Source organism: Triturus cristatus, chromosome 2_2 (genome assembly GCF_964204655.1).
Source record: "Triturus cristatus chromosome 2_2, aTriCri1.1, whole genome shotgun sequence".
Classification (NCBI taxonomy): domain Eukaryota; kingdom Metazoa; phylum Chordata; class Amphibia; order Caudata; family Salamandridae; genus Triturus; species Triturus cristatus.
Window position 1 is genome coordinate 831,358,550 of NC_140582.1, and position 144,179 is coordinate 831,502,728.

A 144,179-nucleotide genomic window follows, 5' to 3' on the forward strand; every position below is an offset into this window, starting at 1 on the left:
TCAGGGCGTCTCGTTCCAGCGAGCAGGCGCTAAACAATTACACTGAATAGTACAGTGTTCTGTGGACACAAAAGCACCCGTCCATGGGGTGTATTTAAGCAATGTCATGTATGTACAATCAAGGTTTCTACATCGTCATTAGGGGAAGGCACTGTTACATGGTGTAAATTCAAAAAAGGGGGATAGTCGTATGTATCTCGAAGGGAGATCATGGTATACCACAGATAACTTGAGGTTATACAGAGCTATCTTGGCTCCCTTCGAATATCATAGTGATTATGTATACAAACTACCCTCAGTTAAGGATCAAGTAAAACAGGACCGAGTCTCTGGAGCTCCTCCAACGATCGTGTGTTAAAGCAGCCCTCGTATAAAGGACAAAACAGGGGTCTCCAGAGCTCATCCTGGGGAAATAGTCAATACTCACAGCCGTCCTTGATATGGAGAGACTCGGAACCTATCTTCCGTCCGCGCCAGCTCGGTGGACACCCCTGGAAAATGGCGGGGAGAAGACATAGCTAGCGCGAGCCAATCAATGAGGAGAGCTCATCGTTACACGTCAACCGGTTGCGTGTGTAGACGGTAGAGCTACTCTGATAGGCTCCCCTGTGTTTGATCGATTTCGAGTCGACGTATTCTTGACGTTCCGTGTTAGAGACGTCAACCAATAGGTGGTAGTGTATTTGGTTTTGTCTCCTAGTAACGGTAACTACACAATATGAATGTATTTACGGAACTCACGGATCTGGCTGTATACTAGTGTCAAAGTGATCCGGAAAAGAACTTCTTAGCAGTGTAAGCCAAGGAGTCGCAAGGAATAGAGAAAATCTACAAACTGAAGGAAAAGGACCCCAGCGTTATCTGTGTGAACCCAGTTCACAGGTAACGTGAACGAATATATTTACACGGCCATCGCGGAAAACAAGAGTGATTAACATGTAATACACGTCATAATAGGTAATGTGAATATACAACTAGATCCAGATATTCACGTGATAGCCGTCGGCTATATCGAGAAAACTGACAAAAAAAGTCCCTATGTTAGGGAAAGATAGTCAGTGATGTTAGACCAATTCAGGTGTATACAGCCCGTTTGAGATTAATCGTGTGTGAGCTGAATGCAGCCCAGGTCTATTCAGCCCTTCCCTGACCCATCTAGACTCTCTGGAGCCGCTGCTCCTCTCCAGCCCTGGTCATCCAAAAACCAGACAGTCAATCCAGAAACCAAGCAGAGGCCTACTGGATGGCCAAGCAAGAAAATACCTACTTTCTAAAAGTGGTATTTTCAAACACCAAATGTAAAAATCACCTTGACTAAAAGATGCATCTTTAGATTCTGAGTTCAGGCATACTAAACGTTAATTCTCTACCTTGTTCCCAGGGCCAGTTATGTTTATAAGATGTTCTAAACAAACTCCCCAATCTGTTCTATGGAACAGGAAGCCCTGCAATTGTGAACAACGAAACACACGGTAATTCACCACCAGGCCATGTCATACTCATACATACATGTCCTACCTTTAACATACACATCACCCTGCCCACAGGAGTACCTTGGGTCTACCTTAGGGGTGCCTTACATGTAGAGAAAGGGATTGTTAGGGCCTGGCAAGTGGGTGCACTTGCCAAGTCGACATGGCACTCCCAGATTGCACACAGGCTCTGCAATGGCAGGCCAGAGTTACATTTACAGGCTGCTTGTGTGGGTGGCACACTCCAGTGCTGCAGCCCACTAGCAGCATTTGGGTTACAGACCATGGCACACTCAGTGCACTTTACTAGGAACTGACAAGTAAATCAAATATGTCAATCATGGAAACACCAATCCATAACACAATTTACAACAGGAGCACTTGCACTGTAACACTGATCAGCAGTGAGAAAGTGCACAGAGACACTAAGCCAGCAAAAACAGAGTCAAAACCGGGAGGTCCGCATGCAAAAATTCAGGGGAAACACGCCAAAAGATGCCAAGTCTAACAGTCACCTCTGTAGGGCCGTTATGTCGTGTGGATGGGACAAAATGTATGTAATCGGTATGTACATGATGGGACTATGTCACTCTTGTAAATCCTGCATACTAATTGGTGATGTACAGGAATTATGCATTTGGGATAGAGGAGAAACTGCACTCTATATGTATCATTGAAAGACATGAACCTATTGTACATCATATATATTAAATGACCACGTCCAGGAATTATGCATTTGTTAGAGAGATAGAAAACTTGATCAACACATATTAGACATTAACCAAGGCTGTTCAAGAGCATCGGTTCATTTTTGTCAACTGCAACATAAAATAATTACAGAAAATATGGGGAGAGACCATCCGGTTGACACATATTATTTGACATTAACCATGGTCGGTCAGGGACATCGTTACATGTAGATATTAGTATAAGTTCATATTTGTAGGATCAAGTAAGGTTCAGATGGTAACTTAGTGTATGGGGCTGCAGATTGTGAGCAAACCAGAGTGCAGCAGTTTCTCATTTGCAATATAAGACCAGGGGTCTAGAAGCAATTATTCATGGTGTACAGTAATAGAGTGTTCCGTTCTTTGGGCTTCCTATAGAGTGCTGTGAAAAGTTCCCCTTCCATGTGTTTAATCATCAGGTGTAGGAAAGAGATTTCTGTCCTACTGTGTGTTAGCGTGAATCGTAAGCCGTTGCTGTTTATATTTAGCCATTCTAGGAATTGTAGAAGTGTTTTCTCGTCTCCTTGCCAGATTAGAAAAATGTCATCAATATAGCGCTTCCAGATAAGTATGTTATTCTGGTGCAGGTTATTTGGGGTTAATATTTTGGTAGCCCATATTGATTATTGCAAAATTTGGGGCAAAAACTGCACCCATCGATGTTCCCTTGATCTGCTAATAAAATTGATCATTGAAGAGTAGAAAGATTCTGGTAAGGCATATGGTTAGTAGCTGTAGGATAAAGTCAATCAGAATTGCATGTGGGCGTATTCTATTATTGAGCGTGTTTTCAATGAGTGTCAAACCCTCAGCTAGGGAATGTTGGTGTTGAGGGAGTCTACGTCCAAAGTTCAGAGAATATCTGTTTCTGGGTTGAATGGGTGATGTTCTATCTGGTTAATGAGATCTATGCTGTCCCTTATATAATAGGGAGTTTTCGGTACGTAGTCTTTTGTGATGAAATCAACATATTGTCCAAGGGTTTCTAAAGAAGAATCACAACTGGAGATGATGGGGCATCCTGGAGGAGTCTCTATGTTTTTATGAAGTTTGGGCAGGGTGATCTACACTGGTGTTCTTGGAACTTTTTTTCTGAATAACAGGAATTCATTCTGAGTGAGGTAATCTGTTCTACCTACTTCTATAATGTTAAAGATGATATCTCGAATTTTGTTTGTGGGATCAGTGTTGAGTTTTTTGTAATGACTCGTGTTGGTCAGTTGTCTGAGAATCTCAGCTTTATAGGGGCCAATATCTTGGATTATAATTCCACCGCCTTTATCGGCTGGTTTAATGGCAACAGTGTGGTTAGCTTTGAGATTCACCAGGGCCTGTTTTTCGGTTAGTGGTAAATTGTAGGGAATGTAGGTCGGTGTGATCTTAAGTCTGGTTATTTCTTTGAGAACTAGTTTCTCAAAAGTGTGGATCTCTGTGGGGAGGCATCTGTGTGGAGGTGAGAAAGTTGAGGGCGGACATAGTGGAGTATTAGCACTGCTCGGAGTACTGGGGTTATCCTAGAAAAAGAATAGTAACCTAATTTTTCGGAGAATCGCAGTAATTCTGTTTGTAGTTTCAAAAAGTTTCGGGGTAGTGGAGGAACGAATAAAAAAGGCCTTTACTTAGTAAAAAGATTTCATTTTCAGAAAGGAGGTGTGTGGATAGGTTGAAAATGGGTACCGTCTGTACGCTTGTCATGGTGCGGTTATCATTACAATATGTTACCATTGGTAGTACTTCTGTCTTGTTTGTCGCCCCCCTGGTGTACTGTACCATCATTGTGGCCGTTCTCTGTCTTGGGGAGGTGGTTGTGCTTGGCCTCTTCCTAAAAAATTCTGGTAATGAGAGTGAGTAGATGTACTAGGCCGTCACTCTTATCCGAATTGTCTGATAAATCTCCTGATGTAGCTGAAAAACCAACTAGGGTTTTTTTTCTATCATATCTGCCCCAGGGCCGTCCTAAATTAGGGTTAGTGTAAGCCCTGTTGTTGTAAAAGTTATTCAAGTATGGGTAAGTTCTATCTATTGTGTAGGATAAAATGTCTCTCTTTACCTTTACTGATTTCTTATTTTGTTCGATTCTGTGGATCTTGTCTATGGTTTTTTGAACCTGATCACAAAGTTTCTTACAGTCAGCAATGGTGCTGGTTTCTTTGATTCGTTTCTCAATGTAGTTGATTTCTTCTGTTACTTTCTTAAGTTGCTCAACAGCCCTATCTATCCCGAGCACCATCCAGTGCCTGCAACAAGTGGTGCCTATGTAACTTAAGTTTTCTAGGTATTTTTTGATATCGGTAAAGAAACCGGGAAGGTTTCTGATGTGCAACCCAACTGGAATTATCTCTGCTCTGAGGTATTCCGGGAGCATGCGTATCATTAATTGTAGTCTGACCAGTTTCTTTTTACTTTTTTCAAGTTGTTCAGCTAGTGATGTGGTGACAGGCTGCACTGGTTCAGCAGTGTCAGAGAAGAGAGAGGGACCTTCTAGAATTTTTTTAATATAATCATCCGAGTATAGAGGAGCATGATGGTCATTTCAGTGTATGGCAGAAAAGGGAAGAGGGAAAAAGGGTGTAAGCAGAAAAAAGGAGAAGGAAGAGGACCCAATTCATGAAGTAGGTAAGGGTCATTTAACACCCTTTGTTAGGGACCCTTGTTTCTTAAAACATGCAGAAGAATTGTGCCATCGTTGTGTGACATGCTATCAAATGAATGTATGGAAAAGAATTCCAGTTACACCGAGTCACATAGGAAGATCAGGTGGGTCTTTCAACGGAATGCAGATGGACTTTGTCAAGATGCTTGTTTGCAAAGGGTTGAAATATGTCATGGTCCTAGTAAGCACCTGGGTGGAAATCTACTCAACCAGAAGAAAAGACAATTGATTTTATCTTCTTGTCGGATACCTTAGCAAATCACCTCATTAGATTGAGATTCCTAACAGGACAGAGTGACCACAAATCTTTGTCCCTCACCCTACACTCTCTACTAGGGAAATGTATTACAGTTGGCTCTTCTGTTAGGGCTGAAAGAGCAAAACTAGTAAATAGAGTAAAATGGAGGGAGACCGACACCTCAAGGGTGCATCTGTGGCTAGAAAAGCTAGCCTCAGAGGCCAACAGTCAACCCCAATGAGGCATATCCCATGATTGGGAGAGATCCTTAAGTGAGCTAAGGGATACCCTGGTAGTTGCCGTAGACCGCCATGCAAGGACTGATGGGATGGTGGACCTTCCACCTAAACACAATAAGCCTATCGTGTTAACACGAAGAGTGCAAAGGAGGGCCCTCCATGCCCATAAGCTTAACCCGACCATAAAATCTGTTTAGGCCATCACCAATCTGCGTAATCTCCATTAAATAACCACATTGGAAGTAAAAAAAGGCCATTAAACAAAAAGAATGGCTAAACATATACCAAATGCTGAAGGAAACTGGGGTGGCATGGTGAGCAAAAGAATAATGGATTTAACCCAATTTCTCGCCCTAAGTGCGCCGGGTATGCCCAGACGTGGGTCCCGGGCTCACTATGCCACTGGATCCAAGTTATCCTAGCTGATAAGAGGTGAAACCCTCAAACCGGTCCTAGGATGCTTGTTTCCAGTCCAGGGAGGACCTGGCCTGGCAGTTCGGGCTGGACTGTTCCTGTGAGCCACAGAGTCAAGACTGATTTGCATAGAGCCAGGTCTAAACTGGGGTGGCATGGTGAGCAAAAGAATGATGGATTAACCTAGATCCCTTGACTGGAGGAGAATGTTTTGATTTGTTCTTCATTCCGTCCATCAATTGTGTGTCTTTTGCAAAGGAAACAAATCAGGCATGCATCTGGAAGTACACCCATATACGAAAATCCAATATCAGAAGGGAAAACCGAGTCTCAGAAGAATCTTGGATGAGGCATGTGGAAGAGCTCTATGCAGATCAGTCCCTTGCACCTTTTAATGCTGCAAAGTTGGAGGTCGCTGAACTGACTACAGACAATATCCAGGACCTGAGCTCCCCGGCCCAGGTCGGCAAACTCATCAAAGCAATACAAAAATGACAGTGCTCCAGGGGCCAATTGTTTGCCGGAAAGCATATTTAAATGTGCCCTAAAGGAACAGCCAAAGGTGTTAACCTCCCTCTATAATCAAACCTTTCTGAATGCTCAAGAACCAGATGCTTATAGGGGGTCCATTCTTTGGCCAATTCTCAAAAAAGGGGACCCAACAATCCCATCAAATTGCCACCAGATAGCACTGTCACACCTAGGGGCTAAAGCTTTTGCTAGAACACTACTTAAACAGCTGAAGGCCTGGGTAGTGAAAAACAATGTTTCGCCTTTTTTCCAGACTGGGTTCCGAGCTTCTGCTTCAACAATGGTTAACGTCATGGTTCTTGCAGCTGTATTCCGGCACATGGGTTCGAGTGAGAACAGGACCTCATACTGTCATCCCCAAAATCACCTCCAGTGTTGGGCTGAAGCAGTGGTGTGTTCTTACGCCCCCTTCATTTTAACCTGTATATCGCAGATCTGAGGAAAGCTCTCGAGGATAGCTGCCTGATTCCTCAAAAATTAGGCCTGTCCAAGTGACATATCCTGTAGTACACAGGTGATATAGTGGTTATGGACCACTCTAAAGTCGGCCTACAGAGAGCCTTGAGTAGCCTTCACATATATAACGGAAAATACCACCTAAAAAAAAACCTGGATAAGACAAAGGTCCTGAATTTTGAGCGCCACATAAATAGAAAAACATCTTGCATGGCATATTGGGAGTAAGATCATCAATTCAGCCAAGAAGTATAATTATCTGGCGGTCTGGTTTGAGGAAACATCTAACTCCACTTCCCATATAGCCTCCCTGAAAAAGAAGAGTGCAGCCATTATACACAGTATTAGCTGTCTGAGCAGGAAGCTAAAACGTCCTGCATCATCCATTCTGAGGGTCATGAATGTGACTCTCCTCCCTGTGCTGCAATATGGCCACCAGTTCAAACACATACAGACACGGTGGCAGGGTATATCTTGCTGCACCAACTACCGGTGTTTGTTCAAATACAATCACAATAAATTCAAGAATACTTTGTATAGTTGCTAACAAAAAATGCCCACCTCTCGTAACCAGCCACCCTCTATGGTCACAAATACAACATAAGAACACAAAAGATGAGAGAGGCATTATTGTAAAAACAACATTCATAGGGTTTAATCCCACAGAGGAAAAAGGAAGGCAATGACAGAAATAATCATTCTTTCTCTAGATGGTGTCGTAGCTCCTTTTATTCATTATTTCATACACAACAGCCAACGCGTTTCACCCCTGCAGGCTTCTTCAGGGCAAGTAAATGGTCCACAAAACCGAAAAAAAGTATTCCACAGGGTATTAACCCAAATCGTTCGGTGATTTCTTAAATGTATTTCTAATCACGGGATCTGAGAAAGGATATTTTTTTAAATCCGTAGGCACTGTCCCAGTCGAGAACCAGGATGTATGGTGAGTTGCGTGCTCAGTTGCAGGCCTGTTTAAGCAACCATCGAGGAAACTCCTGTCACCTCAAATTTTCAAGTGAAATTGCTGATTTTTATCCGAGCATTCAGCCATGTAATATAATAGCCTTATTTTAATTGTATGCCTTCTACTGCTTCCTCCCCTTCAATCATATTGGCTGGGGATGGTCCATTGTTCTATCCGGCTGTAAATCTTTCTCATTCCCGTAAAACCCCCCCTGTGCTCATTAATGTATCTAACGGTGGAGGGTTTTGGCTCATGCTCCCTCACAACCCACAAGTAAGAGTTATAATGTTTGAGCGAAATCTTGGTTTTTATGACATCAAGCACTTTCGTTTCCATCACCTTTGCTGCTTATGCACTCCTGACTAAGGGGTCCTTCCATGTAGGGGCAACTGTTCCGCGACTACTTTCTGTGGACGCACAAGGGTTCTAGCTTCATGCAAAACTCCCCTCTGCACTATAAATAGCACTTTATCTCCTCTGCTTTTGCTGCTTATGCACTTAAGCAAAACTGACTCCTGGCACATATAGGGTGCGGTGCGGTGGAGGGTTTAACTTTAGATAATTAGACCGATATTCCAATTATTTGTTTTATTTTTTTAATCTAATAGTCTTTTGGAAACATGTTCACACTAATGCTCATAGAAGCTGTCTGTATGTCTGTAATATATCAGACATTATATCTTTGTCCTTTTTCAGCCTAAGCACTTGAGCCAAAGTGGTCCAAAAATATTACTTTAATTTTCCCATTTCTCTTTATAAGGGATCCACAGTTGCTAAACACCAATTTTAATGCAGTATGTAACCACAGTTTTTAATTTGAGCTAATTAGCACATTGGTAGTCATTTTATTATCGCATTGACATAACTTCTTATGGTTTTTATTAACTGAAATAATAAAATTACCAATGATAGTCTCACTAAAGCCAAACTGTTATTGCGTGAATTGATCCCCAGGTACGGTATGCCGATTCAGATTGAGGGACACACTTTAACAGTGAGGTACTGAGGATGTTGTGTTCGGTACTACAGATTGAACAACGATTGCATTGAAGCTACCAACCTGAAGCTCTGGGATTGTAGAACAGGTCAATAGCGCCATAAAATTTCATTTGGCCAAAATTTGTGCTTCAACATCACTGAAATGGCCTGAGGCTTTGCCACTAGTGCTGGTGAGTATCCGAAGTATTCCAGATCAGGAGAACTGGTTAATCACCCCATGTGATCCTTATGGCACGAGCAATGAGATTGCATGCTCTACCTGCAAATGCACCTGTGAGCATCACAGATGATATGATACTTACTGCAAGGAATTAGCTGAAGGGTGTATTCTGTTTCTCACCAGGTTGAAGCTGCACACTAGATCTGCATCGCAAACAGTACCACAACCTCAATCCGGGAGATTGGGTTGTGATCAAGAAGTACTTTCGGAGGTCTTGTTTGAAACCCAGATGAAAGACCCCTTCTAACTAATTTTGGTAATGAACACTTTTGTCAAATACGCTGGAGTTCCAAGCTGGGAACATGCAGCACACACAAGAAGAGTAGAAAAACCCTAAGAAGAAATGGCTGTTACTTGAGCCTGAACGAAATGCACTGGTGACTGCATCCCCACAAGCTGAGCTATGACATAAATGTCACAACAAACGTCAAAGAAAAGAGAAGGTTGAAGATCAGCACACGCTTGCACGGAATCAAGTGCCTGTTATTTCACAAAGTGGCATTGAGCTTTCCAAAGAAGAAGAAGAAGAGACAAGACCACCAGTTGAGAAGAATACTGAGACAGCATCAGCACAAATAGAGGACCCGGGTGAAGGAACAAGTACAGAAACAAGAGTCACCTGCAACGCTAAATGGCCATAGCATTATTGTCAAAGGAGATTGAGGACAAGCGTGTCAGTTGATCGACTACCACTGGCCGTTATTGAGGAGACAGAATCAAGTGGTGGAAGTGACACAAAGAAAGATCAACAAGGACTGAGAAGATTAAAAAGAGAGAGTGTGCCTTGTCAAAGGTATTCTGTACCTGAATAGACTTAATACATGAATAAGGTACTGAATGTATCATTGACTGAACTGTGTGATGTGAAATCTGAACTGTTTGAACCTCCATGATATCACATCAATAAAAAATGTGATAAAGTTGTTGAAAAAGATTTCTAGTAAATCGCGAGAGACGCACAAAAGACCAAAACTGTTTGAAAAAAGTGCTAAAAGACTAAAACAATATAGTCATTTCTTTTTTGTTTTAAAAAGATTTACATAGGCCCAAGATCATGGAAGACAACACGGAGTAGGGCTGAGGTTGTCTATACAAATATCAGAATTAAAATAAAAAGACCTTGTGAAAAAGGAGGTTATTGAAAAAGAAAAGAAAATGTGCTGAAAAATTCTTTGAATTAACTGTTGAGCTATTGCTGTAAACTTTGCTCAAACAATCTGACTGCAGACAAGCGTGTTGCCTTCAGGAAAGAATGCAAGATTATTATGGGAGCCATTTTGCGATAATGGTACTAATAATTGTGACAGCTCTAGTAGAACTTTACCTCACACCTGATCAAGAGGTTTGATTTAACACTGTAACTTTCACATCTACACACACAACAAACAAGGAGAAGTTGAAAACATATTTTGCAAGTTACAAAATAGATGATTACACCCCATGCATTTATTCTAGATTAGTGCAGGAATACACACGAGCTATGGAAGCAAAAGACTTACGTCTGCGCACACATACCGTTATCAGCAGCTGAAGTTACATACCATCACATTCCATTGTCCTTCAAAGGTACATGTGGTATATTGCTTACATTTGTATACAGGCAAGCACATTTTGAGTATTGTATTCTAACCATGATTTAATACTTTCCAGAGTACTGTTAGTGCAAAGCATGAATTTACACCCACAAGCAAAAGAAATGGACGCAGCCTGGTATTATATTAGGCTGTCTACATCTATAGATAGTGTTAGGGCTTACAGAAACAATCTAACCTGTTCAATGAGACCTTTAGAAAAAGTCTTTATTATGACATTAAAAAGAAGAAACACTAACATTCTGTTTAGCAAGGATAAGGGGAATGATGTGTTGAAAAATGATTGGAAGGAAGAAGAAGACGAGTTTAAAAGGAAAGTGGTTTACCATAAGGTGAAATTAGACAGAAGGCAAAAAGGAAATATTAATGTTAAGAAAACTAGAACACACAGTAGAACTGTTGTGTGTTTTCTGCATGGCCCATTGTCGTTTTCCCTATGTTAGCTTAGTTATATATGTTTTAGGCCGCATTTCCTTCGCCCACGTTACTACATAAGCACACTCGCTTTTGTGCCCCATTGTATTTTTACACAGAACCTGCATATGTTTTTTGTGTTCTGTTTTTTCCTGGGATTTAGTCTGAATACCATAGGCAAGGTCAAGCAACAATGACCCTTGTTATTCTCTGTGATCGGATCCTAGCACCTAGACTAACATAAGAGTGCAGCTGCTGTTTGTGAGGAAACATGTCTTGTCATAAAACTAAGGCAAGATTTCCACGTCCGCTAAGATGTAGAACATCCCATCTATGTATGCTAAGGTACGGGCCTGCCATGAATCCCAGAGATCTTTGATATATAATCATTTAGTTTCAGTAGCAAGGGGGGGGGGGGGGTATAGGCTAATCTGTTTTATAACATAACAGGGCATTTTATGGTATATGGTTTGTTAACCCGTCTAGAGGTATTCTTGAAAGCCATTTGGTTTCTTAATTTGGCACAAATACTTCATCTTAGGGCATGATAGTTTAAATAAATATTCTAAACTTCCTTTGTACCTCTTGTTTATCTTATTGTGGACTAGTACGAGTGAGAGAGTGATAGGGTGTGCCCTGTTACTGCGATCTCGAAGAGGATCAAGAGTGTTGTGCTCTGGAGCAACAATTCACTTTTTTCTCTGGAAAGGCTAGGAATGCAAATGAGGCACTATAGCTAGTCAGACTCCGGCTCATATATACTAGGTTGACTCAGTCCCTTCATGCCAATGTTCTATGGTCTCAAGCATAGTTCTATTTCTGAGCAAAATCCCTGCAACAAAACCAGACATGTGGGAGTCAGTAGTTGTGAACACACATTCAAATTAATGGAGGGCATGTGGCAAACTTTGCAAGGGGGAAAACACAATTCCAGGAGTTTTTGTTTGTCTACAAGATGTTTACTACCAGTTACCTGCTGATTGAGAAGGTATTTGCTATTTAGCTATATTGTATCCAAAGATGTATCCTGTATACAGCTTAGATGCATTAGCGACGACACCATCACACAGACCCACATGAAGTGCATAAGATAGAATCCAGTTAGTGGGAGACATTTTTGGTGCAATAATACCACCAGTAGGAGTCATACAGAATGACGAAATGATTAGAAACCTGTCAATGGTTGTCGACAAGCTGGCAACTAGTTCTTCTTGGGCTTTACTAGTTGTAAATACTGAATTAGTAGCAAATAGTTCTATGGTTACACAAAACAGATAAGCATTAGACATCTTACTCGCAGAAAACAGTGGAGACTGTAAAATGCCCAAAATTCAACATTGTTGTTCATACATACCAGAAGAAAGTGAGAACATTCAAGAATTTGCAAAGAACATTTCTTTTAATTTCAAACCTGAGTTAGAGCAACTAGAAACACCTAGCATTTTAGAAACCTTTAGAAAGGTAATATACACAATTGAAAACTGGTTCGTACCTTCATGAGGAGGAATAAAAAATTAGCTAGCATTCGCGCCAAAATTTTTCAATTCTATTAAGGACACAGAGGCGAGGATTATGCTTCTCTTGCTATTTATTGCTACTCACAGCAGCCAATGAAAACTTTTCTTATGTAAAACAAACTACATTTCCCATGATGCATATACCACATCACTTCCTGCAGGGCCCCATAAGAGCCAGTAACACCGGAACTAGTCCTCTTTCTTTGCTCCGAACAAAAGTCCAATAAGTATTAAAGTTCAACAACAGCTTCCAACGTGGAAGAACACCAGACCAGTTGGGAAGAACGTCAATCTGCACACCGGATTAATCCATCTTCTTGTCAGATCCTGAAAAAACAGAGATAAAACAACCCGTAACTTCTGTATAATCAGAATATATACAACGGGTGGGCAAAAAATTACATTACAGTAATTTAACCGGGTGGGATAATCCTCACCTCCGTGTCCTTAATAGAATTGAAAATTCTTGGCGCGAATGCTAGCTAATTTTTTATTCTACTACAGGACCGGAGGCTTCGTATTATGCTAGTTTAATGCTGATTAAAAACAACAGAGGATATATCACCCACCGGTTTGTAATAAAACTGCTTAAACGTTGATTCAGACGACCAGTTTGCAGAATGCATAATATCTTGTACAGTAGAACCCAGCATGAAAGTCTTAGAGGCCATGGCGCCTCAAACAGAATGTGCACCAAACACTTGGGTATCCACCCCTGCTTCTTGCATAACATCTTTGAGCCATCTGGCTATGGTAGACGCAGTCACAGGTTTGTACGGTTTTTGCAGAGCTATTAACAATTGTGCCACACCATCAGGCCTAATAGACCTGGTACATTCTTCATAAGCCTTGAGGCATTGAACCACACAAAGTTTAGCATTATCGGGAAAATCATGATAATCCACACTACGTGACATTGTTTTAGTCCTAGACGTAATAGAAAACGAAACTCCCTCCGGAGTAAATACTCTACCTGTAATATCCAGTGCTTTAACATCCGAAGAACGTCTGCAAGCCGCTAAGCAAAGCAACATGGCCAGTTTTGCCGACAATTGTTTCCTGGACAACCTGTTGTTGTCCGGCCAGTTATTAAACAGAGACAGATCCAGTGAGACATCCCACAATGAAGAATACTTCGGTTTGGGTGGATTAGCTACTCTGATACCCTTTAGGAGTATACAAATTAAAGGATGCATTCCGACAGGTTTGCCCTCAATCTGAGAGTGGCCTGCCGTAATGGCGGAACGGAAGTTATTAACCGAGCGATACGCCAAACTCTTCGCCGCCTTTTCTGACAGAAAATTTACAATACAGGGTAATACTGCCCCCACGGGATCCACATGTTGTCCCATGCACCAACGAACCCAGCCTCCCCAGGCTGAAGCATACCGCTTCCTGGTAGAGGGGGCCCATGCTTGATTGATAAAGCTTGCAGCCTGGTCTGAAAATCCTGGCATTTGCCAACGCTGCCTGAAAGTCTCCAGGACATCAGGGACAGGTGCCCCGATAGGACCATCGGGTGTCTCTTCCCCTGAGGGCCCTGGAGCATCGTCGAGGACCATGGGATCCTCCTGGGGAAGTCGCAACTCGCCTCTAGCAACAATGGGAACCAAGGCTGCGACTTCCACAAGGGAGTCACTAATATCACTTCCGCTTTCTGGCGCATCACTTGAGTGAATACGCGCGGAATGAGGATGAATGGTGGGAACGCGTAGTTCAATTTCTGAGTCCACTCTTGCGCAAAGGCATCCGTCACCAGAGCCAGAGGGTCCTGCCTCCAGCTGAAGAATCTCGGCATCTGACGGTTCAGTCTGGAGGCAAACAGGTCTATCTCGCAAATCCCCCAAATCTCCTGCAGCCACAGGACCACTCGTGGGAGAAGCTGCCCGTCGCTGTAGTCCTTGAGGTGGCGTGAATTCCAGTCCGCCACCACATTGGACTGACCCGGAATGTATTCCGCTATCACCGAGATCTGGTGGTTCAGGCAATAATGCCAAAGGCTTTCGCTATCTCCACCAACATTGAGGACCTCGTGCCCCCCAATTTGTTGATGTACCGTACCGCCGATATGTTGTCCATCCGAAGAAGGATGCAACATGAGATCCGTTTGGGAGCCAGCGTCCGGATCGCAAACGAACCTGCTAGGAGCTCTAGACAATTTATATGAAGATCTAACTCCCCTAGGGACCAACGTCCCCCTGTGGAAATATTTCCGCTGCGCGCTCCCCAACCCCAACGGCTGGCGTCGGATTCTATGACTACCTCTGGGAGAGAGCCAAAAATTGCTCTGCCGTTCCATGCCTCGACGTGGGCTAACCACCATTGCATCTCCTCCCTCACTTCTTGGGAAAGAGGGACTACGTCCGTGTAGGAAAGGCCCATTTGCAAGTGCTGAATTTTGAGTCGCTGAAGGGCCCTATAGCGCAGGGGACCCGGAAATATCGCTTGAATGGACGATGCAAGAAGTCCCACTATCCGGGCAATCCCCCTGAGCGAGACCATCTGTTTGGTCAGGAACGAGCAAAGCTCTTTCTTTATGTCCCGAAGTTTGGAATTTGGGAGACTGAGTTGGGCCGTCTGCGAGTTTATGACGAACCCCAGAAAATCTATCCGCTGTGTGGGAGACAAGACTGATTTCGGTTCGTTAATCACAAACCCCAGGTTCTGCAAAATATGAGTGGTCATGCGCAAGTGGAGCGCTACTAACTCCTGAGATTGTGCCATGATGAGCATGTCGTCCAAATAGACAATCATGCGAACCCCTTGCTCTCTGATGTAAGCAACAACCGGTTTCAGAACCTTGGTGAAGCACCACGGTGCTGAGGAAAGTCCAAAAGGAAGGACCAAATATTCGTACCATCGGTTCCGCCATTGAAATTGAAGGAATCGGCGATGGGGGCGATATATGGGGATGGACAGATAGGCGTCCTTCAGGTCCAGCCGGACCAACCAGTCCCCTTGCTTTAGTAAGTCTGCCAGCAGATGGATGCCCTCCATCTTGAAGTGCTTGTAGGTCAGAAAGTGGTTGAAATCTTTCAAATTGAGTACCAACCTGTAACCACCGCCTTTCTTCTGCACCAAAAAAATATTGCTGCAGAAACCGCGAGGGCCCTCGTTGCAAGGAGCTATCGCGCGTTTCCGCAGCAACCCTTCTATTTCTGAATCTATAAAATCGCACTCTAGTTGGGAAAAAGAAAGCTGTCTGGGACGATGTACCTGACAGGGAGTCTGAAAAAACTCTAGGTGGAACCCCTGAACTGTCTGTAACACCCAGGCGTCTTGTGAGATCTGAACCCAATTGTGATAGAAATGCCGAATACGCCCCCCCAAGGGAAGAGGAAATAAATCTGGAGCGCTCACCTGAAGACTCGGTGGCTTGGAATCCTCCCCGATAGGATCCCTTGTTAAAGCGCCGCTTGTTGAAGCGCTGCCTGGTGGGGTAGAAGGTGCCACCGCGGGTGGAGTCTCAGTCTCCTCTGCCGCGTCCGAAATCTCCTCGCTGAGGACCTTGGGAATGTTGACGGCCAAACGAGCGTCCCCGACCTCGTCTGGCCCGGTTGAAAACACCGGCGTGGAAAACGCGTTTGATCCACGCCTGACCCTTGTCCAGGGTCGTGAACGTGCCCACGTATTTTGCAACGTCCTTGACGAATCGGTCACCAAAAAGGTTGCAGTCCGCCAACGGCCCAGGTTCCGCCGCAGCCCACTCTGTAAGATTAGAGTCCATGCGCATCAATATTGACTTCCTGCGCTCCATTGAAATCGCGCAGTTGGCATTCCCGAGCAGGCAGATAGCCCGTTGGGTCCAGCCTGCCAGCACATGGGAATCAATCGTGCTCCCGGATTCCTGTGCCTCCAGAGCCATCTCCAATATTTTCGCTAGGGGCCCGACCACGTCCAGGAGCTTATCTTGGCACCCTCGCCAAACGCAATCTATGCCTTTCGTGGGGTCTTTGGCGAACTTTTTAAGGAATGTAAGCATACTTGGATCAATGTCCGGCGTTTCCGCCACCTTGTCCGAGAGATCCGGTCTGGAACATTCGGACCGCAGCCTGTTGCGCACCTCCTTATTAAAGCCCTTGCGCAAGTTCTCGTGTAAATACGCAGCCACCTCCGGGGCAGGCAACCAGTCCGAGGATCTGGGGTGAACAATATCCGAGGGGTTGAATGTAAAGGGCGTGGGAGCCGGCGGAGAAGTCTCCACATTTTTAACCCTCCGGGACTTCTTTTTGGGAGGGGAGTCATCAGGGGTGTCAGAAGAGGTGGCAGTAGACTCCGAGTCAGTATCCTGTACCCTCTCACGCTCCCTAGCCGGGCACGGAAGTGACTCATAAGAATCGGAATGCGGCCAAGACTTAGCCCGGGGTTCTCCTGACGTCCCCTCCGATTGGGTATTGAAGCCATGCTTCTTCGCAAATTTCTCCGGCTGCTTAGTAATAGGCTTTAAAGCAGTCGCCAAAGCTTGCTGCACAGTTCCCGGAACTGTCTTTTCCAGGGCCTTGTTGACCGACTCCTGCACAGAAGCGTCCAGGGCCTCAACAATATTATCCTCAATGGCAGGTCTCCCTACCTCCTCTTCATACAAGGTATCATCCTCCTCGTAATGCACCCAATTATCCATAGTGGAACCAAACTTGTAAATGTATTTGCTCATAAGGCAACAGCAAGGAGGGATAATCCAAAGGGGGAGCCAACCCACAGCACAACAGCACCGGTACCTAGCTCCTCAGCAGCAGCTGTAGACCAATTATTACAGCCCCCAGGGCGTAGTGGAGCCAAAGAGCAAGAATAAGATCCAAGGAGGTGTGCTCCCTCCAGGCCCAGGACGTTTTTGCGGCCAGCCAGGCGTAAGCAGTGCTCTCTGAAGGAAACAGCCTAAATGCCTAAAAGTGAAACTAACAACATCAAACCGGGTTGTTTCGACGTGCGTAGCCCAAATCCTACCAAAACAGCCCAATTGGGCTACGCACGTGGGAACGTGATCGAAAGCAAAACTAACAGGCTCCCGGCGTCATCGGCATATCAGGGGAGCCTCAGCGCCACATAAAGCATAAAATTGAGCATACCGAAGGTGGGGCAGTACCGTGTGCTGATCCTGAACGAAGGAAGCGCTTACGCGCTGATCAGGGTAATCGGAGCGACCGAGCGCCGCGTTGAAACTGACCAATTATTCAAGTATGCGCGCATTCGCGCCACGGACCACAATCGTCCGCAATGCCCCCAAGATCACTCCTCACACAGCGGAAATCACCAAGCGCCACCGCGCGTTAATCGGACCGCTCAACCCGAAGGTTACATAAGCCCAGGGCGCTCTCGCCAATGCTACCGCTGCACCAGGAAACTGTTATCAAAATAACATTGCATCACCAGTACACAAAAGCCATAGTACAATCAATGTAAAATCGGAGCTCTCAACTTAACTGTCTGCGTGAGCAGCAAAGAAAGAGGACTAGTTCCGGTGTTACTGGCTCTTATGGGGCCCTGCAGGAAGTGATGTGGTATATGCATCATGGGAAATGTAGTTTGTTTTACATAAGAAAAGTTTTCATTGGCTGCTGTGAGTAGCAATAAATAGAAAGAGAAGCATAATACGAAGCCTCCGGTCCTGTAATAGATTTCTCAAATGTATTCTTATGTCAATACTAATTATAGGGCTTTGTTTACTCTTCCTATTTGCATTATTTAAAGCCTGTAGATACTGCATACACCAAAGAAAAGGCAGAGAGATGAACAAGAGAATAGAAAAAGAATTAACATTAAATGATCGTCTTAACAACGAATATTGAAAATAATTACAATTCAAAAGTTTGAAAAGAAAAAGGCAAGACCCAACTGATGATGAGTGTCCCCTGAACAGAGTTTCAAGCAAAAAGTGTGAAGGTTACGAACCATCAGATGGGGGATTGAAAGAGAGTTTTATAGAAATACAAAAAAATAGTTAGTCAAATGTGCAATATTAATGTGCAAATTTATATTGAAATATAAAATGTGCAAAAATGCAGTATTTAACTGTACTTATTAATACTAGGCCTCAAAATGGCTAAAGCAGCTTTGCATTACAAGTAGCTTATCCGAATGTGAAAAGACATGCATAAATTGTTATAAAGTTGACATTACCCTGACATGCCTTTAATGAAAGCTTCATATAACGCCGCAGAATGTTTTGGAATAATGAAATTTGGAAAATGTTTGCTAGAAAAACATATCTTTGAATGAAATAATGAAAGTGGTTCACACAAGAATACAATGCATTAATAAGGAATGTTTGCAATTTTAACATATGGTCTAATTTTTTAATATAAAAATGTGATGCTGAATAATATTTTGTTGCAGCTGCTGTTTGTGTTCCACATGATCCACTGTTTAGTTAATATACAATTTGCTTTATTAGAAGTTTAGAAATGTATTCATGCTCTTGGAAAAGGAAGGTCTGAAACCAAAAGTTCTCATGTAGTCACATTTGCACACTTTGTTTCACATCTCACAATGACTTTTTTATCTATTATTCGAGACGTGGGAATGGAAGAAAAGGGCTTGTTCTCAAGAGAATCCTGAAAACCACGCTTGGTGACTAGCGTTTTCCTGACTTACATTTAATTTTTACACCTGCCCTTAACAGCAGGTTTGTTGACAGCCTTGTCGAGCTGCTACACTGTGCTTGCATGTCAGAAGTGACGTGTAGCATATTTCGAGCAGACACGGTCGAGCGTGCACGTAGCACTCACGCCTCGAATGCTGAATTTAACCTGCCTCCCACTTGGGCCACATTCCTTAAACAAAGCAGCTGCCGGATGGACGTGCTTGTGCCATATTACGGTGAGAGAATGTCAGGAATCACAAAAAGAGGCGTGCTTTCGCGCTTGAATGTGTTCTTCAGTTTAGTGATTTGCGTTTGTTTTATTTATTAATTTTCCAGTAAATCCCTTGAATGGCCTTAAAGAAAGACTCCAGCCGACGGGTGGAAGTCGAACAGAGATAACATTTGAGGTATGTCACATTATAGGCAGACACCTTAGATAATAAATCATAGCGATACTACTAGTCACTGAATCAGTCCCTATTATTTTTTCTAGGCTCCGACCGGCTGGTGGAGAACCGAGAGGCTTTACTCATTAACCCCTTAATAATTGCAGACTGTCAGGAATCCCCTCCCGCACATGGATTCCCTCCCACGATGCCACTGCCGTGAACCTGGTGCGCTTGGAGGAGAGCGGACTACAACTCCCAGAATGCCCTCCGGCAACAGTGCCTTATGCAACTCAAGAGTTCTGGTTACATAACACCAAGGGTAACGCCTAGTTTTCATGTTATGCAACTCAAGAGTCATGGTTATACAACGCCGAGAGTACTACTTAAGGAGAAGAGCACTGGGACTCGGCGTCGGATATTCTGATCTTTACCGGAGTACCTGGTTGAGGTACACGGACCCGTTGGAGAGTTGAGCGGCGGAAGGAACATTCTAAGGAGCGGAGGAGAGGTGCTGCGTGTGCTTCCTGCCCGTGTCCTGTCCCGTTCTGAGAGCCGTCTTCAACGTCATTGGGCACAGGTACCGTTGGTAGAGCCGAAGCTCCCAACGGCCTGACAATTGGAGAAAATGAGGTGGGTGCAAGCCGAAGCTCCCCACCCTCGTTACTTGGGTAAACACACACCTAGAGCTAAGACGCTATCCAGGAGGTGTTTCCGCGTCTTAGCCATCGACACTCGTAGGAGAACTGGGATAGGTAGAGCGGCTGCTCCCATCCATTCTCTGCACCACCTTGGGTATCATCACTTAAACCCGGATACAAGAGACGCACACTAGGAAGTGTCCCCAGCGTCTTTGTGTTGTGGCAGTACTCTGGACGATACTGGTAGAGCGGCTGTTCCCAGGTGGTAGAGAGCCCGGCCGGGTGACTCCCACGTGCCCCCCCCACCCCCCGTAGATTCCACAACCTTGGAACTACCCTTCACAGCGGTCGAGTGGCATTGTCGGCCACTGCTTAGCACTGTGCCCTCCGTTGGAGCATACCGGGTCCGGTGTGCATGCGGAGGACGGTTAGAAGGGCTGTGAATGGGTATCGTACTTTAACTGGTGATTCCAGTACCGGTATTCTTTGTTGTCTGTAGTTGTTTATCTGTTTATTAAATCATCCTTAACCTCCATGTCTCTGGTCCGTCGTCTGTTGGTCCCAACCCCGAGAAAGCCAGGACGTTACATAATATCCGACCTCTTCGATAACAATCTCCTGGTTGGGCGAACGACATGGCCACGATTGAGGATGTGTTGGCCGTCTTAGCCGCGATGCAAATCGAGCTCACCGCTTCCAGACAGGAAATAGCAGACGTTAAGGCTAGAATGGACACTCTGCAGAACGATCCGCTACAGGCGGGTGCCTCTCACACGGCCACGGCCCCTGCGGTTGTGGTAGAGATGCCCGTAGCCATTCCTTTGGCGACACCAGAGAGGTACAGCGGAGACCCCAACACAGTGCAGGTATTCCTCACTCAAGTAGCACTGCATCTGTCCTGCAAACCAAAGGCCTTTCCTACCAGCCAAGCCAGAGTGGCCTTTCTGATCTCGTATCTTGCTGGGAACGCGGCGCAATGGGCAGTCCCACTGGTGAGCAGGGACGACCCTATCCTATGTGATTGGGGAGCCTTCCGCGAGGAATTCTTGAAGGTGTTTGATCGAAGGGTGGACTCGTATACTGCCGATCGAGAGATGTTGGAGCTGAGGCAAGGCAACAATGATCTGGTGCAGTACCTTAATGCTTTTCGAAGGTTAGTGGCCGAAACCAAGTGGCCCATAGCCAAACAAACCGCGCTGTTTCACCAGGGCTTGAGCGAAGAGCTCAAAGATGTGGTAGCACAAATCGACCCCCAACCCAAGACATGTGAGGGCTTGATCAACCTGGTGCTACGGCTGGACCATAGATTGAACGAAAGAAAGGGCGATCACAAGAGGAAAGGGAAAGCGCTGCCATCGTATGTTTCGATGGGTGGCCCTGAGACCAACTCCTCCACCAGGACGGAACCCATGGACATAGGAGCTATAAGGGCGAGCCTTACAGCCACTGAAAAAGAATCACGCCGCAAGCAAGGCCTTTGCCTTTACTGCTGAAAAAGGGGGCACTATGTACACGAGTGTCCAGCCAAGCCAAAAACCTCACGATACCGAGCGAACAAAACGGTGACAGCAGTGGTGGACGCACCGGCGGAAAACTGAGGGACTCCGGGTCTAGGGAAGGGGCATCTTGGAGTCACACCCACATCCCTTCCATGTTGAGCCCGAATCAAGGAGGGCGAAGACATTTGTTTATTACCTTACACGTAGGAGTGCAGGACCAGTGGATACCTGTGGTAGCCATGATTGATTCAGGAGCCACGGGCATGTTCATAGACTACAATGAAGCACGGAGACTGGGTCTCACTCTCCTTCCCAAACAGATACCAGAGGAGGTGTATGCCGTGGATGGGAGAAGTCTGGTGACCGGACCTATTGGACAGCACACAGGAGAAGTACCGGTGAGGTTCGGAAAACAGCATAACGAACGTATCGATTTTAGCATAATCAGAGCCCTGCAGTACGGGGTCATATTGGGCCTACCCTGGCTCCAAAAACATAACCCAACGGTGGATTGGCCTACGCATCACATTGAGATGACTTCCCCGTTTTGTGAACAATGATGTGGCAGGACCCCCACGAAGGTGAGGTAGGCGAAGGTCACACGGTCGCCACTGCAGCAGAAAAGGCCGTAAAGCTGCCCAGAGTGTATCACGGTTTCGGGGACGTCTTCGATGAAATCCGAGCGGAGGTGCTCCCTCCACATAGACCGTTCGACTGCCAAATCGACCTGGTTCCGGGGGCTAGCGTTCCCAGCGGCAGACTGTATGCGCTCACAGAACCCGAAAACGTACATCTACGGGGATATTTGGATAAGTTACTAGGGCTGGGGTTCATCAGGCCGTCGAAATCCCCTGCCGCATCGCCTCTCTTTTTCATCCCGAAAGCGAATGGCGAATTGAGGGCCTGCGTGGACTTTAGGGCCTTGAACGCGATAACCATAAAAAACCGGTACCCCCTGCCCATCATAAGCGTCCTCCTGGAACAGGTAACAAAGGCCCAAATATACACAAAGCTTGATCTCAAGGGGGCATACCATCTTGTGCGCATGAGGGACGGTGACAAATGGAAAACCGCCTTTAAGACCAGGTTCGGGCTCTTTGAGTACCTCGTCATGCCGTTCGGACTATGCAATGCCCCTGCCGCCTTCCAATACTTCCTCAATGAGGTGTTCCGGGAGGTATTAGATATTTACGTGGTCGTTTACATAGACGACCTACTCATCTACTCCAACTCAGAGGAAGAACACGTACAGCACGTATCCGCGGTTCTCAACAAACTGAGGGAAAACATGCTATACTGCAAACTCAGCAAATGTGACTTCCACGTCACATCAGTGGAATTCCTTGGGGTGATGCTGAGCCCCAACGGACAGGAGATGGCGGAACGCAAGATCAGAGCGGTGGAGGAGTGGCCGGTGCCCCGAGGAGTAAAGGAAGTCCAGAGCTTCATAGGCTTCGCCAACTTTTATAGGCGTTTTATTGAGGGGTTTTCTGGCTTGGTTGCCCCGATCACGCAACTACTAAGAAAGTCTCAGGAGTTTGTGTGGGTACCGGAAGCACAAAAAGCATTTGTGGCCCTCAAGAAGGCCTTCAGCACCGCCCCGGTGCTAGCTCACTCGAATCCGGAATTACCCTATGTGGTAGAAGCGGACGCCTCTGATGTGGCGCTGGGTGCCATTCTATCTCAGAGGAATGAGGTGTCGGGGTTGCTCCATCCTGTGGCGTACATGTCTCGTAAATTGAACGACGCGGAACGCAATTACCATATTGCGGAGAAGGAACTACTCGCGATAAAGAACGCATTTGCTGAGTGGAGGCATTTGTTAATGGGGGCCAGACATGTGGTTACAGTATATACGGACCACAGAAACCTCCAGTTTCTGACGGCGGCGCTGCACTTGTCTCCACGTCAAATGAGGTGGATGCTCTTTTTCCCCGGTTTCAATTTCCACATCACATACCGACCCGGTACGGAGAACAGGAAAGCGGACGCGCATTCGAGGCAATCGAATGCCAGGGATCCGCAGCCGGTTGCCGAACATTCCATCATCCCTCCAGGAGTTGTGATAGGGGCTATTCAACCACAGACGTTCCTCAGGGGGGTTCAGAAGGGGACCCATACCTTCATGTGGCGGAAGTGGCTACACAGTCACTAGGAGTGGCAGATGAAGGACGGGATTCCGGTGAAAGGACGATGTATGTTGTTACCCACGCCTAGGCTTCGAAAACAGGCCTTTACCTGGTGCCACGTGTCTCCCTGTGCCGGCTATCTGGGTGTCGAAAAGACGGTAGCGAGCCTAGGACGGCAGTTCTGGTGGCCTGCCATGAGAACAGACGTCCGGAATTGGTGTTCATCATGTACCGTTTGCGCATCCATGAAGTCGGACCACAGAAGATCGCAAGGACTCCTCCAACCCCTTCCGACTCCGACCAAACCCTGGGAAAACATATCCTTGGACTTCATTGTCGGGCTACCAAAGGATCAAGGAAAGACGGCCATACTGGTGGTGGTGGACTATCTCACGAAGATGGGGCACTTCCTCGCTTGCAATCAGGTACCTTCGGCAGGAGAGCTGGCGTCGTTGTTATTGAGGAATGTAGTGAGACTACATGGCCTACCCAACGTGATCGTGTCGGACAGGGGGTCTCAGTTCACGTCGCACTTCTGGAAAACTTGGTGTTCGGCGTTACACGTCAAGTCTGCCATGTCCACGAGTTATCACCCGCAGACGGATGGCCAGACGGAGCGCCTGAACCAGTCGCTCAAACAATATCTACGTTGTTTTGTAGAGCAAGGGAAGGATGAGTGGGTGGACCTACTTTGGATCGCGGAAATCGCGTACAACAACGCCACACATTGTTCCACCAAGGCCTCCCCTTTCTATTGTAACTACGGCCATCATCCCCGGTTCTTGCCGTTTCTGCACCCGGTCAGGGAAGACAGATTGCCGACAACAGCCAAGCGGGTGGCCCGCATCAAGGAGGCCTTGCTGAGTTCTCGAGTTGCCCTGGAGGGGGCTAAAGCCTCGTATAAAGCCTTTTCTGATAGGAGGAGAAGGCCTGGACCGGTCTACAAACCTGGGGATTACGTCTGGGTCTCTACACGGCACATGAGATTCAAGAAAAGTAGCGTGTTCCATCCCCGCTTCATGGGCCCATATAGGATCCTTCGATGCATCAGTCCGGTGAACGTGAAATTGTGCCTGCCCCAGTCCCTGCGGATTCATCCCGTGTTCCACGTTTCCCTCTTGAAACCCGCGACCGCGGTGAGGCCTCGTGCGCTGGTGTCGGTGAATGTGGGTTCGGAGGTGGAGTACGAGGTGGCTGGTATCTTGGATTCCACGTGGCGCAGGGGCAAACTATGGTATCTGGTGGCATGGAAGGGGTACGGACCCGAGGAGCAGTCATGGGAACCTGTGGCGGGGGTTCACGCTCCTCGTCTGGTGTCGTCGTTCCATCGTCGATTTCCTTCCTGTGCTGGTCCTGATGGGGGGCGCTGATGGGAGGGGGATGTACTGTCAGGAATCCCCTCCCACACATGGATTCCCTCCCATGATGCCACTGCCGTGAACCTGGTGCGCTTGGAGGAGAGCGGACTACAACTCCCAGAATGCCCTCCGGCAACAGTGCCTTATGCAACTCAAGAGTTCTGGTTACATAACACCAAGGGTAACGCCTAGTTTTCATGTTATGCAACTCAAGAGTCATGGTTATACAACGCCGAGAGTACTACTTAAGGAGAAGAGCACTGGGACTCGGCGTCGGATATTCTGATCTTTACCGGAGTACCTGGTTGAGGTACACGGACCCGTTGGAGAGTTGAGCGGCGGAAGGAACATTCTAAGGAGCGGAGGAGAGGTGCTGCGTGTGCTTCCTGTCCGTGTCCTGTCCCGTTCTGAGAGCCGTCTTCAACGTCATTGGGCACAGGTACCGTTGGTAGAGCCGAAGCTCCCAACGGCCTGACAATTGGAGAAAACGAGTTGGGTGCGAGCCGAAGCTCCCCACCCTCGTTACTTGGGTAAACACACACCTAGAGCTAAGACGCTATCCAGGAGGTGTTTCCGCGTCTTAGCCATCGACACTCATAGGAGAACTGGGATAGGTAGAGCGGCTGCTCCCATCCATTCTCTGCACCACCTTGGGTATCATCACTTAAACCCGGATACAAGAGACGCACACTAGGAAGTGTCCCCAGCGTCTTTGTGTTGTGGCAGTACTCTGGGGGATACTGGTAGAGCGGCTGGTAGAGAGCCCGGCCGGGTGACTCCCACGTGCCCCCCCCGTAGATTCCACAACCTTGGAACTACCCTTCACAGCGGTCGAGTGGCATTGTCGGCCTCTGCTTAGCACTGTGCCCTCCGTTGGAGCATACCGGGTCCGGTGTGCATGTGGAGGACGGTTAGAAGGGCTGTGAATGGGTATCGTACTTTAACTGGTGATTCCAGTACCGGTATTCTTTGTTGTCTGTAATTGTTTATCTGTTTATTAAATCATCCTTAACCTCCATTTCTCTGGTCCGTCGTCTGTTGGTCCCAACCCCGAGAAAGCCAGGACGTTACACAGACATACTAAAGAATCTGCACTTTGGTAAGCTCAAATCAGGTAGCATTACAGATATAATTCTAATTCTGTTGTATAACACACACCTGATCAAGTTTTTTAATTAAATCCTTAGGCTGCTATCCCCCCCCCCCATCTGTCCTGAAGAAGACCCACCTTGACTCACTTTACATTTGCGCTACTAACTGGGTCGAAACGTCGACGTACCACATATGTCTGCACAGTGCTAACGATCACAGTTTAATTAATCAATGGATCTTATGGCATTTGTGCTAAAATAATGACAAACAAACTCACTTTATGTCACTTTTTCACCACAGTCACGTATTCCCTGTTGCAATTGAATTCGTAAAATTGCGACAGCCACCGCAAAAACTACAACAAATATTTCCTAACACTTCTGATAGATACTGGAGGGGCTGCGGTTTGTTGGGAGATTTTAGACACATCTGGTGGGACTTCCCTTCCATGAAACCATTTTGGAAGGAAATTTTATCTCAAATAAAGCTGATTTTAGGGTATCCCATTTCAGAGACCATTAGCAGACCCTTCTGGGCTTAAGAGATCCTCTCCTGAAAAGACAAACAAATAGTGACCGGGCCATTATGTGGTTATGCTTAGGTGCAGCTAAAATGGCGATCGTAGCAGCATGGAAAAAGTCTGAGGCCCCATCCATCACAAAGTGACATGCGAGGTTGTGGCGAGCACTGGCGCTCCAACTACTAATGGACATTATGGAGGACAACCGGAAAGGCTTTGACTACATTTGGTCCCCGATAGTGGCATACCTCTCGGAGGGCCTACCCTTGCTTGCATGTAGCCCTAGACTAAGGGCCCTCCACCTCTTTCATATCTGACTACGTAAGGAGGCCCCCAGGAAAGATATCCTCCCACCTTGAGTTGCTCCAGGACTCGGCCCACCGCTCACTCCTCACGGCGTTTCACTCCATACCACTTACACCATGATACCTTGTTTACATTGTTTTTTTCTCTTCGTTTTTCTCTGCTTCTATATTTCCTAGTTCCTGTTTTTTCACTAAAGAGCACAATGTGGACGGTAAGCATTCGCACTCTTGCTGCGTGCCCCCGCAAATGGGCTGATACCCAAAAGTTACACTACTGCAAGTTGTAGGAACGAGCAGGGGCGTAGAAGCATAGATGAACACTGGGTCGAACCCTCGTTCACAAGCTGTGTCTACCTGTAAGATTCCTAAAGAGTTAGACCTGATTATGGTGTGATTATACTTGCCATGTTTGTATCAATGTGATGCTCAGAAAAACTTCATTAAAGGGTTTTTGAAGAAAAAAAAAGATTTCGACCGCCTTGAATATCTAATACTTGTGTTTGAATACATTATTGAATTCTAATTTTGGTGTGTGTTATATTATTTGACTCTTTGTTTTCAAACCATTGGTATGTATCACAAGGAAGCGTTTGCTCCGTGATTACTCTAAGCAGTTGAAACCCCGACAGAACCAATTGTTTTCATTTAATATGTATACCCAGGTTCTGAGGGACCCTGGGTCGCCCCATTGTCTTTTTCTATTGTACAACTGGTAAATGAAGTCCTGAATAGAACGAGTACTGCTGGTAGTTACGGCCCGGGCATCTCCTCCCAACCTCTGGGCTATTTCTATTATCCGCTACACCCGAGAAATAATGTGTGCCCACAGCCCTGTTTTGAAGAGAGACCAAGATTCTCAAATTTTAAAATACCAACCTTCAACAGGTTTCAATGCTTATCATCGTTGGATGGATTGACTTAAAGCAGGGCCACACTTAACTGGAGATAAGAATGCTCAGAAAAGCATTGACACTGAAAACTCTGTTGGCGCCAGCACTAGCAATACCTCCTTGATATTACATGAGGCGACAATACAGGAACAACAATTAGTACCCCACCTGGTTAATAGTATTGGGCTAGCTCCCACGACAGATACTCATTCAGAAAAACTAGCTCAAGTTAAAATCGAATCCTTTGGATGCCTGTTTTAGAATGTGGCGGGCATTCGTTGTAAAATACAGATCACAGAATGGCTAGATTTTATAGGTAGCTATCAAATTATTTGTCTCCAAGAGACATGGCTCACAGAGAATATCCTTATAAGCGGGTATAGGACATACTTCACATTGGACATTCCATCACGCTTTGCTAGGGTAAAGGTTTTTTTTTGTACTTACGTAGCTAATACTTTACGATTTACTAAAATCATCTTAGTCACCGATAACCCAAACTACCAATTATTGGTATGTAACTCGAAAGGCCATGCCAGACTTGTAATAATCAATTTTTATATGATTGGGATAACAGGTCATACAGGAAATAAATAACGATTTAGAGCGCATTGCCGCTGGTAATAAAAAATATATGACGATCTTGTGGGGAAGAGATTTTAACAAACGTCGATGTAATGCTCAGTCGGGTAACATGTGCGGAATGAGCTGTACAGAGGATGCAGAACAGCCCCATTTTACACACAGTATACATGGCAATCAGCTAAATGAAGTGATACGCAAATATGATCAATCAAGCAGCGGTTTTAAAAGCGTGCGACTCATCTGTGAGGGTCTCAAGGCACTGGGGGGGGGCTGAGCAGCTCCGGATCAGTCAAAGAGCCAGGTCTTGAGGCTCTTCCTGAAGGTGGGCAGAGTGGGGGAGCATCTGATGTTGACTGGGAGTTTGTTCCAGGCCTTTCCTGTGACGTATGAGAAGGCTCTTCCACCTGCTCTGGTTCTGCGGATACGTGGGGTCTCAGTCAGGGCGAGGTCGGCGGAGCGGAGGTTTCTTTTGGGTACGTGGAAGGAGATTCTTTCGTTGAGGTATTTAGGTCCGATATTGTTGAAGGATTTATAGCCGTGTGTGAGTAGCTTGAAGGTTACCCTCTTCTCCATGGGGAGCCAGTGGAGGTTTTGTAGGTGCTCTGTCATGTGTTCATGTCATGGGGTTCCGAGAACGAGTCTGGCTGCGGTGTTCTGGATGGTTTGTGTAGCAGGGATTTGTTGATTCCGGCGTAGAGGGTGTTACCATAGTCCAGTCTGCTGGTTATGAGTGCGTGGGTGACGGTCTTTCTGCACTCAGGGTGGATTCACTTGTAGGTCTTGCAGAGGATGCGGAGGGAGTTGAAACTGGTGGAGGTGACTGCGTTGATCTGGCGGGTCATGGTGAGGGAGGAGTCTAGAATGATGCCGAGGTTGCGGGCATGGTCTGTCAGAGTGGGTGGGTTTCCGAGGGTGGAGGGCCACCAGGTGTTGTCCCACACTGTGGGGGAGGGTCCAAGGACATGGACCACTGTCTTCTCCGAGTTGAGCTTTAGGCAGCTGCGACATCTTTCATTCCTTCCTGGAAGCAGAGTCTGGTGTCTTCAGGGTTCTTCGTGAGGGAGGGGATGAGCTGGGTGTTGTCGGCATAGGATATTATGCTGAGCCCATTCTGTTTGACGATGGTGGCGAGGGGGGCCATGTAGATGTTGAAGATTGTGGGGCTGAGTGAGGATCCTTGGGGTACTCTGCAGTTGATCTCTGTGGGTTCGGAGAGGAAGGGTGGGAGTCTGATCCTTCGGGTTCTGCCGGCAAGAAAAGAGCAGATCCAGCCGCGGGCGGTTTCCCGTATGCCGGCGTTGTGGAGTCTGACGGTGAGAGTGCTGTGGGAGAGGGTGTCAAAGACTGCAGAGAGGTCTAGAAGGATGAGGGCCGCGCTGATGCAGTCGCATGCGGATGTCATCGGTGGCGGCGAGGATGGCAGTCTTGGTGCTGTGGTTGCTGCGGTATCCGGACTGGGAAAAGTCGAGGATGGCGTTCTCTTCAATGAAGGTGGTCAGCTGGGCTTTGACGAATCTCTCAGTGACTTTGGCTGCGAAGGGAAGGAGAGAGATGGGTCGGTAGTGTTTCAGGTCAGTCGGGTCAGCCGAGGGTTTTTTGAGGAGAGGCTTGACTACTGCCTGCTTCCAGTCGTCAGGGAAGATGCAGGATTCGAAGGAGGGGTTAATGGTCCGGCATAGTTAGGGTGCTGCGGCGGCTGAGGTAGATGTGCGGCGGGCAGGGATCCGTGGGGGCTCCTGAGTGGGTGTTCTTCATGGTTGTGGCGGTATCTTTGGTGGTAGCTGGTTTCCAGGTGGTGAGGGTGGGCTGGTTGTCGATGGTGGAGAGGAGGGTGGTGTCTGGAGTCTGTCCGCTGAAGTTGTCATATAGGGCCTTGATTTTCAGGTGGAAATAGGAGCTGAACTTGTTACAGAGGTCCTGGGATGGTGTGACGTCCGTGGGTTCGCTGGGGGGGTTTGGTGAACCGCTGTATGACGAAGAGTTCCTTTGTGTTACTGGCGTTGGTGTGGATTTTGTTCCTTATGGAGGTCCTCTTGGTGGCTCTTATGCGCTGGTGGTATTCAGTCAGGGCGTTCCTGTAGGTGTCCAGGCGTTCAGTGGTTTTCCTGTTTCTCGAGACATCTGCAGGAGCGCCTGCCTTCTTGGAGGTCGGTGGTGAACTGGCAGCGTTCAGGGGGGCATTGTCTGTCGGAGTGGCGGAGGGGTGAGAGCTTGTCTGCGCAGCTGGTAATCAAGCGGTGTAGTTCTTTGGCAGCAGTGTTGGTGTTGGTCGTGGCGGAGGGGGGTGTGGGAGAGGGTGGTGTCGAGGTGCTCCTCTGTGACCTTGCTCTAGTTCCTTCATGGTGGGTGTGGGGCGGGCTTGGTTGCAGTGGTGGTGTTGAAGGTGAGGTGTACACAGTGGTGGTTTGTCTAGAGGGGCTGGAAAGTGTGGCTGAAGTGGGTCTTTGTCCCTCCTGCGAAAATGGGGTTGAGGATGTGTTCGGCTTTGTGGGTGGGGGTGGTGACAAACTGCTGTAGTCCGAGGTTGTCCAGGAGAGTGGTGGAGTCTGGGTCGCTGCTGTTGTCAAGGTGGAAGTTCAGGACTCTGATGAGAATGTTGTGCGTGGAGGCAATGGGGTGGGGTGCAACGAGGTCAGCAATGGTGGTGGTGAAGGAGGCGCGAGGCCCAGGGGGTCTGTATGCGAGGGTCCCGCGCAGCGTGGTTCTGGGGCTAGTCTGGATCTGGAAGTGGAGGTGCTCTGTGATGAAGAGGGGGTCGCTTGTGCTGGAGGTGGAGAGTCGGAGGGAGCGCTTGTGCGTGATGGAGAGTCCTCCTCCTGGGCGGTGGGGGCAGTCCTTTCTCTGGATATTGTATCCGTGGAGGATGGCGGCGGAGATGTCAGGGGTGTAGGTGGCGTTGGTCCATGTTCCTGTGAAAAAGGCTATGTCTGGCTAGAGGTTGTTGAGCAGGTCCCAGATCTCTACGGCGTATCTGTATAGGGAGTGCACGTGGAGGAGGATGCACCTCAGGGCTTCGATGATACGTGCATCCGGTGTGGGTTTGGAGGTTGTAAATCCAGGGTTCCAGGTGCAGGCCGCAGTTGGGTCACGGACGGGCGCAGACGGGCTTGCCTTTGGCGCCCCAGCGGTGCGGCTGCGCAGAGAATGCCGTTTAGTAGGGTAGGGGGAGGGAAGCGCAGCTGGGAGGCAGGAAGCGGGACCGGCAAGGGGGGTGGGGCCACGGGGGCAGCAGCAGCAGGAAGGGCACAGAGGGTAAACAGGCACAGAAAATGGCCAAAAACAACAAAGGACACAGGTACAACCATTGGCACAATAAGACAGGCACACCAAAGACACAGGCACAATAAGGAATACAGGCATAACAACAAAGATACAGTGAAGAGGCTAGAAGGAAGACAGAAAACGGGCACAGAGAGGCAGAAAAACAGCACAAAGACAGACACAGCCAGCAGAAGAGCAAGGCTCTCCCACTGGACCACCAGGGATCAGGCGCAGGCAGGAGCCTGCGGGTGGAGGAGGCCCTCGAACACCTACCCGACCAGGCAGAGCACAGTGCCGGAGCGGTGGCACTTACCAGCGGAGCTGCAGGGGGGATAGAGCAGGTCCCTGATCAGAATGTCAGAGTTCTTGCTCGTCATTTGCAAATGAAATCTCTATACCTTACGCGTACTATAAGAAGACTTTTAATGGAGCAACTAATAACAGTATTATTGACCATGTTTTACTGTCAAAACATTGCATGGGCTCTATTTTTAACTTCTGTACGCATTAAATATCACTAAGCGATCACTTCCCCCTCAGCTTGCATTTGTCGACGGTGCCCTTTTTTTAGACAAGGGAACGATAAAGTTATTCCACAGGCCGAGAGGATTGAACTTGAACGGCGCAATGGATATACTTTGAATTGGGCACAGATTAACCCGAAGGATCTTCTTAACCAGTTATTATGCAATAAGAGAGATTTTAAACTATGTTTAAACAAAAATACACCAAATGAAAATATTGCGGCTTTTTTGGCCATCACGCAGAGCGTAAAGGAAAGCCTCTTGGTAACTAGAGGGAAGACAAAAAAAGAGGGAAAAAGGGGGGTTTGATGTGGCTACTTTAATCAGTAAAGCCCCACAAGCGACTGAAGGAGGCACTACATAAAATACCTAGGAGCAATAGTGAGGTTCACCAATGTAGAGTCATTACAAACAGACAGTAAAGAGGAGGCAGCTACATTTAAGATAAATCACTTGGGAGTCTCTATAGGAGGCTAGTGCTAGTAATGACGACAGAATCATTTGGAGGGTAATTAACTCCTCACCATGGAGCACTGATGCGCCCCCCTCAAGATCGAGACTGCAATTTTGTAGGAAGAATGGATTGAGCATTTTCTTAGCATTTATTCCTCCCCTCTTATAACAAATTTACAAGATCGGGGACATACTGACCATGAGAATGCAACCATCTTTCAAACCTCCACCATCTCCCTTTTCTCCTTGGAAGAAGTCACTAAAGATCAAAGCTAGTAAAAGTAGCAAAGCCGCAGGTCCAGATGCAATTCCAGTTGACCTGTACAAAGACCACATTAACTTGTGGAGACTCCTCTTGACTCAAGTTCTGAGGGCCAGTTGTACAGTAGGTCGCCTACCTTTGTGGGGAAAATCAATCATAGTGCCCATATATAAAAAAAGGAGACCACTTAAACCCAGCATGCTACAGGCCAATCTCTTTAATTGACTCTCTAGCAAAGATAGCAGGACAGATAATCTTAGACAGATTACAGCAGTGGTCAGATCTGTAATTTGGCTTCCGCCCCGGGATTGGGACAATAGAGCAGAGTCTCCATCTCAACATGTTAATTGGTAAATATGCTAAGGTCAAAAAGGGGAAGGTTTACCTAGCCTTTGTCGATCTTTCATCAGCATTTGACTGCGTAATACACAAGCTCTGGTCCAAACTGAAGGACATGGGGTTGGAGCTGTCAATCATTAGCTTTCTGGGAGAATTATACAAAGGGTGTAGAGCCAAGGTAAGATTTGGCGCAAGAGGAGAATGTACTGAAGACTTCAGCATGGAGAGAGGGGTGCGGCCTGGCCCCCTTCCTGTTTTCACTATATATAAACAGTGTGGGGGAGGAGATAGTGGCAAAGTCTAAAGAACTCCTGCAAATTGGCACACGCCCCGTCCCGGCCCTCCTCTATGCTGATGACGCAGTTTTTATGGCCCGTTCCCCACTAGCCCTACAGTCACTGCTGACTAACTTTGTCAAATACATGAAGAATTTGGGTCTCCGTGTTAATCAATCTAAAACCTTTATCATGAAGTGCGACAAGAATAGTAATAAATGCTGGAAACATAGTAATAAATAGAACAAAGATTAGCTCTACCCAAGGAAGGGGCTGCGGAATAAGGCCATTGAAAATAGAAAAACCCTTTTCAGTAAGGCATGTTGGGCCCTCAGAAGTTTTGCAAGACGCTTGGGAACTAATCCGCCAGTTGTGATGATAAAGATATATAAAGCAAAATGCACTAGTATAGAACTTTATGGGGTGGGCATATGGGGACACAAGAAATGCGCAGAGGTGCAATTAATAGAAAATGAATTTGTTGTAGACACCTTTTGGCAATCCCCAAAAATACGTCCGTATATATAGCCCAATCTGAACTTGGTGCCCCTCTTATTACAAATTTAATCAAGCTAGAGCCTATTGTGCTGTGGCATAAAATCTGTACTTCAGAACACACAGACCTCAATCGAGCAATAATAACAAACTGCCTCAAATCAAACTCATATCCGTCTATTCCATGGCTGGCATAAATCCGGCTGTTTTTTTTCTCGATATGGCTCATCTCGAACACTTTGAGAAACCGAATCTGTTAGTTACAATTAGTTGAAAAATGCTGAAAGGGAAGCCATGTCACACTTGGAAAATCTTGATCTGATAACTGAACTTCCAAAACCTTCTGTAATAATTAATCGATATTAACTACTTTTAATATGCAACCCTACATTAAAACAGTTTTAAATTCAAGGCATAGGTTAATTCTTATACGACTAAGACTGGATATATTCCATCTACTATGCAGCTTACCTAACATCAATGACTGGTCCACAAAACTGGTAAACTGTCCCTGTGATGAAAGGATGCCCCAGAACACTATGCACGTGGTTCTCTTGTGTAAAGTTTACTCCTAATACAGGAAGCAGTACATTTGACCAATTATAATGCAGTTAGGTTAATGTTGCCCTAACTATTTGCATCTGCAATCTCTCCCAACACTTGAAATTTGTTGTGGAATGTCATCATTGTTATGGGCCACTTTTTACTCAAGAAAGAGTATGAGTTTAGCTATCACCTATAACACGGCAAAACGATTATACAACAGAGGGGCACAGACAGTAAGGGTCAGCGGAAGAGGGGATATCGGAAACGCATATGAAAAAATATTGCTTTATTGCAACCAAAAATTTTTTTTTTATAATAAATTGAAAACGTGGTAGAGATGTTTTTAACAATCTGATTTTATGTTTGTACTGCTTTTTGAAATGCATGGGATTGTATTTTATCAGCGGTAATTGTAATGAAATCGATGTATGTTTTATATTTGTACAATTGCTAGCGAAGAGACCTAGAATTATTGCAACATTACTGAGCCCATGTTGGAAAGTTTTTAAGAATAGCAAGAAGAAAGTCATTGGAAGTAAACAACATGACTTCACTTGACTGTGTGCTGCAGAAATAATAGAGTGAACGTGCAGTATGAGACATCTGTTTTCTGAACAAGATGGAATTGACACCTAATTGTGGCCTAATTACCGTAAGCCAGGAAATGGCACTTTTAACATGTTATAGTGAATTTGACGATAGCATCAAATAGGTGTATACATTGTCCATAATTTTAATAATATACAATTTCATGAATGCACAAAGTCTCAGTGGTAAAGGTGGGAACAACCAAAACCTGTAACAGCTGTTGCTATTCAATGTGGCAGTGCTCTTCTATGTCAGCGATGAATCTAAATGGATGCAAAAGTAGATTTTCCCTCCTTTTTATAGAGACAAGTTTGTCCAGACAAGTTGTGAGCCCACCCACCTCTCAGCTGCCAGTTTCAGATAGTAGCAAATTGCATGCAGCCTCAACGCAGTGCGATCATCACCCCACCCACTCGCCTTAGCCACAGGCGTGTGCTTTTTGTGCAGAAATAGTTTTTTGAAGTCCTTTGTGCTGTTTGATGAGTAAGGGAATGGAAGTTCTCCAATTTGTATGACAAGAGTATTAAGATTTCACCAAAGACACAGTGGCTAGCTTTATTAATTCTACTTTCTTTCAGTGCCACTCCAAAGCACTTTAACGTAAATCATAACATTTTAAACAAATCTAATTCTAGAATTTGATCTCACAGTCACTACATCAACCCATGACAAAGAATCCTCTTTCTCTTCCAAATGCGCGGGTCCACGAATTTCTAAACTCCTGAGATAATTTCTATTCCAGTAAAAAAGGGCATCTTCTCACCCTCCTCAGGACTTAGAGTCTGAGAAGTAAGAAAAATAGCATAGCAAATTTATGTAAACATCCACATCCATCTTCAACATAATTCAAAAAAACAAAAGATTGAATAGTAATATTAGAAGAACATTCCAGTAACATCCTGATCAGGTCCCTGAGCCAGCTACCCCTCACTGCCTATGGGTTGTGGCTTTATTGCTGCCCGCAGATCCTCTGTTTGATTGTGCCCGTCTTGCTGTTCATTTTGTGTTCTTTGACTGGAGTCACACTTTGCCTTATTGCGGTTTGTGCTTGATGCTGTCTGCTTGTCTGCCTTTTGCTAGTTGTAATTCATCATTGCTTGTCATTCGTAATTTGCTGTAATCCATCATTGCCGGTTGAAACTTCTGCCTGTTGTAGCATGTCTCTCGGATGACCTAATGATACGGATCGCAGTGGCTGAGAACAATCTAAAAACAGGTATCAACATTTCCACTTACAAAAATAGACTTGCTGAAATCAACTCCGAAATGGAGGAAAACAAAGACCATCTAATGCGACAAGATTATTAAATACATAAAGACATCAAAAAGTTTGATAAAGAAAAAGTCTACCCATACACCAGAGAGGACTTTTAAGCTCCAGGGGCGACAACTCTTCTGATGAAGGTTCTACTAGCAGCCGCCCGCGGCACGGCTCATTTAGCAGCTCTTCGAGCAACAAAAGCTGGAATAGCCACAGAAACAACAGAGGGCATTACCACAACTGCTGAAAAGCCCTAGAAATGGAAGGGCACCAACCTAGTGCGCTTGTAACCTGATCCTACTGTAAAACAAATGTGTACCCATGATATTAAACTTTAAACAAGTGTTTCAGAGGCAGTACTTTATTATGCACCGTGCAGACACACACAGTTAAATACAAAAGAACATATTTATTGGATTCAACAGGTTGTCTGTTGCATTATAAAATAAGCCATGCATCAATGAAGTCCATATGTACATACAGTATAGACAGAGTACTATACCTGCCCTACTGGACAAAACAGCAAATAAGAAAACACACTAAGACCAGAGCAACAGCCCAGTCAGGGATTCACAGTGTTGAGGTAAGAGTTCCAGAGACTGGCGGTGCCATGTTCCTTACACTAACCTGTATACGAATTATGGGCACTTCTAATCTGTGACCAAATTAACACAGAGGCTAACTTTTTATTTTGTGCTTCCATGTAATTTGATGTAGTCCCATGTCATAGTTCTTGCCTTCTTTTTGACGTTTTCAAATGGAAAGTATCTATAATAAGCTTCATATCACGGCCTAATAATTTCAAACATTATTATGGAAGACATTGTTCTAGCCAGTGATAAACTGGGGAAGAATTTGGATTTATTGTTTGTTATTCTTGAGAACACCCTTTCTTCATCAGCATTGCTGTTGGGCAATGGAAAGATAACTTTGGGTACTTTTGCAAGAAGTGAGTACTTGCTTCTATGAGTGCCAATAACAGTAAATTCTGTGTCAAGGGAATACGAAATGACATCCATCCTGTAAGATACAACCTCACCAGTACCACAGTTTATTTTAATAGCAGCTCATTTCTGGATATGTCCTTCAAATCGTCTTGGTACTTTGCAAATTTATGTTCTAAGCTAACTAGGTAAGCTCTGTAAACGTGAGGTAAGAGGCAAACCATTCCACCAAGAACAGCTCACTATTAAAACCATGTTTTTGTTTCTCAAAAAAGTTGAAGGTCCATGCATGCTTGAACAAGTCATGAACTGAAGGGATTTTCAAAACATATTTGACTCCATTCTTGTGAAAGCTGCATTCAGATTCATAGAAAGCTTTTTGGGTTCCTATTTCTATTTCCACACTTTCAAGCATGTTTCATAACTTTTGACGCACAGTGATCCCAACGTATAGAATTGAATCTGGGATCTGGCATTTTTCTGATGTAAAAGCAGGTAAAATGTCAACTGGGCTCCTCTTGAATGACTCTATGACATCAACATGAAACACTCTGAACAGTTAGTTCAATCATGGCATTGTGCAGGAGGTTAATGTCTGGGTCTTCCCTTTGCAGCAAAAGGTTAAAATTAACAAATTCAGGTAACACAGCCTGTAAAAATAGACAGCAGATGTTAGTCAAAAGGCTCTCAAAACTCTGAACAGGTCTCCTTAACCTGGCCTCGCTAGTTTTGTCACTGTCTGGTGTTGACAGGAAGCACACATGCAGAGCATCAAACTGAAGAATCAATCTATCCAAACATGTGGACATTCCTAACCACCTCATAGAAATGAATGTCCGCAAACAGCGGTAATCAGAATCAACCTATCGACAGAATTCAGCATACATGTACTTATGTATTGAAGAATGGTCAAACCAGAAGTAGCCATCTTCCAACAATTCTTCTTTATCAAAATCTTTACAGCTGGAACAGAAAGCAGAAGCAGCTCAGGCTGCTACATTGTGAGCCATGTGGCATGGACAACATGAAATAGACATTAGGATTCAGAGACAGTACTCTAGTGTTGATGGAGTTATGCCTTTCCACATTCACTGAGACACTATCTGCACCAAAGCCAATACCAATTCTCACAAATATTGCAATGCTTTCCCATACGATTAGATACTATAGTGAATATACCTTCAGCTCTACTTTCCTTGCTTAAAGACATCAATATATTTACAGCATACCAAACCCATCTTCAAATTCAAAATACGTACAGTTATAGGGTTAATTTTTTCAATGCCTTAATCATTGCTACCATCAATACACATACTTAAGGCTGCAACTGTCATATCAGCCACTAAATCAGTCAACAGCTCTAGTACAATGCCATTATTTAATGCACAGCATAAACCTGCACAATTTTAGAGTCTGGGAAATGATCCTATGAGGCTGCCCAAATGATCCGCCACAGCAGAGGGCACATTATGCTCTGCCAAAAATCCTATGCATTTTATTTTTGCCTTGCTGGCAAGAGAATCTTCACTGGAATTTTGTTTTGTCATGTAGCCTGAGGAGTTTCATTTTAATCTGTGTGCACTTTAAGGATGTTTGAACTTTACCAGTCATATAGCCTTTCAGATTACAAGTGCTGAAATCTCTGGTAAATTTCCACAAATTATACCAATTCCAATTTACTTAGAGAACCTGGAAATTCTGGCATCTTTCTAGGCCAATAAATCTATGCCACTGTTTTCTGAATGGAGCATAATACTGCATGACATCAACCATTACTTTTGATGTTCAGTCAGTAAAGAGAGAGTTGATGAAGTTTTAAAAGTTTATTCTCTCAATTCAAGATTACTTTATTTGGTTTCTTGACCTTCAAAGTTATAAAACATCCATAAGACAACAAGAATGCATATGTCATCAATCCAAATCTTTCACACATACATATATTAAAAATATTATAACTCATGATTACGTACTACAAACATCAAAGTTAAACCAAATTCACAAATCTCTCAATTATTAATGGTCACTTCAATATACAAGTAATCCAACAAATTATGGCAATTGGATACAGTGCTCCACAATTAATTTATCAGTGCAATGAGATCAAATGCAATTTAAAGATAAAACACAAAAAAGACTTCTGTACACTTCCCCTTAACTTGATAATTAAAACAATCCCAAAATGCAAAATGTATAATACCTGAGAAGTTCCTACATGACCAACATGCTGTGTAGTAATCTACAGAGTCTCATTTAGTAGATAAGTCGGTATTTTTGCTCTTTTATTCAAATTAGTGGCAAATGTTTTACAGAAATAAGAGATAAAATTGGTTAGAACAAGCATAGAAATATAAAACAGTGTGTTCCATTCAGAATATTTTACATATTCTAGATAAAGGACCTATTCTCCCCTAAAGACATCCCATAAAGAGTTCTTCCTAGAAAAGAGCAAGTAGAATTCAGAGTAAATTTTAGATAGCTAAGAGGAAGAATGAACTCCCAAAGTTTTCATCCAAACTTGGTGTTTCCAAATCACGCAACGCAGGTTCTAGATCCGCAAGGTTCTTTGCATAACTTTCTATCTCCCTACTCTCTTCAGGTATGTAGTGAGTTAACTCCAGCATCTCAGTAAAATGTCTAACGCTTGATGGTCCTGTACGACCATTGATCTATTAGCTACTAGTTCTGTATTTATTACAAGCAAAGCTCCAGATGTACTTGTTGCCATTTTTTCGACAAGAGTCGACAGTCTTCTAATATTAGACCTTCGCTGTTTAAAATTACTCTACAGGTGGAATAACGGCTCCAAATATTTCGCCTACTAACCTTGCTCCTGTTTTATACAACGTTTCTGCCTATGTGCGGGTGTTAGTGTAAGTACAGCTATACATTTGACATGGTACATTTAGGAAATCTGTATGCCTATTAGCAGATCCTGGCAATAGAAAGGAAGCATTTTGTTTGCATATATAATTAATAAACCCCTGGAATAGCATTTTTGTTTCCCTGCAAGATTTGCCATGTTCCACCTGTCAGTTCAATAGTGTGTTCACAGATACTAATCCCCACATGCCTAGTTCTTTCAGATGTTTGTCTTCTGTACAAGCAAATCTTACCTTTGTGTTGCCTGTCAAGTGTCAATTTTGGGTTGACCATCTTCTTTCTAAATTTGTTTTCTTCCTTCTTTCATGCATTTTCTAGAACATCTCCCTTTTCTTCTAAGACCATTGTATACGTTTTTCCTATAGGTCGCATTAAACAGGTTAAGTTGTCTCTATAAGCTTTTACACTATTTATAGGTCTATGGGAAAAGAAATAATACCAAGCTTTATCCATCGCCTCGGGAAAGTTTTAGATCATGACTCGAGTAGAAGTATTCAATGTGTCCTCTTTTATAAACTAATGACAATAAGATACTGCAGGAATTAACATCGAATGAAGAGATGCTTTAGTAGGTAACCTCTTCTGACACTGATTTAAGTAACTGTTCACAGACGTAGCAATCTTTTGTGTTCATTGCGTTAGTGTATTATTGTACTAACCTCAAATAAACATTAGTAGAATAGTCATCTTTCTTGTAGCTCACAAAAGAATACCCATTGTGATCTTCTCTGGTGTTGTAAATATCTGAATTAGTAACATTGTTATCTCTAAGCTATGGCTCTGGTTTTTAAATAAATCGTATTAGTACTATTGTGATCATTATTGTTGTTATTGATATAAGTAAACCCATAATATATTTATGTTTAATTTTATTGCAATACATCTCTCTAAACTAAAAGAACAAATATCTAATAGACACAGTTCAGTATCTTTAATTTAATTTCGGATTTGCCTCAATGATTTTACCCTTCTTCTTTGTTTGGTTTTTCTCTCGGGGGGGGGTTAAAAAGTTCAGGGTTCACATTACACAAATCTTCCAATGTGACATTCAAGGCAGTGTTCATAAAGTACGACCATTCAGGTGCTGAATATCTGCGACAAGGTACTCATGCTCTTTTTGAACTTCTTCTATGTTGCTGATTTGACTCTAGGCTGCTCTCATCGCCAAACTCAGTCTCTTCAGATATTGTTTCTGTTATTTGAGCTATTAAAGCACTTTCGTATTTCTGTTTTATAGCCTTGTGGCAATTCAGCTTGTCATTTGCTTCTCCTTGTTCCAGTGCTGGTTCCTTCACCTAGATCTTCGTCTCTCTAAGCCACATTCGGAGCACTCCTTCTTGGTGACTTGATCTCTGCTTCTTTTTCGCTAGATATATCCAGACCACTTTGGGTTATTTCTGGTACTTGCACTTGACAATGTTTGGAGCCTTTATTAAAATGTTTGCCTCCTGAATCCCCAATGTACATAGTAGAAAATAAAATAAAAAAAAGACTTATCTTTGTATGCGTGGGAAATATACATCTGTAAAACAGGTGGCATTGTGCATTCTCTTTTAAAACATATCAGTCAACTCAAATACTGATTTAAAACTACTAGGTGGCTGCATAGGAATAGCAAAAAGAACATGTCAGGAAATTGATACTGTATTTTAACACACTTTAATGTATATAACCTGATTTAACTAATTTTATATTGCTCTGCTTGAAGCCAGGACAGATCAAATTTACGTCAATAGTAATGTGCCCCAGATTTCTTTTCTCGAAATGTTCTTTGGCTAGCACCAGCCTTTCCCATTTTGGAGCTCATAGCTGAAGTGCAGGGCTCACTGTCCCCAGTATCGGGTATTATTCTGCCAAGACAGTGAAGGGAAAGAAACTAAAATATTTTCATCATTCTGCATGTATGACTAACAGGGATAAAGCTTTTAGGCAGTCCATGGTGGTTATAGTGAAGTTGCCGTCTAGCAGGTGTTGCCTCCTAACTGAAAAGGCTTAGTACTTTTTATCAATCTCTTATGCTCCTGAGCAGCCTCTATTTTTATTTAAGCCAGAACACTGTTTTAACTGTTCACAATTATCTGGCACTGAAATATCCCTCATTTCTCAGAAGTCAGATCAGACTTGTTATCAATTCAAACCACTGATCTGTTTTACCCTCTGGAAATAATAAATAATAGTGCCCTTTTGCCAATACCAATCTGTCTGTACCCATGGTACACAGCCAAAGCCCATTTCTTTTCTTTTTTAGTACTCATACCCCATCTGGTAAGTCTTTGACTGTTCTGCTATGTAGTATGCAGTGACTGGTTCTGTTCAGTGTTGTCCTACAGACATTTATTGGTTCTCACTTACACTGTGAAGATGGTAGAAGATGAATATCTAAAGAAACACACACATTTGAATGTATCTGTCCAGAAATGATTAATGTTTTTAGCATACTTATAGGATTCATGATCATACTCAGTGCAGCATTATAATTGAGAATGCACTATATCAATGCAAATTAACATTTCAATGTGATGTCAGCAAATGAAATTCAAGCACAAGATCTTGGGAGACATGTAAGACAGTGTTTAAGTCTGAGCTATATTAATTCTGTGCATTGTTCCCAGCCACCGCTCCTGTACTTCTCAGGTTCCACTGTGCCACGGTTGGGCAGTATTGCTCAAAGGCAAAAATGGAAAGAGACTAGTTAGTATGGCACACCTTGAGCAATAGCACTACAATCTAGTGATTCAGCTAGTGTTATGTTGGTCTAACCACTCACCTGAAGTCCAGGCAGTCAACGGGCGATGACTATACCTCAACCCTTCCAGATTATATCTTCGCCTCACTGATTACATTAACAGTGATCCTGACAAATACTCTGAAAGGGAAGGGGTTTGGGAAGAGGAACAAATATAGAGAAAAGACGAGACACCGCAACTCTGCTACCAGGACCTGCCGGGGTCTTAAATACAGAGCCATCAACTTCTATCTGTCATAAAAGAAGAACAACCATCAATATAACTCGGAAGTGTATCCAAAATAATAAACCAACTAAGGCTATTGCGCTAAAAATGTCGGTCACCTGTTTCTCAGGCACGAGAATCACACGTGCGTGATGCTAAGTTTCTTTGAATCCTTATATTCCAAATAAGAAAATCAGCACCTTTAGAACAAGCTAAGATAAAGAGAAATCAAATGTGACATATTAAGTCTATCTGCTTATTTTATATATGGATATATGCTATGTGTCTCACCTTGCTATCACTTGAGTCTTGTCTTCTCTTTATTTCCTCTGAGTACTTCTTTTCATAGTGCTCTTATTTCAAATTAAATAATGTCCATAGGTATTTCAGTACAAGTCTGCTTCTTTTAAAACATTCCTTTGTTTCAGTACAAGCCTGCTTAATTCTAAACTATACTTATAAAACATTCCTTTAAACTATACTTGTAAAACAATTACAATGTACTTAAGCACTTTTAAATGTCTTCCAGAAAGTGCAACCTTAATCTACAATAACCGAAGAAGCGTCAAAACAAACAATGATAAGCTCTACAAGCCTTTCTCAGCGAGTTCAAGAATGTCAGGAATGTCAATTAAAGAAAAGAATGCCACGAGCATTCACCGGACTTATCTTCAATCTTGTCCTTTATGCTGTGTTGGAGCCGGCTCTTGCAGTTCGGGAAGGCTTCTGCTGCAAGTTGCTAGGATACAACACGATCCGACTCCCAGCTGAAGAGGAAACAAAGTCAAGCATGGAAAGCTTATCCCGAGGCTATTTATAGCCGCGTCAGGGCGTTGTCAGGCGCATGTCAACAACTGTTTTAAGGACACGTGTTTCTTAACAATGTGCCCGGTTACCTAGCAACCATGTTAAACATTTGGTTGCTCATTTAACCAGAGCGTAGAGAGAGCGAGGCCATAGAAAATAACTGTCCATTAGTAAAAGACACAATAATATAATACACACACCTCAGAATGCGGATTATCAGCAATGTCAAAGCACTTAATAGAGGGCAACTGGACAACAGAAAATATTAAATATGAGCACAAAATAAACAGACAGAAATACAGATTAAATGTTTGTGCTCACACCCTGGGGAATGCGAACATGATGTATATAAGTATTTCATGCAGATAAACAAATGACACAGTTGGTACAGTCTGCAGCAGCAGCGTGTTGATTCCTGACAGCAAGCCAGTATACCTGGTACTGTTATACAGTTCCTGTGAATTACGTAGGACTGTGTACCTGGACAGCATGAACTTTAGAATATGGGGACTTAGTTCACACATAGCATCAGAAAATGTTGGGCTAATTCCTAGCTAGCTCACAGTGCCCCATCTGAACCCCTAAGTTTACCAGGATACCAGATGGTATCAGCAAACTTGAGCATGACTACTCTTATTCTCCAAGGATATCATGGAAACAGATATACCCTTTCGCTGTTACTTCTGCTTGGCCAAGGTAAACACTAGAAAGATACGTATATGGCCTTTTTCAAACATTTATTGAAACAATCATTCTTGTATATAAAGAGTAAGCTACAATTATTAGGCAGATTGTTAGATTAGAAATGTTCCTGCTTATGCATTATCCAATATAAGTTAGCATATGCGGCACCATTTCTATTGAGACTTAATTTTAAATCATGATCCAAACTAATCCTTTGCTATTTATTAGAAAACGCATCTGCTAAGTTTCATTTCTCCAGGGTTGGGTTTTGCTTCACTAATGAATCGACTGTTCTTATTAGCGCATACCTTTTTACTAGATAGAGGCCTTCTCGTACTTGTCTGGTGATTGGCCCGACTGGAGCAACCTTGGACTTTGCTATTTTGTATGAGAGATGAGCCCTGAGATTGTTTTTTTTTTCCATTGTTTTGCAGCACCTTCCTGGAAAATTCCATTATGGGCGTGTTCTTGCCCAGTTACGAATTGTACTAAATGTATCTTTGTGCTAGTTGATTCCAGTCCCTCTGCAGCAATCCTAGTGACTGGGCTCCACTCCGAGTGTACTTCGAGTAAACAATTATTGGTTTGTATACTCTACTGCCTGACCGACTCCTCATTAGGTATGGAAGGCTGAGAGGTGGTCATTAGTGACATGAGTGACCCAAAACGGGCCACTTCCTTCAGTCGGCGCCCGAACAGGTACTCCTTCGGGTGAGTGACCCATCCCCTTTCCGCGAACGGAGGGGAGGGCGAGGCCATCGTCTGGTCGGACTGACGGTTCGGGGATCCCTGCACAAGGAGTATCGATTGCTTGCAGCTGCTCCAACCGTCCTGCTGGACGGTGCCTCACCCAGTAGTCATCCCGACTGGAGTCCTAAATGGCAAAACCCTTGGATCTGACCGTTTAATCTGAAGAGCCGGCAGTGGCGAATCGGTTTGTTTGTGCTACTCATTTCAGGTGAGTTTGTTTTGGTTCTTTGTGGATATGGTACCGTTGTGGTTTGAGTTTGGTACGGTCTGAGGAGCGTCTTTGATAAAAGCATTTGCAATTGCTTTGCTAGGCAAACAAATGCTGGAATTAGTAAGTTTTTCTCTTTGTGTTGTTGTTCTGCAGATGCTCGATTAGAAGAATCCCAGCCAGCCCTTCCAGAAGGCACCCTTAATTGTGATATGTATATGAAGCATGATTTTGTCCCTATTATGTTTAGTACATTATGGCACAAATATAGAGGGACAATGCCGAGTTACAGTGCCCTTTGACGGGCACTTTTGATGATCAAAAGATTGGGTTTTTACAATATTTGAAAGATTAAGTAGGCAGTCTATGTTCGAGTCCCTCAGAACATGACAAAAAGTAGTTAGGCAGAGACGACTGAAGATGGAAAAAGATGCACGAAAGGGGAAGATGCAAACATTGACTCAAAAAGCTGTAGCATATGATAGAGAAAAGCAAGACACAGGAGTTGAATGCGAAGATAGGAGGTTTTGGTTGCATATTGATAAATCTTATTTGGCCCAAGAGAAGAATGATACTTTTGTGGAGGAGTTGTTAGACACTCGACCCCCGCCTCCATATGTCTGCAGAGGATATATCCCGCTGTTTCTTTACAGTCGCAGCAGCCTGTTTTTGAGAAGTTGGCCTGGTATATGATGGCCACTAATTAAAGTGGGCACCTTCCACCAGTCCAAACAACCCTTATGGTGATTTAAGAAGTCAAAGATAACCTTAGAAAGCTATCCAAGTGGTAGCTGTGGAGAGCAGCATTCAGGCTTAGTTTTGAAGAAATGTTAAACAGCTTCTTTTTCCAGAATGCAACCTTATAGTATTGGTTAAATGAAGGAGAACCACACAGTAGTTATACAAATATGTATTTATTATTATAACACACCTTAAATACCTCACATGCAGATAAACACAAAGCACACACTACTGTAGCACAGAACCAGAGTTTTATATAGCGGGAACTTGACCATAAGGTATTGGGTATCAGAGCGCTTTACATAGCATCAGTTGCGTTACATGAGGACACAAAATACTAAAATAGTGGTATAAGAATCACAACTTGAGTCAAGACAGTGTCTAGAGGATGTAGAATCGATGGCACCCCAAGGAACCACTAAAGGTGAGTAAGGAAGGACCCCACGGAGGACGGGTGCAATATGAGAACACAACCGCATGCTATGTACAATTCAATGGGAGAGTCGCGGTTGCAGTTTTTCTGTTTAAGGACCCTTCCCTGGAGATTATGAAGAAACCCTTTAGAACCTAAAAGGTTAAAAGCCACCCCACCCGTGGATAGCGAGTTACCTATCCCAGGGAAGCCGGGTGCATAGGGCTGAATTAGCGCCGGAAACCACCGCTATTCTCAATGGGAGTCTTCAAAGAATTGCCACTGCTGGAAAGAAGAAAAGTGTCCAGGGGAACCCACAAGTGGATTTTTTAATGAAGGAAGCTGAAAGCCAAGGGGACAGAGTCTGGGTCACTCAGGAGTGACCAGGGGCTCGGTAGACGAATGCCCACCGATGTCGGGTGCTTCAGGTGTGATGATGGAGGCCTTGACTCTACAGCTGTAGGGACCAGGAGACATCAAGGACACCCAGGAACCGGATACAAGCTGTCCCACGAAGGATGTCGAGTGCGGATGGGTCGGTGTCTGGCGGGAGCACCAACATGAAGAAGGTCAAAGAAGTTTACTGTCTGGCCCAGCAAGGACCAGAGAACTCACCATAGCAAGGGGAGTCAGGGCAGGCCTGGAGCAACCAGGGGAGCCCAAATAAAGCAGTGTTGTCCCTTAAATGGACCCACAGGCCGACGGCACAGGGGTCACAAGGTGTCAAGGCACTACGTCGTCTCTTACCTTGAGGCGTTTTCAGAGATGTAGTACGATTTTGCAGGGACGCAAGGGACCAACTTCCCTAATAACTAATTTAGAACTTGTAAGTGTCAAATATACTACAAGATTTTAAAACAGCTGTTTGGGAGGAGGGCCGAATACTGGACGTGATGACGTGTTCGGTTGACGACCTGCAATATACAATTAAAGAACTTCTAAGTCTACTAGTTAAACCTCACTGTCAAAAGCATCATCCAACTTCAGAGTTTTATCAGACATATTCGTGCAACTCCATACAACTACAAGCCTACCTGCGATCAACTCTTGTCAGGCCTACGTCCTAGTATTTTCTTGTGGAGTAGAAGACTGGGTTGGGGCTTTTCTTTGGATGTTGTTCCAGCTTTTGAATCTTGATAGTTTTTCTGTTGGCATCAAAAACATACAAGCACCTTAGTAACCTATCTTTTTGACATGCATATTTAGTGAATTGACTAAACGTTTTCCCTTACGTACTCACTCTTTTACTGGCACAGCATGATGTATTGTTTTCTAGTACCCCAGCAAGTTCACGTCTGCTTCAACAATCAGTATTACAAAACATTTCAATGATATTAACAATGCTTATGTGGAAATGTTGCCGTTAAAACAAGCTCTAAACAAACTCTAAACATAAAGCGTGTCTTTCTGTGTCCATAATAAATGATTATAACATGTCCAAGTTGCGATTTCCTTTTGTGAGAGAAAAGATTCCAAAAATTGTTTTTAGTTATTCTTCTCACTGCAAGTGGCCTTTCTTGCGTTGGGCGCCTTGTAAATAACTAAATTTCACTTATCTCCTTCTCTTTGTCTTGATAGGATCCTGCCGTGAAGAAAGAAGACTGTGGATCCAGCTGTGAAGAAAGAAGACTGTGGCGGCATGAACAGAAGATCAGGTAAGCATGGTTCGCTTCTTCAGTCAGGGAGTTCTCCGACGCGATCCTTCGCGGGAGACAAGCGGAAGGCAAAGCGCCTTCCAGAACGCTGGGTGCGGTTTAAATAGTCAACCGCATCCAAGCGTTCATACGCCAACAACCTCCGCGCTCGCACGCTCCGTTACGTCTTGACGGGCGGTGCGAGCGCACAAACCTTCATTTTAAGCATCAGAGCAAGTTCCAAGTCTTTTCAGTACAAGTGATGAAAACGATGAACTACAAAGAAACTCAATTCCATATATATTCGAACTCCTACCACACCCCCAGCCTTCCCGCAACTAAGTATGCAAATAAACGATAAGCAGCAACATTATAACCAAAGATATAAACCACAAAACCAACATACCTCACTCTCATACTTTACACACTATAACGAGGTGCTGGAGCACAGAAAAGGGGTGGGTTTTATTATCCTAAAAGCAAGTGGAGCATCACCTGGGGTACGCACGAATTGTGAGACCTGCCCTACAACTCTTGTGGTTTCTCTTGACAGTACTCCCCTCTCAAGAGCCCCCCTAAAATCTTTGCAATTGGTTTAGGTTTGTTGGGACACCTATGAAAAGCTTTGATTTCTTTCGGTGCGTTTTTAACATGAGTGAATGGCTCCCAAGTTCGTTCTTCCGGGCCATAACCTTTCCAGTCTATCATATAAAACAGTTTTCCTCGAACCCTTTTTGAGTCTATGATTGTCTTGACTTCAAATTCAGGATATCCGTCAACAAAAATTGGAGGAGGAGGTCGAATGAAACGAGTGTCAGGATGATATGGTTTTATTAAAGGCACATGAAAAACTGGATGACAGCGATATGTGGAAGGAAGTGTTAATCGAACACAGACTGGATTAAGTACTTTTTCCACACTAAAGAGCCCGATAAACCTTGGGTTGAATTTCTTGCTTCCCTTAACTCTCAAGTTTATGGTATTCAACCATACCTTATCTCCTTCGGAATACATGGGTTGAACTGTTCGATGTTTATCTGCTGCTTCTTTTTGGCTTTCTTTAGCTCTTGCCAAATGATACTGAGCTTCTGAATGAATGAAGGTCAATTTGGATATATAGTCATGAATAGATGGTACAGTGTCAGAAATGTTTACATCATCAGGAATATTTTTGGGATGGAATCCATAATTACAAAAAAATGGAGACATTTTAAGTGATGAGTGTTCCATATTGTTGTATGCAAATTCTAGAGCACACAACAAAGTCGAACAGTCCTCATCAAAAGAACTTACAGTACAGCGAAGGAGTTGTTCTATGGTTTGATTTGTGCATTCAGTTAACCCATCAGTTTGTGGATGATAACTGGAGGATAATCGCACTTCCATGTTCAAGAATACACTCGACTCCTGCCAAACATGAGAGATGAATTGGGAACCCCTATCGGAAATAACCACCGAAGGAATTCCATACAGTCGAATTACGTTAGACATAAGTACTTGCGCTAATTCCATAGCAGTCGGTAACTTCTTTAATGGGATGAAATGAGCCATAAGAGAAAACTGGTCAACTACAGTTAAAATGGTGGAATATCCCTTTTTAGTTGGAGGAAGTTCAACCACAAAATCTAAAGAAATAGTATGCCAAGGTTGAGGTGGTATGGGTAACGGTCTTAATGGACCACTTGGTGCTTGATGAGAAACCTTATTTTGACAGCACACACTACAAGTCTCAACAAAAGTTTGTATATCCTTGAACATGGAAGGCCACCAAAATGTTATCTTGATTAACTCATATGTCTTAATAACTCCTCGGTGAGCTGATAAAAGGGTTTCATGATGTAACCGCATTACAGATTGTTGAACATCAGAGGAAGGTACCAAGAGTTGGTCGTGAACATACAGAAGTTTATCTCGTTCTTGAGCTAAGGGATAATCCTTCTTCCATTCTTTCAAATCTTTAGATTCTAAGACCTTCCTTACATCAGTAACTAAGTCACATACCAAAATACTAGCCTGAAAACAGGTTGTAGGTAGTACAGGTTTAACAACAATCTTGTATTCTGCTTCCTTTTCGCCGATGCAAGATAAAGCATCAGCTTTCTGATTTTCTTTCCCAGGTCGATACGTGATTACAAAATTATAATCATTGAAAAATAGAGACCATTGTAATTGCCTAGCAGAACAAAGCTTTAACTGATCTTAAGGCTTGTAAATTTCTGTGATCAGTGTATATAGTGATTGGATGACGAGCACCTAACAAGTGATGGCGTCATTCCACAAAAACTGCTTTAATTGCCAATAATTCCTTGTCAGCTATGGCATAATTTTGTTCTGCTGATGAAAGCTTTCTGGAGTAATAGGCAATTGGATGCATCTGTCCGGACTCTTGATCTCGTTGAGATAACACACCTCCAAGAGCAAACTGAGAAGCATCGGCTTCCACTATAAAAGGCTGTGTAGAGTCCGGGTGACATAGTATTGGAGCTGAGGTAAATTTACTTTTTAAGGCTTGAAATGCTTCTTCTGCAGAAGCTGACCAATCAAATGTCACATCCTTCCGTAACAATTTTAGTTATGGGAGAGATTATTTGTGAAAAGTTCTGAATGAATCTACGGTAGAAATTTGCAAAGCCTAAAAAACTTTGCACTTGTTTAACCGTAGTTGGACTGGGCCAAGAACGTGCCGCATCAATTTTTTTTTGATCCATTTCAGTGCCAGAGGGACTAATGATATAACCTAGAAAGTCCACCTTAGAAACATGAAACAGACTTTTTTCTAATTTTACATACAATGAATTTGCAAGCAATTTTTGGAGAATGGCACAAACTTGTTTTACATGTTCTTCAGTTGAGTTAGAATAAATGAGAATGTCGTCAATATATACGACACAACAAACGTCTATAAACTCATGTAATACTTCATTTATAAAAAAACTGGAAAGCAGCTGGAACATTACAGAGACCGAAGGGCATCACTTGATATTCGAACAGGCCAAATTTGGTGCGAAACGCAGTTTTCCATTCATCGCCCTTTCGAACTCTTACAAGATGGTAAGCTCCGCGCAAGTCCAATTTGGTATAAATGGTTGCTTGTTTGACTTGATCCAATAACGTTGGATTAAGAGGTAAAGGATACCTGTTTTTAATTGTGATGTTATTCAGTGCTCGAAAGTCGATGCACGTGCGTAGTTCCCCCCCTTTCCTCTGAATAATAAACAGAGCTGAAGATACAGGGGATTTTGAATGTCGAATAAAGCCATTGGCTAAATATTCATCTAAGTATTGCCGTAGGTGTTCATTTTCCTTCTCTGTAAGTGCATATATCCTGCTGCATGGTCAAGTGGCTCCTGGAGTAAGATCTATCCTACAATCAAAATTCCTATGAGGAGGGAGAGTATTCGCTTTTCTTTTATCAAAGACATCAGTGAGGTCAGAATATTCAGATGGGACTCCTTCAAGGAGTAAAATACTAGATGATTTATTAATAAAATAAAATCCTTGTACTACATCTTCTAAACAGTTCTCTGAGAAGCACTGATCATGACACTGAACTGATTTAAAGGTGATGGTTTTTAATACCCAATCAATTACTGGATTATGTAGAATCAGCCATGGAATCCCCAAAATTAACTGGAACTGTGGTGCGTCTATGATGTCAAAGGTGATTCTTTCTCTGTGTATGGGGGAACAAATCATGTCTAACAATTCAGTCTGTCTTAAAATGGGTCCTGATGTGAGCTCTTTCCCGTCTACGGCTCTCACTATTTCGGGATGACTCTTGAATTCAGTTTTATAGCCTAATTTAGACAAAAAATGAGTATCTATAAAATTTCCAGTAGCTCCGGAATCTATAAGAGCGTCAATGTCCCAAGAACAATCTGTATTGGATAAAGCTGTCAACTTAACCGTAATGCACAGATGATGGCATCCAATAGGCGGCATGGTAGAGGCCAAACTAGAGTTATCACTCGACAAAGTGACCTCGTCTTTTATCGAGTGTTCTAGTTTTCCAACTGCACCTGAGCTAGAGCCACTTCGGAAACCTTTGTTCTTGGTTTATTGGGACGATTAGGACATTCTTTAACGAAATGTCCAGTCTTGCCACAGTAAAGACATTGATTTAATCTTCTCCTCTTTTCTTTTTATTCTCTAGAAAGAGGGCCTCGGATAGTGCCTATCTGCATAGGTTCTACTGCCTTCGTTTTAACAGGGATTTCCTTGGAAGCTACTGGTTTGTCTTTAAAAAGGATCAACTTGTGATCTGATTTCCCTCTTTCCCCTCTTCGTTCAGACAATCTATGGTTTAATTTTACCACTAGATCAATGAATTCGTTAATATCCTCAGGAGGTTCCAGAATTTGCGTAAGCATATCCTTTAAGTCATCCTTTAAGCCTCTATAAAAGAGGGAGACTCTTTTATCTTCTGACCACTTTGCTTCTAGTACTAATCTATTGAATACTGATATATAATGAAGTAGATCTGAAGAACCTTGTTTTAAACTTAAGAGTTCATTGTCTGCAGATTGAACAAAAACATGTTTTGCAAAACTCTTTTTCATAGCACGTTCAAAATTTTTGAAATGATATAAAACTGGGTCATTACTTTCAACCAGAGGAAAAGACCAAAGAGCAGCATCTCCTCCTAAATATGATAATACAAAGGCAACTTTTGAGGAGTCATCGGGAAAGGCAGTTGACTTGGCTATGAAATGCAAATGGCATTGATTCATAAAGATAGAAAATTTACCGCTATCACCATAAAATCTCTCTGGTTGCGCAAGAGGTATTGGAACCGGAGTGACCACTTGAATTTGAATTGGGGTGCTCGAGGAAGAAAAGGCTGAATCAGAAAAGGCTTTCTGAAATGTTGCTGGTTTAAGCAGAGGTTTCTGTTGCACAGCACTTTGTAAAACAGAAATGTCTCTGTGTAAAGCAGCATTTTCTGTTTTTAGGTCATTAAGCATGGCTGCTAACGTAGTTGGGGAACGCCAACAAGTATATGCACTTGCAAAAGTATGTGGCGCACAGGGGTTCGGGTTATGCAGTCTCCACGAGGGATACTGGCCTCAAACTCTGTGAGAGGGCAGTTCAAACTCAAGGAACCTAGGAACCCACATCCTGAGTTGCTGGAGCCTTCAGAGTCCACAGGAGCTCTGGATCAGCAGACCGATCAGTTACGTTACGGTGCCTGCGAATGCAGAGGAGTGACTCCTTCACTCCAAGGGAGATAACTTAAATGTCCTTGATGCTCCACAGGTCCTGCATGGAGCCTGTACGGTGCACGGGGACAGACTATGCTTTGGGCCGGGAGGGAGTCAAAGTCCAGAGTGTCCAGATGGTCGAAGGTCAGTGATTTCTTGTTCAGAATCTTGTCCACGTCGAATCTAGGGTCCTACAGCCAGATAAGCCCTTAAGTACCCACGGGAGAGGGTTGGAGAGATTCAGGGGACCCTCCCAGGTGAGAGTCAGGACAGTGGGGAGTTTATTCCCATGTCCTTTGTCCAGTTTCGTGCCAGAGCAAGAGCCAACGGCTCCCAGAACTGGTCTGAACTGGACTATGCACAGGGACACCAAATGTGCCCCTCGTGCAGACTTTCAGGCACTTTGGAAGTGCACCCACCCAGCTCCAATATACTAAATCCTGTCTGGGAGGTGGTCACACCTCTCTGTGACAGGATGCCTATTGTGCTGCCTTCCTCTGCTCGAGCTTGGCTCAGCAGCAGATGGGCAGAAATGTGTCTCTGGACAGCAGCATCCATTTTGTGCTGTCCGGGTTGAGAGGGCTGGTACCGGGAAGACCAGGGACCCACGAAGCTTGCTTCTGAGGGGTGGAACCATGGAGGTATGATTCCAAGGTGTTTGATACCAAACACGACATGGTTTGTTGCAGCCGTTTTCGAGATATCATTTTACGTGAGCATATAATGCACCTCTACCTATATTTCTGGTTGTGTCACCGACAACCCAGGAAAATGGTCTCCGAAGGCTGCAGGGGTGCTCTGCTTGTGCAGGGGCACCCTATCACGTAAAACCCAGCACCCTGCCTTTAGGATTGTCAAGGCCTGCTATAGGGGTGACTTGTAGGTTTTAAGTGTAGTGATCTATATCTAAAGTAAGTGGTGCATGCACCATCCTACACAGGCTGCAATGGCAGGCCTGTAGTTCCATTTTGCATGGGCTCTCATGGGTGGCAAAATACATGCTTCAGCCCATGGGAGGCCTCTGGGGTACCTATGCCCTGGGTACATGTGTACCATATACTAGGGACTGACAAGGGTACCCCAGTATCCAATCTGGAGTGTACCTAAGTACATGGCATACCAATTTAGGGAGAAAGCAGATAGACTTGGGTCCTGATTAGCAGGATCCCAGTCAGACTAGTCAAAAACAGTGTAACATCAAGCAAAAAGCGGGGGTAACCATAAGAAGCAGATCCTACTGTCCTACACTATTGTAACTGCTCCAACTGTTCCTGTATCCACAGTTGTTTCAACAGCTTTGGCTATGGCATCCTCTGCTCCTTCTTTGCTCTCGCCGTCTTTGGCAACTATGACTATTAGCACACATACTGTCTTGACTTCTGTATCCTTTGTTCTCTCTCCTCCGGTACAAGGGGCAGCGACGATTGTACCTTGCAATTCTGTTGCTTCTCCTACTATGGTTTTTCATCCTCCGACTTCTTCGATTACTGAGTCGCCAGCACGTGGATTAGAGGATAAAGATTGGACAAAATTTAAGGAGCGCATGGGCCCATTAGTGCGGTCTGGGGTGGGGGATGAAGTAAAACAAGTAATAGCTAAGGCTGCGCAGTGGGGTCGTAATCCCATTTATAGTGTGGAGGATGTTTGAGCAGTTATGTGAGATTTGAGCCCTTTGTACAGCAGCATGCTCCTAAGCATATGTCTGCTACGTTGATAAGTCTTTGGCAGCAACACTTTGGGAATGATGCATCACAAATTCTATATGATATCAGAGATCGTGTGTATGCTAGTGGTTTGGAGCACAGCCACGTTTTTGGGAATGTTACAACGTTATTTTGCTTATAGGGGTAGGTTGCATGAGAAGAGTCCTACCCTGGTGTCTCAGTTTCCAATGCGAGAGGCTCATCCCTATATATCATCCAGAAATACTACAGTTAATGGATCAGTGCGGTACTGTTACCAGACCGGGTGAGGCGGCCCTTTTTCAAGAACAATAGGTTTATACGCCGTGGAAAACAACTGAGGTTTTATCCCTTAAGACTCATTTGCCTGATCCGAGAAATAATCCCACTACTTATTATAAGGAGTTGACTGAAGCTGCCTCTTCTACTGTAATGACTCTTGCTGATATTGAAATGTTTTTTGGTCTTCTTGATCCGGTTGATATTTGGAGAAAGGTTCATACTCTGGATCATGTTGCAGAGCTGGGTGGTACTCGGGACCAGATTAAGGAATGGGATCTGGAAAGGAAGCCAGGTGATAAACCTCGAGCTGAGATACTTCCTTTGCCCGGTTGTATTATTACATATAAGCATTCCCTTATCCCGCCGAAGAAAGTGAGTTGGGATAAGCTGACAGCTTGTCGACAGAAGAAGGATGAAAGTGTTCTGATTTCTTCACTTGGTTTGAAGATACGTTTCTGCGTTATAGTGGGCAGAATATGTCTCTTGAGGGGGGAGTTCGGTTGTTTGTTGACAGATTTGTTTTGAATCTACTTCCTGAAATTGTGACTCATTTGCAGGTGTCTGAGAGTACTGGGTCCACTTCTTCCCCCTCTGTTATTTTGAATATGACTCAATATTATGAATAACGTGACCAAGAAGAGAAGAAGAAGACAGATAAAAAGCATAAGAAGTAGAAAACGAAGGTGTTGTTACAGCAAGCGTTTAGGGGTTATGGTAGAGGATGTGGTGGTCCTGCCAGACAGCTTCCACACACTAGTAGACAGCCGACCACGACACCTTTGGGGCCGAATTAGTGTGCGTATTGTAAGAAGGAGGGCCATTGGCATAGCGAGTGGCCTTTGCTTTTGCAGAAAGCTGCAGTCTCTAGAGGATGAGGTCCTCGTGGACGAGGTCGTGGAACCGATAGAGCTCAGAGTGCTGCTGTCTCACAGGTCCCGTCTGATACCAATTATTTTGATGACCCTCGCAATAGACAGTATTATCATGATGATTACGATACGGATGAGGTGACGGGGATGTCTTACAGCTAGGACAGCCAGGGACAGAGTGAGGGACCAGCTCAGATACCTGTAGATCAGCGAGGTCCTTATGTCACTGCGGATTTGCTAGGCTCAACTAAAGAATTTTTGTTGGAAGCATGTGCAGCAACGAGTTCTGTATCACCATATTTGGTCCCTCGGGCGCCTCTGTCTGGCCATAATAATGTTTCAGTAGGCTTTTCATGTGTAGTGGTTGTAAGTCCCATTTCTCGACCCCTTGCATTGACTGTTGGTCCTTTTACTGTGGATTCTCAGTTTTTGTTAACTTCAAATTGTGGAGAAAATTTGATGGGTTTGGATTTGTTAAAGAAATTGCATGCTACTATTTATTGTTCATATGCCGATGGGCCCAAATGTGAGTACTAAACAATGCTTGTCTCACACTCTTCCTGTTGAATTTGCTAATGTGCCATCCATATTAGCACCTCAGTTACCAGTTCTGCAGCAGAGTGTTCTGGAAGGTAATGTCCATTTAGAAGCAAAACAATAAAATAAATCCAGTCCAAATGAATAGGAAAAGCAGTGAAATGGAAATTCAAATTTATAACCATGGAGGAATCAGATGTGTTTTTTTCAGCCAAAGTAGAAATGCACGTACACCATGCAGTGAAGTATGCAAGGAATCTAAAGAAAAATCATCAATGTCCACACAGTAACTAGAGCCAGTCTGTGCAAAAACAAGGAGAACTGATAGACACCATTAAAAATGGTTGGTAATAAACAACTTCATCGTTGGGAGTAGCAGTAGAAAGCTGTAAATTCACATGTGATGTGCATCCTGTATTAGTAGTAGTAACAGAAAGTTGTAAAAGTTCAGCATCTGAAGTCCCCAGCCGGAAAGAAGCAATTTTGGTATTATTTAATGCTTGATATTATTTATTATTATTATTAATATTATTTGTTAAGCGCAACAAATTATCTCCAGGGGGATCTCTCGGCGCCGCAGTATCAGACAACAGAAGCAGAACCATGTCCAGCTAGAGATTGAATAGATGGGTTTTGAGGAGTTTGCTGAACTGAGTGAGAGAAGAGCAGGAGCGAATGTAAAACGGCAGTTTGTTCCAATGATGGGGGGACAGGTAGGAAAAAGAGCGACCACCCACTCTAGTTTTATTTATCCTTTTAGGGCATAGTAACAATTGGTCGCTAGATCTGAGTTGTCGGGTGGGGATGTAAGGTTTTAATTTATTTTTTAGATTAACTGGTCCCTTCTCCTGCAGTGTTTTCAAGACCATACTTAGGAGCTTAAACGCGTGTTTTTTTATAGGCAACCAGTGGAGCAGGCGCAAAAGGGGTTCAGAAGGCGATCGTGGGGGGCGATTTAGAGCAAGGCGAGCTGCTGTGTTTTGCACCACCTGGAGTCTTGAGAGAAGTCCTTCTCTTATCCCTACTACTAGGGAGTTACCATAGTCTAATCGGCTCACTAGTAGTGCCTGCATTGGAGATTTTCTGGCTGAGAGGTATCCACGGGAACACCTTCTTAAGCATTCACATCAGGCCAAAACACGTACCTGAGATGCTTTTCACATGTTCGCACATGGATAGGTTGTCATCCAGAATAACTCCAAGATTTTTCATTTTCACCTATTTATTCAGCGTTGGAGATGTTCCCAGTTCTGGAGGCCACCAATCTGCAGACCATATCTTGTCTGCCTTTCCGAAAAGAAGAATCTCTGTTATATTAGTATTGAGCTGCAGAACGATTGCTGTCATCCACGCTTCAGTTTTTAACATGCAGTTTTTAAATTTATCCTAGTGATGGAAGGGTCAGAATCAATTGTGTGTCATCCGCATAAGAGATGGTCTCAAAGCCACATCATCTAATAATCTTAGCCAGGGAGGACACATAGATGTTAAAAAGAGTGGGACTAAGACTAGATCCCTGGATCCCTGAGGTACCCCTTTGTCAAGGATCATCAGCTGTGATGTAAATGAGTCCAGCTGCACTACATGTGTTCTTTCAGGGAGAAAATGTTCAAACCATTTTAGCGCCTTTCCATCGACAACAGGCTCCCTTAGTCTTATAACCAGGATTCAATGGGAGATGGTGTCAAATGCTGCTTACAAATCTAGAAGGATCAACATGGTTGGGGTCCGCTAGTCTAAAGCTAGCTTTATAGTACCAGTTACTTCTGTTAGGTTTCTGTGCAACACACAGCACAGAATCAGCACTGACTGAGGAGAGTCTAGTAAGCTATTCATTTCTAGATACTTCGTCAGTTGATTATTGACTAGTGCTTCAATAATTTTGGAGAAGAAAGGAAGTAATGATATAGGTTTGGGCGATCTTCCACTTCCGAGGGAGAGTGGCTGTTGTTAAGGACAGGTTACAGATATCTGTAATCGGTGCCGTCAGGACCGAGGCCAAATATGAGATACTATATGGGGGGGGCCTGGTCCAAAGGGGAGCCTGATTTTATTTTATTTAGTAGGGCCTGTACTTGGTATAGGGTAGTTTTCTTGAAAGATTCCAATAAAAAAAGGGGTGGGATCTAGAATGTCTGTATTGACCGCTACCAAACTCGATACCTCCTTATCCCTGAATGAGCTATAGATTGTGTTAGTCTTTTGTTGGAAATGATCTGCAATGGGCCAAATTCTTTCATGTCATTAATTTTCTATTGGACTGGTTCCCCTACTTTAGGAATCCAGCCAGAAGTTTCTCCTTCACTTTGTCAGTGGGATGATGTTTAGGAATTTCATTTGAGCACTCAGCTTGGAAGTCTTGTAGTTCCTGTAAGACAGCAAAACATTCAATGATGTCAAAGGGCTTATCTGCCACTACTCTGCCAGGGTTTTCCAGATCTGGAACGTACATCTGGACACCTTAAAAGGACTTCATAGTGGGTTCAGGCACCCAAGGATCATCTAGCCAGATTATTTAAAGCTCTCTGAACTCCATACAAGTGATGGATCCAACTTTAACCTGGACCTAATACTCTAGCTTTTAAGGACTGCTTTAAGTCATGGTTCTTCCTTTCCACTATTGAATTTCCCTCCGGATGAGAGGAGGAATAATATGTAGCAACACCCAGAGTTCCCATGGTATCCCGGTAAGCACTAGAGGCAAACGTTAGTCTCTGGTTCGAGTTGAATGTTGCTACTGCATATGTCCCGATAAAGACCTGCAAACCTTAAATAACAGTTCGAGCATCAGACGATCATTGTGGCCATACTCATAGAAATCTAGAACATGAATCAACAGCCAATAGAAAAAATGTAAACACACCAGCACACAAAGGTGCACAATGATACAAATAGACACATTTTAGTGGTTTGCTTGAAACTAGAAGGGCTGTCTGCGATAGGAGAACTGCGGTGGAAATTTCAATTTGCTGACAAAGTTCCCAACCAAGGACATATTGTTTGGTCTGCTTGTATAGACCATGTCACCAATAGCGTTTCTGTAGTAAGGAAACTGTAGCCATCATTATCAGACGCTATTCCTCCATGAACAGCTATGATTAATTCAAGCCTTGTGTCCTGGTTGGGTATCACTCAATCTCCCAACCCGGGAATACGAGCAAAAGGTATATTTTGAGTACTCAAAAGAAAGGAATATTTTGCTGGATCTTTTTAGGATTAAATCTTTTTATTAAAATAGAATAGAGCAAGTAATTCACACAGCAAAATGCCTACAACCCCATCTGGGCTGGCTGCAGAAATCGAATGCATAGTATTGAACTGTCCCTGATGTGTTAACTGGGAGACCTCTGGGTGAGGAAAGGTACACAGCATGTCGCCTACAACCCAGATTGGGCCAGCAGGGTATGGGGATACTTCTAAGGGTAAAACGTGCTATGGATATTCAATGCACCCAGTGGGAAATATCAACTCTCATCCCATTGATTTGCTGTGTGTAGTAGAGACATAGTCTTTGCTCAAATGAATTAAAACAAATTCCTGGATATTTTTAAGGTAATGGAGTGTGTCTGAATGAATCAGTGAAAGCAACTATGATGTTTTCATCCACCCTCATGTGTGAACGAGTAATTGCAGCTGCTACAGCAGTCTAAACTGCCGCTTTGGCTGCTTAATCAGCCTTGAATTATATGAGCCCGTGGCAACCAAGCTTTAAGATGCACCACTTTTTCCTAAAGCAATTTATGCTTGATAGTGTTTCCTTTAGAATCTCTGAATCCATTCCAGCCTCAACATTGTAAGTTTTCTTTGAAAGACTGGACACAGTAATACGAATCACACACTATGAGTGTGGGGAATTCAGGATCAATATTCTCCAGTGCTAGAATTAAAGCTTTCAATTCAGTCTGCTGAGTGGTCCAATCCACTAAGGATTGTGTAAAGGTTTTCTGTTGATGGAACTCTCCTTTTTCACAACACCGAGTATGCTGCATACGCGGCTGAGTATCGTTGTATAGCGCCAATTGTGGGATAAGCTGAACCATCAGTATATAATATGTAATCCTGATCAAGTGACTGTCATGGTTCCACCCGGGGAGGATTAGCAGTGTGTATGGTGGTCTGTGGTTGACGTGCACTATTGCAGGTCAAGTCAGCGGTCTAGCGCTCCAAGCAGGCAGTGCACCCAGTCAGGTGGGGAGCACTACCAGGTGAGACCGCATAAAGCCGCGGTACTCCAACCCCTCAGCGCTTCTAGTACTGCTCCATGCCTGATGCCTGCCGCTAGCTGCCTACACAAAGGATCCTCCGGGTTTACCCACCAGCCCTTTCCGAATCCTTCACCTTCGTAGACGCATTGAAGCGTCTTCTATCCCGGCAAATCCCAGCTGGAGCGACTTTCTGAGTGCAGACTCGCGACAAGCACAGGGAGGCGTGGTCGCGGTACACTTGCCTTGTTCACGGCGCAGGAGCGCCTGTTTCCACTGACCCTCGCGACACGTACAGAGAAGCGTGGTCACGGTACACTTGTTTTGTTCATGGCGCAGGAGCGCCTGTTGCCTTTCACCCTTGCGATACGCACAGGGAAGCGTGGTCGCGGTACACTTGCTTGTTTCACGGCGCAGGAGCACCAGTTGCCTTTCACCCTCACGACACGCACAGGGAAGCTTGGTCGCGGTAAACTCTGCTTTGTTCACAGCGCAGGAGCGCCTGTTCTCACTGCCGTTTGCGACACGCACATGGAAGGGTGGTCGCGGTAAACTTTGGTTTTATTTCACAGCGCAGGAGCGCCTGATGCCTTTCACTCTCGCGACATGCTCTGGGAACGCATCATCACGGTACACTTGCTTGTTTTACGGCGCAGGAGGTCCTGTTTCCTTTCACCCTCAAGACACGCTCTGGGAACACGTGATCGCGGTTTTCTTTGTATGTTCATCACCGCGCAGGAGCGCCCCTTGTTTACTTTTCACTTCTGCCCTGCTACCACGCAGGTGAGCGTGTTGTTCTTTTCACTCTCCATGCACTGACGTTGGGAGCGCTGGTATCACCCTCTTCTGGCGCTGCAGGAACTGGAGCTTGCCCAGCCTGCCTTCCTGTCATACTTCTTCTTGGAGACTTCCTATCAGAGCGCAAGCCTTCGTTTCCAGGTGACTATACAACCTTGAACCAACACCCTTAGTACTGGTGTGACTGCTGTTGTGTGTGACAAGGAAGAAGGGTGGGCAGACGCACTAACCACTTGGTTGTTCTCTTGTCTAGATGGTGATACCCGAGAGAGTGCCGCCTGTCTAGTGAGACTCCTCACCAGGTCTTCACAGACGACGTCCCTTCCCAACACCATTAGACTCCTTCCCCATGTCCCATCCTCGCCTTGGTCAGTATATTCACCTTTGATCGTTAAAGGAGGGGGACGGTGGAGGTTGCTCACGTTGCTCACGTTGTTCATGCGAAATAGCTCCACGAGTATACAAGGTAAGACTTGTGGGGTTCTGACAGAGACAAAACATCACTGGGCACAGGGTATTCTTGTTCATTCTGAGGAAATTATTGTGTTTACAAGGTAGGGTCAAAGACACAGTCAACATCAGGAACAGTTAGGGAGGTGACCCATTGTATCCATCTTGGACGTAAGGCTTTTGCGTTAGGAATGCTTTCCTTGGTGACATCCTCTAAGGCTGGAATTGGAGATACCACAATTATGTGTTTCCCCTGAGCCAACAGTCAGATATCTGCAGTCCATATTTTTTCTGTCAATTTAAAACACATTTCAGCATTCAAGTATAAAATGTGGTTTATAAGCAATCAGTACTGTATCGCCCTCATTAAAGGTGACATGTTTAGCCAGTGGCTCCCGCAACTATGCAGATCACAAGGTTAGTTGTGTTGACACTAGTGGGTAAGTGTCTGGATGCAAACGTCAGTTTGCAGTGTTCTTAGAATCTATGTGTGTTCTTATATCCAATGTGTACTGAAGAAATCAGGAAAAATCCATTTATAAATTTAGTTTAACCTGTTGTGCATAGTCTGGTCTGGATGTTCTACCAAAGTTGAGAAAATCCAAAGGTGATTGTAGCATTTTTATCGTGTTTGTTGGTTGCAAGAGAGCACATTTTCTCAAGGAATGTGGTGCTAGGCTTTTGCCTTTGTTTGTTAACTCATATCCCAAGAATAGGACACTGAGAAACTACTTTTGTTTTTTGAAAATTTAATTTGTAGCCATATTCAGCAAATCTCAAAACTATGCGATCTGGCAAAGTGTGTGTATAACTGTTTAAATGGCTGTGATAGAAATGATCCAATTTAGCTACAGGAAATATTTGATTGTTCATTACTGATATACAAGGCTCTATCATGCCTTGATGCTCTAATTGTAATAGAATGTCCCTAATCGGGTGTTTTGCTTCATGTTTAATTGGATATTGTGGTTGTACTTGTGGACCTGGCCTTATGGGGATAACATGATGAGGTGAGTCCTTATCCCAGCCTACATGATTGTTGTACAATGCCGGGGATTGTGCAAAAGACCATTCTCCAGCATTTGCATGCTTGACTTTTTCAGGAACAAGAACCGAGAAGGAAGATAAATTATATCTTCCCCTGTGGGACTCTTCTAATACTCAGTTGTGAAGTACTGGGAATTTTAAGCCCAGCGGTGCAGGGGAACACACCCTATGACTTCGGGTTCTTCCTGTTTCAGACCTACAGAAACACAGAGTCTTCTGGGTGAAGTCAAAGATCAATTTATTGGCTGCAGACCAATTACAGGTATCCTAGAAGTACAACAGCGTGTATGTTCTCAGGAGACTGCTAAAAATCACAGAAACGGGCTTCTCCTTAAATACAAAATATCCTGCTTCAGGCATACATTCCTAGTTTTATGGCATGGTCATTTAGATGTATACATTTCAAACGAAAAGGCAGAGTCATGATGACCATCCCACATTCCAGTTAAGCCAGCCCGCAATTATTTACCCAGCAAGGCTCAGATCCCACATCAGATATCGATAGGCCCCAATAAACATGAGCATCTCCTGTTTGGAAAACAAGCCATAAAACAGGAACAGTCAGGTGAGAAAGAGATTAGCTGGAGGCTCGTGTTTAATGTAAAGGCTTTATGGTGTGTCAAGCCCTGATACTAATCACAGGTGGCCAGAGGACGGGGAACTCGTGAGACCGGACTGACCTGGGGCAGCGGAGCCAAGCTGCCCAGGTCACAGAAAAGTCAAAGAAAGGCACATGTGCTCTAAAAGGCCCGTATTTGCTTCATGCTATGTAGCCTATGTGAGGGCAACCATAAGATGGCCACCGCTCTAAAATGGAACCCACGTAGTGATGTATAATAGCGTATACACAGTGCATTCATAGCTAAAACGTTACACAAAGCACTTGTACATACCGCATTAACCATTCGCGGTTCACTAATACCGGGATAGACAGGGGTAGGGCCCTGCCTCCTACGCGGTCCCAAATTCTAAAGTACGACAGACCCTCCTTTTGCCCTTACATAGGCAATAACTATACTCATTTCAATCCGAGTCTAGGTCAATATTCACGAAGTCATGGAGATGTTGCTGTAGCATCATCCTATTACTTAGCTCGTCCCTCGATACAGGTTTCCTTACACATAATGTAGCACAGAGGCCACATATCGCAGGAGCACACTGTATGCACAGACAGAACAGGAAAAGGATGGCTAAGATCATTCCAATGACCATCAGAACTTTCCAACCCCAGGCAGATATCAGTTCCCAGAACCACCCCACCAGTGACCAATCTCCTTTATCCACGTGTATGGACTCAGATATTTTATGTAGTTTGGAGATGGCTTGATAAACTGTTGGAGCGTTGTCTGGTATGAAAATGCAACAACTAGATTGGATAACCTTACATACCCCACCGCGGTCTGCAAGTATGACGTCTAGAACCATGCGGTTCTGCAAAGTCATGAGGCGATTCGCTTGGTGCTCAGCTGTCAAATTACCAAGGGCACCAGCCGTAACATTAACAGTGGATTCAACCACACGAGTCAGCTGTCTCAGGTTCCTACTATTGACCATAGGTCCCCAAAACGGCAGGAAACCCAAAAAGAAATCTCCCGCTTCCTGACCGGCAGTATCCTCCTTACTAATTATGCCTCTCACAACTCTGGTCTTGTGATAGTCAGAGGCGGCAGTAAATGTTGGCGGTAGCAGATTTGCAATATAACATGTGCCCGAGAAATCAGGGGGCAACCATGTATACGCTCGGTCATTGCTGATAAAATATGTACCCTTGGCAGCCAAAAACGCAGGGGAAAACTGTGACGGAAAAGTGTACGTTTCAGTACAGTCACTTCTTCCCAGTTGAGCTCTAGGATTCTGACCATTACCTTGCAAACAGAACCGACCTATGTGGGGTACGACCCAGATTGGGCATGAGGTTTTTCGCTGTCTTTCACCCAGACTAATACTATACCCCGTTGCGTTCCACCCTACATAAGCTCTCAACTCTTCTTTGGGAATATATGAGTATGCATCGATATCTCTGCTCATATCGGCAACTCCTTTCATTAAAGCTTTGTTATTGGTGCTAGGTCTGATGGAACGCGGTTGCCGCGGGGAGTACGCATCTAGTGCAAAGAGAAATATGGTCTGGAATGCCCATGACGATCCATTGTAACTATACGGCAGCACTAGATAAGGAATACCCTTATTAATGGTATGTGGCATTAAACCACACACCCAGCAATTGGTTGTATTCATGACTAGTTGGTGCTGGTGCAGGAGCTGAATAAACGAGTTGTTCACAAACTCTGATCGTCTAGCTTGTTCATGTTCAGGCAGAGGGTGAAAAGAGTGTGAGGAGATAGTAGGAGGAGGTATAGGCTGTACAGTGGGTGCAATGGGCTCTTGAGAGGAGAAGAATACAAATCCTACAGTAAACACTACCATACTACATAATACAAACAGGCATAAAAATACAAAACGTTTGCTCTTCATTATTTTACACATTCTTGCTTTAAAGTTCATTTCCTCAGTGAGTCTCTCCATCTTGAAAAACTCCATCCTCTAATCGTGCCGCTCGCGGCGGGTGGGTATCTTCTGCTAAGAAGTACGCCTGTCAGTCCAGCGAATGCCCTAGACCAACCAGAACCGTTGACCTAACGTCTTCGGCCTGTACCCCAAAGTCTTGGCACCGCGACCCTGCGGCTGAACCCGGATGGTGGTTCGAAAAACAAAAATCAAGAAAGTCCTTCAGATGGGAGAGCTCTGGTTATCAAAAAATAAAAAGGGTAAGAAAAAAGAATATTTATTTGTCCATAGGCCTTGGTCTTAGATTATAATGAAAACGGCCAGGTACTGTCTGATCTTGAAACAAGAGTTCAGGCTCTGTGGTGTCCAATCGAATTGACGGTGGCACAGCTTCTTGCAAAATATCGTCACTCTCCTGTGCTGAAGTTGTGCCTTTTATGCGTGCATCACTGAACGGCACAAAACGAGGTACAGTGTCTGTTTCAGAGTCTGCGATACCCTCCTGGACCCACTGGTCATACGGCAGAGGCAAAGGGATCCTTTTCACGTGGGCGCCGTGGATCCAGTTCTTCTTCCCCTTTACTCGAACAGCTGATCTTGTAGATAGGAGAACGAGATGAGGGCTGATCCAACGAGGCTCATCGTTGCTCTTGCGCTGAAAATTTTTCACCAAGACCCACGTGCCAGGGTCGATAGGGTGTCCTGGAGCCTCAGAGGCCTGGGGGAGAGTATCATGCACCTGTTGGTGTAAAACACGTAATTTAGCCGTCAATTCATACAAGTAATCAAGCAGTACTGGATGTTCGATTTCACTGAATTTTGTCGGTCTTGGCACACCCCATACATTGGCCGAGCGGCCAAAAACGACCCCGTAGGGACTAAGTCCCACTCGTGAATGCACAGTCATTCTGGTGGACAGGAGTGCTAGAGGCAGAGCGTCAGGCAATTTAAGACCTGAGCTCGCTTGGATTTTGGCCAGTTTGAGTTTTAGAGCGCCATTGCAGCGCTCTACTAATCCAGCTGATTGGGGGTGATTTGCAGCGTGGAATTTCTGCTTTATCCCTACTCCCTCACACACATTCTTCATCACTTGGCCCACAAACTCACTCCCATTATCACTCCACACCATTCTTGGCATTCCAAACCTAGGGAAAAATTCCTTCACAAGGGCTTTGGCTGTGGATAGAGCAGTGTTATCTTTTAGGGGATAGGCCTCTATCCATTTTGAGAAAGCGCAAACAACCACCAACACATATTTCAGGTTGTTGCACCTTTCCATGTGGATAAAATCTAGCTGCAAAACTTCAAATGGATATGATGGAGGCGCAAAATGACCAGCTGGAGTTGGGGTTCCCCTACCAGGGTTGTACTTCAAGCATACCATACAATTCTTGACCACATTCTCTGCACACTTAGGAATTCCAGCATTCTGCCATACTGGAGCCAACAACTTACAGATTCCTTTTGTACTGATATGTGCCATTCCATGTGCCATAGTAACCACTGGAAGCACATATGCATCAGGTAACAACCATCGCCTATGTTCTGACAGATCAATCCAACAACCATTCTCATCCAACTTACCCATACTTTCTCTCCACTTGCTCAACTCTTTCTCTGTGGCTTCAGCTTGAAGGGACTTTACACTCTCTATTGTGTTTTCACACATTCCAACATCACCAACCCATCTGGCAGGGCCTGCAACATACATTCGAGTCTTCACATCTTTTGCTGTTTCTTTCGCGACTTCATCAGCAAACGCATTACCACGACCAACATCATCAGTGATTTTCTTGTGCGCACTGCATTTCATAATCGCAACTTGTGATGGTAGGGTCAGCGACTCAAGGAGATCATTCACCAACTTGCCATTCTGAATCTTAGCTCCATGCGAAGTCAGGAACCCACGTTCTTTCCACAATCGCCCAAAACTATGAGCCACGCCAAAGGCGTACTGGCTATCCGTATATATGTTCACTTTCATTCCTTCAGACAACACGCATGCTCTCGTAAGGGCAATCTAATCCTAGCAAATTTTCACCACAACCTGTCGTTAGGATGAGGGGTGCTTTTAGCTCACAAGGTCCAACAGAAAGTGACATAGGACTAGAAATCGGATTCCTAACTGGGGCGCCAGAAAAACCTACTGAAACATTCATTTCGCCAGACAAAGGCGCGCCAGGGAGTTTTGAATGCATGATTGAACTCTTTGCAGCACCAGTATCCAGCAGAAAGGGCTCCGTTACATTTGCTGTAGTTACTTTAACATAAGGTCCGCTCTGATCCACTGGCACTGAAACAACTCCCTCTCTCTGTCTACGGCGGTCCTAGTAATCATCATCTTCTACATTGTCGTCTTCTGCATAGTAATCATTATTGTAGTACTGAGCTGTATTACCAGTCGCGTTGGCTTGCTGATCAAAGCTATTTATGGTATTTTGAGGCGGAAGAGGACGCGCGTTCTGGGGAGCATTTCCACGCCCTCTACCCCTAGGAGCTTGCTGACCACCTCTACCTCTTGCGCCATACGCATTACTGTTACGCTGCATTAATTTAGGGCAACTATATTTAAAATGACCTTCCTCTTTGCAATATGAACATTGTTTGGGACCTACAGGGATTCGTGGTTGATAATACCCGTTAATTTGCTGATTATTCTGAAACTGTTGGGGCTGCTGATAGATACCTTGTGTTTGCCTATAATTATTCTGTCCTCCACGTGGTGGATAAGCCTGCTGCAAGAGGACCTTTGTTTTTAGTTCTTTCGTTTTCTTATCTGTTCTATCCTTCTCATCTTTGTCTCTATTCTCATAATACTGTGCAGTAGCCAGTATTTGCGCTGAAGAGGAAACAGCCCAAGAACTTTGAGTCTTTTAATTTCTTACACAACTCGGGAAGTAGATTCTGCACAAATTTATCAACAAATAACCGTTGGCCACCTTCAGTGCTCATGTCTTGACCACTGTGGTCGATAAACGTTTTTTCAAACCTGGTGAAGAAATCAGACACTGTCTCATCTTTCTTCTGCTTACATGCGGATAGTTTATCCCAATTTACGCGCATCGCAGGCATTATAGTTTTCATGTAGGTAATAATTCGACCAGGGAGTTCTGCTACCAAAGGATCAGGTTTCGCGCCACCAACTTGGCCAGCGTCTGCAGCAATGATATTAGCCCATGTGTTACCCAATTCTGCAGCGTGATCTACATTACGAATGGATCCCCATAAAGGCTGTGGAACAACATTCCCAAACAACATGTCTATGTCAGCCAGATTCATTACACATGATTCTGCAGTTTGTGATAACTCCTTATAATAACCGGTAGGGTTTTTACGGGGGTCAGGCAATGTCTGTTTAAGCGCTAAGACCTCAGAACGCTTCCAAGGGACATGCACCCAAACACGCTGAAAATGAGCTGGGACAGCTGGATTAGCATTTAAATCAGCAGGTCTCCACACTGGAGGAACCTCACGCATCGGATATTGGTGCGCTTTTACCTTTTTCCCCACAGGGAGTTCCTGTTCGAACAATGATTGCTGACAATCGCCATTTCTGAAGGATAGTAAAGTCGCAACTGCTTTATCTACATTGGGACCCACAATTGTACCTTTTTCAAAATCAAATCGCACTCGACACAATTCCTGTGGGTTTGCACCATTATCCTCCAATTCCTCACAGAGGAATTCACACATTTTGTCAAAGACATACCTCTGTGTTGGGGCATCCCATTGGTGAAAAACGTTAACAACTGATTCCTCATCATGGAGTGAAGGGAAACCAATCCACCTACGCGCCAGATGATCTAACACCTCTTTCTCGTCAGGACCAGGAAGCTGACTGCGCAATTGCTTACGCTGTAAGGCAGGAGTCGCACTAGATGACCCAAAGAGAGGCGACATTAGACTAGTAACTACATTAGCTAGTCGTTGTCGTGCTGAAGGAGAGGTTGAGGCGAAAACGGGGGGATAGACAGAGGGAAGAAAAACAGATTCAGATACAGGTACCTGGGTAGTGTAAGTAGGAGCGCCAGGGGAAGCCGCTGGCGTGCTAGGCAAAGTCGCAGGAAGCGCGGGGGTAACAGGTAGCAAAACTGGCGGCCCTTGAGAGGGCTGCACTACAGGGATAGGAGCCAGCTGAAGAGGAGCTGGCGGCTGCGGGAAGGCTTGCGGCATATTTACTGGAGGCTGCGCATTTACAAGCTGTGGAGGTGCGGTGGCATTTTGCGCATATGGGGGTGGCGAACTTAACAAATGGGACATTAGGGAATCTTTCTCTTTCTATTTTGTCTCATCTTGCACAAGGGGTGACAAAACAGGGTAACATTTATCAATCCCTAGTTTGCGCTGTCTGTGTAGGTGTTCCTTCATTTGTTCCTCCTCATTATCTTTAAATTGCACAGCTGCTTGCAGCACTGACATACCTCTTTCTCTCTTATTCCTCTTTGCTAGCTCAATTTCCTTCTGTTTGGCTTCCTTTCGCAATAGGCGGAAAGAATCAAACATCGCCGTCCGGGCTTTCTTTTTAAACAATTTAACTTCCAAATTATCTAAGATATCTGTATCAAAACTACCATTTTGGGGCCATTTTAAAACACCGTCCTTTCTGGTGTATCGGATCCATACTTCATTATATGCAATGGGGCCCACGCCATGTTTTACATAAAGCTCATAAGTTGGAGTTCCAATTGGAGGAACCGGACATGAATCCTCTAACTGGAAATCCCTTCCACAACTCAAACAAAACCAATTACCAAATACACTAGCACCAGGCATCTTCGCTCACTAGTCTAGTTCCCAACTTCAAAGGATTATCGATTACGATAGTCTCGTGAATACACGAGTCCTCTGGCTTTGGGGTTTGCAAACTCCAAATAAACCAAAATTATCCCGAAGGATACCAAACAAATTGGGAGACGCTCCACTTATACTTAACTGAATATCGATGATCAATGGCGTCACCAGAAGACTCTCTCGATTGTTTCGCTCTACCAAAATCGTCAAGGGTCCAAAACAGGGCGATTAATCAGGGCAGCAGTCCTTCGTAGCCGTCGGGACGTGGAGAACCTCGCAGAAAAGACTTTCGGACCATGTCGACATGCAGGGGTCGATGAAATGGCGGCCTTCCTCCAGAATTTCCACACGAAGCTCCTCACGAACCTCTGGCTTGGACCGGTACCGCTGAAATCGCCCCACGTTGGGCGCCAACTGAAGTACTGGGAATTTTAAGCCCAGCGGTGCAGGGGAACACACCCTATGACTTCGGGGTTCTTCCTGTTTCAGACCTACAGAAACACAGAGTCTTCTGGGTGAAGTCAAAGATCAATTTATTGGCTGCAGACCAATTACAGGTATCCTAGAAGTACAACAGCGTGTATGTTCTCAGGAGACTGCTAAAAATCACAGAAACGGGCTTCTCCTTAAATACAAAATATTCCTGCTTCAGGCATACATTCCTAGTTTTATGGCATGGTCATTTAGATGTATACATTTCAAACGAAAAGGCAGAGTCATGATGACCATCCCACATTCCAGTTAAGCCAGCCCGCAATTATTTACCCAGCAAGGCTCAGATCCCACATCAGATATCGATAGGCCCCAATAAACATGAGCATCTCCTGTTTGGAAAACAAGCCATAAAACAGGAACAGTCAGGTGAGAAAGAGATTAGCTGGAGGCTTGTGTTTAATGTAAAGGCTTTATGGTGTGTCAAGCCCTGATACTAATCACAGGTGGCCAGAGGACGGGGAACTCGTGAGACCGGACTGACCTGGGGCAGCGGAGCCAAGCTGCCCAGGTCACAGAAAAGTCAAAGAAAGGCACATGTGCTCTAAAAGGCCCGTATTTGCTTCATGCTATGTAGCCTATGTGAGGGCAACCATAAGATGGCCACCGCTCTAAAATGGAACCCACGTAGTGATGTATAATAGCGTATACACAGTGCATTCATAGCTAAAACGTTACACGAAGCACTTGTACATACCGCATTAACCATTCGCGGTTCACTAATACCGGGATAGACAGGGGTAGGGCCCTGCCTCCTACGCGGTCCCAAATTCTAAAGTACGACAGTTGGCCTATCCATTTCAGCTTAGAGAATGTTGTAGGTGGTTGTTAAATTTTCACATAATATTACTTTAGTAGTATGCAGTATGCAACCCTCAGTTTGGATGTCCAAATCATGAAGTCTGTCGAGAGTGCTAACCTGTTGATCTTGTGTTTCAACTTGAATAAATTAATTAGTTGCTCTCAAAACCAGAATCTCAGTTAGTGCTGCTGAATGAACAAATACAAACAAAACCCCCACCCACTCCCAACACTAGCCACCCCCCTCCCTGCTCCCCTGCACACTGGGCCTAGAACTACCAATGAAGTAACTTGCAGAGTGCCTGTCGCCCAACCCAAAAACTAAGTGACTAAATGTGGGGAAAGATGATAGTGCTCTATCCCCCAGCCAACCACCATAGGCAAGGTCAAACAATATGAAGCCCCATGGGGGACAGCGTCCCGTGTCTCGCCGAGCGAGAAGGCCAGTAAGGAATAGGCCAGTCAATGTACCTCCCATCGATAAGGGCAATCCTTGGGAATCGGAACAGAGCCGCATCGGACCCGGAACAAAACATATGTATGAAGTTACCCAGACAGGTCCAGATGAACGTCCGAGTCGCCCGCAAGAGCAGGCTTAGTGGGCATTGTGTGCAGTCGCATCTCGCCAGCCATCCAGCCAGTCCTCCACGTCTTCGGGACGGTCGAAGACCCATGGTTTGCTATCTGCCTCAACTCGCAACCTAGCCGGAAAGAGCATGGCGTACTTGAGACCTTTATCTCTGAGTTTCTTCTTGACGGCAAGGAAGGACCTTCTTTGTTTCTTAACAGCTTGGGTGAAGTCCGTGGGAGGTGGGAGCTGCTCTGGCACATTGCAAGATTGTTTCTCGGTCACGAAAGTTGAGCAGCCTAGCCAGAAGAGGTCGGGGGGGCCATGGGTTCGTACATCCCCCAGAGACCCTGTGCGCTCGTTCCACCACGAAGAACTTGGACAGTCCTTTAGGGCAGAGATGCTTAAGTATTAGGTCCTTGACAAAGAGGTCCGGCGACTGCCCCTCCGCTTTCTCCGGCACTTCGATAATGTGAACATTGCTGTGCCTGGAGCGTCCCTCGTAGTCATCCAGCTTGTCCTCCACGTACTTTCAGAAAGATTGCAGGTTATGGAGTTTAGTTTGGATCTGTGAGACGTCCTCGACCAGGCTGGTTGTGGTCAACAGGAGCTGCTGGACCTTCTCCCTAATTTTCGCAAAGTTGGCCCTGATGAGAGTCATCTCCACTGCTATTGCGTCTGTTCTTTGTTCCATTGATGTGCGGACCCCAGCTATCGCTTCCATGACATCCTTCAAGGAAAGGCCGGGAGGACCCTCTTCCGCGTCTCTCGTCGACTCATCTCGGGAGAGAGTTGCAGAACTAGCGGCCTTGGAATAGGCGTATGTATCTAGTCTGGTTTGCTGCAACTGCTTGGTGCCCTTCCACTCATGGTGACTGCGCGCCCACCACTCCGCACCTCACAATCTGTGGTCAGGTCCTGGGTCTTCAGGTGGGACACAGGCTACAGATGTCTCAAGATGGCCATAGCACCGACGGGGGGCCCCACCCCACTCCACCACACCCCCAACTGGCGCTGAGTTACTCGTAGACGATTAATAAAAAAGGGGGGGGCCCGCAGCGTCAAGGCTACAGGTAAAGATACATCAGGCCTTGAGGTGGAGTCCGTGCACACAGCAGCCGGATCCCAGCTTCCTCCTCTTCCAATGGGGCAATGCGTTTGATTGTGTGCCCCTCAGCGCAGCACCACAGGGGCCTCTGTCTGGTCACAGTATGTCTCTAGGGACAGCACCAATGTCAGGCGGGGCGGTCGCAATCCAGCGTTTGGAACAATAGTTTTCAGGCCACCTGGGCAGGCCAAGGGGGAGAGAGACACACGATGATGCAGCTGCCCCCAATCTCCCCCGAGGCCGGTCACAACCACCCAGTGAGCACAGACGTGGTGCCTCAATACGGCTGCAAAAGGCACTGGGGTATCCCACACGCCTCGTGGATCAAGTGGAGTGAAGGAGCTGCTGCTCTCAGGATTGATGTGGGGGAGGGCGCCGCCTCCGCAAGACCTCAGGCTCTGCTTCCCCGGGACTAGGCCACAATCCCCGATGTCTCGCGGTCTCCACGGCCGTTCGCGCCCACGGGACTCGCAGGCAGCTCCGTCACCGCAGGCCAAGGATAGGCCACTGAGACGATCAAGCTTCCGACCCACCCCAAGGACCAGCAGGGGCTGCAGCGACCGGCCAGGCAGGAACCGGAACACTTCTGGGGGCTGTCCTCGTAAGCGGCAGTCGGATAAATTTAGCGGATGATGTGGTTTAGAGTTGTTAGGGACGGATCTGCTCTCTCACGCTGCCATCTCGCTTCAGCGCAAACCCACGCCCCCCCTTCAATAATACTTAACATAATTGAGGATACTGTGGTGAAGTTGCCAATTAATTTCATCTCCAAATCCAGGGCCGGGCCAGCCCCATAATTATTTTGAATATGTTTTAGCAGCTCAGGCAAATCAGCAATTGATGGTGTACCATGTGTTATTGTTGTATATGACACCAAAGACTATCCCCCAAGTTGCATAATCCTCTACCAGTGGAACCATACCAAGTGGTAGACACATTGTTTGAATTCTATGTTGGTCTTGGGGTTTCAGATAGGGAAACACTGCTTTAAGCTGGTTTATTTTATCTACAATCCAGAACTGAATTTTCTCTCGTCTGGTGGGAACTTTACCCATAATTGCATTAATGGTTACTGGACTAATTGCAGGCAAAGCTAACTGTGGCTGCATGGCTTGAACAGCTCTTGCTGGGGTAGCTGTTAATGTATGCAAAATAAACTGCATTAAATGTCTATATATCCTTACTACACCTGTGTATTGAGCACAGAGGTCTGCAATATTTAATGGTTCTAAGTTTGGATATGGTGTATAGCCGGCTCAGACTGGCCAGGTCTTCCTATCATTGCTGAGGGGACCAAGTCTTACGTTGTTTAGTGGATATGGTAGGGCACCTTGGAACCAGTTCCGATGTTCCTTATATGTTAATTGTATTTATAAATCTTCGTAAGCTCTATATTGACCTGGAATTGCAGTTTGAGTGTATGTGTGAAATGCTTGTGAAGTGGCATCGACTGCAGGAAAGTGAACCCAAGAATAAAATATTTGGGTTTTATATGCTTCGGGGGACTCGACCACAAAGGTAACATCTCCACCCCGACCAGGGAGACTTTGTGCTAGTAATAGTGCTGTAACAGCATGTCTGCAAGTGCCATATTTAATTAATGGAATTCAGAGAAGGGAAGAATACTGTAATGGGGTTAGTCCTTTAAAGATTCAAACTACAGACAAAAATAGGGAGCTCCTATTAAACTGAGGAGGATTGATTTCTAACACTACGGACATCTCTGTATTCACAGTTCCCCATCTCAATCCCTAACCTAACCAGGTTTCCAGATGGTATCGGCAACCTTGAAAATGCCCAGTTGTTGTGTTTTGATTTAGATATTCGTATATAGGTCTTCCTAAATCATGTCCTTAGATAGGCACAATTCGCATTGCCCTTATTTAGGGATAGAATCCCAGTCCTTATTTAGGCATTAGCCATGCTATCCAAATACAGGCATGGTCACCTACATCCGTCCATCCGAACGTCACAACGAGTTCTTAGAAACCAGACCCTTAAGCCTTTGGGACCTTCCCTAGCTAGGATTATTGATTTCTCCAAGAACTCATCTATTTGTCCGGTCCCCACAATTCTTACCTTACTGTTGTGGAGAGATCCCACAGGGATGACAAGGACAACCCCCTCCTGGACCCTTTTCCTCCTGGAAGGACCGAGTGCACTAACCAGGACAGAGAGGGAGCTGGGGGAGGCTGCCACGAAGCAGGTGAGGGTGGTGTGTCGGGATGGGGCGTCTCTCGTGGACAACCGGGGTCTTGGGTCGGGCGCGAATCCCACCTAATCAGGACAGAGAGGAGAGGGGTAAGCGCGGTTCCAGGAAAGGGAATGAAAACAGAGGCGCAGGTACGCAAACACTAACCCCCTGGTTATCGCTTACTGCAAGTGTTACCTGAAGGTGGCGCTCCTGCGCAGGAAAGATGAGACAAGTCGGCAAGCGCTTCAAGGTGGGAGGCGAGAGAGGGCGTCAGCGTGGCGGAAGCATATGCTCCTGCGCTGTATGCTATGGGTACCAGGAATCGGTCCATGGGGGGGAGCTCGTGGGTGACCTGGCGTGGCAGCGCACCTGCGCTAGTGAAGGAGGGGCAAAGTAAGGGCGACTCCGTGCCGTCGCACGAGTCGTGGAGAAGCAAGGAAGATAGCGCTCCTGCGCTGCGAGAGGGAACAGAAAAGGCGATGGAGACTCTACCCGAGTCTCGGTGAACAGCAGCTGTAGGCGCCCATGCGCGGTCCAGACGGAAGGTCTGGTTGCTGTTAGAGCCTTCGCTACGCTCCTGCGTATCCGGCGAAGCTCCGTGGATGAATCCGAAGCACCGGCGTGGGTGTCCGTCGGCTTAAAGTACACAATCCGCCGGAAGTGTGGGACGGCCAAGGACAGTGGCAGAGTCGATCACAGCCACTAGACCGCTACTCAGTGAGAAGCCAGTAGAGGGGAGGAGTCTCGTCCCGTGGAAGGCCTCGCTTCCGGCCGTCGGGAGCGAGGAAGCGGACGAGATCATGACACTATTATGCATGAACTACTATTCCTTAGGGGTTCATTCCTCTGCTCGACTTTACGTCACTGCTAACATTCCTAAGTACTTTCCAGGTATAAATATACCTTCCCTTACCATGGCAAACCACAGCTCGGCTGCACAGCTCGATACGGCTCGCCACGGCAATTTCGGAAGGAATTCGAGTCCCTGCCTGATGCACTGACCAGATGCTGTCATCCCTGCTCACAGAGAATCCAGCTTCCAGTGTTCTGACTCCCTTCGCGGGGTGTTAGAGTTTGAGACCCGATAAGAGATTCCCACCTCTCTCATTCTAATGTATAGAGCTGACTAGAACCTAGAGGGACTATTGGCATATGCAAAACTATAGCTTACTATACTATAGAATACAGCACCTACTTCTTACCTTGTTAGGTTAGGTACACGGGTTTAGAACTATTTAGAAGCATCAGACGAGTATCCACTTTTTAGCCTATGTTATTTATGTATGTGTATATGAATATATGTCATAGCTAGAAGACAATGCTATTGCAGTATTATTTCTTCTTACTGCTTACGCTGTATGTATTATATCTCCTATACTGTCTTGCGATTGTAACAGCTCATATCTCTTACACGAGAAAAAAGTCTGTTCAATAATATATATTTTATTGATTTTTCCAAACAATATAAAACATGATCCACTTATTCCTTTTTACAGCATAATACTTGAGGGTATTTACTTCTTAGCATACATTATTTCTGTGTCGCTTCTGTGTGAACCTAAACCTCTTTTTTGTTTTTATTTTCAGCCTATCTAACACAGTGCTTACTAGCTGAGCAACCCACCCCTACATCGCCACAATAAATTATTTTTATTGAAACGCCCGTCTATCTATTTCTGTGTAACTCTGAAGAAACTAAGCATGCGCGATTGACTGAGTGAAACTGTTATCTGTTGTTTCCACGATTCTGAGACATGTTCCGATTCTAAAGGGAAACAAAGTTGTCATGTTTATGCGGTTGCCAGAAACTACTCCCTTCTTGTTTATTCATGGAGTTTCTAGTGGCCTCTGAGCTAGCTGGCACACAAAGTAATTACGTTTAATGTACTTGATAGAGGCATACTGACCTCAGTCCTATGCCATAACTATAGTGTATATTATTCCAATGCACAGAGCCTATAAGGGAAATAGGAACTACACTACATGGCGCCCAACGTGTTTGGTAAGGCAGTAATTTAACGCCAGATACTGAAGTAACTCAGTTGTGCTTTTCTCAGAGACCCCTACTCATAATACTCCATAAGCCGTCTGGAGTGGGTAGGGTTAATATCGACCATAGCTGAGTAGGACGAAAATCCTATATATTACGCAGTTTGGTTTGTTCAACGTTGAAGGATACCGTGTTCCAAAATATTGTGCACCTTATCTTTGTTTCCTTGAAACTTGTTATACATTTTTCAAAAACAGTGTCCCAAAACGGGGATAATACCGTGACCGGTGGTGCTGCGCCTGACCAACTCGCAACAGCTTTTAATCTTACAGGTTTAAATGAAACCGATGAGGGTGTTCTAAACATCCATGCAAATTTAAGGAGAGCCATCACTCTAAAACGTATAAAAAATGGCCTAACACCAAGAGGTGGTAGATTTGTTTTCGTGATAGAGGCACATGAATCTTTTCAGACAGAGGTATTCTATTCATGGATAGTATTCCCAGAATCAAATCCAGTAACAAAAGTGTTTCGCTTCTATAAAGAAGATGAACCACCTGAGGAATATATTCCCTTTGAGGATGTTGAAATTCCACTCACATACCAGGAGCATAATCTCTGGTTTAAAGGCGCCCTAAAAATTACAATGACATTACCAGGCTCGGTCCACTAGGTAGATCAGGAGCAACATGGCCGATTTTAGCTGGCTACACACCTCATCCTGATATCGAAGAGATGTCAGACGATGAATTACTCTCAACTCAAAGTGTTAATAAAAATTTACAGACAGTTAGTCCAATATGTCATGCGGACTTTCACACTCCAACTACCATTAACCATTCCAAATCAAACCCCTCACCAGGGGAATACACAAAAAATTACTCCACAGACTTTACACTTAGTCATGGGTAAAATGCCCACAAAACGTGAAAAATTCCATTCTGGATAGCTCCAAAAATTACACAAATCGAAGCAGTATTTCCTAATACTAGCCCTTATGAGAAACACAGAATTCTAACAATCTGTTTACCAATGGGGATCATACCACGTCTGGAATACTGTACCACTTGGGGCGCAGTCTTTGCTGCCATCTATACTAAAACACATGGTGTTCCGTCTATTGCAGTAATACCTGATGTCCTGAAACAAATTCAAAATGAATACGGGGCAGAGCCTGCTCTGAATGTAGGTATGAAATTACTAAAAAAGTTTGACCAGGTCTCAACAATAATATTATCTAATATTAAAGGGGAGGCAGCATCAGTGGCAATCCGACAGCGCTTAAGGGAATTTGATGTAACCGAACATCAACAAGAACTACCCAGAATAATAGAAAGATCCTATGAAGAATTAGACAGAGATAGTTTGGGTGGAAAACCAGTTAAACCACAACTATCTGAAGGTCCTGAGAAGGACTCTATTAAACACAATCCTACATCTTCTAAAAAGTGGGAAAATATCAAACAACATTCAAAAGAGAAACGTTCTCAATCCAGAGGTAGATCTCCTCAAAAGGAGCCCTCTGAAAGGAGGCATAACCTCAGGAATAGGGATAATTTGAGAAAACCTGACAGATATCAGTATACTGATACACGCTCCTCTCATACTTTTCAGATATCGTCACAGACATCCGGAAGAAGAGGACGGTCAGATCACAAAGAATGCGTAAAGTCCAAAGGCGATCAACATGTTCAGAAAAACAAACCAAAACCTTAATTCACTAAGAAGAAGGTAACAGGTCTGAAGATCAGACATGCCGAGAATTCTGAGAACACAACTAAAGAACGGAGAATGGGCTCAGACAATGCTGGACAGTGCAGCAGAAGTAACAATAGCTCGCCAGAACCTGAGGGAACTTCTGGAGATAGTAGACTTGAATGAATACATCACAGTTGAGACTGTAGACACCAGGGTTCGTACTCCACAAAGATTATATGAAATAACACTCCGGTTGGAGGGAGTCATACCAAAAATAGTGAGAACACTCTTTTGGGAGAAACTTTCAAGGGGTTATGATATACTTCTAGCAGAACAGGACTGGCCACCAGAATTTGTCAGGGAGTGCCCACCTGGTGAAGACATCATTATGCCAGCCTTCTCCAACCATGTTCCAATACACCAAAAATATACATATGCCAGGAAATGGGTAGTTGCCCAGGCACCAGCATTATACAAAAATCATGTAGGATGGGATGAGGACTCACCTCACCACAAGATACAGTTAAAAAATCTACCTACTGCACAAAGGCAGTACCCAATTAAGCAAGAAGCTAAAAAACAGGTCAGAGAGATCTTAGATCAACTTGAATACCAAGGGGTGATTGAAACATGCACCTCATCAATGAACAATCCTTTGTTTCCTGTTTCCAAACCAGACAATACATACTGTCTAGGTTTGGATTACAGACACCTGAACACTTGTTCTAAGACATTTGCAGTGCGAAATGCACACAGTACAGCATTAATGAGTAACATTGTGCGTATAAAATATAAAACCACATTAGACATTTCAAATGGTTTCTTTTGTCAAAACATAACACCTGAAAGTAGGTACTTGACAGCTTTCTCAATAATGGGGATCAGCGTCGACTGGGTTTAAGAACTGCCCGGGGTTTATTCTCAGCAAGGGTAACCGAGTTACTACAAATTTATGATGACGAGGCATTGTCATATGTCGATGACATCTATCTGACAGACGATGACCTGGAGAGGCACTTGAACAGGGTGAACACCATTATACTGGGCTTCGCTTCTGAGGGCTATAAATTCAAAATCCAGAATTGCCCATCTTAATGTCCTTTTCCTAGGATATGAGCTTTCAAGTGAAGGCAAAAGCCTGGCAGCTAACTTTTTAGAAAAGTGTGCGCTGCTCCAACCTCCAAAAATGCTGAAAAACTTACAGCTGATTCTATGTTTCCTGAATTTTGGAAAAACTTACATTCTAAATTACGCAGACAAGGGTTAAACCTTCTACGGATTAATCAAACCTGATTTCAAAATCAAAAATTGGACACAGGCACCACACAGATATCCTGCGATCACTTCAAGCTGACATGTTAGCAACAAATCACTTACAAATACGCGTAAATACACGCAATTTAGTGATCCGAATAATTTCCGGTCAATGCGGATTTACCTACTTAACTTGGGTGAAAGTACCAGTTGCATACAAATCACATTTGTATACACAAGCAGAAATGCGCTTCACGTCGACAGAAACAATTCTGACAGCAGTTCAAACCGCTGTAGCAAAAGAAAGAGCTCTAGCTCATGGGAAACGCATTATTGTCGTAACTCCGGTACCAGCCTTAGAGGCAGTTACAAAAGCGAGAATGCCAAATGCAAAAGCTTTACATCCAAGATGGATACAATGGGTTAATTCTCTTGCTGCATCGGATGTTGAATACATTTTTGATGCTTATTTAAAAACACAAGCATTCCTGCAATATGAACATGAATGTACTCTGCCTATTGAGATTCTCCCTCTTGATCAGTACGAATTTATAATTTATACTGACGGATCAGCACAACCCGCTACGGACAGTAAGCAAGCTTACAGTGCAGCGTGGGCAATCGTTAAAGGTCGCATGCACGATGGTAAAGTCCGATAAATGGTCACTGAAACACAATCTCTAGGAGACTGCAAGCATTCAAATTGGCACTTGAAAATACGGATCGCGAATGCCCCACACTTATAGTGTGCGATTCTTTTTACTGTGTTCAATCATACAATGAATATTTACAGAATTGGCTTCAAAATGGTTTCAAAGATGCAAAAGGTGGCACAATCAAGCATAAAACGCTTTGGGAACAAGTAGTTCAGTTGCGAAACAGACTACAAAACACTCACGTGATACACACGCTGAGTCATCGTGATGGCGTTCAAGTTGCAGGGAACTCATTGGCTGACGAAGCCGCCAAGGGAATTGTACAAACGGCTTCCGTAGCTGCGATCACTTGTTCAAAAACAAGAATAGACAATGAGATATTGTTGGCTGTCAATGCATCAAACAAATGCAGTGGTGCAGCGTTACCTAAAAAATTTCCACTCAAATACTCCTATATAATTGATGCGAACAACGTTCCGTTTGCTCGAATCCCTGGAGTGGGGGATAGGCTAATTCCAAACATGGAACGTAGAGCAGCTTTGATTTATGAAGCACATCTAGGAGAGGGTCTGTCACATCAGGGGATCTCTAAAACAATATTAACATTAAAAGAGATGTACTGGTGGCCTGGAATGAATACACTGATTCACATCTTCATCAATAACTGCATAGACTGCACTAGAGATCGCAGTGCAGAACGCCACCAGACACCAGACTACGAAGTAGCCTGCCCAGTACAGACACCTTTGTTAGACAGCATTAGACTATCTACGCGCAGGTGTCCTTTTGGACAGTTGCAATCCCTCAAACACTAAGTCAAGGTTCCTATGGATGTGGCCTCAGCGCTCAGCTGACGCTCGAACTGTTATAAAAGATTTGCGGGTCTTTATCGGCACATACACAATTGACACGCTACATTCTGACCAGGGCCCTGCGTTTAGCTCTTGAGCTTACAAAGAAGCCATGGCCAGTTTGGGTGTTGCATTGCGGTATTCCTCTCCGTTTCATCCTGAGGGAAATTCTGTTGTGGAAAGGAAAAACCTGGACATAAAGCAGTCTATGACAGCTAGGGTATTAGGTTTGATGTGTTGGGTGGGTCATACATAGTTATGGGGTCCAACGCTCATTAAATAATTTGCCAAGAAGTTCTCTAGGGGGGGGCCACTCCATATGAGGTCCTATTTGGGACAAAAATGTGGGTTCCTGATCTCGAATGGAAAAGGCACAGTGGTGGAAAATAAACCCTTTGATATCAAAGATCATTTGGCTGTTTTACAGGACTTAAATGAACTAAGATCGAAACAAAGCAACGTGTTCCTGAAGCCAACCAACACTGGGGAAATTCCAGCCTTCCCAGCAAGGCCTGTCTGGATCCCCAAGCTCAGAGAGAAGATTGCAGACAAGAAGGAATTTGGGCCTTCTTACAGACAACCAGTACCTGTCCTAGCCATCCACGGAACAAAAACAGTACTTCTGCCGCCCCTTGCTAAAACAAAAAGGAGAAAAGATTTGTGTCAATCAACCTCATCAACCCACACTATGTGGCCAATACTAAGCAGTAGGCCTTGTGGATTCCAAACAAGTAGCAGACGCACTCCTCTAGCTACTATCCAAGAGGTTCAAACCGAAAGACTCATCACCATCGAGAATTCGGCAGTAAGAAATGAAGGACTAAGCAACAATGCTATGGAACTCATTCCTCTTGAAACCCAAATAACAGTTCATCCTGATACACCTGTTTAAACCAGTGTAACACAAGATCAACTGGTGCCAGCGATTTCAACTAATCCTGATGCAATTTCAACCATTGACAGAACTGTCTCTGGCTATTTCATTAACTTTGATATGTTTTCTGAGGATCCAAGCGAACCAGAAACGACACCAGCCAAAAGAACTTTCAAAGAACGAGCACAAGCCTTTTTTCATCTCCTGAAAAAGACATATCTGGTTTCACCATGGAAAGAACTTTGGATTATTTTTGGAATACTTTTCTTTCTGCTTTGGCTAGCTTTAGTAATGACTGAGCATGCTGATAAATGGAAGATATCTTCACTTGGACACAGAAAGTAGAAATGTGATCTTACTTTTGAAACCACACAAATCATCCCATCGTGAAGCAAGAGACTTGTCAGCAGTAAACATCACAGCCGTTCGTATACAAGATGGTATAGTTTGGGACAAAACGGATTATGATATATTTGGCCCATCTGAACTTTTGAAGATTCCACACTTTATTTAAAATTTCATTAAGCGACTTTATTACCTCCAGTACCTATTCTGATGAATGGGACGTTAAGACTGTTAATAACATGATGTCTGATCTAGAAAGGTCTGCTGCATTCTCTAACCATGAATACTTAGAGGGTTCAACAGACTATGAACAGCTTTATTGTTACAACCACTATGGTCATCATCTCTTGCATAGATCTGCAACACCTAGAAATGTATTTATGTATAACCAATAGGAACATTGTCCTACACCAGCAAGGGGTAGCTCAAAAACGTTTGCAATGAAGTTTCCATATTTTGTCAGGGTACAATACATCCAATCCGTATTTTTTTTTATTTTTTAAATATGAATAAAACAGGAACGAAAAATATGTTAACTAATATAAAACAGATTTATTCTGCAGCTCAACTGTCTAAACAGGGTTTCGACTTTTGGAAAGACACAATTGACACAAAATCTGTCTGGGGTACAAAAGATTGGCAAGTACGGGGGATAGAAGCTTTGTTTAGAGCCTGCATCATCCCACAGCAGATAATGTTTTTGAATGACACTGTCCAACAAACATCTTGCCTTGGGTTAGCCAAGATCAAAGACATGAACACACCGTCCATACCTACACCTGCAAGTAATAGCACTACACAGGGGGAGGTCGACGTACATACTATTTTACAAAACAGATCAGATCCTGAATGGGGAAAATGCTTGCTCTGGCCCACAGACACAAACATTTGTCAAGAAAGATTCCTGAACAGAATACAGGGTTTTACAATCAATAGGCCAGACCCACGTTATGTTCAAAGACAGCATCCAGGGGTAGTAACAACATACAGTGTAGGAAAATTATGCCTTGATTGGCTACATAAATCTACACTAGAGGATGTGAAACAACACTTATCTTTACTTAAAGAAGACGCAGACCTTAGTGATTTCTTGCTAGGTCCAAGAAAACAGCATCAAAAACGTTTCATATATGCCGGAATCTATGCTGCTTATAATGAAATATGGAAGCTTACTCAAGCAGACGCAGCAGAAAGAATACGAGAAATTGATTGTGTTAATTGGAGAAATCTCTCGCTGTGGTCGACAATGGGTTAACGACTCTCTCATCCAGGATATATTCACTGGGCAACATTGTATCCTCTGCTATAGACATTGTGGAACAAGATTTGGTCCTGCTGCGACAAGGCCAGTCTCAATTACGTTCTATTCTGTTATTAGGCTGGACGCTACAAAACTTGCGTGCAGGCTATGTGCCTTTTTACGTTTCATCAACACGTCGTCTCTGTTTTCAGAATACAATCTCACGGATAAACAGATCGAACTGGCACAAAGGGGAGCAAAGTATTCAGTTCTGAGCATTGAAAAACTGGATAAATTGCCATTAGCGGTAGCAAAAAAACTAGCTACAGCTACAGAATGGATCATTCATGGCAAAATAACTCTGCCTGTTACAACTTTCCATTTTCAGTATTTCCTCAAACAAATGCAAGCAGGCAAATATGAAAGGTTGGGTAAAGAATACATCAAGGCCTCCTGGGATTTACCTTACACACACAAATGTTGGAGTGGGAGCGTGAGGTGTTTCTTAGCAGTACACACTGTGAAAATGCACTGAGTGGTTCACTCATATGTCGGGATATTAGTTTACACGGGGCCTGTACTGGTTCTACTGCTAATTTATCCTGCCATCTGCAAGGTTCTCCAGCCACTGTGATTAATCCAATGTTTGGCCAACTTCCAAATGGGAGTTACCTCATGTTGAATGATCAGAGCTGTTTTGGCATGTTGCCAGGCATCCCATATCTGGTAACGGTTGGCTCCAGGGTCACGTGCTGTATACAAGTTTTGTTCCCCCAAATAGACACAGTCAGGAAGTCGCCTTTATGGCCTTCACTGAACATCTCTTCTATACGAATTGATACTTTAAGCAGAATGAAAGCCATTCTTTTAAAATAAACTGTGCCTTTGACCTCGGTTGGGACGTATCTTAAACATGTCTGATATGAGCGGTATTGTGCATGTATTTAAGACCATATTTTCAGGACTGGTAACAACTTTTCAAGCAGTCCTTGGAATCATTCCAAACTTCGTGCTCTCGGTGTTTGGTGGTCTGCCGCTAATTCTAGCACTCATTGCAGGAATCCTGTTTTTTTTCCTACAACTATGCTATGGCAAGCCAATCCACGAGCGTCACTCTGAGCACCTTGGAGAAAGCTCTCCTGGAAAGGAAGTATTGTGAGCTCATAGTACAACTTTTGGGCTTACCTCGTGTATGAGAATTAAATACCACATGGTTTCTGTCATTCAGACCAATCTTACCTGTTCGACGCTGCCTGCTATGAGGTGAAGAATAGAGAATTTCATGTTTTCACCAGCCCCCTTACACTGACTTTTGATTCGGCTCACAGTGTACCGGGAAAGCTATGAATTTGGCCTTCATTCTTCAAAACAAAGACAAACCTTGGAACTTTTTTTCTTACAATTTCTTTTTCTCTAAACTTGAAATTTTTCTTTTTATGGCAAAGTAATAAGCTTAAAGTAGAGCTATTCATAAAGAATAGGCTTCTTTGAACACTTCCAGGGACACATTATCACCTTTTATTCACAACAATTTCATTTATGTAACATGAGATGAAATGGCTTTGATTTTTTTTTCTGTAATTATGAACCATTTCATCATATGTATATATGTTTCTGTTGATTCATTTAACTTCCACTGTAAATATAGGCTTAGTATGAAACATTGCTTAATATGTACAGCACCTTTGCATTTCATGTCCAGCAAACGTTTTTTAGTATGCATTTACAAATGTTTTTAGCAACATGTGGTACTCAATTTTATATGTTTAGCATTTTAATGTTTGGCATTTAGTACTATCGATCATTCTTTAGTGGAGTGGGTGTTGTGTATGGATTTAGATGTCCGTATATAGGTTTTCCTAAATCATGTCCTTATATAGGCACAATTCGCATTGTCCTTATTTAGGCATAGAATCCCAGTCCTTATTTAGGCATTAGCCATGCTATCCAAATACAGGCATGGTTACCTACATCGTCCATCCCAACGTCACAACGAGTTCTTAGAAACCAGACCCTTAAGCCTTTGGGACTTTCCCTAGCTAGGATTATTGATTTCTCTAAGAACTCATATATTATGCATGAACTACTATTCCTTAGGGATTCATTCATGACGTCTTCCTCTGCCCGTCTTTATGTCAATGCTAACATTCCTAAGCACTTTCCAGGTATAAATATACCTTCCCTTACCATGGCAAAACACGGCTCGGCTGCACAGCTCGATACCGCTCGCCATGGCAAGTTCGGAAGGAATTAGAGTCCCCGCCTGACGTACTGACCAGAAGCTGTCATCCCTGCTCGCAGAGAATCCAGCTTCCAGTGTTCTGACTCCCTTTGCGGGGTGTTAGAGTTTGAGACCCGGAAAGAGATTCCCACCTTTCTCATTCCAAGGTATGGAGCTGACTAAAACATAGAGGGAATCTTGTCATATGCAAAACTATAGCTTACCATACTATAGAATACAGCACCTACTTCTTACCTTGTACTACACTTAGGTTAGGTACACAGGGGTAGAACTATTTAGAAGCATCAGACGAGTATCCACTTTTTAGCTTATGTTATTTATGTATGTGTATATGAATATATGTCATAGCTAGAAGACAATGCTATTGCATTATAATTTCTTCTTACTGCTTACGCTGTACGTATATCTCGCATACTGTCTTGCGATTGTAACAGCTAATATCTCTTACACGAGAAACAAGACTGTTCAATAAATCCTTTTTATTGAAACACCCGTCTATCTATTTCTGTGTAACTCTGAAGAAACTAAGCATGCAGGAGTGACTGAGTGAAACTATTATCTGTTGTTTCCACGATTCTGAGACTTGTTCCGATTCTAAAGGGAAACAAAGTTGTTATGTTTATGCGGTTGCCAGAAACTACTCCCTTCTTGTTTATTCAAGGAGTTTCTAGTGGCCTCTGAGTTAGCTGGCACACAAAGTAATTGAGTTTAATGTACTCGATAGAGGCATACTGACCTCAGTCCCATGCCATATATAGTGTATATTATTCCAATGCGCAGAGCCAATAAGGGAAATAGGAACTACACTACAGAGTCTTATTTCCCGAAGAAATCATGGAAACAGATCTAACCTTTCATTGTTAATTTGCATGCTCAAGGTAAGCACAAGAAATATATGAATTTGGTTTTTCAAACACGTATTGAAACAATTGTATTCTTGTATAGAAAGCATGAGCTGCAATTATTGGGCATATGAAACAATTTTAACCAACATTACAAGACTGGTGAAAAAGATAGACAGTTAAACCATAATAACGTTTTTATATGATTATACTCCTACCTAACACTATCTGTACTCTTGAGAGCATAGTGGGGGTTCCCTCTACCAGATCCATTTGGATAGCCCAATCACCTGGATATGATGTGCCAGGAAGTCGATCTGATGTAGAGCAGGTTACCATCCTTTCCAGGTTTGAAGTCAGAGTCAGCAGGCTGTATCTCAGTAACAGTGCATCACATTCCAGGACAATCCCAGCAGAAGGTCTTCTGTGCCAAATGTAGCACAGAGAATGTTTATATAATAAAAGCATGTCAAAGGTTCAAAGCTGGTGCAGTGGTTTGTCTGGAGCCTTCGAGCTATCTCCACCTGGACAACCATATACAAGGACATTGTGCTCTATTTGCCTAGCTTTGAACAGAGCATTTGGATACCTTGATAATAGAAATGAACTGCATGTACAATAGCTTCTCAGTACATTATCATGTAAGTGTAAAGCATGTACAAAGTCACTATTAGAAAAATATGTCAAGCTAAAATGTAAACTAAAATGGAGATTCAGAGCGGGCCCGGATGTAAGCTCACAACATTACTTTGTCCAAATTTGCTTTAAAAAGTAGCTTTGTTATTAAAGTGCTGAGCATTGTGAAGGCAGGCTTACCATTACCTAGTCCTGCTTTCTGGGACTTGTGGTTTTGTTCACCATAGACAAACAAATAATAATAAATGATAAAAAAACAAGTTTAGGGGCGGCAAGCAGGTACTAAAATTATTGAAACATCTGTGTATCTGCAACATAGAGTAAAATGTGTTACTTGTGCAAGCTTACTTTTCTCACAATTCCACATTTCTGGAAAAAGTCTATGGTACCTTTATTAAACAACACATGTATAAAACATTATTCTTTTAGCACAAAAACGCACACTGGATATGTTTTACAAGGGCAAATTATAGATTGCAATTGCAGGGTAGCATGTAACATTAACCACAGCTTCAGGACACAGTTGCTGGACCACAACAGACAGCTGCTTCTTTTTGATTTGCCTGCAGGATAACTATCCTGGGGACACTTATACAAGACCCCTTGGATCAGCACTAGGTACTGTGTGCAGAAGTTCCACATGTCACAAAAGAATTTCTGTGAGAAAGGCAGTAACACAGGTATCATTATAATACACAGTTGTGTGAATCTTCGTGGTTCATGTTGTTTGCAGCAGGCATATTAATCCTCTGCGCTACTGAGTAAAAACTGTCACTAGATACAACGCATATCTCACTACCAGCACTCCCTTATTCACCAGAGTTATCTTGACATTTTATTGTTGCATGGTAACTCCTGGACACTCAAGCAATTCAAACCCAATGCCAGTTGGTTTTAATCCCAGATTAATTATACATAGCACCCTCCACCCCTAAGCTCAGCGTCGGGTGCCGTTATACAAAAGTTCCACAATTAAACAAAAGGATCTCCGTGACAAAAGCAGTAACACAACTTTCCTCATAAAATACAGTTTTGCGAATATGCGTGGTTCATGCTCTTTGCAGCAGGGATATTAACCCTCTGAGCTATTTTATTATGAGTGAAAACTGCCACTAAACAAAACGCTCATCTCGCTAAACAATGTGAAATTTTGTTTTGTTGCTTTAAAACTCCTGGACGCGACACACAAGGAATTCAGCCCAGTGCAAGTTGGTTTTAAACCATGTTATTTCCACAAATCACCCTCCACCCCTCAGACCAGCGCCAGGTGCAGTGCGACAGATGTTCCACACGTAAACAAAAGGGTCTCTGTGAGAAAAGCAGTAACTCACAGCTATCCTCATAAAATACCGTTTTGCGACTAAGCATGGTAGAGTAACGTTCTTTGCAGAAGGGATATTTACTCTCTGCGATAGTACATAACTCTGACCTTTGAGTAGAAACACTTAGAATCACCAGTGTTAATTTTTGACTTAACTAAGTCAACAGTGCTGTAGCCACCTGGGAAAACGCTTGGGAGTGAGGGGTTCAGCCAAAACACTGTCCATTTACTTTGTGTGAAAAAGGCAGCTTTATTGAAATAGGTGCACATCACAACAAAATATCCTGGCAACTGCCTTAACAAACTAAAACCTCACTATACATCCATTAAACTTACCATTTAGGCCCTGTAACATTGCATTGATCAACGTCCCCACTGTTGTGTGTAGATTTAGATTCCGTATATAGGTTTCCCAATTTATGCCCTTATATAGGTACAATTCATATTGCCCATATTTAGGCATGGAAAACCCAGCCCTTTTTTAGGCATTATCCATGCTAACCAAATACAGGCATGGTCTCCTACATCCGTCAATCCACGTCACAACGAGTTCTTGGAAAACCAGACTCTTAAGCCTTTAGGAATTTCCCTTGCTTGGATATATTGATTTCTCCAAGAACTCCTTTATTATGCAGGAACATCTATTCCTTAGGGGTTCATTCATGAGGTTCCGATGCCCGACTTTTACTTCAATACAGGCATTCCTAAACACCTTCAAGGTATAAATATATCTGCACTTGCTCTGGCAAACCACGGTTCCGGTACTGTCCAGTCCGACTGCCTACTTGCGGTTCGCCACGGCAAGTTCGGAAGGAGATCGAGTTCCCGCCTGATGCATTGACCAGACGCTGTCATCCTCCTTGCAGAGAATCCAGCTCCAGTGTTTCTGACTCCCCTTGCGGGATGTTAGATATCGAGTCCCGGAAAGAGATTCCAACCTCACACATTCTAAGGTATGGAGCAGACTAGAACTTAGAGAAACTTTTGGCAACTCTTGGCAAAACTAAAACTATAGCTAGCTATACTTTAGAAAACAGCACCTACTTCTTACCTTTTACTATACTTAGGTTAGGTATACTGGGGTAGAACTATTTAGAAGCATCAGATGAGTATTCACAATTTAGCCTGTGTTATTTATGTATGTATTTCATGAATATATGTCATAGCTACAAGCCATGCTATTGCAGTATTATTTCATCTAACTGCTAACCCTGTACGTATTGTACTTCGCATCCTGTCTCATGATTGTAGCAGTTCATATCTCTTGCATGAGAAATAAGACTGTTCAATAAACCCCTTTTTATTGAAACGCCCGTCTCTCTATTTCTGTGCAACTCTGTAGAAACGAAGCTTGCATGATTGGCTGAGTGAAACTGTTATCTATTGTTTCCACGGTTCTGAGATTGTTCCGACTCTAAGGGAAACAAAGTTTATGCGGTTATCAAACTAATCCCTTCTTGTATATTCGAGAAGTTTCTAGTGACCTCTGAGTTGGCTGGCACACACAAGTAATTAAGTTTAATGTACTCGATAGAGACATACTGACCTCAGTCCTATGTCAAAACTATAGTGAATATTATTCCAATGCGCAGAGCCTATCGGGGATATAGGAACTACACTACATGGCGCCCAACGGTTTGGTAAGGCACTAATTTAACGCTAGATACTGAAGTAACTCAGTTGTGCTTTTCTCAGAGACCCCTACTCCTAATACTCCATAAGACATCTGGAGTGGGTAGGGATAATATCCGCCATAGCTGAGTAGGAGAAAAATCCTATGTATTAGCTTTTTGGTTTTTTCAACGTTGAAGGATACAGTGTTCCAACATATTGTGCACCTTATCTTTGTTCCCTTGAAACTTGCTCTAAAACTTACATTAAACAATGACCGAAAACGGCACAAACACAGATACTGGTGGAGCTGTACCCGACAAAGTCGTAGCAGCTTTTGATTATACAGGTTTTGATGAAACCGATGAAAATATGAAAATCATCGCTTCAAATTTAAGGAGAGCCATCACTCTAAAACTTATAACACATGGCCTAACACCAAGAGGTGGTAGGGCAGTTTTTGTGATAGAGGCACATGAATCTCATCAGACAGAGGTATTCTATTCCTGGGAAGTATTTCCAGAATCAAATCCAGTAACTAAAACGTTTCACTTCTACAAAGAAGATGAACCACCTGAGGAATATATTCCTTTTGAGGATATTGAAATTCCACTCACATACCAGGAGCATGATCTCTGGTTTAAAGGCGCCCTAAAACATTACAATCACATTACCAGGCTCGGTCCACTAGGTAGACCAGGAGCAACATGGCCAATATTAGCCGGCTACACACCTTATCCTGACATTGAAGAAATGACAGATGTAGAATTACTTGCACAACTCAAAGAGTGATCAAAATTTATAGACAATTGGTTCAATATGTCATGAGGACTTTCACAGTCCAACCAACAATAGCAATTCCAAGACAAACGTCTCACCAGGGGAATGCACTAAAAATCACTCCACAGACTTTACACGCAGTCATGGGTAAAATGCCCACAAAACGTGAACAAATTCCATTCTGGATAGCTCAAAAATTACTCAAATTGAAGCAGTATTTCCTAATACTAGCCCTTATGAGAAACACAGAATTCTAACAATCTGTTTACCAATGGGGATCACACTACATCTGGAAGACTGCACCACTTGGGGCACAGTCTTTGCTGCAATCTACACAAAAATACATGGTGTTCCGTCTATGGCTGTAATACCTGTTCTCCTGAAACAAATTCAAAACGAATACAGGGCAGAGGCCTGCTGTGAATTTAAGTATGAAGTGACTGAAAATTTGGACCAGGTCTCAACAATAATAATATTAAAGGAGAAGCAGCATCAGTGGCAATCCACCAGAAATTAAGGGAATTTGATGTAACGGAACAACCACAAGAACTAGCCAGAATAATTGAAATAATTGAAGAATTAGGCCGAGACAGTTTGGGAGGGAAACGAGTTAAACCACTACTGTCTGAAGGTCCTGAAAAGGCCTTTACTAAAAACAATCCTACCTCTTCTAAAAAGAAGTGGGAAAATAACAACATTCAAATGAAAAAGATTCTCAATCCCGAGGTAGGTCTCCTCAAAAGGAGCCCTCTGAAAGGAGGTATAACCTCAGGAATAGGGATAATTTGAGAAAACCTGACAGGTATCAAGATACTGATACACGTTCCTTTCGTACCTTTCAGATACCATCACAGACATCCGAAAGAAGAGGACAGTCAGAGAACAAAGAAGAACGCACGAGTCCAAAGACGATCAACACATTCAGAAAAACAAACAAAACCTCAATTCTCCAAAAAGAAAGTAGCAGGTCTGAAGATCAGACATGCCGAGGATTCTGAGAACACAACTCAAGAACGGAGAATGGGCTCAGACATTGTTGGACAGTGCAGCAGAAGTTACAGTAGCTTGCCAGAACCTGAAGGGGCTTCTGGAGACAGTGGACTTGAATGAGGACATTCAAGTTGAAACTGCAGATACCAGGGTTAGTTCTCCGCATAGGTTAAATGAAATAACACTCCGGATGGAGGGAGACATAGCAAGAAAAGTGAAAGCCCTCTTTTGGGAGCGACTTTCAAAGGGTTATGATATATTTCTAGCAGAACAAGACTGGCCACCAAAATTTGTCTGGGAGTGCCCACATGGCGAAGACATCATTTTCCAGCCTTCTCTAACCATGTTCCAGTAAGCTTAAAATATACTTATGCCAGGAAATGGGCAGTGGCCCAGGTCCCAGCATTATATATGAATCATGTAGGATGGGATGAGGACTCGCCTCACCACAAAATCCAGTTAAAAAATCAACCAACTGCACAAAGGCAGTACCCGGTTAAGCAAGAAGCTATAAACAAGTCAGGGAGATCTTAGATCAACTTGAATACCAGGGGGTTATTGAAACATGCATCTCATCAATGAACAATCCTTTGTTTCCTGTTTCCAAACCAGACAATACATATCGTCTAGTTTTGGATTATACACACTTAAACTCTTGTTGTAAAACATTTGCAGTGCAAAATGCACACAGTACAGCATTAATAAATAACATTGTGCGTAAAAAGTACAAAACCACATTAGACATTTGAAATGGTTTCTTTTGTCAAAATATTGCACCTGAAAGTAGATATTTGACCGCTTTCTCAATAATGGGGACCCAAGGTCAATTTTGTCGACTCCCACGGGTTCAAAACAGCCCGGGGTTATTCTCAGCAAGAGTAACAGAGTTGCTAAAAATTTATGATGACGAGGCATTGTCATATTTCGATGATACATATCTGACCTACGATGACTTGGACAGACACTTGAACAGGGTGAACACCATTATATTGGGATTTGCGTCTGAATTGTCCATCTCAACGTCCTTTTTCTAGGATTTGAACTTTCAAGTGAAGGCAAAAGCCTGGCAGCCAACTTTTTAGAAAAGTGTGCACTGCTCCATCCTCCCAAAACACTGAAAAACTTAGTTGAATCTAGGTTTCCTGAATTTTGGAAGAACATACATTCTAAACTACGCAGAGAGGGTTAAACCTCTCTACGAATTAATCAAACCTGATTTCAAAGCCACAACTTGGAGACAAGAACACACAGAAATTCTGCGTTCACTTCAAACAGACATATTAGCAACTAAACACTTGCAAACACGTGTAAATGAACGCAACTTAGTGATCCGAATCTTTCCGGGTCAATGCGGATTCACCTACTTGAAGGTGAAAAAGTACCAATTGCATATAAATCACACTTGTATACACAAGCAGAAATGAAATTCACTTCTACAGAAAAGATTCTGACAGCAGTTCAAACCGCTGTAGCAAAAAAAAGAGCCCTAGCACAGGGGAAACGCATTATGGTCGTCACTCCTGTACCAGCCTTGGAGGCAGTTACTAAAGCTAGCATTCCGAATGCAAAAACTTTACATCCAAGATGGATACAATGGGTTAATTCTCTTAATGCAACTGATGTTGATTATGTTTTTGATCCTTATTTAAAAACACAAGCATTCCTGCAATACAAACACGAATGTCCTGTGCCTACTGAAATTCTCCCTCTTGATCAGTACGAATTTATAATTTATACTGATGGATCTGCACAACCTGCTACGGAAAGTAAACAAGCTTACAGTGCAGCATGCGTGATCGTTAAAGGTTGTATGCGCGATGGCAAATTCAGACCAATGGTCACAAAAACGGAATCTCTAGGAGATTGTACAGCTCAGCGAGCTGAACTACAATCATTCAAGATGTCACTTGAAAACACAAATCACGAATTCCCCACACTCATAGTGTGCAATTCTTTTTACTGTGTTCAATCTTACAATGAATATTTACAGAATTGGCTTCAAAATGGTTTCAAAGATGCAAAAGGTGGCACAATCAAGCATAAAACGCTTTGGGAACAAGTAGTTCAGTTGCGAAACGGACTACAAAAGACTCACGTGATGCACACGCTGAGTCATCAACATGATGGCTTTCACGTTGAAGGGAATTCACTGGCTGATGAAGCCGCGAAAGGGGCTGTGCAAACGGCTTCCGTAGCTGCAATCACTCGTTCAAAAACGAAAATAGACAGTGAAATAATGCTGGCTGTCAATGCTCCAAGCAAAGGCAGCAGTTCAGCGTTACCTAAAAGATTTCCACTCGTATATAATTGATGCGAACAATGTCCCGTTTGCTCGAATCCCTGGAGTGGGGGATAGGGTAATACCAAACATGAAACATAGATTAGGACTAATCCTTGCAGCACATGACGGGATCGCCTCTGCCCAAGCAGGTGTTTCCGCCACAGTATCATTATTAAAACAGAGATACTGGTGGCCAGGCATTAGGAAACAGACCAGAAATCATGTTTTGGACTGCAAAATATGCCAGAAGATGAAAGTCTCTACTGTGAAACGTCCTCCGCAGAAAAACCTTTTAGCATGAGTTTACCTGGACCACTGCGGTCCCTTACAAAGGGATGGTAACTAAAAATATATCATGGTCGCAGTGGATTCGTGTTCAAGGTTCCTTTGGATGTGGCCTCAGCGCTCGGCTGACGCTCGAACTGTTATAACAGATATGCGAGTCTTTATCGTCACATATGCAATTGGCACACTACATTCTGACCAGGGTCCTGCGTTTAGCTCTTGAGCTTACAAAGAAGCCATGGCCAGTTTGGGCGTAGCATTGCGGTGTTCTTCTCCATTCCATCCTGAGGGAAATTCTGTTGTGCAAAGAAAAAAACGGGACATAAAGCAGTCTATAGCAGCTAGGGAATTAGGTTCAGGTGATGGGTGGGCCAAACATCTTTATGGGGTTTAGCGCGCACTTAACAACTTGCCCAGAAGTTCTCTAGAGGGTGTCACTCCATATGAAGTCCTATTTGGAACTAGAATAGTGATTCAGGACCTTGACATGCAAGGCACAGTGATGGAAAATAAAAAGTTTGATATCAAAATCGTTTGGCTGTTTTGCAGGACTTAAATGAACTAGAAACGAAACAAAGCAACGTGCTCCTGAAGCCAACCATCACTGGGGAAAACCGGCCATCCCAGCAAGGCCTGTCTGGATCCCAAAGCTTGGTGATCTAGTCCGAGAAAAGATCGCGGACAAGAAGGAATTTGGGCCTTCTTACAGACAACCAGTACCTGTCCTAGCAATCCACGGATCAAGAACAGTACTTTTGCCGCCCCTTGCTGGTAAAAAGGAGAAAAGATTTGTATCCATCGACCTGATCAAACCACACTATGTGGCAGATACTAAGCAGTAGGCCAAGTGGACTCCGCCAATGTAGCAGACACACTCCTCTAGCTACAATCCAAGAGGTTCAAACTGGAAGACTCATCACCTTTGAAGATTCTGGATTGAGAAATGAAGGACTAAGCAACAAAGCTATGGAACTCGTCCCTCTTGAAACCCAAATAACAGTTCGTCCTGATACACCTGTCTACAATGACGTAACACGTGATCCAATGGTTCCAGCGAATTCAACGAATCATGATGCAATTCAAACCATTGCCAGAACTGCCTCTGGCTATTTCATTAACTTTGATACGTTTTCTGAGGATCCAAGTGAACCTGAAACAACGCCAGCACAAAGAACTTTGAAAGAACAAGCAACAGACTTTTTTCACCTCCTGATTGAACTATGGATTTTTTGGGGAATATTCTTCTTTCTACTATGGTTAGCTCTGGTAATAACTCTGGGTATGCTGATAATTGGAAGATATATTCAAATGGACACAGCAAGTAAAAGAGTGAACTTACTTCTCCAGCCACACAAATCATCCCATCGTGAAGCAAGAGGCTTGTCAGTAGTGAACATCACAGCCGTTCCTATACATGATGGTATAGTTTGGGACCAAACTGAATATGACATTTTTGGCGCGTCAGAGCTTTTGAAGATTCCACACTTATTTAAGATTTCGTTAAGTGACTTTATTACCTCTAGTACCTTTTCTGATGATTGGGACTTCGAGACTGTTAATAACATGATGTCTGATCTAGAGATGTCTACAGTATTCGCAAATCATGAATATTTAGAGGGTTCATCAGGCAATGAACAAATGTATTGTTATAACCACTATGGTCATCATTTCATGCAAAAATCTGCAACACCTAGAAATGTATTCATGTATAACCAATGGGAACATTGTCCTACACCTCCAAAGGGTAGTTCGAAAACTTTTGCAATGAGATTTCCATATTTTTCAGGTTACAATTTGTCTAATCCAGAAACGTTTTACTTTAAAAATGTGAACAAGACAGGAATGAAAAATATGTTAACCAATACGAAACAAATTTATTCTGCAGCCTTTATTGCCAACTGTCTAGACAGGGTTTCGACTTTTGGAAAGACAACATTGAGACAAAATCTGTCTGGGTTACAAAAGATTGGCAAGTGCAGGGGGTAGAAGCTTTGTTTAGAGCGTGTATCATCCCTGACCAAATTATATTTTTGGATGACACTGTCCAACAAACGTCTTGCCTTGGATTAGCCAAGATCAAGGACATGAACACACTGACCATACCTACACCTGCAAGTAATAGCACTACACGGGGGGAGGTCGAAGTACATAATATTTTGCATCACATCAGATCAGATCCAGAATAGGGAAAATGGTTGCTCTGGCCCACAGACACGAATAACTGTCAAGATCGATTCCTGAACAAAACACAGGGTTTCACTATCAATAGGCCAGACCGACGCTATGTTCAAAGACAGCATCCAGGGGTAGTAACAACATACAGTGTAGGTAAACTTTGCCTTGATTGGCTAAAGAAAGCTACACTGAAGGATGTAAAACAACACTTAACTTTACTTCAAGAAGGCGCAGACCTTAAGGGAATTCTTGCTAGGACCAAGAAAACCGTGTCAAAAACGTTTCATATATGCCGGTATCTACGCTGCTTATAATGAAGCATGAAAGGTTACCCAAGCAGAGACTGCAGAACGAATACGAGAATTTTATTGTATTAATTTAGAGAAAATTCTCTCTGTAGTAGACAATGGGTTAACAACTCTGTCGTCCAGAATATATTCATTGGACAGCATTGTGTCTTCTGTCATAGACATCATGGAACAAGACTTGGTCATGTTGCAACATGGTCAGTGTCAGCTACATTCTATCATGCTATTGGGCTGGACGCTACAAAACTTGCGTGCAGGCTATGTGCCTTGGCGTTTAATCAATACTACGTCACTGTTTTCAGAATTCAATCTCACTGATAAGCAGATCAGACTGGCACAAAGGGGAGCAGACTACACTGTGCTGAGCATTGAAAAACTGGAAAAATTACCATTCACGGTGGCAGAAAAACCAGCTACTGAGTGGATCATACATGGTAAAATTACTCTGCCTCTTACAACTTTCCATTTTCAGTATTGCCTAAAACATATACCAGTAGGCAAATATGAAATGTTGGGTAAAGGATACATCAAGAAATCCTGGGATTTACCTTACACACATAGATGTGGGAGTGGGGAACGTTAAGTGTTCTTTAGCGGTGAAAACTGTGAGCACGCACCAAGCGGTTCTCTCCTTTGTCAGGATATTAACTTACACGGGGCCGATGATGGTTCTACTACAAACTTATCCTGTCACCTGCAAGGTTCACCGGCTGCAGTGATTAATCCAATTTGTGGCCAACTTTCTAATGGGAGTTACATTATGTTGAATGATCACAGCTGCTGTGGCATGTTGCCAGGTTTTCCATATCTAGTTACGGTTCCTCCAGGGTCACTTGCTGTATGCAAGTCTTGTTTCCACAAATAGGCACAGTCAGGGAGTCGCCTTTATGGCCTTCACTGAACATCTCTTCTATACGAATTGATACTCTAAGCAGAATGAATGCCATTCTTTTACAGACAACAGTACCACTGACCTCGGCCAGAGAAACGTATGATCTCCAAGTCGCAAGGACTTCTGCCGAGATGCATACCCTTTTGTATACAAACTGCCCTGTACATTTCTCAGAAATGTTAGGTCGTATCTGAAACATGTCTGATACGAGCTGTATTATACATGTATTTAAGAACGTATGTGCAGGACTGTTAGCACCTTTTCAAGCAGTCCTCGGCATATTTCCAAACTTCGTGCACTCTGTGTTTGGCGGACTGTCCCTTCTTTTAGCACTCGTTGCAGGGATACTATTTTTGCTCCTACTGCTACGATATGGCAAGCCAAATCACCAGCGACACCCAATTCACCATGGAGAGAGCTCCATTGAAGATGAAGTGTCGTGAGCCCATCGTCCAAGTTTTGGGGTTACTTCGTCTACGAGAATTAAATACCACATGGTTTCTGTCATTCAGACCAGTCTGGCAAGATTACATCTTACCTGTTCTACACTGCCTGCTCTGCGGTAAAGAATGCGTGCTAAACATCTGTCTAACACTCCAATCAGTCATGCCTACGGATATCGATACTCTGCTGGACCCGGTAACGGCCCATGCTCTGTGTTGTCCACAGCGGCTACCAATCCTGATGACGGCATTCATTGAGATCTCACAGACGCAAATTGCTACTGCTGAGGTACGAGAAGAATCATCAGGCACGCAGGTAACATCCGATTCGAACATTGCTGATGCAACCAATGCTGAAGGCGATAGTTCACATCTATGTGCAGTTAAATCTTCTAAACGAGGTATTCCAACTTTCACCTACAACGGTAGACGACTTTTTGTCTTCAGGATTAGAAGATTTCATGTTTTCTCCAGGCAAACGCACTGACTTTTGATTCAGGCACACAGTGTTCCGATGAGACTCTGAATTTGGCCTTCATTCTTTTTCTGACAAGGGACTAACTTTGGAACTTTTTTCCTGATAAATGTTTTTTTCCAAATGTGTATTTTTTTTCATTTTTTGGCACAGTAATCTGCTTATAGTGGAACTATTCATAGAGAACAGAATTTCTTTGAAAATCTTCCAGGGACATTATTCCACCTTGTCACATGAACATTTGATTTGTGTTAACCTGATATGGAATGGTTTCTGACCTTTTTTCTGTATTACTGAGCCATTTCATCATGTGTATATATTTCTTGTTCATTGTTTTTGGCACTTCCAATGCACACATTTGCTTAGAATGAAATATTGCTTTTAATATGTACAGCACCTTATGCATAGCAATGGTTTTGTAATGCATTTTTAGGACATATGTTTTAGATATGTTTTAGCATGTTTTAGCTGATCATGCGATACTCCTCTTTTAGATATGTTTAGTATGTTTGGGATTAAGTAATGTCGTTCATACGAAACTGGAGTGGGTGTTGTGTGTAGATTTAGATTCCTTATATCGGTTTTCCCGATTTATGCCCTTATATAGGTACAATTCACATTGCCCTTATTTAGGCATAGAAAATCCAGCCCTTAATTAGGCATTGTCCATGCTAACCAACTACAGGCATGGTCTCCTACATCCATCAATCCACATCACAGTGAGTTCTTGGAAAACCAGACTCTTAAGCCTTTAGGAATTTCCCTTGCTTGGATATTGATTTCTCCAAGAACTCATTTATTATGCATGAACATCTATTCCTTAGGGGTTCATTCATGAGGTTCCGATGCCCGACTTTTATGTCAATACAGGCATTCCTAAACACCTTGAAGGTATAAATATACCTGCACTTGCTCTGGCAAACCAGTGTTTCTGTACGGTCCAGTTCAACTGCCTACTTGCGGTTTGCCACGGCAAGTTCAGAAGGAGATCGAGTTCTCGCCTGATGCACTGACCAGACGCTGTCATCCTCCTCGCAGAGAATCCAGCTCCAATGTTTCTGACTCCCCTTGCGGGCTGTTAGAAATCGAGTCCCGGAAAGAGATTCCAACCTCACACATTCTATGGTATGGAGCAGACTAAAACTTAGAGAAACTTTTGGCAACTCTTGGCAAAACTAAAACTATAGCTAGCTATACTTTAAAAAACAGCACCTACTTCTTACCTCATACTACACTTAGGTTAGGTACACTGGGGCAGAACTATTTAGAAGCATCAGATGAGTATTCACATTTTAGCCTGTTATTTATGAATGTATTTTCTGAATATATGTCATAGCTACAAACCATTTTATTGCAGTATTATTTTATCATGCTGCTAACCCTGTACGTATTGTACTTCGCATCCTGTCTCACGATTTTAGCAGTTCATATCTCTAGCATGAGAAATAAGACTGTTCAATAATCCCCTTTTTATTGAAACGCCTGTCTCTCTATTTCTGTGCAACTCTGTAGAAACGAATCATGCACGATTGACTGAGTGAAACTGTTATCTATTGTTTCCACGGTTCTGAGATTGTTCCGACTCTAAGGGAAACAAAGTTGTCATGTTTATGCGGTCGTCAGAAACGAATCCCTTCTTGTATATTCGAGAAGTTTCTAGTGACCTCTGAGTTAGCTGGCAGACACAAGTAATTAAGTTTAATGTACTCGATAGAGACATACTGACCTAAGTCCTATGTCAAAACTATAGTGTATATTATTCCAATGTGCAGAGCCTATCAGGGATATAGGAACTACACTACACCACTGCATGATTTCCTCTTGAGCCCAGGCCCTGTGGTCTGCTTCTGACGTAGCACCAATCCTAAATGAGTGTGAACTGTAATCTGCTGCTGAAACCCCCTACGTGCCGGAAAGCTTTCCGCAAGAGTGCTAACAACTGGTAAAGTGTAGCACGTTTGCCTGATCTGTGCCGAAAACCACCCCAACTGCCGACCCACAGCAGCGCAGCCACTGGGATGCACACCAAACCTGTCAGGGACCTGGCACCTCCACTGCCTGCAATATGACCTGTCTGCGCTGACCTCGCTGATCTGTTTTTGATCTGCTAAGCAATATCTCTAGCCTCCTCTCCTGTCTGAATACATCCTCCCAATGATCCCTTCCTTCCCAGCAACTCCCACACCCGAAAAGCCCCAGAAAACATCCACAACATCAATGTGGCAAAAAGGCCGGATTCCCAGTTATCCCTGCACATTTCTGGCAACCATGCTATAACCCTGCACAATAGTGACCATGATAGAGGCTTCCACGCCCGCACCGACAGGCCCTGGACCCGCGCCCAACCTTCCAGTATTCTACATCACAACTCAACCGCCAATGTTTCATACCCCTAGAATAATTTTCTCATGGATGCAATCCCTGCCAATCTTCCAGCACTATTCAACCTTGAAAGACCTCCCTCAATCATGTCTAGAATATACTGAATGACGTCCTCTGCTCGCAACCTCATTTCGACTGACACAAGCCCAGGATTGCAAGATTTATGTGACCTGCGTTGATTCCGCAAGATACCCTACCACCAGTTGTAGCATCCGGCGTTGCCTACGTACCATAAATGCTGATGCATTGGCATCGGGGTTCTGTTAGCTTCCTTGGCCAACTGATGGAATCTTCCCCACTGTGAATGAGACAAAGCATCTGCAATGTTATTGTCAACACCTGGCACGTGCAATACTGTAAAATAAATATCCTAGTGCAAGCATTCCAGCACAAAAACTCATCAACTTCAAGACCTTCTCAACCCTGGTCAAATGACGATTAACTATTTTCACCTTACACATGTTGACCTGAAAAAGCACTCACTTATGAGCCAGTTCCTCCCTGCATAGCGTCATCGCCCCTACCAGGGGAAACGGTTCCAAGAATGCGATGCTCCTGCCATTGTTCTGCACACCAACTCCCTTGCCAATAGTCCAAAACCTAAACTAACCACCGCATCTGAGAAAATGTGGACATCCCACTCCAAGTATCCTTGTTGTGCCAGAGGGATACCATTGAATGACTGTAAGAATATGCCCCAGAATCTCAAGTCCCCCTTGACCCTAGCTGATAGCCGCAGGTGATGATGAGGCAAATGTTCTCCCACCGGCGTGCGAGCCTACCTCCTGCAGAAAGACCTACCTGCTCCTGACTACCCTCTAGGCAAAGTTGAGGTACCCCCAAAGGACTTGGACCTCCTTGACTTTAACCTTCTCTCTGGGAAGCATGTTACTCAACAATGCCAACATTTCTTTTTTGTCCGGTGGAAATTGTGCCTCCATTTTCACGGTGTCATTTTCAATACCCAGAAATTGCAACTCCGTGCTAGGGCCCACAGTTTATTCTGGGTCATTGGTACCCCGAGGTCACCCATGAGCTCTTGGAATCTTACCGGGGCATCCAGGCAGTCCACGTAGTCATGTGAACCTACAAAATGAAATGATCTAGCTACTGGGTACCCACCGATGCCCTGAACACCCTGTGTATAGCCACTGCAAAAAGGAGCAGAAGCATTCAAACAAAGCACAGGAAATTGAACAGCCCCTTGGCACAGCCTTGTCCACATACCACTTACCCTCAAAGCAGATGCCCAAGAGTTGAAAATCCTCTGGGTGGACTGGAAGCAGCCGAAAAGCAGACTTCCCATCGCACTTTGCCATTTAAGCACCTTAGCCCGTCATCACTAACGGCCACATCAGCCGAGGAGAATGACACCATGGCCACTTCCTCTGCAATAAAGTCATTCACAGACCCTCCATCTTTTCAGCAAAAGTGCGGAATTAACTAAAATTGCCCTTCCTCCTTCTTGGACACCACTCCAATTGCAGGCACAATCAAATCACGATGATCTAATCCAAAAAGCTAGCCCGCCATCCTACCCTGTGTAGCATCGCGCTACAAATAATCACAGACACTACTTGTAGTTACAACTGGAGCTTTATTCTCTGCATCCAGCCTCAGCCCTGTCCCTACTCTAACTGCCCTCATCCTGTACTGACCCCTCCTCTTCCCCTCCACCCAACTCGCTCCGCCCCCCCCAACTACTAGACTGCTAACTTCATTACATCTCCCCTTTTCTTAATAAAACAAACAAACAGTGCTTCAGTCCATCTCTACAATGAGTCTCTTTGGTGGCTGGATATCATGACGTGGCCGCAATTACATGTTCCCAGTGGACACACTCGGCACGGGCTCACTCTGCTGACCTCTGCCTTCTGTATCACCAAGGTCAGGTTCTTCAAGTGCGGGAGTGCCAGTCGGGCTCATCCCAGGTCCTTTTATGTCTCGCGGACACCTCTTGAAGTGGGAGATGTTCCTGGTGATTCTGCGTTGTTCAGATTCCGCCGTCAACATAGTGCCCTTCTGTTGGGTAACTAACAGTGGCTCGTCACGGAATCGGGAATCAGTCTTTCTCTGCTGCTCCTGTTTGATGAAGATATGATCCCCTTCATGCAAGGATGGAGACCTCGCTCTCCTTTTGGCATCGGCATACGATTTCATTCTGTCCTTGTTATGCTTGTCAGTCACAGCCATTTCCTGGTGAATGTGATTTGGCGATACCGCTTGCAAGGCACCTTCCCATGTCGGGATGCGATTTCTCATTGGCCGCCCTAGCATGAGGGTTGCAGGGCATTGTCCGGTGGTTGAGTGGGGAGTTGTCCTGTAAGCTCTGAGAACTTCATTCAGAGCTGCCTGCAGTTCTCTCTTCTCAGCAGTGGCTTGCTGAAATGTCTTTTTGATCGTAGCCATAAATCTTTCAATGGTGCCATTTGCTTGTGGCCAGAGTGGTGTGACTTTTCTGTGCTTGAAGTCCATGTGTTTCGCAAAGGCACTGAATTCGTGTCCATTGAATGGGGGCCCATTGTCCGTTTTGACTTCTTTGGGGACACCCCATGTTGCAAATACCTCATCTAGCACCTTGAGAGTGCAGGAGGCGCTTGTAGACGATATTATTTGTGCGATGGGAAATCGTGAATATTCGTCAATTATGGCAACCACATATTTTCCATACTGCAGCGGTCCATAAAAGTCCATGGCAATTTCTTGCCACACTCCACTGGGTAGGGTGGTCATTTGTAGTGGTGCCGGTGGATTGCTTTTGCTGGTCAACTGACAGAGGTGGCAATCCTTTAGTGTAGACTCCACCATTTGATCCAGAAAGGGGAACCAGACGCGTTCTCATAGAGCTCGCTTCGTAGATACTACTCCTCTGTGGCCTTCATGGGCCAGATTGATAACTCCCTGCCGTAGTTGACTGGGGATGACAAGTCGTTGACCTCTTAGGATGACTCCATCGGTGGTGACCGACAGTTCATCGCAGACGTGCCGGAATGCTTGTATCTCTTTCCGGATTGTAGAGTCTGTGTCTTCTTCTTGCGGGTTATATCTCCATCTATTAGTTTGGATCCGGTGGAGTACCATTTGCAAGATAGTGTCTTGGGCGGTGACCTCCCGAATGACGTCCATGGGAATGGCAGGTGGCAATGCTTGGTCAGCCACGAAGTGGATATACTCCTCAGCAATCGATGGTTTGGATTCTGAAGATGGCTGAGGGTGGCGGGACATGTAGTCAGCCGGGTTCTCCACCTTCCCCGGTTTATGAACAATAGTGAAAGTGTACTCCTGAAGTCTGAGACCCCATCTCTCAATTCTCGGAGGCATCTTGGATTTCGGGTTGCCGTAGATGGTGATCAACGCCTGATGATCAGTGATCAGGGTAAAGTGCTTGCCATATATGAAGACATGGAAGTGTTCGCATATCCAGACTTTCCTTCTCTGGCTGCGAGTACTTCTTCTCGGGAGCAGACAGGCTGCGGCTGGCATAGGCAACGATCCGCCTCTGGTCAGAGTCATTATCATATTGAGCCAAGATGGCCCCCAATCCAACGGGGCTGGCGTCGACGGTGATCTCCGTCTTCCGTTGAGGGTTGAAGTAGGAGAGGCTGTCGGCCGACTCTACAGCACGCTTGATGTCCTTGAACGCCCGCTCACACTCAGGGGTCCAGTCAAACGGTTGACCAAGCTTGGTAAGAATCCGAAGGGGGTGACTGATGGTCGTATAGTCACGGATGTAGCGGGCACAGTAGCTGGCCATCCCTAAGAAGGACCTCAAGTCATTGACATCCTGCGGACTCTTGGTATTATTCAAGGTCGCGATCTTGTCCGTGTCAGGCTTCATGCCCTCGTCTGAGAAAATGTGGCCAAAGAATTTCAAAGTGGCCTGGTGAAACTCACATTTCTCCTTGTTCAGCGTCAAATTCGCATCCAACAGGGCATGGCAAACGCGATCAAGAGCGATGTCGTGCTGGCGAACATCAGACCCATAGACCAGGATGTCGTCGCTGTAGTTTAAGGTGTTGGGGATGTGTTGAATGATTTGACGGATTGCCGCCTGAAAGATTTCCGCGGCAGACGAGACACCAAAGTTCAGCCGCTTGTACCTAAAAAGTCCTAGGTGAGTTGCAAACGTGGTGATGTAGCGAGATTTGGTGTCTAATTCTAGCTGGTGATAACCTTTGTTCAGGTCTAGCTTCGAGAAGACCCTTGCGCCATTCAGTGCAGCAATCGTATCGCTCAGATGCGGTCCAGGGTGTTGCTCCCGTTCAATTGCGGTGTTGGGTAGGCGCATGTCAACACACAGTCTCACCTTGTTGGGAGTCCCTTTTTTAGGTACGATGACCACCGGCGACACCCAAGGGGTCGGGCCATCCGTGCGCTCAATGATGTCTGCGGATAGAAGTTCCTGAAGTTCGTCCTCGACGGCACTTTGAAGATGAAATGGAACACGTCGTGGGTGCTGCGCAACGGGTTTGATCTGTTCGTTAATGTGCAGCCGAATTTGACAACCTTTCAGCTTGCCTAACCCTCGAAATAATTTGGGAAACTTGCTGACACAGTTCTGATTGTCGTTGACTTTGAATAAGATTTCCACCAGACGAAGACGCTCCGCAGTGGGGAGGCTAAGTAGGCAGTCGGCTTCAGGCCCTTTGATGACATGTATGACCGCCTGTATGGTGATGGGTGAGTGTTGTGTGGAATTTGCCCAGGCAGGGGAGTGGTTTTTTGGCCATCCACGTGAAGACGCGGACCGGTGCAAAAGTTAGTGGGGGTTTCGGGACCATTTTCTCGTGTTCCGTAACTGGAATATAGTTCAGCGAGGCTCCGCTGTCCATTACAAATTTGGTGTCGTGATTCCCCACTCTAATGTCTAGGCATGGATACTTTTCAGTTGATCAGGGTCCGCAATCATGTTCAAGTATTCCACAGTGTAGGTCGAGTCTTTGGAGGAAGATGATCTCGAGTCCCGAGATGGGGATCTGCGTTCCCATCGTGACCTGCGTGATTCCCGGCTGGAATGTGATGAGCCTGGGGACCGCATGAACTCTCCTTGAACAGCTCGTATGTGATGTTTCCTTGCATCTGAGCGGGACGATCTCGTTGTTCGCACATTGCTTCGAAGTGGTTGGATTGCCCACATTTCCTGCATGGCCGGACAGGTGTCTATATGAGGATAGTCATATCCACACCGATAACATCGTTTAGTCCTTTCTGGCTTTCGGTCCCTTCGCCCTGGTTCTCTTCTCCTGTACTACGGGCGTCGTTGGCGAGACGACGGACTAGGTCTCCATTTATTCTCCTGCGAATACTTCCTTCTGCTACGAGGTTGTTCTTGAACGCGGTGTGCTTGCTCATGACTGACGTTGTGTCCTGTTTCAATGGTGGCGGCGTGTTCCTCCGCTTGGTCGTATATACGAGTCATTTCTTCAATCTCTTTCAATTCGTGGGGTTTCCTCAGTAGCCGTCTCCTCAGTGTTTCTGAGTGACAGCCAGCTATGATTTGCGATTTGATGGCAGCGTCAGGCGAGAAGGTTTCAAACTCACAGTGTCTCGACAGCCGTCGTAACCGGGTGATGAATGCACTCATTGCTTCCTCTTTCCCTTGACGCGCTTGGTGAAATGCGTGGCGCTCATAGTCCACTTTTCTTTTATGGAGAAACTTCTTGTTCAGTGCCTCACGCACTTTGTCATAGGTTCCAGTATCTGCAGGCGAAAGATCCTTGATGATTTTGCTTACTTCCCGGCCTGCTAGGTTGCGGAGGGCAATTAACTTCTCTTTGTCTTCCGTCACTTTGGATCCCTCGATATAATCTTCGAAGTCTTCTAACCATTCTTGCCACTTGGGGCCCATACTCCCTCCCGTGGTCACGGTCAGAGGTTCCGGAGCTCGCAGGTGTGATCCTCCCGCGACAAGGGGCTTCCGCTGTGGTGAGGTGTTTGGGGTCACCATTGTCTCGTTTTCTTTTCACCCTTTTGTTGGTGCCTGTTTCTTTATTTATTCTCGCCAATGCTTGTTTATTTACACTTGACAATGCTTGTTTACTTCTTCTCGCCAATGCTTGTTTCTGTTGCTGTATGCCTGACTTCAAAATGGCCGCTCTACAACAATCAAGGGGTCTGTCTTGAAGTGCCTGACTCCAAGATGGCCGCTGTCACTGCATGCACACGAGGCTTTCTCTCATGGCTCACTCGGTCCTCTTTCACTCTGGACTCACCGGCGGGCAGCTTCAGAGGGTAGCACACATCAGGACCTGCTTCTCCCCAACGGCGGCTACTACCAGGTGAGGTTGGGGTGGGCTCCCGCCTTATTCTGCAGATTCCTGCGTTTCTTCTTGCGACAGCGTGCCAAGACTCACGCATCAGGCGTGAGATCTTCCGACATTGACGGGCACTCAAGCCCGGACTTCAAGGCGCGCTCGGCTGTGCTCACCAGCGGGCCTTCAGGGACGGCGTCCTCTATGCTGGGGCACTTCTCTTTCGCTCTCAGGTGCGAGGCAGGGTTGGGGTGGGCTCCCGACTTCTGCGCTTACCAGCCTCACCCAAGGCACACGCTTCTGGCGTGAGTTGCGCTTCGGCGCGATTTGGCTTGATTCTTTTCGAGCGAGTCAGCGCTTGTTCTTGCGGCCGCTCTCGGCTCCCTCACGGTCTCTGGGGGGGTCAAGGTCCCCTGCTGCTGGCCTCTTCTCCTCAGGCGGCAGCTCAACTTTACTTGGCAGCGTTCTCCTCGACGTTGCCTGGGACAGGGTGTCTTTGTGGGGTTCTGTGATCGGTGGGGCTTGGTCATCCCACTTTCGTCGCCAGTTGTAGCATCGCGCTACAAATAATCACAGACACTACTTGTAGTTACAACTGGAGCTTTATTCTCTGCATCCAGCCTCAGCCCTGTCCCTACTCTAACTGCCCTCATCCTGTCCTGACCCCTCCTCTTCCCCTCCACCCAACTCGCTCCGCCCCCCCAACTACTAGACTGCTAACTTCACTACACCCTGCAGAACTTTATTATCTAATTTGTACTGCACCACCTGTGCTCTTTTGCTGAGTGCAGATCTTTTTGCCCACCTTCTGATCCAATGCCCTTGTACCCCAATCGAAACCCCTCCCAAAAACCTTTCAACAAAACCCCTGCTTCTTCTCAACGCTCCTAGAAACTAAACCCTATTTGTAAAACTGGAGTATGAGCCTTTTGGCCCAGCCCCTTGTCCTCCCCTGCTGCCCCATATGCCTGAACATTGGTTGCCTACCCCCGCATTTAGAACACTTGTGACGGAATTTGCAGTATTCACACGTGCAAAGCCCTTTATTAAAATCCCAGCAGGTCTCCCAGAAACTTGCTGGGGCTTGACTGTGTCCCCCCCCGCCCTCTTTTCCCCCCCTCGGGTGGGGTGTCCCTGAAAGTGGCCGTAAACTAAAGGCAATCCGCTACCTGTAAATACCGTCTTGCCCAATTTCGCTGCCCCCATCCTTTGGTACCACAGGTCACTGTCCAATTCCCCCCATTTAGCTTCTGGGTCCCTGTTAGAAATTGGATTTCTGTTTGGCTAGGGAATGCACCAAAACTAGGCAGAAACCACCACTCTAGTCAGGGCAAGGGAGTTACATGCTAAATATAACCCCTGCTCACCCCCTAGGTAGCTTGGCAGGAGCAGTCAGGCTTATCCCAGAGGCAATGTGTAAAATGTTTGCGCAACACACCCACACACAGCAGCAACACACTAGGCACACAACAAAAGAAACTCCACACAAGGTGATAAAAAATATAGCCTTTGCATTATCCAAAACACATTAGATCATAAACACACAATGTACACTGTGCCAACTGGCACTAGGCAATATTCACAGGGTATTATATACACATGACGGGGCCAATTTAGAAAGTACTAGTAAACACATGTAAAACACATCCAGTAACTACTGGTACCATAATGACCTCAGCATTATCACATTAGGCATAAAGCACATTAGGCCCAAACCTCATTAGCATAAACACATTACGCAATAGGCATCATCCTAAAACATCATAGCATGACATTAGGCATCACAAGCATAAACACATTATGCAATTTCTGTAGGCATGAAGATCTTGGGCATAAACAACCTAACATAAACACATTAAGCCTACATCAACCAATGACATGAAACCCCTATGCCTAACCATAAGCATACACACACATTGGGCATCACATTAGGGCCTTGCCGCCTACCAATACTGACCCCCTGGCTCTCTGTCCAAAAGGTCAGGGCTTGAATTGGGGCCTCAAATGGCCCCCTAGCTGCCTAGGCAGCGAAGATGCTGCGCAATGCGCTGGGGCACAGGGGAGTGTCTCACCCCCTCCTCAACAACAGAAATGGCCCGCGTTGTAGCTGCCCGCGCTCTCTTGATGTAGCTGAGGAAAGTTGGGTACTGGCACCGACTGGCGAGCCCCTCTCTAGGACTCCAATCGCCAAAATTGTCCCAAAATATTGCAGCTGCCCGCTCTGTCTCGCAGTGCAGCTGTGGCCAAATTCCCCCAGGTACCACTGTGCCCCCGGAGTCCCACTCCGGGACTCTTCTCGCGCCAATAGGAAAATGCCCCCAAGAAAAATGGCACTCACAGGGCTGCTGGAGCACTCAACACGGCTCCGCTTTCAGCTCCCTGTACCGGGACTCCTCTCGTTCCCCTGGCGACATGTATCAAAGAGCCCCCACTCACCGGGGCTCTGTTGGGGACTCCGTTGATGCCGCTCCCGGCTTGTCCTGCCCCCTTTGTTGGGTCCGGGACACCCTGCAAGGCAGGGTAGGCTCCCATCCTCCTTCCTGCATGCAGCCAGGCTTCTCGGACTTCTTTGTTGGGCCTGGGATGCCCTGGGATGCGGGGTAGGATCCCGTCCTCCTTCCTGCACCACTATTCCGGCTGCAACTTCTCTCGCTCACGGCCACGGAGGCGGGGTGGGCTCCCGCCCTCCTGTAGGCACAACTCTGCCTACGTCGCACTGCCTCCTCTTTCGCCCCACCCACAACCAGGCAAGGCTGCCTGGCTTCCTGGTCGCTTGTGGTGGTGGCATTTCTTTCTCCTTTGTCTCGGGCTGCGGCGGTGATTCCTGGCCAATGCGGGGTGAGCTCCCACTTTACAAGCACACATGCTGGGTAGGCCCCCCAATATTTAAATCAACAGCAATGCGGGGTAGGCTCCAGCAAAAACACACAATGCAGGGTGGGCACCCGTGGCAATAAAGCAAAATGTGAGGTGGCCTCCTGCTCCAATAAACAGCTCAGGGGGAATCCCACACACCGGGGTTCCCTCACAGCCTCACACTGCAGACACCGGCTCCTTCCTTCCCCTGGCAAATAAAAGATGGCGCTCACAAGGCACTAGGGCTCCAGAGTTCCAGGGACAAATCTGGGCCCAGGCAGGCCAGCACATAGGGTCCTCCAGCAGGGAGGCAGTCCCTTGTTGCGGTTCCCCCCTGGGACCCAGCAACAGCAAGTCCCAGCACAAGGAAAAGCTCACCACTTTCATAGGGGCACAGCCCCAATATTTATATCAACATTTTTCTTTGTCTGCCCTGGCACAGGGCTTGGGGGGAACCAGTCCTAATTGGTTCTGGGGAGTGTGGAGCACTTTGATGACAAGGCTCCTCTTCCCATTTGTCAGGTGAGGCTTTGTCATCACACCACAGGGGGGCAGAGTCAGCATTCACATAGGCAGGCACAGACCTATTCAGGGTCAGGGGACTACTCCAAATGCAGATGCCCTCTTCAGCCTCGCGCTGACTCGCCCTGCCCCTCCTGGAGCCACACAAACCTCACCAGCCCCTGTCACTCCAAAGCCAGACATGCAATCCACATCAGGCAGGCAGACACATAGCACACTGAAATGCCCTCTTTGCATTTCTAAATTAGTTATAATAAATCTGCACACACCATTGCGTAGCATTTATTATTACTATTCCAAACATACCAAACTTGACCACGCTGCTCCTCTCATATCAGGAATTACCACTGAAACACTTATCAGGGAATCCTCAATGCATTCCTATGGGAGGGCAGCCTCTCAGCAGTGAGAAACCAAAACGGCTGTTTGTCACTACCAGGACATGTCACACACTTAAGGTACATGTCCTACCTTTCACCTACAATGCACCCTGCCCATAGGGATAGCTAGGGCCTACCTTAGGGTTGATTGACATGTAGTAAAAGGGGGGGTCACAGACATGGCACACACTTTAGGTGCCACATCACAGCAGCAGTAACACTGCGCGCACAGGCCCTGCAATGGCAGAGGCCTGAGACAGGTTTGAAAGGCTACTTTGGTGGGTGACGCAAACAGCGCTGCAAGCCCACCAGTAGCATTTAATTTACCAGCCCCGGGTATATGAGATACCACTTTACAAGGGACTGACAGGTAAATTAAATATGCCAAACAGATGTAGACCAATCTTACCATGTTTACCACAGAGAGCACACACACTTTACACTGGACAGCAGTGCTAATGTGCCCAGAGTCCTAAAACCACCAACACAGTTCAGAAAAAAGGCTAGGAGGAAGGCAAAAAGTTCAGGGATGACTCTGCAAAAAGGGCCAAGTCCAACAGTCCCATTCGAAGCAAGCCCTGAATTTCTCATCATACAGGGACCATGCGTAACGCCCCCCCTGCACCCCATCACCCTGTTATTTGAGTCTTCCTGATGACTTCTATGTATTTAAACATGACAACACTATGCTCTAGATTCTTTTCACAATAGACGCTGGCATAAATTAAAAATGCCACTGTCAAGTTTTGTTGCCAATCTGTTTTATTGAGAATACAAATCAAAAACAATGCAACAATCAAGATATCAAGAAAAAAGAGAAAGTGGGAAAAGAAGAGGAAGAGAGGACCAAGAAAGGAAGAGGGAAGGGAGGAGCAGCATACACTATTCTAAAAGATCAGCAAATTAAAACACAAATGCATAGCAATGGTGCGTCGCTAAGCCATCATTGAGAGAGGGCATTATCTTGGGAAAGAAAAAAGGTATCAAGCTTGAGTGGCTAGGTGGTGAAAGGCCCCAATAGGAGGAAGGAGCTGCGTAATGTGTAGGCGAGGTGAACTGGGTGTCCCAGGAGCCGAGCCCCTGTGAGTGGAGGTGGACGTAGTGAAAGAGGACCCAAGAAGAAGCAGGCAACTCACAAGAACATCACCATGCAGTGGAAAGTTTATTCAGCATCTCTATTGGGCCCCCAGAGTCTGTCTGCATCAGAGGAAAGTATGTTATCCTCAAAGAGGTGTAAAGCCCGAACCCTCAGGGGCTGAAGATGGGCGTGGTCAAGTTTGCAAAATTAATCTATCAGTGGTTGCCACATTTTCTTGAATTTGATGTCACGAAATTGTCTCACGCCGTGAGTAACTCCATTGCCAATGGTATGCCACAAGCGGGTGAACCAGACATTCACTGGAGGTGTTTCAGCCTGATTCCAGCATAATGCTATGATTTGTTTAGCTGCTCCGAGCATGTGTAAAATTAGGTCCCAGTCCCTGTGCGTCATGGCGAGTAGGTTTGCAGGTTTGAGGCCTAAGATGAGTGTGGTTGGGGATTCAGGCAATGGGAAGCCAATCACCTGTTTGATGTGACTAAGGACCTCCTTCAAGTAAGCGGTCAAAAAATGGGGCAATGCCACCAAATGTGGAGAAAATCTCCAGCAGCTCTCGTGCAGTGCCAGCAAACAGGGGATGAGTTGGGAAACATGTTGTGTAACTGATGGGGAGTGTAGTACCATTGTGTCATGACTTTGTATGCGGATTTCCTCTGAGAGATGCTGCGGAAAACCCTCGGGATGTCGCTCCATAGTTGTTCCCATGTTTAGGTGTGATGCCAACAGAGGCGCCTGACTGCCATCATGACTGGTATGTATGAGGAGTAAGACAGGAGGCATGTTGAAGAACTTGATATGTGTGAGATATCAGACCCCTGGATTTGTCAAAAACGCACCAGCTGTTCAAAGGGGTTAAAAAGGACGGGTGGCTCCCTGAGTGGAAGACGACGCCTGTACCCAGTGCCGAAGTTGGAGATACTGTAATCTAGCCCCCTCGGAGAGTTGGAAACCCTGTTTGCATTGTTCAAAGGATTTAAAGGTGTCTCCCTCAAAAAGGTCCCAGAGCGTCCTACACCCCCCCATCTGACCAGGCCAGGAAAGAGTATGGATGTAAAGCAGGTGGGAAGTGTGAGATGCGAGCAATGGGAGTGTGCGGTGGCGGGAAGTAAGTGAGGCCCCTGGATAACGCCAGCGTGTCCCAAATATCCAGCACAGTTTTTGTTGGTATGACCATATAGGCGCTGCACGGCTGAGCCTCCCGTGAAAGCCAGACGAGATCCCATCTGGATCTCAAAGCCACCGGCCTATCCATATGAAACCAAACCTTCTCGCTCTCCCTCGCAACCCATTCTGAAATAAAACGAAGACGAGAGGCCCAATAATATTCCAGTAAGTTGGGGCAAGCTCCCCCCCCCCCCCGTCCCGAGGTAGCATAAGTATTTTATTAGAGAAACGCAGCCCTTGCCCTCCCCAGATAAAGTTAGTAAGCTCAAGCTGAAGGTTCTAGATTTGGTTTTGGGGAAAAGGAGCGGGCAAAGTTTGGAATAGATATAATATTTTTGGAAGCACATACCTTTTGACGGGAAATATGGAGAGATTTCCACATCCGTAGGTCCTCCGAAATGGCCTTTTTACATTATTGCCAATTGGCTTGCGACCACGTGTTAAGTTTAGGGGTCAAGTTGAGACCTGAATACCGAATGGAGTGTGAGGCCCATTGATATGGGACAAGGGACTGAAGCACAGGGATCTCGGATACAGGGATTGTAAGATTCAAGGCCCACGATTTTGCATGGTTGATTTTAAGGCCCGAGGCAAGTTCAAAGGACTGAAGCAACGTATGAAGGGCGGGAAGAGAGGATCGTGGCCGTGACAGTGTGGGAAGGAGATCGTCCGCAAACAGAGCGATTTTGTGGTCCACACCTCCGAGGACAATGCCAGTAATGTCAGGAGACTGGCGGATCAGGATGGCAAGAGGCTCTACGACAAGCACAAATAGCAGGGGAGATAAAGGGCACCCCTGACGGGTGCCCCTGTAAACATGAATAGGTCCTGTAAGTTGGCCATTGACCCAGACCTGGGCTTGAGGCGAGCGATAAGGTGCCATGATCCTGGCAATCATCTGAGGTCCCGTAGAAAGGCCCAGTCCACCTGGTCAAATGCTTTTTCTGCATCGAGTGACAATACACATGCTGGTATGTTCCAATGATGAGCCTTCCCGATTAAGTGAGCCATACACCGCACATTATCCGTGCCCTGCTGGTGACGGATGAAGCTGACCTGGTCGGGCTCGATAAGGCCAGGCAGATGTGGATCAAGACGTTTGGCCTGAATTTTAGTATAGAGTTTGAGATCCGTGTTTAAAATCGCGATGGGGCGAAAAGAGGAGCACAATGTAGGATCCTTTCCTGGTTTAGGAAGCAGTGAAATCTCGGCATTTGGGATGGGCCATACGGGAAGTATCCACCTATAACTGTAAGAAGATAACTTCTGGGTTCTGTTGTAGTAAATAACGCCAAATTTGATGACACTTGTTAGGGGAGCAAGACCCTTAACATTGAGGGAGAGGAGTTTCAAACAGGGTACAGAACTCATGGTAAGAGCTGAGTACATACAACCGCCATCAAATGTAGTGAGAATAAGATGTAGTGCAGAGCCTCTCCCACCAAACCTCCATGGAAAGCAAATACAGCCGGAATGCCTCTCAATACCCAGCTTGATAAAAGAGGGAGTCAGTATGCCAATTAACAGCCCTCGGTCGAGAAATTTAGCGCTCCCAGTAGCAAGGCCCTCCCTCCCACCAGACAGGAAGGAAAAGAGAAGGAAAAGAGAAAGGAAAAAAAAGGAAAGAGTAAAGCTAAATATCAAAATTGAACAACGGCCAACGTGGCCAGTGTTAGACCTGGCACATTGGCATGAGTCTCCCTTCCATTTTTCGCTGTGCCTCATGTATTTTTTGCTGGTGTTAGTTGCTCCGGGCACTGTGCCACTGCTGTCCAGTGCCACAGTGCAAGTCATCCCTACTGTAAATTAATGTATAATTTTGTGATTCAATCATTGGTTGGTTTGGTTTACCTGTCAGACCCTAGTACAGTGCACCAGGAGTGCCCAGGGCTTGTAATCCAAATACTGCTGGTGTGCTTGCAGCACTGGTTGTGCCACCCACAGAAGCAGCCTGTAAACATGTGTCTAAGGTCTGCCATTGCAGAGCCTGCGTGCAGTCTGGTACTGTCATGCTGACTGGGCAAGTGCACCCACTTGCCAGCCCCTAAACCTTCCCTTTTCTTCATATCAGACACCCCTATGGTAGGCCCAAGGGCAGGGTGCATTGTAAGGATAAGGTAGGACATGCCCTGGTGTGTGTGGCATGTTCTAATAGTGAATTACAGCCATTTTCGTTTTTCACTATTGCAAGGCTACCTGTTCTCCATAGGCCACAATAGGCAGTTTGGTTATTACATTTTATAATCCTAACTGACTCGGGGAACATGGTAGAAATTCTAATTTAGTATGCCTGAACTCAGGATGATAAAATACATCTTTTAGTAAGGTTGGTTTTAACATTCTGTGTTTTGAAAACGCCACTTTTAGAAAGTAGGCATTTTCTTGTCTAACCATTCAAACCTGCCTCTGCTAGGCTGTGTGTATTCCTTTGTCTGGAGTTTGAGTGACAGGGCTGGGTAATTCCAGGAGACAGGGTGAGGTGTCCCAGTGGTGAATAGAGAGATCTGCATCCAGATGAGTGGGAGGAGTTGAACCTGGGACCTGAATAAGGCTGTGCCTGCCTTCCACAATGCTGGCTCCCCCCCTGGGGAGCGGCTGATATCTCTGCCCTGCACAGTGAATGAAGAGAAGGAATCCTGTCAACAAAGTGCTCCAGTGCTGTACTTGCCTTCCACAATGCTGGCTCCACCTCCTGAAGGGCGTCTAATGTTTCTGCCCTGCACTGTGAAAGGAAAGGAGAAGTATGGAAAACAGAGTGCTCAGGAACTGGTTTGGACTGGGCAAAGGCCCCTCTGCCTTCAGAGGACAAAGGATTTCTGGGTATAAATATTGGGACCCTGATCCCAAGAATTTAGATCACTTTGGGAAAACAAGAAGAACCTCTGCTGAGGGAGGAACCAGAAGAAGCTGAGGAGGAAACTATCTCTGAAACTGGGGGAATGGCCTGCAGTGGTTGCCTTACTGCCAAAGAGAGGAGAAAGGAACTTTGTGTGTACTTTTGCTCAACTTGTGAAGGATCTCCAAGGGCTTGGAAAAGAGCTTGCCTCCTGCTGAAGTCTCAGGAACAACAGACTTCGCTCCCCAGAGTTCTTTGGAAGGGCCTGCTGCTGTTGTTGGGCCTTCTGAGGGACTGTGTGTCGCAAGGAGCTGGAAGCGTGACTCAAGAAGGAGAAACGTGCCACCGTTGGAGCTGTTGCCGTCGCATCTCATAAAGTGTGTAGCCGCTGCAGCATCGCATCGAGCGGAAGCGTCTCGCATCATCCAGAAAGTGTCTCGCAACGCCGAAGAAGCGTGTTGCCATCGTAGCTGACGCATTGCATCGCATCAAGAGAAGAGTCTCGCTTCGAGGAAGAAGCGTGTCGCCATCGCAGCCGTCGTAGTTGTCGCATTGCACCTCATCATGAAAAGCTCCTCGCATCCACGGAGAAGCGTGCCGCCGCCGGAGCTGCTGTCGTCGCATCGCGTAAAGGGGTGTCGACGCTGCAACATCACATCAAGCGGAAGCGGCTCGCAAACGTCGGAGAAGAGTGCCGCTGCCAAGGCCGCTGTTGTCGCATCGCGTAAAGGGTGTCGCCGCTGCAGCTGAAGCATCGAGTCGGGTCTTTTCGCAACATCAGAGAAGCATATCGCATCTGGAAGATCTTCACGTCTTTATTTCTTTGCACCAAAAACTTCATCGCATCAACATCTTTGCCCTGCGATCTAAAAGGTACATTGACTTAAAGTGTCGCATTTAAGAACTTAAGAGAACTAAGCAAAATCCTACTATCTAAAGTAACAGTATTGTGTATTTTTGTCGTTTAATGGTCTTGTGGTAAATCTATATAAAGAATACTTATTTTTATATAAAACCTGTGTGGTGTCCATTTGTAGTGTTGTCACTTGGTTACTGTATGTGTTCACAAATGCTTTACACACTGTGTGAGACAAGCCTGTCTGCTCGTGCCAAACTACCAAGGGGGTGAGCAGGGGTTATTTTAGGAGTGTACCCCCTTACCCTGACTAGAGGAGAGGGTCCCTATTTGTCACAAGTGCATACCTGTGCCAACTAGAGACCCCCAAGTCTAACAGCCAGCAAGGCCGATTCCGGTCTAGGAGCAGGCTAGGCTCAGTGGCACAAGCCATCCCAGAGATGTCACTCTCTTAGGAATAGAAGGGGGGGCAAGTCTTGGAAAATCGGCACCTCTGTCTGGAGGTGCACACCGGCACCGCTGCTATGTTATATTCAGGGCGAAGAAAGCACAGAGCATGAAAGTCCAACCCCCATCTCCACAGGGAACTGCTGAGTACAAAAAACAATGACCCTCTAAAACGTGGCTGATCGTTCAGTTCTGCTTCGGCTGGGAATGGGAGAGGGACCGCCCTCCGTCAAAGGAGCGAAGATGTTGAATAATGTCCTGTTAGGCTTGAGAAGAGGAGTGCTCCCACGCTTAGACAGCCGGCGCGGTCCGAGCGCCCGAGCTCATTGCGGTTTCGCAGGTTCTCGACCCAAAGGAGGCAATCGTGAAGGGCTAGGTGCCGGAGAGGAGTTCGGAAGATGAAGCAGTCGAGTGGCCTCCTGGAAGGATTGCAGCGCACGGCGTTTGGATTCCCATTGAAAAATGAGTACAAAGGGATGGCCCCACTGGTACTGTATGCCCAAATCATGAAGCTTGTCGGTGACGGGCTTAAAGTCCCTGCGGCGACGAAACGTGGTAGGAGCAAGGTCCTAAAAGAGCTGGATGGTGGTGTCCTTGTAGGTAAACTCTGACTTGGAATGTGCTGCCTTTAAGATGGCTTCCTTTTCCGTGAAAAAGTGGACCCTGGCCAAAATGCCGGGGACCAGGCCAGAGCGACCAGGAGGCCCAGCCACACGGTGAGCCCAATCAGGTGGAGAGGCATTGTTATCCCCTCTGATTTCGTGAAGTAGCTCCGCAACAAAAGACACAATGTCAGAACCCTCTGCCCCCGTCGGGACACCACTCAAGCGCAAATTATTATGGCGGCTCTGGTTTTTTAAGTCCTCCTGCTTGATTTGGAGCTCAATATGTTGTTCCTCCAGGAGGGCCAATCATTGTCGAAGTTTCTCTTGATCTTCTGTGCGAGCATCGACCGTCTTCTCGAGATCGTCCACTCTCCCGCCAATTTCCGTGATGTCTCTCCTGAGTTCCTTGATGCAGGTTTGAGCCTCAGTTCTGAGAGATCTAATTTCGGACTTAAGCTCTTGCGGAAAATTGGCCATGAAGGATTGAGTGAGAGGATCTGAGGGGCCCGCCTTCCAAGACGCCATAGCCACAGAAGGTGTAGAACCAGGTTTGTTCCCAAAGAGCCGTCACAGGATTGTCTTTCGGGGGTGCAGCTATGTCCTTCCCAGCTTTAGAGCGTGGCATGACCTCTTGTGCACCAACGCACTGGATGGAGAGTCAGGCCAGGAGAATGAAGCTGGAGGCCGGACACCTCCCGCAGTAGGTAGATACAAGACGCCGCAGCGTAGAGGAGCATGGTTAACCGCAGTGAAGGGAAGAGGGGCAACCCTTGTCCCTGCAGGATCCAAAGCCCCTCCTAGCTCCTCCTTCCCGTGCTGCACGAAGGGCCAGAGGTCGCAGGCGGGAAGAGGGAAGGAACCTCATAGTGCCCCAACAGGTGTGTTGAATCCCCCAGCGATTACGTGTGGAGCCCCGCAGGAACCGGAGCCAGGTATGCAACACTGGGGAGAGGCCCCCGGCGGGGGTGTGTGGGAGAGGGCGCCTCAGGAAATCTCACGTGGGGAGCCCGCGCCATATCAAGCCTATACTGCTGGTCCCCAGGAGGCCCCAGGGTGTCCCAGCAGCAGGAACCAGAAAAGTAGGGCCAGGGGAGCCCACAGTGGTCGCGCTCTAGCCAGAAGGTGAGGGCCCAGTAGAGTTCCTAAGGCCTTGGGTGTCCACAGTCAGTAGGAGATGCTCCTAGAGCGAGTCTGCGGGGGGAGGAGGCCAGGGAGATAGTAGTGCCAGTCCAGGGCCCAAGTTCAGCGTGCACCTTCAGCAGAAGGAGGTAGTGGGCCCAGGGGAGGGGTTTGGCATGGGTCGCCACTCACCTCGTCTCACCCTACTTCACAACAGGTGGCGCAGCCTCACAAGACATCCGGAGCTCTGGCGATATGATGAAGAGTCAGCCACGGGCTCCACGGCCTGCTCCCCGGCACAATGCCGAAAGACCCAAGATGGTGGTAGTCACAGCGTCTGCAGTGCGTCACACCCTCTGTGCACCAAGGCGATGAGTGCAGGTCGCCGCACACCTACTCCGATCTGCAAGAATTGAGGTGGAGCCCCCCGGTGTGCCGCTGTGTGTCGGAAGAAGGCCCTCGTTCCCCGAGCGCTCTCTGGGGCTGCAGGAATTCAAGATGGCAGCTGCAAGCACCCGGGACCGACACCAAAACCATCAAAAAACCGCTACCAGTGACCAAAGAGGTGCGCCAAGCGGGCAGAGGACTCCCCGTCGCCCTCGATGCCCAGGCACTCCGAGCAGTGTCGCCGGTAATGCCCTAATGGCGCGATAAAGGCTTCAGAAAGCAGCGGCTTGCCGGAGCTCCTTTGGCGTGCATCTCACTCCAAGCGTAGCGAGACCACGCCCCCCGCTGTCCAGTTTTTAATAGTAAGAGGACCCTTTGACCGCTCTGCCAATTTGTATTCCTCCTCTTTCAAACTCCTTTGAGCAGCTTGTAGCAGCTTCAGCATCTCCATGTACTCCCCTTTCCAGATGCACTCTTTCGTGGCCAGTATAAGATGGGCCCCGAAAGGCTTAGTCACCCCCATGTAAGGCTACCTCTTAAATCAGCACGTGTTGAGGTTGGGAGGTCAGACACATCTTGTCTTCTAATTTAACTCCAGCGTCTCAATTCCTAGGAGCCCAAGCCGGCAAAACGTTGAAATAAAAACATTCTGCTACAGCTTGCACTGACTGAACCACGATCATGATAGTGAAAGATAAGAGTCTGTCCTGTCCGTGTGGGACCCGATGGACCTGAAAGCTACACCAAATTTGGCAAAAAGGTAGCTCTTGGTCCAGAAAGCACAGTCTTTGTTGAATAGTGTAAATCCGTCCAGTAGTTTCTGAGAAATTTAAATATTTCTCAGATATACAACTGTGGCTGCAGTGGATCCATGAACCCTCCCGATCTCTTGCCTGAGATCTGAGTGGCTGCCAACACTTCAAACCACAAAATGTTGGCAGTCATCTTGTGACTCAGTTGAACAGAATCACAAGAAAAAAAAATTTAAAACAAGAAAAAGGGGCAGGGTAGAAACACCCTGACCCCGTAGACCTGTTTAGGGGGTTCCGGCCACAAAAAAGCATGTTTTTAAAGAATTTTCAGTGGATTCGCAAATCTGGACGAAATATTTTTTTAAAACAGAGCGTGGGCGCCCATGCTTCATTTAATTTAGGCCCCCAAGTAGGCCCAGTCCCGGGGGCAATTAGAAATAAAGATGCGGGTCCCCGCAGCCCCAGGGACTGCCACCTCCCCAGTGCTAATACTTTGAAGTGTGGGGGGCCATGTGGCCCCCGCAACCTCAGGGACCGACATGTCCCCAGGGCTACAATGACCTAAATTGCGTGGGGTGGCTCCGGCCCCCGTGCAACCCCGGGGACCACCACCTCTTCGGCATAGTATGAAAAAATTGGGGGATAATGTGCCCCCCTGCTGACCACCACCTCAACGGGCCTTTGTTAAAAATGGAGCCGTAAATGGCCCTGGGGACTGCCACCCCGAGTGCTGCCTCCAGCAATGTCCCAGGGTGCCCACCCTTGAGACATTCCAGTTTGATATGGGATGGTGGGAGCAGTGCTCCCGCCATCCCATAGCAAACAAGTCTGCTCGCTTTGACCGCGCTTTTTCAGAGTGAGCACACTTTGTTTTTAACCCCCAGGTAGCTGCATCTTATGGGGGTAATAAGCAATGCTGACTCCCGCAGGAGGCGGGAGCCAGTCGGGACAGGGAAGGCCTTCAGGCTCCCCCCACGTTGCCCAACCAGTGACCATGCTCCGGGGGATGGGGTCCGCAGGCCCGAAAATGGCCCGGGAGGGGGGGCCGCTTGCCCCTCTCCATTTTTTTATTTAAAAAAGAAATAGCTGGGCCCCGGGGATGCGGTCCCCGGGGCCCAAATCGGCCTGGAGAGTGGGGGGCACACAGTCCCCCTCCCTTAAAATAAAATGAAATGGCCTGGCCCGGGGCCGAAATTCGTCTGAGAGAGAGGCCACTTGGCTCACCTCACATGAAGAAAAAAATGTTAAAAAAGAAAAAAAAAGTTTCTAGGTCTCCTCCCTAGTACCCCCCTCTTCCCACTATGCCTAGATCTGGGCATTAGGCCCTTTAGTGATGAGATTACCCTTAGACCCGTAACCTTTTGGCGGAGGTTCTGGTTGACCCCGTATCGATCTGAGCTTAAAGAGCTGCTGAGTCTCCCTGGCACCAGCAAAATACCTTGGCTTGTATATATAAAGGATCTCTGCAACAAACTGAGTAAAGCAGGTCTATGGAGCACTTCCGAGGAATCGTGCCCTCTAATCTCGTGGTTGGAATTGGTAAAATCCTTCAGAAGGTAAAAACTTGCAAACATTCAGGAAAATTTGTTCTGCGGCCGCTTGACAGCCACATTTTTAGTAATCAAGGACGAGTATAGTATGGAATCTTTCCTGGATGAGAGAGAACCAATTCTGGCAATGAAATTGTAGGTACAGTTCAGACTTGGGATCTTACCGCTCCGTGCATTTTCAAATAAATGGTCCAAAACTCAATCTGGTGGATGTCCTGCCTGTATTTATAAGGAAGAGACAGAACTACATGTTTTTTTTCTACCCCGGCTATTTATTACCCCGACAGTGCTGACACGTTCAACTTTGCAGGAATTTTTGCTTCGTACAGTGTGCTGAGGAACTTAGAGTCCTAAAGCATGACACCCAGGCCCCCAGCATCTTTGTTGTATCTCGCTTTTTAACCTCAATGTGGCGGGTACGGTGGACCTTTTAAAAGGAGCAACCACAGTCCTTGCAACTTATACTGATTCCATCCTTTTTAACCTTGTACTTATTCCTCCAATTTGAACTGTTTTATTGATAACATTTATTGATGAAATACGTATTTTAAATATGTGATTGTACTGTATTATATCATAAGACCAGGGCCATGCTCTGGAAGTATTGAAAATGCACTTTATTATGGCTAAACGCTTCCAATTGTACAGTTTCTTCGATTGGTATATGAATAAACTGTATTGTTATGTACTATTTATGATCTACTTGTGTATATCCTCTTTTATGAATTTTTATGTTGACGTGCTTTTATGGTCCATGAGACCGAAATAAAGTATATGGAATGGAATGGAAAATATAAAGATAGGCCCAGCCCCGGGGGATGGAGTCTGAAATTAGCCTTGGGAGGGGGGCCGGCGGCCCCCATCCCTCTTTATAAAAAATGATTCAGACCCCTGGGGAAAGGGGTCTCCTGGGCCCAAAAGGAAGTCTGCAACTCCTCGGAGGCCCCGCCCCCTCTCTGCATTACCCCGCAAACGTGCCTCCAGGCGCGCTTTTGGTTGGGGAATGAAGTCCACTTTGCTGGTGAGGGTTCCTAGGGGCTAACTAGGCCACATGATACTTCCAGTGAGCCCCACACAGTGGAATTGCTGAGAGGTGGTCACAGGCCATGGCCCTTTTTCCACCACTCTGCAAACGCACCTCTTGGCGCACTGCTGTTGGCACGATGAGGTTCACTTGCGTCCTGAGCGCCTCAGGACTAAAGTGGACTCAATCTCCCAAGCAGCAGTGCTGCGCATTTGCAGAGTGGTTGTGAAAGGGAGAGTGGCCTCCGACCACCACTCAGCAAGTGTGCTGTTGGCCCTCAAGAGGCAAGGGAACTCCATCCCCTAATAGTAGTGCACCAGCATTTGCAAAGTGGTGAAGAAAGGTGCGTGGCCTGCGACCACTTCTCAACAGTCCCACTGTGTGGGGCTTACTGGAGGTAACAGGTGGGCTAGTTGGCCTCTAAGTACTCTCAGCACCGAAGTGGACTTCATCCTCCAACCTATAGCACGCCAGGAGGCGTGTTTGCAGAATGGTTGAGAAAAGGGGCATGGCCTGCTATCAGAACTCAGCAATCCTGCTGTATGGGACTTACTGGAGGTTATGGGAGGGGTATTTGGCCCCCAAGGACATCCTTGGGGGCCAACTACCCCTCCCATTACCCCCAGTAAGTCCCACACAGCAGGATTGCTGTGAAGTTGTCAGAGGACACGCCCCCTTTCTCCAACACTCTGCATATGTGCCTCTTGGCGCACTACTAGTTGAGGTATAAAGTCCCCTTGGTTCCAGAGGGACCTTGGGGGCCAAGAAGCCCTCCTAGTACCTCCTACAAGTCCTACACAGTGGAACTCCTGAGACCTGGTTGGAGGCTCAGCCCTCTTTCTCCACCACTCTGCAAACATGACTACTAGTTAAAAAAACTTAGAAATTCACTAAAAAACCAAAGGTTACCGGGACGCTATAGTTAGCAAATAGAGTTTAAAAAACCTTATAAATTCTGTAAAAAAAAAAAAAAAGGTTACAGGGATATTATGGTTAGGCTCACATTTCACTCGTTCAAAACCTGAGAAATTCAGCCGTTAAAGTTACCTAAGTTAACTATAACTTGCGCCCCGTAGTGCACTGCTTATGACCTCCATATTACATCACTCATGACCTGGTCAGTGACATCACTGATTACATCACTGATGACATCATTCAGTGACTGTGAGTTTAAAAAACAATTTGAGTGTTAAATATATATCCCTAGGTGTATTGGTGAATCAGTGGGTGTATGCGATAATGTTTCTGATGTGAATATAATTTCCATAGACGTATATAACAATTCACGGTAAAAGTTATTGTTGTAATTGATGCATTGTAATGCACAGTTGCTACTTGTGATGTATCTGTTGTGTGTTTGCATGAGAAACTCACACCCTAGGCTGCTTCTTCCACTTGCACAATGCACTGTCCACCCCTGGCACCCTGCTTTGCCCCCATCATCACTCTGTATTGTTTCAATGTCTATTTCTCCTATGGCACCCTGTGCTGTTTTTCACACAGTAACCAGCACGGATCCCCTAGGCTCCTTGTACTGTCCTTCTGGGTTGCATCCCCCAACACTCTTTGTATTTCCCCCTGAGATCCGCGTTACTTCTTCAGGACCCGGCATTGCTTACACCCGCAGCAAAGGTTGCAGTAGTTTGTTTCCTAACTCATAGAACACGCATATACTACTACGCAGCAGCAAGTTTCAGTCACATAAAGAACATCCGTGCAGAATAAGGAGAATGTGTGGATTAACAATGTATTACTCTTGACATTTGGGGAACTAGGCGTCTGCTTCTACTACTCATGTGCTACCTCTTGTGTGTAGCACCAAAAACATTGTCATTGCCAGTATGTTTAAATTGAGAGAGCTTATTTGCTGCAGATGACCACTGATTCCATCAGGTGGCACTGCAATACAGTTGAAATGTATTTCGCGCACTAAAAACTCACATTATTTTCCCTGGTTCTGTATACTAAAAGGGTTCATGAATTGAACATGATGTAATGCATATCCAGTGTTAGCTCACATTTAAATGTACTGTCGGATCAGTAAATTTAGAGGCAGTACTAGGGATAGAATAACATAGTTTTTGGTAGTCCGGTGTGGTAAGATGCTGTTGCAACACATGGATCATTGCATTGGCAGTGAAAGTCCTCAGCAGGACTATGGTCAGAACATAATAATGAAAAAGCGTGGCTGGGTTCAAACTTTGCGCAGAGCCATCATTAATAGTTTTTGGAAGGTATCTAATAAATGCTCAGAGGGAATAGTAGAGAAACGGCCACCCACGTAACCCAAATGTCTGTGTCCAAAGAACACAGGTACAGAACATAAAAATCAAAGGCCTATTCCCGAGCAAGAGATCTATCTCAAATATATCTCCACAGAATATCAGTCCATATCCTTAGGTATTCAAAATCTTCTTTATTTCCAGGATGATTCTCTAGCGTCACAAAGCACAATCTGTATAATCAAAGGGAAGCCAGCCAACACGTGTTTCGTCCCGGGTTTATCACCCATTGACTTCCTCAGGGCTCAGAGAATTTCTATCTTCAAATGCTGGATAATATTCTTCTAATGTTGTTACAGGAAGGCAATTAAAAGGTCTGCATAGGTCGGTCGCGTCTTATTTCAGCACATAAGTATATAATGTGCACAAGTATCTCGTAATGGGGAGAGTACTCCAAACAGTGTGACAACCGAAAAAGAAGTAAAACGGTCAGAACATAGACATTTGTCTCAAAGCCCTGTTTTTGGGTGCTATGAAGGGAATTACAGTTCAGAATTGGGCGAGGCCCCCTCAGAGAAGCAAAATACGATCACTAGGTTGAAAATAAAGCTACAGTTGAAGAGAAAGGTGGGCACAGATAAAGGTCATGGGAGGCAGCCATGTACACATTTTGCAATATCTATTACTAAGTATCTCACTACAGAAGTTAGGTAGGTAGTCAGGTATGTGAGTCAGTGCCACATCACAAGCTTGATGTTATCAGGGCTCTATGATGACGAAAAACAACATGTGGATACAGGTTCTGATGAAGCAGTTTTCGTGCCTTTTCACTTTGAATGACATTCACCTGGTTGGCGAACACACTGGTGGATGTAGTTTTAAATTATTTTATTTTATTTCACACATAAATGCAACATTTCTATTTTACAGTTATAGATGAGTATGAAATGATGCCCCAATTACAAACATACATTGTACAGATGTTTCCAGAGATTAAGTCGGTAAATAAGCATAGGCTAACACAGATACTCTGGCAATTCTGGTGAGTGATGAACATTCTAACAAGCATTTGCAATGCAATAGGTCTCGCATTAACACGAGTTTAAGCTATTGGAATTTTATTTATGTTTTAAAAAAAAATCAAAACATAAATACAAAGCATTGTCATTTACAATGCCAATAGCTCAAACTCGCGTAAATGTGAGATCTATTGCATTGGAGATGCTTTTTAGATCTCGCTTGAGCCACCGCGCATGCGCTGCTCTGCGAGGCTTCTAGTGAGGAAACTCCGACCACATGCTTGTGCATGTGCTTTTTCACGCTATTTGCCTTTGTGTGCGTCTTTCTAAGAAAGACAGCATGCAAATGGCCAAAGACGACAGCATGTCCCGCCTTTCTTCTAAAAGTTAACTCCCGCGGCCTAAGGCTTTCAGGAGCGAGCAGCGGCGTGCTGCATGCTGCATTCCAGGAGGATCAGGTTACTGATTAACCATGACTGCGCATGTTATTTATATTTTTTACAACAGCGTGGCAGTTGCAGCTCGTAACCTTTTCGCGCTGTTCTTTTCTTTATCCTTTTTCTTTCCTACATTTTAATTAATCATTCTAATGATGCCATACTCCATGTAAGAAATATACATTAACGGGAGTCACGCGCACCGCGACCCAAGATGTACGCCTGACGATGGAGCTCCGCGTCGCGCCAGACTTCGCAGTTCTTTTTTAAGCGGTTCCAGCGTCTTCCTTCTCAGCATGTTGACATATTCTTGAATCGTAATGTGCCCTCTTCAGGAAGATATTCTTTTTATCCCCCATACACATGGAGAAATGTCAGAATGTACAGGTGACTCTCTTTAGCTACCTAGCAGCCGCCATTTTGTTTCCCTTTCTGTCCCATTTGTCTTCAAATCTCCTCACGTCACCCTGGAAGTCAGGTTTTTCGACATTTCCTATATGTCCTATGTATTTTCTTTGAATAAGCATTTTACAATAGTGGAGGACCTTATTACCTGTCGAATTTGCTGGCTTTTGTGAGGAAATTTTGCCTGTCTTCGTATATATTGCATGCCTTCATAGCAACTTCTTGAACTTCTCATACCACATTTCAGGGGTAGGAGCAAAACCTTACTTCATCATACCAAGAGACTAAAGTCAAACGCTCCTGTTACTTGTGGTACCAACGATAATACCCCTAACAAATCCTCATACTTACTTGAGGTATCGTCGCACGGGCCCTGTCCTACTGGCACAACAAATCTTACGGCCATGGCATCTAAATCACAATTACCTTCAGCTGCAGGCAAGAGACTTAAACAAGATCCTTCCTCTCCTCCTAAGTCTGTCTCACCGGTTTCTTTGGACATTGTCTTGGCAGAAATCCATGCTCTCCGACCCTTCATTGGCCAATAAATAGTAATCTATGGAGTCCCGTATCACTATGGTGGATCAACAGCTAAATGAGGTACAGGACTCTTCTTCTAGAATTTCCTCTTTGGAGAAGGAAGTCTCACAACTGAAAAGATCGGTTGAAGACTTGGAAAATAGAAATCGCCGTAATAATTTACGCATTTACGGTCTTCCTGAAGGCCTTATTGCATACTTTACTCCCTTCCTACCTCAGTTTTTGGGTCTTCCTCCTGCAACCAAATTGAATATACAAAGAGTACATAGACTTGATCCATGTTTATCTTCCACAGCTGCTCCATCTAAACCTCGTGGAATAATTCTTTTATTTCTACAATTCACTGACCTTCTGAAGATGTTGAACGCCGCTAAAGCCAAAAAGCAACTAACTTGGCATGGTACAAAAGTATTTATTTCTCAGGATGTTTCTTTGACAACTGCCAAATGACTAAAAGAATTCCTAGATCTTCGCCCGGCTCTTTGCTCCTTGGGTGCAAGATATGGTCTGTTCCATCCCTGCCTATTTAAGGTTACCTTCTTAAACACAACTTCTACCTTTGAGGATCCGGCTGGCCTCAGAAGATTTATTCATTCTCACTCTACTGCCTCAATGGAAACAGCTCCTCCTCCTTCTGGACTTTGACTTAGTGCTCCTTTTGTTATGCTACTCTGTTGAATTTGCATTGAACTTTGTTGTTACAGCTTATGCTATTTTGACACTATTATTCTTTTATATGCATAACTCTTTGTTTCCTTTTATAGGTTCATTGAAATTTTACTGTGTTCTTCTCCATGTTCCCGCTCCTGTTCATGTTTAATTGATGTCCTGGTGTTGTGTGTTGCCCTTTGTTGGGTGTGCTGTTTCTGTTACCCTCTCTCATCCTTCTCTTTTGTTCCTCGTAAGGTACGTATTACATTCGTCCCTTGATATGTACTGTCTCCTCTTTTTCTTACTCTTTCTCCCTTTCCTCTCTTTCCTCTTCTCTGTATCTTTCCCCTCTCTTTTCTTGATTGTTTTGCATTCTTCTTATATATTTTCTTCCTCATTCGACTCCTTATTATCTTTCCTTTTTCTTTACCTCTTCATTTTTTTACTTGTTCTTTATGTATTTTTGATGGCTTTACATTCAGTGTTATTTCTTGGAATGTGAAAGGTTTCATTAACCCAATTAAAAGACAGGGAATATTATCCCATCTCGCCTCTTATAACCCTGATTTGGTTCTTTTACAAGAGACTCATCTTACAGAAGTTGAGGCGTTAAAATACAAAAAAGGCTGGGTGGGTTCAGTTTTATATTCTCCTAATTCCACTAAGAAAAACTGTGTTATAATTTTATGTCACAAGAAGTTGAATTGTAAAGTTATACCACAAGAAATCGATACAGAAGGAAGATGGTTGTTAGCTAAGTTGTTAATTAATAACATTTCTTTGACTGTTTTCAATGTTTATGGCCCTACTATTCCTGAATGTTCCTTTTGGCCTCTGATTACACAGAAATGTGTTCAGTTTAGAGATGATCTCTTTATATTAGGAGGTGATTGCAATCAAGTTGTTGACTCCTTTCTCAACCGCCAATCTCAGGTACGCTTCACTCCTCACAAATCGATTTCGCTTATTTATTTATTATACTCTGCCCCCAGAGCCTCGGTTCTGGTTAGTGGATCTGTCTCATCCTATTTTCCTCTTCAGCGCGGAGTCCGTAAAGGCTGCCCTCTTTCTCCTCTCCTCTCCTCTTTATCTTAGCCCTTGAACCCTTCTTATCCTCAATGTGCAATAATGATTCTATATTTGGTTTTTCTTATGGTGGCCAACATTTAAAACTTTCCGCTTATGCGGATGACATCCTACTTTTTATTTCTGCTCCCAAAATCTCTATCCCCCCTTTATTACATGAATTCACTTCCTTCACCCTTGTATCTGGTTATAAAATCAAATCATATAAAACAGAAATTCTCCCTCACAAAATGTTGTCTTCCACATTCCTTTTCTTCCACTGGTTTTGCATGGAATGGTTCTAAAATCAAATATTTAGGTATGTGGTTCTCCAACTCCATTGCCACTTCTGTTAAATTAAATATGACTGCGGTCCTATCTCGGATTGACAAACTTCTTTCCTCTTGGAATCCTCTCTTTATTTTGTGGTGGGGCCGGTTAGACTGAATTAAGATGATGATTACCCCTATGTTGATTTATGCTCTTTCCATGCTTCCCGTCCATATTCCTGCTTGTTATTTTAAGTGAATTGATTCTTACCTCTCTAAATTTCTTTGGAAGAACAAAAAAGCCAGGATTTCCTTCTCTTTCCTTCGTAAGACAACATCTAACGGGGGTATGAACTTTCCTGATTTTTGCCTATATTATAAATCATTCTGCCTTCGTCAGGCCTCGAAATGGCTCCTTTCCGAACCTTCCCCTTTCACTCCCCTTTGGCTTTCCATTGAACGAGCCTTTTTATTACCCTTCTCTTTAAAGGAAGTTCTAGCCTTTTCTGCAAAAACCCCTCATACCTCTCTTCCCTTGTTTAAACACACTTGTTCCTTATTGAAAACTTTGAAGCAACCAAAATCAATTTCTAGAGAATCCTTTTTAGATTCTCCAATTTGACATAATTCCCTTATTACTATCAATAATAGAACAATCTTTTGGAAATCTTGGAGATTAAAGGGTTAATTTAGGTAAAAAACTTTTTGATGGCTTGTCTCTATGCTCCTTTCCCCATTTTCAAACCTTATTTCATTGTCCCCGATCCTTCCTACAGAAATTCACTTATCAAATCGCGGTCATTCTTGATATTTATTATTCTCTTCCCTCTTCCCCCTGTTCAAAATTCCCTTCTCAAGGGTCGGTAGTGCAGAAACCTCTATGCAGGTCCTGCAGGGATAGAGAATCGTAAATAGATGTCCCACTAATGGCAATGCTGCTGTGCCGCGGGCTCCGCTCAACCGTTACCTCTTGCCCAAGTCTATCCCCAGCGTTCGCCAGTACTTACTTCTCGCCTTGATTCCCGGCTCCACCTAGCCTGCTGAAGCGCTTTTCGGCCATTCTGAAGAGAGATAAGCACCGGTTACAGGTGTGGCAGGTTAGCACGTGCTGCTCGAGCCCTAGTGCCTGGGCCCCTTGTTCCCCCGATTCGCCCCCCCCTTCTTTGCATGCAGCCTTGCTTACCCTACGTGTCCTCGTCAAAGGGTGAGATTGCGAGGACGGGTATCCATGCTTGCCGCCAAGGGGACCACTATTTGCAGCAAATAAAAACAGGAGTTAAGACACTTTGTTGCCTTTGCGGGATCAGTGCCCGAGGTACTGGACTGGGAGGGGGGGTTTTAGTGGTTATAGTTACCTATCTTCCAATTCTGCTGTGACTCGCTCCTGCCTGAAGCGCCCGTCTACCTAGCGGTGTCTGTTCCGCTTCCTGGAAAGAACAACGGTTATCACGGACCTTCAATACCGGTTTGGTACCACAAAACCCAAACCCTTCCCCCCATCTTTGGCTGGGCCCGGCGCTATCCAACTCACTGATTCTGAATCACTTGAGTGGCCCTCGTCCGTCCTTCCGATCGGGACATGGGAGCCAAATCTTTATAAACTCTGGGGATGAAAAAACGACAACTCGGTTATTTCCCCTAGTGGGCGTCACCTCAGTGGGCCTCCCATATTGGCGCCACAGCATACTATCTCTGCCAGGTACCTCCAGCCCACGCGTGTTTGCCTGCACCATCAGCACCCTCTCTTGGTTTTCCACCCCCAACTACCCATTCCTTGCCCGCAGGGCATTGACCGAATTGTCTTACTTACTGCTTTGCCAATGATTACGTTGCCCGGCGGCCGCAGGTTGCTCCTGGCACCTCCGGAGCGACTGAACCTAGCAAGGAGGCAAGTGGCAACATGTAAATGTCAGGAGCCGTGACAGAATAATGGTCCGCACAGTCCGCAACTCAGCACCCCCGCTCTGGCACGCGCACATTGCCCCAAGCTGCCACCTTTGCGAGGGCCACGCCCACCCCGCTGGGCGAAAGTACCTCCGGCATATGCCCTGTGCGGCGAAGTACAGCCCCACACACTTAACCTCCCACTCTGCCAGTTGACCCCTCGCAACACTGTCCGGGGGACCCGGGGAGGGGTGGGGGTAGCCAGTCCCTTAATCCCCACTGTGCAGGAACTAAGGCTGTTCCACCAAGCAAAGACGCTGTGACGTAAGTGTGTCCCTGAACTGCACACGCCCCCACAACCTATATCCTGCCACGCTGCATGTTCTGCGTTGCCCCAACAAAATGCTCCCAATACATCCAACTAAGGTGCTGCGACCATATGATCCGGCCGCCTGAGCATGCTCCTGAACCGCACACGCCCCCAACAACATACATCATGTGATGTTACCCGTTCTGCGCTACCCCGTCCCTTGAGAAATGCAAGTCACCAGATAATTAAACTTCAGCATAGGGAAAACATTTACCCTAAGACTCGTGAGCAGCAGAAGCAAAAGAGCACCCGTTCATCGAGTGAGCCCCGGGAAACCCAAGCGTGCCTCTCCTACACACTCCTCGGCCATGGAACCTACGAGTGGAGCAGGCCGAGGCGCGCAGCCGTCGGTGACCCCGCCAAGTACCTGCAGTGTGAGCACCGAGGCACTAGCATACCTGGGCCTCCAACCACCGCAGACGAGAAGGCAGCGTCCTAGGAAGGCGGCGGGGCAATGCAGCGAGGTTAATGAAAGTAGGCAGCCACGCGCCACTGCATGCTGTGCACCGGGCATGCTGCCGCGGCATGCAGCTTGGAGTTGGACCCCCCGGCCCTGCCCCCATCCCAGGTGTCAACTACAGCAGCCTCCAGCGGGACCAAGGCCCGGGACTTGTAACTGGGGCTGGGTCCCACACTGAGAGCGGGGAAGGGGTGGGGTTAGAGGTGTCGACGGACTGCACGACCTCCGCAAACTCGGAGAAGTAAATCTGCAGCAGCTCCTCAGCACGACCACCTAGACGGCGTGTCCAGTGCAAAGAGGATGCCAGAGAGGTGGTGGAAGGTATAAGTACCCTCCCCCGATCTCTGTGCGCCGTAAATGACGTGCCTAGTGCGCCAAGGCAAGGGGGGACTCCTCTCCGAGTCCCACCACTAGGGTGCTGGTGTATGTGTCTAATTGGAACTAAGAGGGCCGCCCTTTTAGGATGGCCCCCTGCGTGGGCCGCAGGCAGCCGCATATTCATAGCATCTTGAGGCCATCTTGGCAGTGCTTCAGGCTGATGTGCTCTGCACCTGTGACATTTCAAGGCTGACATGTGCAGTACTTTATTCACCCTGTACGACACCGCACCCGAGGATGACAAGTGCAGCATCTCCGGCAGGCACACACTCACAGTGATGTGTACCCCCGTCTCAAGTTCACACATGAGAGCAGCAGAAATGGGCAAGGTATTCCCAGTTATTCTGATTCAGCGGGCTTGTGGGAAGCATGAATGGGTGGCTTGGGGTTGGGGGGGATGTCCAGCACAGACAGCAGCAGGGTCTGCAGCTTGGTTAAATTCAGGGAAATTATTGAAATGTGATGATATGACACCCAATGGTAACACAGTCATCACTCTAGTCTGCAGTGCTCCACAGTAACTAGTCCTACCTCTATTTCTACATTATGCTTTATCTTTGGTACCCTTCTTCACTAATGCACAGTTGAGGCAACTATAAATCAACTGGAACATTAGATAAGAGATTAAGGGTCCAACAATAATGAACGCATAATACATAAATGTATTATGTATTCATTAATATGTGTTCATTACAGACCCCCTATTACACCTCAGCACATCCATCTACTCACGCTCGGTCCCACGTACGTGTTGTTTTATAGTATACACAGATGCACAAATACCAATTTACAAGAAAATATATGAAGGGGACTACACATCAGAAAGCAATAAAAAGGCAAATGTAACTCATTATAATTGTAGCGTTAATGATTTAGAAATGGTTTGCTAGAGAAACAGTGTTTTACCTCAGACCACCGACCTAAGATGTTTCTCCCTTTGATGAGCAGATGTGGGGCCCTCACAGATCTCTAGGACACATGCAGAAGACCCCTACATGGCATGGTTACCCTTAGATGTGAGATAACCAAACCATTCACTACCCGTAGAACTTCGTCGTGCATACCACCCATTATGTGTCAGTAACACCCTGAGAATAAAAGCCAAACCCATCACCGTTTATGCTTGTGCCAACTTACCACTTTACCTCTGAATACGTTTGGAAGTGACCAGATGTCTTGACAATCCCTTCTAGGTGCAGGGAACAAGCTTGATACTTCCCACCACCCCAAGTACAAATACCCAAGGGCCATGCAGATGATATTAACCAGAGCCCCTCTGCACATGACCAAAACATGCCCTATCCTGACAGGTGCTGGTTCATTCCCTCTCACTGGTCTTTAACGCACATTCAATAAAATGCAACAAGGAAGCACTTTCACTTACAGAAACTATACATACCACAGCTACACAATATAAATCATTGCTTAGCTTAATTATACCATCTGCGTAGCAAACTTAAAGTTTATTACATGTTTTATGTGTTTAAGAATTAATCGCCCGTTTTGCATACCAGCATGAGACCGCTTGTCAGAGTGATGAAGTCTTAGCGCAGGTACAACAATTCTTAGCATTTTTTTTTTTCACTTAATGATGCTATGTTCCAGAGCTTCCACTCAGGCTTTACAATACCAAGCCGGATTCCACGCCAGGTTTCGGTGCAAACCAGGTAGAGATAATCTATTTAGTTACTACATTCTGTACACCACTCCCGACCGTCACAAGCCCATAGCAAGTGGAATCCAGCAGAAATCTGCGCATAATTGCGCCCTGACGACAGTAATTGCTGCATCTTCCATCACCCGGTTACAGAGGCAGTGAGCGCCGCTTCCATTTACTGAGGCCGTGACACGCCTCTTCTGTGTCCTTTTTCTCCACAGAAGAACAGAAATTTGGCTCTCTTGATTTTGTTGTGGCAATGCCTGTAACAATGTATCACTAGTTTTGCAAGAGGATCTTCGGAAAATGCTACAGCTTTACAAAACAAGCATGTGCAATGCAATCGGACTCGCATTTACGCGAGACTTATTGCAGTGCAAACAGTAGACATCACGAACAACTGGAGGGGGGAAGGCACGGACAACGGGAGTGGGGTGGGGGAGGGGAGAGGTGGCAGGGACAACAGAAGGGGGAGAGGGGAGAAGGCAGGTGTAGTGTCGCCCTTGTATTACAAACGACGCAGTCACTATATTAATTGTAGGATCTTTATTCCCTGCTTCCTTCTCCTTCCTGACCCTACTCTAAACTGTCCTTTCGTCGCTGTGAAGTACAGATCCAAGGAAATGCAAGCAGAAAGTAAGTGAAATGTCCACAAAAGTAATCCTTGGTTTTCAGTTTATTCTTGTTGTTCAAAGGAAGCCACTGGAGCACGTCTGTTGCGGCAGAAATCCAACCGAAGAATCGCATTCTTCAGTTTGGAATTCTCTGCCACAACAGAGGCAAGACACGAGCACTTCTTGAAAGTAAACCTTCTTTCAAGAAGCGCACGCCACAGAACACAGAATGTACATCAAGGAAATGACATCAAGGTACAACAATGCAACATGTCTACTTACGTACTCTACATCATCTCCCTTTCTTTAATAAAGGAAAAACAAACTATTAGACTAAGAAAAATTAAGACAAATAAAAATCCTTAAATTTTGCAGGAAATGAACAGTTCCTTGAGGTCTGATTGATACAGATGTTGTGGGTGTGGGAGAAGCATAATTGATCTGTAAATCTGAGTCTTGAGAAGTAGATTGAGTAGGATTGCAAGGATCAGTTTGACAAGAATGTGTGTGAGAATTGTCAGAAGGTGAGCCAATGGGAAAATGTGAACAAGAAGATAAACCAGAAGAGTGTTTAGTCATCTTAATTCTATCAGCTTGTTCAGGGGGAGAGTTTAACTATAGCTCTTTTATTCCACCACCCCTTTTTATCCCAAAAAAGCTGCGCCCTTTGCAACTTTTATCATTTGAGTGTGTAAAGAAAATTTCGAAATACCTTTAGTGACTCTATCAAAGGTTGGTCGCACTCTGCTCGTCACACCAGCAAGTTGCCCCAAGGGACTGAGGTGAATGTAGTGGCGACGGCGAGTACGCCTATGCCACGATGTATGTAGAAAAGTATGTGTATGCATTAGCCATCCCTGGACACGTGTTTCGAGGTAGTTGCCTCTCGTCAGCAGGGAGCAGGTCAGTGTAAAGGGGTGCCGCGTGGACTGCCAAAATGTAATTAAAACAGGTGAAGTACCTCTCATGGCGCGCAGGTGCAGGTCCAAGGCTCGTCAGCCCCTTGAGTGGTACTTTACCTGAGAATATTTTTTGGCAGCCTACGCAGCAACCCTACACACATACCTACTCCCTGCTGACGAGAGGCAACTACCTCGAAACACGTGTCCAGGGATGGCTAACGCGACACTTATTTTCATTTTAAACTTTTGGCATAGGCGTACCCGCCGACGCTACTTCATGGACCACAATTCTTTGGGGTAACACGCTGGTAGGATTAGCAGAGTGCGGCCAATCGTATTTTTGTTTACATTCAGGCTCCCTTGAGCCGGTGGGGCTGACGAGCCCATGGCTACGCACATGCGCGCCTTGAGTGGTACTTTACCTGAGAATATTTTTTGGCAGCCTACGCAGCAACCCTACACACATACCTACTCCCTGCTGACGAGAGGCAACTACCTCGAAACACGTGTCCAGGGATGGCTAACGTGACACTTATTTTCATTTTAAACTTTTGGCATAGGCGTACCCGCCGACGCTACTTCATGGCCACAATTCTTTGGGGTAACACGCTGGTAGGATTAGCAGAGTGCGGCCAATCGTATTTTTGTTTACATTCAGGCTCCCTTGAGCCGGTGGGGCTGACGAGCCCATGGCTACGCACCTGCGCGCCTTGAGTGGTACTTTACCTGAGAATATTTTTTGGCAGCCTACGCAGCAACCCTACACACATACCTACTCCCTGCTGACGAGAGGCAACTACCTCGAAACACGTGTCCAGGGATGGCTAACGCGACACTTATTTTCATTTTAAACTTTTGGCATAGGCGTACCCGCCGACGCTACTTCATGGACCACAATTCTTTGGGGTAACACGCTGGTAGGATTAGCAGAGTGCGGCCAATCGTATTTTTGTTTACATTCAGGCTCCCTTGAGCCGGTGGGGCTGACGAGCCCATGGCTACGCACCTGCGCGCCTTGAGTGGTACTTTACCTGAGAATATTTTTTGGCAGCCTACGCAGCAACCCTACACACATACCTACTCCCTGCTGACGAGAGGCAACTACCTCGAAACACGTGTCCAGGGATGGCTAACGCGACACTTATTTTCATTTTAAACTTTTGGCATAGGCGTACCCGCCGACGCTACTTCATGGACCACAATTCTTTGGGGTAACACGCTGGTAGGATTAGCAGAGTGCGGCCAATCGTATTTTTGTTTACCTTTAGTGACTACATGGATTTTTGATCATAACCCAATCACCAACCTGGAATGTATGTACAACATGTTTAACAGCACCATCAAAATTTCTCCTTTGTACCTCCTGTTGCATCAAGACATTTCTTCTAAGAATATGCTTATCCTTACAAACTAAGCAATTACTGTCTTTACTTGAAAGACTTTTTATCCTAGATGGGCAAATGTTTCCATTTGGATTTCTCCTTTTCAGTAATCTAAAAGGAGAAATGCCCGTAGTAGAATGAGGGGTAACAATTTATTACCAAATCTTTTTCCTTAGAAATTCTTCAACATCCACATTGGTGGAAATAGCAGACTGAATTCCCTCTTTAAAAAATCTATTCATTCTTTCAATAAGACCATTCGATGAAGGAGAGTACAATGCAACTCTTAAATGCTTGATGTCATGCGCATTAAAATACTCCTGCATTAAAGAAGAACAAAAATATGACCCATTATCCGTTACCACTTCTCTTGGTGAACCCTCAGCTTGAAAAACTCTATTTAGAAATTTAATGACAGCATGAGAATTTGGAGTTTCACAAAAATCAAAATCAACCCATTTCGAATGATAATCAATGAGAGAAATAAAAAACTGTTTATGTTGAGGTAATACAACAAAAGGACCCGTAAAATCAATTGCAAGTTTAGACCAAGGCTCCTCAGGTAATGGAACACAGTGTAAAGGAAGCTGAGAAGTCTTCCAATGTTTATCTGAAACCAAACATGTATTACAACTGTTAATCCAATTTGATATGTCTCCATCTAGACCTGGCCACCAAAAGTGTTCTTTAAGCTTTCTAGAAGTGGCACCTATCCCTAAATGTCCTTCATGTGCTGCATGAAAAAGTTTGTTTATAAAAATGGATGGAGGAACACATTAGTCTCCATGAAAAATCACATCATTAACAATAGATAAATCATTCGACACTTGTGCAAATGATTTTAAAGGACCAGGAAAGGAATGTTCTTTGGGCCATCCTGATATAATCATGTTCTTAACAGCGGAAAGTGTGGCATCATCACAATAAGCTTTTACCCAATCCGATTGTGATATACTGAAAGGAGACAGAATTAAATCCTCAATTGAAGCAACAAAACATTCTACATCATCAAAACTTGAATCAGATGAATTTTCTTTTAAAGATAATCTAGAAAGGCAATCTGCTCTCAAATTATGTCCTCCCGAAATGTGTTGTATGGTAAAGTTGAATTCATGTAACCTAGACAAAATTCTGACTAACCTGGCTGATGCCTTACCAGTGCCATTACCATTGAGGAGGTGCAACAAAGGTTTGTGATCACTTAAAAGAATGAAGTGCGAATCCCAGATATACGTTTTAAATTTTTCTACTGCCCAAGAGCAGGCTAAAGCTTCTCTCTCAATAGTGCTATAATTTCTTTCAGCACTACTCAGAGATCTTGAGGCAAACCCAACAGTATGCTCTTTTGAACCTATCCATTGACAAAGTACTGTGCCCAATCCATGTTGACTTGCGTCAACAGAGATTGTGCACTTTGACCCTGGAGTAAATGATTACAAAACAGGAGCCTCAATTATGACTTTCTTAACTAGATTGAATGCATTTTCAACCTCACTTGACCAAATAAATTTCTCATTTTTCTGGAGTAGGGCACGCAAAGGCTGAACAATTTGGGAGTAACCCTGGATAAACCGAGAATAATACTCTGTCAATCCTAAAAAAGATTTCAGGGAATCTTTATCAGAGGGAATTGGCACATTTGATATCGCCTGAGTAAGTGAAAATTTTGTTTTTTTTCCATTTTCTGAAAGTGAGTGTCCCAAATAATCTACTTCCTTTGCAAAAAATTTGCATTTATCTTTCCCTAAAGTCACACCAACCTCCTTGAAGCGAGACAAAACTGCCCTCAAAGTGTGTATATGATCACACTTGTTTTTGAAAAAATAAGGACATCATCCTGGTACGCTTGTACAGATGGTATATCTCTAAGAAGGTCATCCATAAACTTCTGGAAAACACTGGCTGCAGAAGCCAAGCCAAAAGGAAGTCTTAAATATTTATATGCTCCGAAAGGAGTGATAAATGTAGTAAGCTCAGATGACAATGGTGACAAAGGAATTTGATGATAAGCACTCCGTAAATCAAGCAAAGTAAAGAATTTTGAACCAGATATACCAGTGAGTAAATCTTGAATTTTAGGGAGAGGATGGCAGTCAATAATTATATTCTGATTCAATGAGCGAAGGTCAGCACACAAACGAATGCTAGAATCCTTCTTTTTAACAATAACTATGGGACTGACCCATTGTGAAGAGATGTTTGACTCAATAATGCCTTCAGAGACCATTTTATCTAATAATTTTTTTAAGATCATCTTTAACATTTAAGGGTATTGTCCTTAATTTGTGCATAACAGGGATTGCACCTGGTTTAAGTCTGATTAAGTGCTCATAGTTTTTAATTTTCCCAACAACTTCTTTGAAGACCTCTGAAATAATACTACCACCTAGATCATTTAAATCTTCTGACACTAATGAAACAGAGACATCATTAACCTGTACTGGTGAATCTGAACCTGGAACTAGCTTTAGTCCCATTTTTGCAAGATCTTGCCAACCCACAATACATTTTCCCTCAATTGCAACATATATTTTCGTACAAGTGCACCTTCCCAAACATTTCACATCACCCATAAAATAACCCAACATGTCAATGTCTTTACCACCATAACCCTTTGGAACAATATCCATTGGATGTAACTTCATAGAATGAGATGGCCAATGAAAATGAAATAAAACATCAGAAATGATGGTTACAGGTGCACCAGAGTCCGCCATCATGCTAAAGGAAATTTTATTAATCATAACTTCGCACGTAGGTTCTTTTGCACGACTATTCATTGTTGACTCTCCGTCAGTATCAATTGCAAGAATAATCTTTTTCTCTAAAGACTGCGACGAAATATTAACAGTGTTAATATCCAGATTTTGTAGAGCCACATCCACGGAAGCAATATTTGTGTCTGGATATTCCTTCAGTGATGAAACAGCACTGACTTGAACAAATCTCTTGCCCCTACAAACCGTGTAAAAATGTCCAATCTTTTGACAATTTGAACATTTCTTTCCAAGTGCCTGGCAAATAGGACTGTTCCCAAGATGCGTTCTTGAACCACATCTATATCATGAAGAAGTCATTCTCCTTTGAAAATGTTTTACATAGGGTCTAACAAACTTGCATTTTGTGGAAATGGCATTGACGTGCAATTCATTCTGTGAACTTGCAGTAAAACTCGCTTCTTGTGAAATACACTTTGATGACACTATAGATCGCTCAATGCTTTTAGCCATATCTATCACCTCTGATAACGTTGGATCACGGCAGCTTAATATTCTTTCTTGTATTTTTTTATGATAACACTTGTAAACAAATTGATCCCTGATGACTATATCAAGATAAGCACCAAAATTGCATTCTGCTGCTAAATTTCTGAGAGCCGAAATAAACTCTTCCACCGTTTCGTTTGGCTCTTGTTTTCTTCTCATGAAATTATATCTTTCAAGCATTACATTTGGTTGTTCCAGAAATTTTTCATTTAGTCTCTGGACTGCATCAGAAAAAACATTCCAACCATCTCCATTACCAGGTGGGGGAATACCGGGAGGAAGATTGTCAAATATTTGCCGTCCCGCTTTTCCCAAGTGACTATACAAAATTGCCAACTTCCTTTTAGCTGAATATTCATCAGCGTCAATTGCAACCAAGTAACTCTGGAAACTGCGAAACCAGGTTTTCCATATTTCTTTTGGTTTTCCAGATAAAGGAAGAAATTGTTCAAGTAGGACAATTTGTTGATTTGCTGCCATTTTCTATGTATTGTATCTTATTTACTATTTTTTCTACTTTAAATAAACTTGTGTTACAAACCAGCGTTATTCACAATATGTAATTTATGTAACTTAGAATGTTATATTTATTCTTTTTTTTAAATTATTTTCTTCTCTCATATATGCTTGACAAGGAAAACATCTAATTAAAATAAAAGTACCTTTTTTTTAATATTATCCTCAAAATCTCTTCCTTCTTGTGACTGACATCTTTCTCTTACCAAATGTAGGCTTTATATCTCGATTTATTATAATTAGCGTGTATATCGCTGAGGAATATACACTCTTCTCAAACTAAGAAATCTCCTTCCCGTTCAATTTCTTTCTCTCGTAAGCTCCGTTGCCACGGAAACACACTTGTTTACTCCTTAAAATGGCCGCCGGTCCGGTCTGTGCGTGACGAAGCGCAACGTTGTATTGTTTCGATGCGTTGCTAAGATACAACGTGAGGCGTCAGAAGAGTGCGTCTTAAAAAACTACAAAGCACTCAAAATTCCGCCGATTGCTAACCCGTGCAGATAATTGATCGCCGGAAAGCACAATGAGTACTACGCATCGATGCCAACATCAATTTGCGCTTTTCTTTTAAATGAGGAGAGCGTGCAACTTTGGTGAAATCTTCCTTTCTTCAAAATCGTCGCTAAAATGTGAAGTACAGATCCAAGGAAATGCAAGCAGAAAGTAAGTGAAATGTCCACAAAAGTAATCCTTGGTTTTCATGAAGTTTATTCTAGTTGTTCAAAGGAAGCCACTGGAGCAAGTCTGTTGCGGCAGAAATCCAACCGAAGAATCGCATTCTTCAGTTTGGAATTCTCTGCCACAACAGAGGCAAGAAACGAGCACTTCTTGAAAGTAAACCTTCTTTCAAGAAGCGCACGCCACAGAACACAGAATGTACATCAAGGAAATGACATCAAGGTACAACAATGCAACATGTCTACTTACGTACTCTACAGTCGCCCCTCCTTTTCCGCCGCCCCTTGCGCTCCTCCCATATCCCTTTCTCATGTGTGGGTCCTAGCGCCCAGCACATGTCGTGATATTACATCTCCCCCCTTCTTAAACACTTTTAACTGTGTTACCTGTATCCATGCATGTTAGAGGTACAATGTAATAGGAACTAACATAGTTACAGTTCTTCAATTAGGCGAGCTGGTCTTCTATGAGTTCGTTGTGGCCGGAGATGAAAATTCCTATCCACCTGTTCACTTTCGTCAGGAGGCATGGACGGTCGATGATCACGTACTGACCCAGATGCATCTCCTGTTTCTACACTGATAGGTGCAGTCAACGCTTCTCGGATATTGGGCGTGCATTTCTGAAAACGCGTCATGTTCCTCGTGACCCTCTTGTTCTCCGCCTCAGCCGTAATCATAGTTCCCTTTTGTTTTGTCACCAGGAGTGGGCAGGCTTGATATCGACAGTCCGCTTTTCTCTGTTGTTCTTGTTTCACCAATACCCAGTCCCCTTCATGGATAGACGGCTGTGCAGCTTTTCTCCGTCGGTCTGCATATTCCTTCATTTTCTCCTTTTTCAGTTTGTCTGTGGCCGCTAATTCTTCGTGCTCAGAGTCTTGAGACAAACCACTAGTTGCATCTTCCCAAGCTGGTATTCTGGTGCGCACGGTGCGACCCAACATTAAGGTTGCTGGACACTTGCCTGTGGTCATGTGTGGTGTGGTTCGGTAGGCGCGTAATACTTAATTTAGAGCTACTTGTACATCACGCTTTGAGAGTTCTGCCTGCTGTATTGTCTTCTTTAAAGTGGCCAT

General features: G+C 44.8%; 1 pseudogene; it reads right to left on the reverse strand.

Moving 5' to 3' along the window:
- Positions 1–3,264: 3,264 nt before the first annotated feature.
- LOC146862847 (uncharacterized) lies at positions 3,265–103,857 on the reverse strand (annotated as a pseudogene).
- Between the last annotated feature and the right edge of the window lie 40,322 nt (positions 103,858–144,179).